This window comes from Falco biarmicus, chromosome 7, assembly GCF_023638135.1.
Source record: "Falco biarmicus isolate bFalBia1 chromosome 7, bFalBia1.pri, whole genome shotgun sequence".
Taxonomy (NCBI): Eukaryota; Metazoa; Chordata; class Aves; order Falconiformes; family Falconidae; genus Falco; species Falco biarmicus.
In genome coordinates, this window is record NC_079294.1 from 62,740,339 (window position 1) to 62,884,517 (window position 144,179).

Genomic DNA, 144,179 nt, shown 5'->3' on the forward strand with positions numbered 1-144,179 from the left:
AGTTTTACAGTGGAAAAAAAAAAAAAGAAAATAAATTTAACAGTCTTTGTTAAAAAAATGTAGGTTTTTTAAGTCTTTTAAAAAAATGGAGAAATTTAAACTACAGAAAAAAAAAAAGGAATTTGGAGTCAGTAGCTGAAAATGGACTTTCTGTTTGTCACTGAAATTCAGCATAAGGTCGAGGGAAGGTTTGCATGAATATGGTGCATTATTTTCCTCACAGTTTTCACTGGTGTGGAGAAGACGAGGAAGGAGAGGAAGAAAGGGAACTTTCCCACTTGGATGCAACAAGATCTGCTCTCCCAGGGCCCCGGCAATGGTCTGTTTGTTAATCCCCTTGTGAAAAGCCACATTGAAAGTGCTTTGAAATCCTCCTATGGGACACGGCAAACTCTACAGCCAAACAACAGACCCCCAGGGGCTCATTTCTTTAGCTGAAACAACACTCTAAATCTCTGTTACTTCAGCTTTATGAAAACATTATTATTTACTAGTACGTAATATTATTGATTTGGACATGAAGGGATATATAAACTAATGCAGGCAGGCAGGACTGACATGTGGTTGGCAGCTCAGTTTAAGTTTACAGTAAGCACTTCTGAATTCAGGCTAATTAACAGTGACACCAGCGAGCATCTGCACCCTGTGGAGGGTTTGGCAGAGATAAGCTTAAAGCCTTACCTCTCAGCAGAAGTGTTCAAGGAGGTGTCTGCGCTTGCTGGTGGGACATCAGGCCTGAAGAAAAATAATTAAAGGAAATCAGTGGGAACGGACCTGTAAATTCAAACACATACCAAATACTGCAGCTTTTAGCTAGAAAAGCTTCACAGCTAGACCACGGAGTCTGACTGCATGGAAAGATGAAACGTTATAAGAATTATTTGAATATATGGTACTGTATTGCGTACAAGGGCCGGAAAGGTGGAGGAATCTCCAGCCTGGGAGGCATCTGGAGCTCAGCTGGCCAAGTCCCTCAGCAACCTGGTCTAGCTGGGCTTGTGTTAAGCAGAGTGTTGCACCCGATGACTGCCTGTGGTCTGTTTCAGCCTAAATTATTGTGTGACTCGGGGATTATATTATTTTTATGTGCTTATTCAAATATAGGGCAAATATTGAACAGAACAAATACTTTTAAAAAAATTGTTAAAGCTTCAGTCCTCTGAATTGCTTGTTAACATGGGTGTAGTAGCATTTTAGGAGGCAGCGCCCTCCAGTCTGCTAATAATTCTATAATCCCTTTTTATCTTGGTCTTTTTGATGCTTCTTAAATTACACAGCCCGTCAATGACTAGCAGGTTGTCTTCATCAGGTGCTAATACAGCTATTAGCATGCAGAAGCTGGGACTCCAAGGGCAGTATTCGGGGTGATTATTCGGAGGGACTCTTAGGAAAGAAAGAGTGTCCAATTATTTGGTTGCAGCATGTGAGAGTATATTTTGTAATGAGGTCTTAAACCTTTGTAAGATTTCTTCCTTGGTTGTGAAGCAGAAATTGAAGCACATTTGAGAAGACCCTGGCCTGAAGGGAGAGAGAGGGTTATGGGCGTGATGTTCTCAGTAGGAAGGGGAATACCTTGTCAAGGGTAGTGCTTTTCTCCTTAGCAGAGGGATGTCACAGCAGACAATATTTTTTTTTCTCCTGGTCACATACTCAGATTGATGCAAACACCATTTGGCTCAGCACTGGGTATGGATTTTGCATAAAGCCCCATCCTTGGACTGATAGAGCACAGGAACAGAAATAAAGTAAGCTTGGGGGCAACATGGGAGGAAGGAGACAGAAAAGGGGAAAGGGAAGAATACTTCAAATTACTTGGGTTTGAAATCTCATCTAAGCCCAGCTGCTCATCTAAACCCACTGCTATGGCTGCTGGAGATGAGCTGGCCTATGCTCCTCAGCACTGTAATGCTGCACCACCATCCATTTTTTTTGTCTGTATTTTTAAATGGCAAGTATTTTGGCACACGTGTGGTGACAATTCTGTGTGCAGGTTCTCTCTTCAGTCAGTTCTCTGAGCAGAACCATCAATAGAAACTGTGCGGGCAAGATCCTGAGTTATTTAGTGCATATAGGGTTTCAGCCTATCTCTCTGGAAGAACATGGGCTAGCCTTGGGTGGGAGATGCTATATGGAAGCGAGTAACTGAGGGATAGTGGGGAGGAAGATCGGTTTGTTTGATTTTGGACCATTGCCTTTGACACCGTTCATAAATTGTTAAAATAGTTACATTGGATTTGGACATTGACATTTTTTGTAGGTGCATTTTTATGTAAATCAGAAACAGAAATGGGGGCTGAGCGCACTGGGGGGGGCACGCTTGGGCGGTTTGTGAAGCCTTCACCACTAGAGGACTCTGCAGCAATAGTGAATTGCCTCTTCCCCCTCCAACACTTTTTTTTTTCTGTTTTTCTTTTTTTTTTTTTTTTTTTTTTTTAATATATGCACCCTCTGGTAATCCTTTCTCGGAGAACAAGAAAGCCTGCTCCAGAAGCCCCAGGTGCTGAGCCTTGGCACTGTTGGAAATGTGTCTTTACAGGCCAGATTTTGAAACAAGTTCTCAGACAAGGCTGGACTGGAAGTCATTGAGCTTGCCCTGTTTAACATGGAGAATAAACGACTCCACTTTCAAGAAGACAACTCACATGCTATCCTGCTGGGAAGGAGGATGCCGAATGAGGACCTCCTGGGATCACCTTTTTGTTTCCTGCACTTGCTCCTGCCAACAAGAGGGAATTTGGGCTCACGGAGGGGGACAGCCCAGGGATATTGCCTTCAAACCCTAGGAGTGAGTAGGAAGCCCTGACGCAGTACTGGGGCTGATTCACAGCAAGGCAGCCTGTCCTCCCTCTCCTGCTGACGCGATGCTGTCAGGACCACTGCCCAGCTGGAGCCGCTCGCTGCTTCCCCCGGAGCCCCTTGGCTCCCGTCGGTCCCCCCCAGCCAAGGAGGGCAGCCAAGGGGCCCCCTGCGCGCCCCGGCGACGCTTCCTCTCCTCCTTTCTCAGAGTCAAGGGATGGCAGAAAACTGGCCATTCACAGATAAATGAGGTTCTGGGGAATGCTTTTTGATATTTTTTTTTCTCCCCTTTTCTGTTCCCTCTGGAACTGCTCGGAAGGAAGTCTGGGTCTAAAACACAGACATTAAAACTCCGGGCAGCCAGCCAAAGTCTGCGTCTGCTCTCAGACCATGAACACTGGGAAGCTTCACACGGGGTCAGCAGCAGCCCTGCTTGGAGTCCCATGTGCTGATACGTGTGGATAAGCTGGGACCAGCTCTCCAGCTGTCCTTGGAAAGCTGAGACCTCATGATGTTTGCCATTTGCCATGTCCTTGAGCTTCAGTGCTCACAAGTCAGCTGAATCCAAGGCTCGTGCTGGCAGGCTGGCCTCATTTAGCACAACCTCATGGTGTGAGGACATCTCTCCTTCAGCTGAGCTGCTAGGTCTTCCAATCCTATGAGCACATGGTCAATGAACAGCAGGAGCACGGCAGCTCTGACACGTTGGATGTGTCAGCCTTCACCACAGGAAGGTAATGCTAGAGAACGGTTGCTCGGACAGCCTCTGAAGGGAATGGGGCAACCCATCCACCCACCTGCACTGCATAGGAAAGGCTGACTGTTGCAGCTCACTGCCACTCTGCTAAGACGGGTTGGTTCATGCCATCTCCAGAGGAGAGCAGCACCTCTGCACATGGCCCTCCCTGATTTCTCTGACCTTGGACACCTGCGATGGGTACCTTTCTGCAAAAACTGCTCCCAGTGCCTGCCCCCACCACACACCATGGAGGTACAGTGCATGGGAGAAGGGCAGCTCCAGGACAGCATGCACAAGGGTACAGCCATACTTCCACCATTAGAGAAGTCTCTTCCAAATTACAGCAGTATTAAATTTGCTGTCAGTGAGCTACCAGCAAACCTCCAGGGTTCCTCTCAAAGAGGCGTGATGGAGGTTGTGATGTTTAATGGGATACAGAGCATACTCACAGCCCATGGGAGGCTGTTCAGAGCCAGCCAGCCAAGCCAGGGGGGTCAAAACTGTGGTGGCTGTGAAGCACAGCAGTCCCTGGAATAAGGGCGATCAGTGCTTACTGCTTCAGCATCTGCAGCAAAGTCATTTGTCAAGAGGACCACTTTTTAATTCTGGTTGCATTGAGGTTTGTGCCAGACCAGGATTTGACATCCCTCTGAAGCAGAACGGTGCTGAAGGCAGAAATGGTTTAGGATCCTGTTACATTCCTCTCCACCACTCTTTGGAGTTGCTGAAAGCTGCCTCAGTGCCAAGAAAACCCTTTCTTTTTCTGCGGCTCTAAGTCACTTGTTCCAATATGCCTTTGATCTCTCGTGATTTTCTGGCAGTGTTTGGAGAGCATTGTTTGAAATCGATAAGGATCCCTGTTTATGAACATCTTTTAGGTGTAAAAGGCCTGGGTGTCGATTTAGCGATGTGGCATGTTTCCAGGTCTGTTGGAAGTTGGGTGTGCAACCAGCAAAAGGAGGTGGTGGTGGGGTCAGGTCCCATTAGCAGTGCCCATGAGGTGCACGTTGTCCCAGGCATCTGAAGTGGCATGGTAAGCCCAGGTACACAGAGCAGCCTCAGGCACTACACCAGGGCGTGCTGCCATGGCCCAAGCTGGGGGAGAAAAAGGGCATTAAAACAAGATCGAGGCTTGAATGCAAAGTCTCAGCTCAAGGGGGATCTCTGCAGTGCCAGCAAATTCGGCAGCTGGGACCAGCCTTTTGGTGAAACGCCTGGTAGTTTTGTTTTGCAGACAGCTTTGCTGGCTCCAAAGAGGTGCCAGTTTGGAACCCCAAGCAGAAGACACTGATAGAAGGACACACAGAGCCTTGCCTGCCTGCCTGCACCTCTGGGGGAAGCTGGTAGGGCTGAGGAAGGGAAGGAGGAACAACGTCCCGTGCTCTGCTTTAGACCATGCACAGGCGTTGTGTGCCATGGGGCTCATCTTGTACTTGAACACCTGCTTGGGATGAACTGGGGACCATTTGCCACCATCATCTCCTTTTCTTCCTTTGTAGAGTTATCCTAGGCAAGGTGCGTGTTACTTATCTGGCTGACTATTTTCCCCAGTTGCAGTACTTGCTATAAAGATCTCAGCTGCCCTTTCATCTTGCAACACCTCAGAGAGTCAGAGAGCAGCCAGGATAGGATCTGATTCCAGTGTTATGCTAGAATTATTTGCTTTGAAACAGAATATTAAAATCACTGATCACTTGCAAATGAAAAAAGTCTTTGCCAATTACATTTTGATTTTGAGTGGCTCAGATGGATTTCAGCAGAAGGAAAATCTCTGGGTTACTCTATCACACTATGCGCTTAATTTGGACTTGGTCTAGTGAGGATTTTTGGTGACTTTGTATCTACTTCCTTGTGTTTTTCAGGATCTCGTACACATGGCCATTGTCCTGGGGATGGGGTACATTCCTTCTGAATGCCTAATTAAGCTCCGATTAGCATTTCTTCTAGGAGCAGATGCAGCTTTTCCAGCCCAGCAAACAATGCCATCTGTTGTTCCCTTGTTGTAAGTTCCATGTGAAAGCCTGCCCTGCTTCTATATTTAATTGAGAAGTTTCCTGCTGCCAAAAAAGTAAGGTCGTTTAAATTTGGCATCAGGAGGAAAGGGCCGAGAGGAAGGGAGATTGGATTTTTATTGTTACTGCAGGGAATGCTAAATTCGTTCGGACTGACTGGCAGCACTGCAGCCTGCTCTCCTGGGCAGGACAAGCCAAAGGGTGAAAACTTCAATCAAGACTCCCGCTGCCACCTTGCATCCTCTCCTTGAGGTCAGGGATGCCTCTACCGGCAGTCTTCAGTAGCATTTTCCTACCTTTGCCACCACCACTTCCCTGAATAGCTGAATTAGAGGTGATAGCATGGTCCTCAGACACTGGCACTCACAGCATTGTGCCCTTCTCTGGAGACTTTTGGCATTCACAACAGAGGAAAGTATTCGCAAGCAACCTTGCTTATGCTCCTAGCCCTTGGGAACTGCTGAATTTGCATGACCTTGACCAACCTGCTGTGACTGCCAACAAAGGAGCCAATTGGAGTAGTGATTTTTGGGCATCTGTCAACTATCCTCTGGCTTGAGACCCACTAAACTAATTTCACACAGACCACTTAGCGGCCATTAGTTGGTTGTGGCATGACCTGTGGTGGACTGCAACCACTGGCCTAGAAGGGAATTTATTATTTAACCCCTTGAGCAGCTGGGTTTGGCAAGATGGGAATGCTCAGTGAAAAACAGAAAAAGATGCAAAGAAGTTAAAGTGGTTTCATTGGCCAGATTTTATCCCTCCTGTGACTTCTGTGGATGTCACCTACTTAGTCAACTGCTTCAGGAGCTAGATCTATGATACAAATGGATAAAAACAGCTAGTGAATTCTGGCTAGGGTAAATCTTTTGACTCTCCACCTTTGAGAAAGCGAGGATTTAATGGGAACCAGGCAACAAGGGCTGATTTCTATAAGAAGTCAAATCAAATGTTTAACTTTGCAGATGTTTAAACGTTTCATCCAGAATGAAAGTTACGTTAAACAAATACAGACAAAGAATAAACATTATTTATGTAAAACTTTGGGGATTTTTTTCCAAATTTTGAAATAGTTAACCCCTATTCCCTTTGATGGGTCATGATGAAGGAGAGGATCTCGGTGAGCAGTTTTCCAACTCATTTTCAGAATGTCAACAAGTTGCAGAATCCTGTCCCATCCCCCCCCAGCAGGCTAATACACATTATGTACATCAAATCAAAGGCCAATGCAGGGCATGATTTGTTTAATAATGCAAGACAATTTCCCCTATACCCTGACGTCATAATCACAGCACTAGTCCCTTCAGTACCCTCGGGGATGCTTGAGACCAGTATCGTAGGTAAGGAGATGGTGTTAACATTCATCATACGTTAAGCTTCTTTTCCCTACCCACGCCAAGTTCTTAAATCCTCTTTAAAGAAAGGTTTAAAAACAGTTTAAATGTCTGGTGGGGTTTTTTTTTTTCTTTGCTGTTGAGTATTTCCTTTGTGCTCTCCCTGCGTTCTCTCATGTCTGGCTCTGCTTCTCCTTCATGGTGAGGAGCTCCTTGTCAGTCTGTGTGTCTGGCGTGCCTGTCACTGCTGTATCTGGCCTCCTGCTGCTCCCTCAGAACAAAAGCTAGTATCCTAATCCCGTCTCCTTGAGCATCTTAACACCAGATGTGTGCACTACGACAGCACAGGATGTTTCCTGCACTGTTTGCTGTGACTGCCCTCTGTTTAACTTTGCCAGAGACAGAGGGAGAGAGTTACACAGCTAGAAAGCTGGTGGGTGGGAGATTAGCATTAGACATCGTGTCTTAGAAGCACCTTTTGAGGTAGTTTTGCAGAGAGCTCCTCTGAGCTTTGGAGGTCCCCGTGACAGGCAGCTGCCAGAAATTCTCCCTGCCGCGCTGCAGAAGACAGGCTGGGTTCGTAAGCACAGCTTGCAGGGACAAGATTTTGCTGTTGTAGCAGCACCCTGAGAGTGCCTCAGAATTAAGAAACGTGACCTTACTTTGCTCCACAGCTCCTTCATACTCTGGAGCAGCTGGGTAGAACTCAGGCGGCAAAAGGGAAAATCAATTTTGTCTTTCATGTTGTTGTTGTTGTTGAGCAGATGCGTTCGGGATGCCACCACACCCGCCTCTTGCACAAATCCCTGTTGTCTTCCTGAACAGCTCATTAAAGTCATTAACAGGCCCCGGGACAATTTTCAGCCTCTTCAAGAGCAGCTGTGCTGGTAGCTGGGAAGACAGCAGCCTTCTTAAGGGTTAAACTGCAAGGACTGGAACAAGGCAGATCCAAAAACCCAGGAATTTGATACAGTTCAACAGCTTCAGTGTACTTCGTTATTTACCATGCACAGCCTCTGCCAGCTGTAGCTGAGCCGCTGTTTCAACCTGGGAAGCGAAGGGACTGTATTTTGTACTTACTGGGATTTTTGCTTTGTTATGTCCCCACACCAGCCACCTTCCACCTCCCACGTCCAAACTGTCGGTGCACACTTCACAGGAGCCATCGCTGCCGAGCAAAACCAAGCAGCGGCGGTTACTCCAGTGGGAAACTTAAAGAGATTTCCTGGGCTATAGGTGGGAAGGAGGAGGCCTTAAATAGCCCATCCTTGGGCGTGCAGAAGGTTTAGTACACTTTGGACCTGGGTATCTCCATCCAGCTGTTAACGTGGGGAGACAGACAACGGAACTGTTGGTTTTTCACTTGAACCCCATTACTTGTGACCGAGTATAGGGTGTAGGGCCGGTCTCCCACCCGATCCCAAGCTCCCTGCAAATCCTTGCAGGTGTGGGGACCCTGCGGGACTCTGTCGACCTTCACGTCCTCCACGTGCTGAAGTTTTGCTGAGATGAAGCCAGAGATTTCAGGAATCAGCCTGAATCCGAGCAGCGCTTGGCTGGCTCGGGCCGTCCTGCTGCAGGCTGGGGCTGAGGGTGGGTGGGTGACAGCAGGGACAACACACCGCGCTCCTGCTGGACGTGGGGGGCTCAGAGCACCGAGTCCTGCCCCGGGAGCACCGCGAGCAGTTGAGCTCTGACCGGTGCAAGGGCCAGGGTCGGAGGGGAAGGGTTTCTGCCGCGGGGATGCCACGGGTGGCCTCACAAAGGCAGTCCCAGCGGTTACGCAGCGGGGTGCCAGCGCAGAGCACCCCGCAAACCCGCCGGGAAATCCCCAGCCCGCCGGCGTGGGGGCTGCGACACCCCGGGGGAGCTGCTCCACAGGGCCGACACAACGGAAGGCGGGCTTTAGGACCTGGGGAGTTCCGGGCCACCCTCGTCCCGCCCCCAAGCCGCCTTCCTGTCCTGCTATTGGCCGCCACTCTCCGCCTGCGCCCGCCCCCTCCCATGCGCCGCTCCGCAGGGGGCCGAGCCGGCGGGGCGCGTCACGTTCTGGGCGCGCCCTGAGTGGCCGCGGCCGCGGCCGGCCCCGCCCCCGGAGCCCCACGCGAGGCAGGATCCCGCCGCCGGTTACATTGTGCCCAGGCGGAGCGCGGGGCCGGGCCGCCGCCGCGCATCGCCCCACGCGTGGGCCGGGACCGCCCCGCACCGCCCCGCGGCCGCCCGCCGCCTCCCTCCGCCTCCCTCCGCCCTGCGCGGCCGGGGCTTCGGCTCCCGGCGCTGTCGGCGCGCAGCGAGCGGGTGAGTGACTCTCCCGGGCTGGGGCGGGGGGGAAGGCGCCGTTCCCGAGCCGGCTCCGGCCCCGCTTGGCCAGGCCGGGTTGGCCTCTGCGGGGCTTGGGGGCCAGGGGAGGGCAGGGGGCTGCCGGCCGGCGGCGGGGCACCCCGGCAGGAGGCACCCGCATGCCCGGGCTCCAAGCGGCGGGCTCAGCTGGTATGCAAGGCTGGCAGCGAGCTGGGCAGGGAGGTGGGGGCTTTGCTCTTCTAAAGCAAAAAAAAAAAAAAAAAAAAAAAATTGATCTGCTAAATACTCCTCTTGGAGAATATGGAAATGAAGCGGTTGCCTTTCCCTTTTCGTTTTCCCTTCTCCATCTGTCCCTCGCAAGCCCGCCCCAGCCGGCACAGTGACACCAGCGCCCGGAGCCGGGCCGGCAGGGGTGGGCAGGGGTGGGTGGATGGCTGAGCTGAGCTGGCAGGGATGAAAAAATAGTTCTGCACCCCTGCTGTCCTTACAGGCCCCTCCACGTTTAACAAAGTTAAAAGCCCATTCGGTAGGCTTGGGGTTTTTCTTAATTTATTTCGTCCATCCACTTGCAGCTGTAGTTGGGCTGGGGGGCTTGGGCCAGCCAAATCTCTGCTTGCAAAATCTCCCGTCCTCAGCCTTCCCTCAGCAGACACCTGAATGGTCCGTGCGTTTCGTACGGCGAGCCCTGGCTTCATAACCGGTTTCTATTCTCTTTTCTGGCGACCTCTGCCTGTCTTCTCTTGCGACCCGCTGCAGTCGCTCCTTGGTCAGGGTGCCATGGGCCACCACTGTTGTAGTCTCTATCCGAGCGTACCTGTTGCTCTCCAGGACAGACCCAGAGCTGCTGGAAGAACAAGCAGCTCTATAACCTTTATACTTTGACAACTTCCCTTGTCTTCGCCCTCCTTCCTGTGTCTTGTGACACTTGTTTTTATTGAACTTACCTAAGGAGCAACCCGAGATGTGTGTAACACACCCTGTGGGGTTCTGGTGGCGGCCAGCTGCTCCTGGTAGCTCAGCTGTGTTATCCATTGCTGCTCTGGGTCCTCTGAGTAGGTGTAAAACAGGCCTGATCTCCCCAGCTTTCTTTTCTCTGTCCATCTCTCAAGGGGTCTGACTCCTTGGTGAGAGGGGACCCTTTCTGGGGCCTCTCTGATTTCCTTGTTCTGTTTGCTGCTTAAGATCAAATCTTATCTGAAAACACATTTTGCCTCTTTTGTGTCTTTTAACCCTAACCATCTGCTCTGGTTTATCTCTGTGATAAGGCCATACTGAGTAAAATACATGGGGAGGAGGCATAGGTGGAAGTTTGCTCTGCAGCGGGAAGGTGTGAGGTGGGCGCAAGAGTGAAAATTATGAATGAGAGTGAAACAAACAGTGAAATCGGCTGCAGAAACAAATCAGTTGCACCTGGGGGCACAGGAGACCGTAAGCAGCTTCAGGACTGAGGTACTTAAATTTCCTATCCCTTTTTTGTTCATTTTCTCAAGTATTTGAGATTATATTGTTATCTGAAGTCCTGCGTGGCGTGCCCCACGGTAGCCTCCCGTGCTGTGTTGGGGGCAGGTTCAGGTAGCTCAGGCAGTGGGGACGGTGCCTCAGGTGTGCTTTTGGGGAGCAGGTCAGGCCAGTTGAAAATCCTTCGACTGAAGGAGCTAGGCAAATGAAATTCATGAAGGCAGACAGCCTGGGAACAGATGACAAGATGCTGCATGACACATACTCCAGACGTGTTAAAATGAGCATGTGTCTGATACATCACATGCTCCCTCCAGTGCTGGAGTGAGTGCTGGACACGGTGGGAGCACGGAGTATGTGCACATCCATGTGTCCATACGTACGTGTGAATTATGATAGCATTTTTGTCCCTGCAGTGGTAACCTGCCGCTCCCCAAAGCCTGCGGGAGTCCAGATCCTGCTCAGCAGCCAGAGGAGGTTTTAGGCAACGTATAGGAGGTAGGTGAGTGAAACAGGAAGGGCAGGATGCGGCCATCTGTGGAGGTGGAAGAAGACGGGCAGCGTGTTGCGAGATGAGGAGGGAAGTGGCAGCATTACAAAAGAGAGGGTGTTGAGCAGTGCCTTGGCCTTGGGCATGAGTAGGTGGAGCAGGACGGGCAGAGCTGGCCCGGGGTGTCCGCGGTGTCGGCTGACGCTCGGGGATTGTGGAAGGGGCAGGTTTGAAGAAGCAGTGTCAGCACTCGAGCTGAGGAGTAGATTTCCTCCCCTCTTTTATAGACTGTAATTGAATTGCAGAGGACGTCGCTGGCATTGCTTAAAACAGTGGCTGCAAGAATGCTGGCCAGGAAGCATTTAGCTGTAACAAACTGCCCCAAGCCCCCTGGCCTGACGTTTAACCACCCTCGCATCGGTCTGTCTTTTCTTATCAACTTTATATCCCCACAGAGACTATTAGTATCACTCCAGCCAGTACAGGCTGCTCTGTCTTCCCCGCATCTCTCAAGCCTGGGAACGCTGCATGTCCCACAACCACCGTCTGCTTGCTGACCATTAGACTTTGCAAAGACTTCCAGTTTTCTATGACAGCCTGTCAGATTGTGGCAAGGCAAATTTATTACTGTAGCACACTGGCAATCACTCTGGTTTGTTTTGCAATGTGTCCACAGATGCCCAGGATAGCCTCGGCTGCAGCAGCGCTCCCATGCTGGTCCAGAACTTGCAGGCTGAGCGTGTGGTTTGATGCTGTTAGTACTGAAATGAAAAAAGCAGAGATGGGTGTCACATTTGTTCTTTCTGTCCGGAGCCAGAGGGCAATGAGCAGTGCTCTGTCTTGCAGCCCCAGACCCTTCAATACCTGTCAGTGCTTTGCAGTCTAGTTGGGAATGGCTGTCTTCCATGCCCAGCCACGTGCGGGGCTAATCCGTTTAGGAGGCATGAGGGCCCCCCACCTCCAAGGCTCTGAAGGCTGGCCAGAATTGCAAACGAGCCCCTGCAGATCGAACCTGGCAGTTGCACCGAGATCTTCTGCCTGGTAGGGGCATGGGGAAGACGAAGCAAAACCCCAGGCACAAAACTGAAATCCTGCCGTGACAGCAGGCAGACAGACCCGTTTGGTACCAGCGTCTGTTGCAGGGCTTCTGGTTAGCCTGACCGTTGGAGCCACCAGCTCTGGCAGCCTCAGCGCAGGGAGCCGGGCACAGCCCACAGAGAGTGGGAGGATCTGAATGTGCTTTCTGGAGTCAGCAGCTTGCGGTGGTTATTCTGGCATTAATTTGATGTATACCACATCTCATCTTCTAAACTCTCCCTGGGAAGTGGCATGTGGTTCCGCTCCTCTATATTTGAAGTACCAAAGGCCTTTTGCCTTCGCAGCACGTTAGCAAGTTGGCTTGCTTGAAAAGGACTTTATCCTGCCCAGATGGGGCTGGGGTCGATACTGGGATGAAGTAGATTGTTTCCATTCTGGAGCCTTTTTGAGCATAATTTGGGCGACCGGACTGCATGCTTCCTCTGCAGCCCCCCATTCATTTTGCAAAGCGACTGTGATTGATCTGGCAGAATGGGATTTATTCAGTAGTGGAGCCAGAGGGCTGGGGGGGAGGAGAAAACCCCACAGCAGCCTCTGAAACGAATCATGGGCTCTGAAAAGATCCACTGGGGTTAAGGCGTAGCAATGAAAAGCTATTGTCTGGAGCCTGGACTGTGGCTAAAAGCATTATTTATCCCCATTTGGATGGTGGTTGTAGGAGGGTGTGGTATTCCCAGGAACTGCAAAGCCAGTGTGCTTAGTGGTGAATGTGAACTTTATTTGATTGCCTCACAGGTAGCTCAAGAAGCTTTATGGAAGATCTCAGTTGCTAAGTAGCAAGTCCAACATCTGATTTGCAAATAAAACTGCATGTATTGCATGCAAAGCGGATTTCCTACGGGTATTTTTATTTTGGTTGGAACATGGTCGCCTTTGGCTCAGATTAGTTCATGTCTTACAGATTTGAGGCACTACTGCCCCTTTTACCAGTGCTTTTGCAAGATAGAACAAGAACCTCACTAATTGGTACAGCTTGGCAATACTGCTTTTGTTCTCTGTAGTAAGTGGCATTCAGTAGATTCTTGTGGTGGCTTCGGGCTCAGAGTGGAGCACGGGTTTAAAGGGAGGAATGGTGGGTACTGGTGAGAATGGGGTACGAAGCAGTGATGGACAGACCAAGTTTCTGAGTGCAGCTTTGCTTTACTGAGCATGTTGATGTTCAGATATGTGCCCGGACCTTCTCTAGACAATGATCTCCTGGAGCCTACAGAATTGGGCTTGGAAAACCTCCCAGTTTCTGTCTGAGCAAACAGAAGGAGCCTTTCACATGGTCTCTCTGTTTTCTGTCTAGGATATACAGGCTAGGCTAGAAAGTGAGAATCGAGAAGAAATGATAACGATGCCTTCCATTCTCAAAGGCTGGGGCAGGATCAGAAATTCTGTGCTGGGGGGATGGAGTCAGTGGTCTTTCCTTTGCTTGCCTGTGTGAAAATGTGATGAAACAAGAGTTTGTCAGGAAGGCCAAATCCAGCTCTGCAACAGAGATACCCTCTGATTCACTGCAGTTGCGTTGCTGGAATTCCAGCATGCAAAATCACAGTTGCATCTTTGCTGCGTTAGTCATCCTGAAGAAAACAAGAACAGATTTGGCTGACATGGGAAAACCACTGAATTCACCGGAATTGCTGGCAATGACCTGATTTGTTAGGGAGCAAAGTCTGCATCCAGGCACGCAGGAGCATGGACAGAGCAGGCAGCGTGCCTGGGAGATGGTGTGGGGAAGGTCCTTTGCTGCCCACCTGGCAGCAGCCCAGGCTCCACGCTCGGCAAGTGCAGTGCTGCACCAAATGCCAGGTGCTATTTTAATTCCTTTCATCTCAAGCACTCTTTACAGAAGGGCATTATTAGTGTCGAGCATTTCAAGCAGTTCCAAGTTGTGTACCTGATAGTCCGCTGTGTTATGCAAGGACACGAACATCATCTGAAAAAAATGTGTTCCTTCCCATTTCTTGCTTTTCCGTCTCCCTCCCCCGTCATCTTTTCCTGTTTTCTGTTGGTTTTTTTCTGCTTTTGAAGCTCGAGCAGTGTCTGTGAGCACGTGAATGCCTGCATGTAATAGATCCCCCTTCTTCAATCTTTTGACGGTCTCCAATGCCGGAAAATTGCATCTGAAGTGCAGCTGTATCTGGGTTCTGTGTTTGACCAGTGTGTTGCCACACTGCTTTTTCTCCTCTAAGTGGCTTTGCAAGGAGTTCACCTTCGTGAAGGCAACGCAATAGGTGACTTTAGATTTCTAGTTTGCTACTCTGTACAGTAAAAAGGGGGAAATCTGTTCTATACCAGTAACTTTGCCCTGGGATGATGCTGCTGGCCTAAGCACCAGGTGGTGGAGTCCGTGAAAGGCGTTGGAAAGGTACAGACATTTGGGATGAGGAGCAGTCATGCTACTAATGGGTAGAGAATTTATCCTGCCGCTTCTAGGGGGAAGGTGAACTTTGGCTGAATTCAAGACAGCATTTCACCCCAGAGGGTTGGTATTGTGAAATTAGAGAGAAAATAAAAACGAACCTTTACGCCTGCCTCCCTGCAAAAGCAGCCATCGCTGGCTGCTCGAGGTGGGTCTGCTCTGGTTTGGAAGGAGCCAGCTATAGGTTGTAGTGCAGTCCATACATGGAGGGCCTGTATGGCTGACTGCTTGGCAATGCATCTCTGCCGTGGCGCGAGCAGCTTCTTCCAGGTCTTCTGAGCTAAGCCTGTGGAGAACCTTACTGCTTATTTATTTACTTATTTACAGCTTTACATAGTTCATGGTTGAGTGGGGCAAAACGGAACGTGTCGTGCTCGCTGCTTCTCTGGAAGTCTGATGGGCGAACAGAAAGTGCCAGCTCTGGTTCATGGGATTTGGGCTCTTTGTCGGTGTTTAAGCGTTCTCCCAAGACCGTGAAGGTTGGCTATAAATCCTGTAGTTTTGCCCTCTAAGCAGAAGTGATTCTTGATCCCCTGAAGTCCCACTGGGGAACGTCGTATTTGCTGTCGGATACTGTCCTCTTGAAAAGCAGCGGCGTTGCAGCTGGCAACTCCCTGCAGATAGCAAATGCGACTGGAGATGTGTGGACAGCCCGCTGGTTTAAGGTGGAGGGGGGAACCCCTCGCCTAGCTAAATATAGGCCATGTATCAATCGTCCTTCCGAGCCCTCCTCTCGTTTGTAGCTCTTGTGACTGGGGACCAGGGCCTGATACAGCTTCCAAGTAGCTGATTTCTAAGTGCCGCTTGGATTTTTCAAGAGGTGATGGAGTGTTTCTCCTACGTGACCTGTACCAGCAGGGCTCCAGCATGGTGACACACCGGCCTGGCAGGGACAGTGTTTTGCTGGGGCATGGTTTGTAGGGGGCAAGAGGCGCTCGGGCGGGAGCACTGGGGCTGTTGTTCGGGTGCGGAGTTCGGCCAGCCCTGTGGTCTTGTTTTTTTCCCCTTGTTCTGTTTGCCAGCTTTGTCCTGTCCAGAGAGACCGCTGGGCTGTTTTGGTCATGAGCTGAGATTCAAGGGGTCTTTTCTCCCTGAGCCAACTCCTACCCTCCTTCGGGGTTGCTGTCTGCCCTGCGTGGGTGAGGGGAAGGATTTCCAAAGCGCCCTTATCGTGCTCTGCTGGAAAAAAAACCTGCCTTTCCTATACCTGCTGTACAACGGCTGCAGACAGCCAGGGGAATACCGGAGCCAGCACACGGCGTTGGGTATCTGTCAAAAAGCTGGTGCCCCTCTGCCCTCATCCATATGGAAGAAGGGTTATCGTCTGCCTCATGCAGTAAGATCCTTCTAAAAGGCTATGCAGTAGACATTTATTTTTTCAATAACTGCCTTTCGAAGGAAAAAAATAAATTCAGCATGGAGAAATCCAAGATCCAGTTTGTTCAGGTCATGCCTTCTGCTGTTCACGTTGACACGTCTGTTCTGGTGATAACTTTCTGCATGATAGAGGATGTCGCTGGGAGCTCCGATAACCCCCTGAGTTCTCGTAGAGCAGGTGGGAGCTTGGCAGGGGCCACTGACAGCTTTCTTTGTGCAAAATATTCCTCACTCTGAGCAGTTCTGTTTTTTCTCTTTAGCTCAGTAGCTGGGTAAGGCAAACGAGGGATGTGGTGGGGGCCAAATTCTGCTCTGCATGCATCTGCTTCAGAGAAGTTCCTATAAAAGCACATGTCACGGGTCCAGCCTGTTCATCGCTGCAGTTAAATATTGCTTAAATTGGAGCACACATGTGCACATCATGAAAAATGTAGAAGGTCCTTTGAGTTACAGGCTTCTGAGGTTTATAAGGCTGTTACTTTTTGGAAGAAACCCATCAGATGAAATAGCTGCTGCCTGCAGTTTCTGTTTATCTGATATGGGTGGGATGGTGCCAAGTTCTCTGGTAGACTGAGAGATGCAGCGGGGCGTGTTTGTGAGGGGAAGAATTAATACCTGCCACTTCTCTGCTTGTGCCCACCTATAGCAGGCATGCAAGAAGCCCTCAAAACAAGGTGTTTGGAAGTTGCTGAAAACCGCAGGCGAAACTTGCTGGTGAGATGGCCGACACGGGAGTTCAGAGGCTGCTTTAGTTTCGGTTTAATAGTCTGTCTAGCCCTGCTGATCTGTGACCGGTGACATTAGTGTCATAACCTGGCCCCAGGAGGAGCCAAGTAAAGGGGCTGTGGCTGTGGCCCATTTAGCGCTCAGGCTTGCAGCTGTACCGGGGGATCAGTTGGTGCCTGTAGTGGGACAAGGCGATATGAAGAGCAGTGCTACTGGGGACTGGACTGGAACCTGCCCATTTATTCCCTGGATGCTGTTCAATACCCGTTGGATAGAAATATTATTGGGTTACCCAGTGCCCTGGGCAAGATGTTTGATGTTAGAAGCCTGAGGTTTTTTTATATATATGTATGTGTGTGTACATATATGTGTCTGTATATATATACAAAGTGGCTCTGCTGCAGCTTTTATATAGATATTTTTAATTTCTAAATGACCTGCTCCTTCCACGCTGAGCAGTGGCTTCGCTAATCTTAGTGTCAGAAAAAATGATGCTGCCTTCCTGCAATCTTTTTGTTTGTTTCGATAGCTGTCCTATATAAATTGCCTTAACACTTTGTGCATAAGCAGATCAAAGGTTAACACTGGACAGCTGACCGGATCTGCAGGCAAAGAAAGCAATAGCAATGGCAGGTGGTTTCTGAGGTTGTAGGAACAGGAACCTAAATCAATAGCTTTTAGCAGACTCATAAATGTTTCATTTGTATTCCTTGCTTCTGCGTTACAGAGCTTTGACACAGAAATCCATATCACCTCTTAAATTAGTCTTGTCCCTGCACTGGATGCAGATGTTAGAAACCATTTCCCTCAGATGCACTTCAAAGTGCTGCTCCGTAATGGCGTTTTCCTTCCTGTTTTGGAGCCTGGATTCTGCGCAGCCTCATCACAAGGGGAATGAGCTCGGCGGCCTCAGCCGCGGGCTGCAGGGATTTTGGCGATGAGCATGCACATATCCAACCCGAATATCCGTGTCAGTGCTCCTGCCTGGTTCAGAGACCAAGCAGAAGTTGTGGCTGCTCGGGCAAGCTATCGTTTCTGCACAGAGAGGCCTTTTCCTCGGACTGTGACACAGCCCTGAGGAGGGAGTGAGGCCTCAGGAAGACCAACCTCAATAATTCACGGCAGCGGGTGCAGAAGGAGGGATGTGCCCACAACTATTTGTCGGATTTGGACTCTTGGAGGTGCTGGAGAAGCAGGGGGTAGGAAATGCACGGGCAGAGCGTGAGTCAGGCAGCTTATCTGGCCATCCACCTCCGCTTGAGGTCATCCACCCGTGGAGCGTGGGAGGCTTGTGCGGCTCCAGGTCTCGGCCAGGTCAAGGCTGTGACCTGCCAGCAGTCTGGGAGCACCGTGTCCGTTCTTGGCATTCCGTGGCTTCCCCCCGGGACCCTGAGTGCAGCCAGCTCCGGCTGGCCGGGGGGACAGGGCTGATCTGTAGACCTTGTGCTTGCAGGGGAGAAAAGACCCTTGGGAAACCTCGGGCTGCAAAATGCAAGTTAAAAAACCAACTGAAAAACAACAACAAGAAGAACCCAACTAAAAACCCTTCCCCAGCTAGATCTGTGCGGCTAATTACTGATTTCTAAACAGTTAGGTGGGTGGAGGGGCATGCCGTGGAATTTTAGCCCCGGTGTTTGCAGCCTGCAAAGCAAAAGTGCAGTGTTTTGGGGAAGGCAGGGTAGAAAAGGGATAGAAAAATAGTGTGGGGTGAGAGAGGAGATGTAGCAGAGCTGGACACAGTTTCTCAAGCAACCCCTTTTTCCTGGGAATTAGGCCCACTTTCCCCAGGCTGTAGCTGTTCCCGGTGGCTGCCCTGTGTTGGCAGGGAAGCTGAGCTGAAGGTGGCAGCCCCTGATGCTCCTGGGCATCCCAACAGGGTCCTGCCTGCCCTGAGAGATGAAACGCTCCTGGGACAATTCAGACACCACCCACCACCCCAAGTTCTGACATGCCCCATTTTTAGCCCATTTAGTGAGCTGGCCACCTGCAAACTCTACTTTTAGCCAGGAAGAGTCTCTTTTACTGAGAAACACATCTAGTGTCGTGCCTGTGATGGCTTTGCTGTGTCTGCTGTCACGGGGGCCTGGAGCAGAGGCACAGCAGGCTGACCCTGTTTTTTGGTGGGTTTTTTGTTTTTTTTTTTCTTTTGGACTGATTTTTCAAACCTTAAGACAGTTGTGCTACTAAGTTCAGTACTGACTTTCTGCTGTAAGAGGACTGTGTCTGCTTTAGTTAAATGGGGAACAAAATAGAGCTGGCTAAAATATTTTGGAGTAAATTACTTGGATTTTATCATCTAAGTAGTATTAATTTGATTGGTCCAAAGGGTTTTTTCTTCTACGGGCAAGGTTAGGTATCAGGTAGCACTTAAATGAAATAGTAGCTAATAAAAGCCTTGTGTTTGCTTCTGCCCGTCTGTTAAAAAGCATGATTTAGCTGTCTCTGTTGTCTTATTCTCTGATGTCAATCTGTCCTGCGAAATGTTTGAGTCACATGAAGTGTCTGGTGAGTTTTACCAACAAAAACTACAATGAAAGGGTTTGGTAAAATTTGTTCAAAACTTTTGGCTTGTGCGTGTAGCTAAATATTCTATAAATAAAACCTGTAGCGATTGCCTTTCCTAAACCTGCAGTAATCTTCATTAAAATCAGAAGCCAAACTTGACTTCTGCTGAGCCAAGAGCAGACCGATGCCCTTTCTCCTGGATAGAGTGCTCTCTTAATGCTGTTTTCTAAGGAAAAGCAACTCTTCTGCGGTTTGCCAATACCCTCCAGGGGCTGTTGAGACAATTTACCATCAAGTTTGGGTTTTGATTGCTTCACTTTGTTGCTCTGTTGCTGAAACCAAAGTGCAGAATTTCCCCCTTCACCCGGCTCTGCCTTCCCACCCTGCTCAGCCTCAGCTAAATTTTTGGAGGGTGTGGGGGTGCAGGAGGCACGGGCTCTGCAAGCCAGGGTGCAGGAGCACCCGCAGAGCAGGAGGGTCAGCTGGTGCTCCATGTCTGAGGTCCATTGACAGTCTACCAGTGTTGCATAGCAAATGCATATATTCTCCGTGCCTTACGTCAGTAATGACAAGAGAATAACGTTTCTTCTCTTTGTTTCTTTGCAGGCAGGAGCTCTGTCATCATGTCAGTCAGCGTCCACGAGAACCGTAAATCCCGGACTAGCACCGGCTCCATGAACATCTTGCTTTTTCACAAAGCTTCCCACCCGGACTGCGTCTTGTCCCATCTGAACACCCTGCGGAAGCACTGCATGTTCACCGATGTCACCCTTTGGGCAGGAAACAGGTCGTTCCCGTGTCATCGGGCAGTGCTGGCTGCCTCCAGCAGATACTTCGAAGCCATGTTTAGCAATGGCCTCCGGGAGAGCCTGGATGATGAGGTGAACTTCCATGACAGCCTCCACCCAGAGGTGCTGGAGCTACTGCTGGACTTTGCTTATTCCTCTCGGATCATCATCAATGAGGAGAATGCCGAGTCCCTCCTGGAGGCTGGAGACATGCTGCAGTTCCACGATGTCCGAGACGCGGCGGCCGAGTTCCTGGAGAAGAACCTCTACCCTTCCAACTGCCTGGGCATGATGCTGCTCTCGGATGCCCATCAGTGCCGGCGGCTCTATGAACTCTCCTGGAGGATGTGCCTGGTCAACTTTGAGACTGTTCACAAGAGTGAGGACTTCAACAACCTTTCCAAGGACACTCTGCTGGACCTCATTTCCAGCGATGAGCTGGAAATCGAGGATGAAGAAAAGGTCTTTAAGGCTGTCATCCAGTGGGTGAAATACGATCTGGATGAGCGGAAAGCTTATCTCCCAGAACTTCTGAGGAATGTTCGTCTGGCCTTGCTTCCTTCTGAATGCCTCAGGGAGGCCTTGGCTTGTGAGGACTTGATCATGGTGGACGAAAGGAACAAGCTTGTCTTGGATGAAGCTATTCAGTGCAAGAAGAAGATCCTCCAGAATGATGGGGTGGTCACCAGTCCCTGTGCCAGGCCTCGCAAAGCTGGGCACACCTTGCTGATCCTGGGAGGACAGACCTTCATGTGTGATAAGATCTACCAAGTGGATCACAAAGCCAAGGAGATTATCCCCAAAGCAGACCTGCCGAGTCCCCGGAAGGAGTTTAGTGCCTGTGCCATCGGCTGCAAAGTGTATATCACTGGAGGCAGGGGCTCAGAGAACGGGGTCTCGAAAGACGTGTGGGTGTACGACACCGTTCATGAGGAATGGTCAAAAGCAGCCCCGATGTTAATAGCGCGGTTTGGGCATGGCTCGGCTGAACTGGAAAACTGCCTGTACGTGGTTGGCGGGCACACTGCAGTAGCTGGAATCTTTCCTGCATCTCCTTCGGTTTCCTTGAAGCAAGTAGAGAAGTACGATCCCCTGTCCAACAAATGGACGATGGTGGCTCCTTTGAGAGACGGAGTGAGCAACGCTGCGGTGGTGAGCGCCAGGCTCAAGCTGTTTGTCTTTGGTGGGACCAGCATTCACCGAGACTTGGCGTCCAAAGTCCAGTGCTATGATCCAGCTGAGAATCGGTGGATGATCAAAGCTGAGTGCCCACAGCCCTGGCGCTACACGGCAGCTGCTGTCCTGGGCAGCCAGATTTTCATCATGGGAGGAGACACCGAGTTCACGGCAGCATCCGCCTACCGCTTTGACTGCGAAACAGACCAGTGGACGCGCATCGGGGACATGACAGCCAAGCGCATGTCATGCCACGCTTTGGCCTCGGGGAATAAACTCTACGTGGTGGGAGGTTACTTTGGCACTCAGAGATGCAAAACGCTGGACTGCTACGACCCTACATCAGACACGTGGAACTGTATCACAACGGTGCCTTACTCGCTCATCCCCACAGCTTTTGTCAGCACTTGGAAGCACTTGCCATCATGATGAGGGTCAGGGCGCGGGGGCTTGTATCCAGGAGGTCAATAAGGTAAGGGTCTTCTCCTCTTAAATTGAAACTTGCTGTCTTGCCTCAATTGCATCTGCAACATGCCATGCCAAAGCCACGGGTTCCAGGTTGCTCACGTTTTACGAGAAGGGTACGTTTAAAGGCGGGATGCGGCGCCAGAAAAGAATAATCGCCTCTGTTGTAAGTCGCGCTAGCTCCGGGTTTCTCTTGTTTCCAGATGATCCTCCCGGTATCTTAAGAGGTGGATGGTTGCAAGCAGGCCACAGCTCCTCTCCCTGTGCTCCAAGCTAGCTGGATGTGCCAGCGTCATCCTTCTGTGGGTGGGTAGGGGAGGGCAGATGTGTCCATGCCTGCTCTCACCGCTGTCACCGTGGAATGCATCCTCTCCCCATGCGGTTGAGGGGTTAAGTTTTCCAAAAGCGCTTGCATGCAGGTCCTGGGAGATACGAAGGTAACAAGTGCTTTGGAAAAAGTCTCAGTAGTTCGATATCTTTGTTGTGTATCTGGGTGATTTATTTGAAGCTGAAGCATATGTAGGCAAGTGACCCTTGGGATGCTGGCAAACGCTGGATCTCTTTTTATGCGCTGTATTTATATTTCAGTGGGTAGCAGAGGCAAAAGCTTAGAAGCCATGATGTATTTGATGGTCCTGGTGTTTATTTAACATCCAAACTGTTGCTTGTTAAATCAGAACTTCTGAGACTTCTGTGTGAGACCTGAGTGGGAGGGAAGGGGTTTTGTAACCAGAAGAAGAATGTGTTTATCGGTGTTTGGGGGTGTGTGAGAGTAAGAAAGTCGGTGGGAACTGACGATGTCCTGTCTCATTCTGGTGCTCCGGTTCTTGCTTGCTCGGAGAAGGTGCTGTTGCAAAGCCACAGGGTCGGGGCTATTGATTCCTCCTCTCTCCTCCCCAGCGGGGGATGTCTGGTTGCCGTTTGGGTTAGCAGTTTCACTCCACAGAGCTTTGTGCGTCTTCACCAGTCTGTGCTGCGATGCAGCTGGCCGGAAAGGCCAAAAGCTCTTCTCACCTTGCATTGTGAAAGCAGGTACTGACATGGGCAACGCTTGGATAGCATCATCTTCCCAGGAAGCCTGTAACACCTCTGCTAGCTCAGTCTGCAGGTTTCACAGTGCCAGCAACACACACAACCCTGCTTTGGTGGCTGGGGAGTGCATCCCAGCTGGCTGAAGGACCTGGGAAACTCTCGCGTATGGGGGCGGGATTGACAAGCTTTGCTTACGGTTTTATTTGGAAAGTGGGCACTGTGGGGAGGGAAATTCTTCCATAGGCTCATCAAAATCCACTTCACTTGACAGGGGGAGGAAGGAATGCTGCCCAAACCCTCTAACACCCTCTCGCTTCCCTGCTTCCCACTCGGTGTGGTTGGTGCGCCTGGGAATCGCCCAGCGGGTGAAATTACTGGCATCTCCCAGTGAGCATCTCTTTTGATGCCAACTGGGAACCAAGGAGGAGCTCCTGGCACCTCTGCCAGGCGTTTGCCCAACATGACCACCTGCTTTTCTCAGGGGGAAAAGAAGCACCCATTATTTTTTGATTAATGGCCTTTGATTTGTGTTAACACCTGGTTTTAACATGGGTTGGACCACAGTGAGGGCAGGGCAAGAGTGGAAGGGGTTAAAATGGGATCTCTGAGAGCTTTCCCAGCACTGGAAGATAACGGCCTTTCCAAATTCTCCTCCTCAGGCGTTGCCTAGCATCTGTCGAAGTGGCTCAGTAATCTAATTAACTGCCACTCCGCTATTAAATGTTGCAGCAAGGAGTGTGAGGACTCCATCATTTTCAGCTCCGGTCAATGGGGCCTCCCATTAAGAGCTATCCTAGAGCTGAAAATTAATTTTCTCTGGTGGCAGATGCATCTGAATATTAAAGCTCCACACCAGCCGTACTGCTGGGGATAGGAATAGGGAACGTTTTCAGGTGCAAGTTGGTTCTTTAGCCACTGAATAAAAAGCAGTCTCCAAAGTCACAGAGATGTTATTTTCCTCTCCTACCTTTTTTCCTCCGTACTGTATGTGCGTTGCTCCGATCTAATAAACAGCTGTGTGGGGGTTGTGAAGGTGGTTTTTGTCCCCCTGTAATCTGGAGGCTGGCATAAACACAAAAACCCTAGGAACTGTAATATGCCAACCTGCAAATGAAACTGGTGAAAAGTCACTGCGTGATTTTGGCTTCGCTTCCACTCTTTGGTTGGAAGTAGGATTTAAAATATGCATGAGTTCTTGCCATACAGAATGTCTCTTCATGTTTTTTTTCTTGAGATTTTTTTTTTTTTTTAACTTAAGTTATTGTTACGGCCCTAACCACTGTGACAGCTGCTTAAATAAAGCACCAAGATGGGTGGGTGAAGGCCACACCTGAATGTCTGTGATGTGCTGCATTGTCCATGCTGCACCAGCCGTGTCCCACGTGCTTGCCTTGGTTGTCCTGGCTGCCTCTGTGCCAAAACTGGGCCCAGGAACTGGGGTAACTGGCTATAGGGTCCTGCAACTACGCTGTCGATCGTCTGGCTGAGGGGTCTTCTTGGCTTGTAGCTCCCACCATGTAAGGTCTCTGCTGCAACACCTATTTTAGTCTCTGTGGGACTTCTTCAAGTAGGGGCTCCCAGAAGACGGGTTGGCCAGCCTGTGCCCAGGTGCTGGTGTGCTTTGGGAGTGCGAATCCTATAGGAACTACCCTCAGCTGGAAAAGGCTCAGGAGGAACCATCCCAGGTGCCCTCAGAGCAGAGCAAGCTGGGCTGGTGGGGAAGGGCCTGGGCACTCGCACAGTAGGAAGTGGTGCTTCGTACTCGTGAAAAAAAAGGCAACCTCCTCACCTACAGGCTGGTGAGGCTGCATTCTTACTGGCCCTGAAACCCAAGTAATACGTCCTTGAAAAATGTTGATCATGGAACACCAAGCAGGCTTTTCATTTCAAGCATAAAACCGATCGGCTGGAAATGTCTCCTCGAGGGCATGGCCTTCACCCTTCCCAGCTGGAGCCGGGGCACCTTTCGGCAGAGGTCCCAGCACCCCTGCCAAGGATGCCGTGTGACATTAATTTAGTGCTTATTACCTGCAGTTAATTCCAGGGATCAAGCGTGATTAGCAATATGAAGCATGAAAGCCCAGTCTCCTCCCTCCTGTCGAGGAGTTGAATTGATACAAAGGGGAAATAAAATACTGAGCACTCTGCTAATGAAGGTTCTCGTGTTTATAAACACAAGCAAAGCCTGGCCAGGAGCCCAGGGGATGATGCTGGGTGGTCTCTTGCAGTCCTGGGCAGTGACAGCGGATGGGGATGACTCTACATCTCCTAGGAGGTGACTTTAGGCCGTACCAGGAACAGGTTCTCCAAGCTGCCTGTTTCCAAATTAAAAGTGGCTTCTCCAAACTATCCATCCTGTGTGACGCTTTCATTTTGGTGGGGCAGAGCCACAGATGGGCTCGGGCCAGAGAGAGGAGCCTTCAGCTGGGGGTTGAGACGGTCACTGCGGGTGAGGGAGCTGTAGATTGTATGGTCCAGCCTGGGAAAATGAAACGGGGAGGGGGGTCCCTGCGTCCCTCTGTGCTGCCTCCTGAGCCTCAGGTGCTCCCCTGTGGTGGAGATGTCAGAGCTCCCATCTCACACCGAATGGGGATGAGCCAAACCCCTCAGCAGCCAGAGCTGGGGGTTCCCCTCCCGGTGCCTTTCAGCTCCTGCAGGATCCTCCTTGTGGCCTGGGTTGGAGGGAGCGGAGGCTGGTGGCCGGGCACGGCTCAGGCACTCACTCCGGGGGCTCACTTCAATGCTCAGAGCCCATTTTGTGGCTCCCACTGGAGCCCTTTGGTGGGTTTGGCTCCTGCAAGGGCTGTGGGGTGGCTCCAACAGCTGGTGCCTGCTGTTGGGTGGGTGCTGGGCGGCCAAGCTGCAGGTTTCCGAGGCTGCTCTCGCACCTAAAAGCTGAACTTTGGCTCCAAAGCTTTGGCAAGGATTTAGGCAGCATGCCGGGATCGGAACTGTCTTTTGCTACCGTGGTCTCACTAAATGTTGGATCTGTTCAGTGACTTTTCCTGACTCCTTAATTACAGATTAGACAACGAGCCTTTTGCAAAGACAGTTTTACTGCTGCCTGGTTTGGCTTCCCTTCCACGTGGAGCAGCGCTTGGCCAGCCCTTACCTTGCAAGAAGCTGCAGGGTTTTGTTGCTGTGCATCACTCCTGACTCTGACCACGGAGCCCCTCTTGCAGCCAGACATCTTCCCATGCAGAAGCCCCGCGTGCCTGCGAACGGCAGCCTACAAATAACCCGGCATAATCTCCCGGCTCCTAAATGCTGTAGCTCACCTGCGTGCTGCTGGGTTGGTTGCTTGCAACCTGTTAGAAGCTCGCTTGTGTTGCCAGAACAAAGTCACAGCTGGTTTCTCTTGGTGGCTCCTAGGGAAATCCATTTGCATGCGTGTAACAGCGAGGCTGGATAAACAGGGACTGCAGTTTTTTTGCTGTTGCTGCTCTTTCCAAGCGGCTGGTTGTCTCTGAAGCCAGTTTATCAGGCAGCGTTGGAAGGGAGTGGCTGGCCTGGGGAGGAAAGTCAATGAAAATCAGGCTTTTCCTAACCCTGGGCAGATGGAAACATGTGCAGTCTGAGCTTGGCCTCAGACTGGATTAATCAACCCCTTGGAAACGTCAGTCATATGGGTGGTTTTGGAGGAACCTGCGGAAAAAGAGAAAAAGGGTCTTTTTGTTTTGTCTGTTCCAGTTCTTGGGCCCTCCTCCCTGCCCTAGGAAAAAAAAAAAAAAAAAAAAAAAGAAAAGAAAAGCAAACCACCTAAAACTTCATTTCGCTCAACTTTTCATTCCCTTGTCTCATGTCCATGGAAGTTTCTGGGCCAGCTCTGCCTGGCTCCCCAGTGCTCTGAGCCCTCCCCAGCTGAACGCCCGCTCTCTCCCCTCTCCTGCAAAAGCAAAGCACACCCCAAACCCCAAGTAAACCAGCTGCTTTCCACCTCCACCCTTCTCTGGGATTCGGGGTGGGGGGTCACCTCGATAGCTGCTAACGTGCCATCCCTTTTCTGGTGGTCCCCTGCGTGGGCTGAGCCGAGCATCATGCTTGCTAATGAGATTTCTCTTTCCCTCCCCAGATGCCAGAGTCACATCCATGTCCCCTGTCTCACTGCTGGAGCCGACACAGTGACCGAATTCCCTCCCGTCCTCGCGCCCAGGACTCCGAGGAGCCTTTCACATCCCTTCCTGGCACCAGGAGTCGGAGGCACGGCCAGCCCCGCTGCCGGCATCATGCCAGGGGGCACCAGGGCCACCCAGCCCTGCCGCTGGGCACCACGTGGAGATGGCGAGGAGCCGGGAGCGCTGGCTGCCGGGCTGGGCGCAGGGGCACGGGGACGGCTCGTGGGCACCGGTGGCCTCACGGGACTGGGGGGATGGAGGCTCCATCCCTCGGCAAGCACAGCATGGGGGGGGCCGTTAGGTGCTTTTTGTTACTCGTTTGAGGGGGTTCAGAGATAGTAATATTTTTTTTTAGACACAGCGAACTTACCATTGGCAGTGCCTGCTGTTTGGGTGATTGGGAAGTTTTGTTTAAAGGCAAAATGGGTTGAGAGCACCTGGCTCTCCCCATCCTCTGGCCGCTCTGCGGAGGCTGTTGAAACATTAAAGTGTGGGAGCTTGGGGCAGCTGCCAGCAGCGCTGGGTACTGCAGCAAAACAGGGCAGGTGCCTTTTGTTTTGTACTTCGGGCCTTTCTATTACCCTTTTTTTTTTTTCTTCCCCCTTTCCTCACTACAGCCGGTTGCGATTTGGTCGGAGGCTGGGCAGCTCCCCGCACGCAGCTGCTGGGAAGAGCGCGACGGCTCTGTTAGCGTGCCAAGGCACCGGCACTGCTGCCGAGATAGTCACCAGATAAACCCCGCTGCGTGCTTCGAGCCGCTCTTCTGAGCCGCCCGCAGCCACTGAGCAGCGCGTGGGTGAGGGCGTAATTAGTAAACGAGCAGAGGTGCAGCAGGGCAAAGCTCGCGCCTTGGAAGTGGGCATCTTGCCTCGAGCGGGGCCTCGGAGGGAAAGCCGGCGGGCTAGGGGAGCCCCTCAGGGCTGGCAGCGCGGGCTGGGGAGGGACCCCCACCCTGGGGAGGGACCCCCTGCCCCTTCCCGCTGCACCGCACGCCCTGGCCTCGCCTTGGAGAGATGTGAGCGTTGCTGACGGCAGGGTGCCTGCCCGCCCCGGCTGAGCCACGCACGCCGGCTGCCAACTGCGTTTGGGTTTATCCACGCAAGAGCTGTCAGCCCGAGTCACTCCTCATTCATGCTGTGGAGGGAGGCACGTGGCTTTTGGCTGTTGATACAGGGGTCCGGCTCCTGACCAGCCTCTTCCAGGGCTGGCGACTGCTCAAGACTGGTCCTGCACTGCCCCAGCATCCCGCTTTCCTCCACAGCAGATCTGGTCCTGCAGATGCTCTGGGCTTGCCTTTCACCCCTGGATTAGGTTAAGCTGTAGCCTGGCCAGCTGCATGATGCAATGTGATGAAAAGCCTTGACACGGCTTCAAACAACAAAGGTCTTTTTGGAGCAGCAAGTGCCCATTGCTGCCGGGAAGAACACGCTTTGTGCCCAGCCAGTCCACGATGCTCTGAATGACGTTTATTTACATCTTCTAGTCTTTTTTTTTTTTTTTTTTTTTTTCTTTTTTCTTTCCTTCAGCTGCTTGTGAACTTTAATAAAAATGATGATCTGGGAAACCGTTTGTGTGTTTTTCACAGGAGTCTTCATTCTTCAGCAAGTTGGATTTAGGTCTAATAACAGGGCCGAGGAATAATAACAGGGTTGGCACTCGGCGGGGCGGTTCACAAACAACCTGCTAAGCAACCAGCCCAGCTGTAATTATTATTGCTTCAGCGCTTGGGAAACTGAGGCACATTGTCAAGTGCCTCGTCCAAGGGTAGTGGTAGATCTGGGAATCAAGTCCGGGGCTTCTTGTGTCCCGAGGACATCATGTGTCTCCTCCTCCATGGCTGTTCTCGCTCAGCTTGACTGTGCCATGATTTTAGCATTGCAGACTTGCAAGTTCTCCTAACACCTGCCAAATAGGTTGAGGGGGCCCAACCTAGACACAGCCGTACTCCTGCAGGGAAAGCCAGTAATTTCTAAGGAAAATGAGAAGAATTTATACTTCTGTTTTTCTGATTTGCCTTCACTTGGCTGCTGCAGCTCCCAAGAAAGGGGCCCATTGACAGGCGAGATGGGCTTTCCAGCTGGGGCTCCTGTTCACGCTTCTCCTCTGTGTGCATCTCTCCCCATCCTGGAGGAGTAGGGGACTGATCCAGCCCTGCTCTGGGAAGGTTCTGGGTTCTCCCCTGCTACGAGACCAGCAGCTCCAGCTTTGCTCGGGACTGGGAACATGAGCGCATCAGAGCAGCAAAACACGACCTTGCACGTTCACGTTTGCTTCCCCTTACTAGCAGGGCCTGTTGGGCTTGGGAAGCAAAACCACCTGTGGGTATCACGCACCGTCTCAAGGGGATTTGGAGCCTGAATTTCTGAGCTGTTAAGGAGACTGGGAACATGTCTCCTGGCCCGTGGGAGCTGGGTGGGCAGCAGCATTAGCTGATGTGAGTTGGGCAGATACGAGTGTAAAGCTCCATAGAAAAAAGCTTATTAAAGAGCCCTTTGGGAAACCAATTCAGGCTAGAAATTACTGTTTGATGAGCAGGAGAGGGAAAAAGGGAGTGTGTGAATGAAATCCCTTTCAGTTTTGTTGATTCAGGTTTTATATGGGACTCTGGGACTTTAAATACCAGCTCAGGAGGCTTTGCGACTGGCTAGCTTTGATATGAGCCATGCAAAGACCTGCTCTTTTGTATTTATTCTGGAGCTTGCCTGAAAGACAATTCAAAAGCAATCAGCAGCTGCTGTGACAGCAGCAACCTGTTGCTATGGAATTAAATGCATTGCAAAATACAAAGGTTTCTTGGTTAGCAGCAACAAAGTAAAAGGGGAGTAGGAGATGGAAACGGATGTAACAGGCAGAATAAAGCTACAGCCCAAGCGGGGCTGGGTTTTACCGGGAGGTACAGGGGAAGCAATGTAAACGTGATTTGTTTTGCTTTTTTGCCAACTCAGCAGGTCACGCTCGGCTTTGTCTGGGAGCGAGCACTTGGGAAAGAGTCTTGTCTGGTGGCACTACAGGGGCTGTGTGTTCCCAGGCTCCCGGGAAACATGCCCACATGCTATAGCCAGCCCTCGCTGCGGGCTGTCGGAGATCGGACATCTTCCCCATGTGGTGCCCAGGAGCCTGGCACGGAGACCCCCAGAGGTGCAGGCTCTCGCAAGGATCCGGCCCTTGCTCAGACCCAGGCATGGCAGCAAACTGCTGCCGGCAGCCCCGGGCCACCGAAGGGGCGCTTGTCCCACACCTACCTCCGCCTTGTTTTGCAGGGACCCGGTGACACCAGAGAGCTTGGCCAGGACACGGCTCGTTTCAGGCTCGGTCGCGGGCTCTCTCCGCTTTGGTTCTCCAGCTCTGTAACAGCTTCTCGCCCTCTGAAAAGCATCTGGGAGGAGAGGGCAGGGAGATGGGATCGGGCAAGCAGCTAGTGGGACTGCACCTCTCCCAGACTCAGGTCTCGGGACCTCCATCCCCAGGGATCGACCATGCTGAACCTCCTCAGATGCAAAAGGCTGATACTCCTATGACTCATTTAAATTAAATTTATAGTGCCTTATTGGTTTTTAGATACACATTTTCCCAGCCTGACCCCAGCTGCCCTTGAAATAGTACTATTGTGCAGTGAAGCCCTACAGGGAATTAGCATCTGAGCTTACTCTCTCTTTGTCACCAGAGTCAATTAAAAGCAGAGTCGCTGGTGATTTAATACCTCCAGCGTCTAAGGAAGCCCCACATCCATCCAGAGGCTGGCTCTGGCGTTTTAGACACATAATTGGAGTGGAGGAGTGTTTTTTCCAGTCAACCAACACGCTTTCAAATTCATCCGTGTCTACACAGAGCACTGAAGCCTCGTGTCCTTGGCTTGTCGTCTTCTGCACATTAATTAATGCCCTGGCATTGCACATTCTCCTTGTGATATGTCTCATGTCACATTGTTTTCCTATTCCCCACGCACCTTCTCCCTTGGGATAAACGCAACACGTTTTAGTCTCTGCAGAGGGTCCAGGCTCACAACCTGCCCCCTCAGGAAACGCTGCTCACAAATGAAGTTAAGAAACCACTGCCCCCAGCTCCCCACCACCAACTGGAAATTTTAACTGGGCCCAATCCCTCTCCCCCCAGTGCAGAGCCGGAGCTCAGTACCCTCCAGGTACGGGCAGCACTGCTTGTGTCCCCAGGATGGGAGCCTGCAGCAGGGGCTCCTGGTGGGGGTGAACAGCAGAGGCTGAGATCATTTATTCTTCCTTCCTTACAATCTCCCTTTTCTTTCCGTCTCACCACCTCCTTATTTAACATCATTGGCTGTTGTGCAAAGCCATCAACCCTGTTTGCAGCAGCGTGACCTACTTTACCGGGTCGTTCTGACTTCCTCAGTGAAATCCCAAGCTCAGGGCCCACCCAGGCCATTCAGCGTTTCTCAGCTGAATAGCAAATCCAATTAGGTGGAAGAAAGCCTGGCTTTCACGCTGTCAGCGCCTGGACATCTCACTTCCCGCTCCCCAGCACACGCTGCACCACTGATGGCCGCGTCTCAGAGACACAGCGGACAAGGACCCCTCTGTGCAGCCCCCCTCCATGTGAAGATGGGGGAAGAGCCCAAGAAGACTCACCCTGGCTATCTGACGTGTCCTTTCATTCCTTCTGACAGCCCCCGGGGACCACGGAGCTCGGGAATCAAATAATGTGTGTTTTTTTCAGTTCTGGCTCTCTTGGGAAGCCCTCCCCTCCCAGCTGAGGCTGGAGGAACGGTCCAGGGCCATGCCAGGACGGCACAACTTGTGCTTCTTGAAAGGCTGCTGGCAATCTCAGCCAGGACATGATTTACTGACCGATAGAAAGTCCCGTCTCTCAGTCCCGGCATCACACCTAACCCCAGCCCTGCAGCTCCATCCAGAGAAAACATTGAAATTCTGCCCTTTGCTGCTCCCCTCACTCGCTTTGTCCCCCCCCAGCAGGGTTCCTTGTCCCTACAGCCACCAGCAGGCAGCCAGTCCCCAGGACGCTGGCTTTGCTCCGTCCTGGGGGAGAGCCGTGTATTAAAAGGGATGAGTAGAAACAAAAGAAGGAGAAAAAAAACCTCAAAGTCCGCCAGGAAACGCTCTTTTGTTTTCTAACTGCCCAGCTGGGTAGGAGGGACGGACGCCCCCTGCCCTGATGCGAGCCCAGCAGTGCCGGGTGCCCGGCCGCTCGGCTCCCCAGCAGGTGCAGGGAGGTGGGTAACCCCCTGCTCCATTCCTGGGTCACCGTCTGGAGGAATTACACACGCACACCCCAACAGGAGCTGCTTCCCTCCCACAGCCGCTCCTCTGCGCCCAGCCAAGCACCCGCCGCCCCCCGGCCCCCTCCCCTGCCCACGCTGCCGCCCTGCTGGGCTCACGGCTGCTCCGGGCCTTCCCACAGGGCTCTGCTAATGACTCACTGCTCCTGCTTGGCTCTAATTAGGCTCCTGTCTATTTAGGCTCACTGGAAAGATGCAGCCAGTGAGAAGCAGCTCTTTGGTGGAAGGATAGGGGAAAGAAAGAGCGTCTGGAGACGCCAAGCGCCGGAGGGAAAGACGCCAGGCTGCGGCGAGAGGTCAGGGGGTATCGGGAGTTGCCAGCTAACCTACATCTGTGCAAGGGATGGACCGTAAAGAAAGGAGAGAGCAAAGGGGCCTGAACGAACCCTGCCAGGGACTCTCCTGGGGCTCAGCCCTGCCCCTCTGGGGAAATAAACCTTGGCTCCATCCTACTGGCAACGCCTGGCTGAGGTGCTGGGATGTCATCCACCCAAAAGCGAAGGTTGCTGTTTATAGCCCTGTCGGGAAAAAAAAAAAAAATATTGACACGCAAAGGAGCCCCAGGATACAGGGAGAGCGGGACAGGGCTGTGCAGGCAGCGGGAGCTCGTCCTGAACCTGAGCATCCTCCCCTGAGCCACGATGGAACAGAGGGCAGGAGAGAGGCTCTGGAGGAAAGCCTCATTCAAGGGGTATCTCAAGAGGTGTGAAAAATAGCTTTTGGGAGGACACGAGGGACACGAGACATGGGGTCTGCTCATCCCTGCGAAGGCTAGGGGTGCTCGCGTGTACAGGCTCTCGTATCAGTTGCTAGTATCAAACATTATTTCCCCCTCAATCCAAACATATTCCCACCCCAAACAAATCAACACGTTTGCAGTGTTTAAATCCCTCTAATGAACAAAATCCAGGTGCCTGCAACAGCAAAGGTAAGTCATTCCTTTACCATTCACCTTGTATCTGATCACAGGGCATCTCACTCACTGAACTAATTAGGGTTTTGCCTTCCCTTCTTAATAAAACCCGCATGAATGAGCAGCCTGTCTGCAAGCCCCAGCCCAGCTCGCACCTGTGTCCTCCCAGACCTCCAATTTCTCACCCTGCAGCCAGCGGTGGGACCGAACCCAGCACGGGCAGGAAAGGGGAAACGCAGATAACACAACTGTTAAAGGTGTCACTAAACCGTTATTTCCAGAGAGCCTCTCCATGCTCCTTTTGGTGTCTCGTCCAAGTGTAAAGATCCTTTAGAACCCCTTTTAGGTAAAGGTGCCAGTGAAAATCCTACCACATCCAGATGACCCACCACACAGCCCTGCAGAGATTTTTGCTGGAACCTTAGCAGCTAAGGAAAAGCTGGGGTTGGGTAAGAAACTTGGGATGCTCAGAAAAACATCGCTGCTACTCAGGGACCGTCTAAAATAATTGACCCATGTGGTCTGGGGAGAACATTCATTTCAACATCTTACCTGTGCCGTGACAGCTCAGAGCACGGACTGCAGATGAAGTTGTGGAAAGCTGGTGTAGGTGGCCTGGAGCCGTGGGGTTGTTTCCTCTTCTGGCAAAGGCAATTTGCATTGCATGCCAGGCCCCGCTCTGGCCTACGGAAACGGGGGTGCTTCGGTTGGTGCTGTGTGGGACCAGAGAAGCACATGCTGCCTGCTTTGCTCTGCACCTTTCCCTGCCAGGAGTTTGATTCCACAAGAATCCGATTTTCTACACGTGATTTGTCATCAGTAAACGTGCTCTTCCTCCTCCCGTGGCCAACGCCGGTGATACCGTAGCAGCCTGGTGAACCAGGGCTGCCAGCAGTAGCAGCTCACAGCGCCAGCAGCAGCCGTTGTTCCACCGCAGCAATGCAAAGGCTTGGGGTAACCCAGGCAGTGCTTTTGTTCGGCATCCAGCTTGCAGAGCCAAGAGGGGCCACAGAAAAACGTGCTCTTTAAACACCACACACAGGAGCCGACGGTTCGGCAAAAGCTTTTATTTGCTTGGGTAAATAGGCGAGCTGGGACGAATGGGAGTGCAAACAAAATGAGGACTACTGACCAGCCGTGGAGATAAAGGCGCTCTTTCATCTCCTGTCTCACACACCCAGGGAGCTGCCCATCTCGGAGCGAGTGCTGCGTGACAGGGCATAGGCTTGGGCTCACTGACATGCTTCAGGGTTTTAGAACAGCACATGCAGCGCAGATGTGAGGAGAGGGGAAAATACGTGCGTGCGCTGCACTGCAGGCGAACAGCGCGCAGGAGGGCAGGTTGGCATTTCCTAGCGCCTGTTAAACAACCCAACGCTGCCAAGCAGTGCTCACGGCGACGACCTGGAGGCTTTGATCAATGCAACTGATTCTCCTCAGGCATCCTCTCTCCTTCTGTATCTCACCTCTAAAGACAAGTGAGATAATACATGTAAAATGAAGCAATGCCTCTGCCTCAAAATCAATACGCAGAGGATGAAGGGGGCAGGTCTCGCTGCTCTTTCCACCTGGGGAGAAGACGCTTCAGTCCTGCGCAGCACCCGCGGCACAAGGGCAGCTGTGATTGCTTTTATAGGTAAAAGAAAAAATGGTGGAGAAACTCCAGCCATCGTGGTCTTCTGTGCTGGCTCCTCATCGTGCTGTGGAGCAAACTCTGCTTTGGCTCTGTACTTTTGGCACCCTCTTCTGCCTGGACTGATGCCTGCAGGCACTGAGAACACCACGTACCTTCATCTCCCCGGGGGAGAGGAACCACCTGGACGCTGGCTACAGCTCTTCTGCTGGGCCTCCTCTTGCAGGGGATGTGGAAATATGTAAAGCACACTGCACTGTGGGTGCAGACATCCCTCCTCTCTTCATCCCTGTCCCTGTGATGGGACGTGGCATCTCTAGTTCTCTCAGCCAAATGAGATAAGTCCCCCGTGTCCAGGATGTGCTGAAGACGCAGAGCTATTTTAGCAGGTTGCAGAAACTCTACGCTGCAAGACAGCACACGCAGCCACCAGACTGCCATTTATCTCAGCTTACGGAGCTGAAGTGGCTGAGATAGCAGCTGTGACACTTCCTCTTCTTGTACTATGATGAAAAGCCCTGTGTGTGGCGGGGAAGAACAACCCAAGGAGCTGAATATCGTTATGGCCATATGCCCTTCAGCAAAATGCAAATCTTCTAAAAGAAGGAAAACAAGTTAAAGGGTCCAATGGGTACAGACTGGAATCTGGATGATAAAAGCAATGCAAACATTTGATTACAGGTTAGGGCTACATCGATGCAAAAGGGTCAACAGCAGAAATACCAAAGGTGTGGAAATAAATTGTACAGAAAACTCAGACTTAAAATCAGATTTATTTAGAGGAAAAATGACTTTACAAGAGGTTGATGCTGATAACTAAAAAGGAAGATAAATAAAAGCTTGTTACAAAACCTAATGGCTTCTGGCAAGTCACAGAAAAACTGAAGAATTTTACAGTCAATAACCTGCTCACTTTTTACATAATTACAAATTAACATACAGCAATTAGGTTTTACCCTCTTTTTTTAAAAATTATTTTTTTCAACTTTTTTTTTAAACTTTTAACGGGTTCAACATGAAAATGCAAAGCATTTTTTTTTTTTTTCAAGAAACAAACCAAAAGCAGAGGTATATCAGGTTATTATAATACACCTCCTCAATGCTCTGGGAATTACTCAAGTGCATTCTGTATTAGTACAAAATAAACACCAAGCTAAAGTTTAACCATAGGCGAACTGAACTGGACATAGATTTTTATTTTTTTTTCTTTTTGAGTCAGTGTTTAATATCAATAAAGAAAATAGTAAAATATTTCAGAGCATGGAAAGGATGGATACCTATAGACAGCTTAAATACATACGAAGCTTACAGCTGTATGCAAAGCAGTGAATGTTATCCTGTTCCCCCCTCCCCCCAAGCAATGGAAGCTGAATATATTTGGGCAAAGCATCAGTGTCAGTGAAATGCGTGTGGAAAGAAAGGGTCCTGAAAATGCAGGTGGGAAAGGAGCTAGCATTGTGCTTCCCATCACTGAAGAGCATGAGGTGCATGAGATTAAGCCAGTTCAGCTCACCTATCTTTAAAACTTAGCTGCATCACCGGATCAAGAATCATCGACTGCTGCCCCTTCTGACAAACGAAGCAAGAGTTATGAGCAGCAGGGGAGACTTTTTTATTTAAAAGAGTGCCTTAAATTATGTAAATTCCCAAACCTGGCCAGCAGGCAGAAAAATTTCCAGAGTTCTGGTTAACAAGGAATGTTTTGTGGGATTTTAGCAGATATTCTTTTGTGCCCCCCACCCAGTCCTCCCTTGCCCCATGCCACAGATACCCTAGACTCCTTGGGATTTGGCACCTGATGAACCTCTTCTGACTCGGCGGCATTCGGAAGGACTGGATCTGGGTGTTTCAGCAACAGCTTTGTGATACCCTAGTGCCTCAAGGAAGGTGCAAAGATGATTGGACTCTACAGATGCTCTTGCCTTTGAAAGGCAGTACAAACCCACACAAGCTAATGGCATTACTGTGCTTCTCAGCAGCGGTCAAACTTCAAGAGCAAAGAGAAAAGTCCACCCTCAGCGGTGGTGAGAGCTCCTGCCCCAGGGATGGCATCTAGAAGGTCTCCCAATGGCCTGGACCGTATATAACTTAGTGCACGGGAAGGGCCTCACTTCACTCATTCGGCTGCATCCTCCCACACCTCCTTCGCTCTGGGTTTCTCCAAGGAAAAGGAGATAGTGGGCAAACCGCTGGCAGGACTGCTTCCCAACTGGCAGCAGTACCTGCTGTGAGGTGTGAGGAAGGTGATGGTGATGCCAGCATGGGCTCTCCCAGGGGATATACCTGAGCCATCATAAGCCAGTTCTCTGGTCCTGCCACTCACCCCGTCTGCAGTGGGACTGTAGTCAGATTCACACCCACTTTGGTCTAAAAATAATACAAAAAGCTTGGCCCTTCCTCTCCTCCCAGGGTAAAGCCAAACCCAACCAGCAATGTCTACTCACAGCTCAGATTTTGCTGGGGATGCAGAGAGGGGAGCAATGGCAAAGCTGATTGTCTCCACATAAGCAAAATAATAAGGGACAAGACCAGTTCCATTTAAAGTGCTTTATGGCATCGAATTGACATCAAGTTACATGTTGAGATGATCACTTCATTTAAAAGAAGCTAAGGCCAACCTCACATGACTCCATCAAGTCTCACACCGTTTGCTACAGCTACTCTCTGTCACCAGGGTATTCTGGCACCCCCAGCTAACACTGACCACTGCTGTACTTCATCTGAGCCCACGCTCCCACTTCCCTGGTTGTTGAAGCCCCTTCTGTTGGGCAGTGATAAAAGACCAGGCAAAGAAAAGTGCAAGGAAAGAAAGTCTGATTTTTCCCCTCTATGAAACACTAGCACAGGAAGGCTCCAAGAGCCCTAGCAGGGTCCTCTTCTCCCTCCAACAATACGGGCTTTGCACAGACATTTCGTAGTATGCCCTGTGTCCCAGGAACCCTACGCCAAACAGGGTGGTTTGGGTGCTCCAAACGGGATCAAGTGGCTGGCTATGGGAACCAGCTACAGCATCAGGCTGGGCTGAAGAAATAACATGCTTTCAACAACTGCAGGATGGATGCCAGGCATGGAACTGGAGCAAACACAATTTCAAGGCCAGGAAGAGAAAAGGCTTTGGTGATGCAAAGCTGGGACCATACGCTAGCAGACAACCTTAGGCAACCTGCAGGGATCAGAGTGGGAATCTGGCTCTGGGAACCTATGCCAAGTCTTTCCAAAGAAAACCTGAGAGGAGAAAAATAAAAGGCTGAAGACATAAAAACAAGCCCTTGCCTTCCTAAAGGTGAAACAAGGAGGAAGCAGTGTGGGAGGAAAGGCTTCATTCCAAAAAAGTGAATCATACAGTAACATACAACCTCCAGGGACAAAGGTCTGTCCACCAGAAATTAAAACACAAGCAGCTTTGATACACAGTATCCCTGGTCAGTATGTTTCTGACTCACACCCATGGTTTCTGTGACAAGGAACCATGAGGACATTAGGAGATCACTTAGCATGTACTATTTTCACTTAGGGCACTGAACACTCTTTTTTTTTTTTGATTTGCACAGATCAGAAGAGATGGTCAAGCCAGGCAGAGACTCAGCCCTGCTGCCCTGGGTCATGACTTTTGATACCCTTCTCAGAGCCATGGGACATTCCTGTGTCATGAATTCAAGATGCGCTGGGACTGGGGAAAACACAGCAGGATAAAAAGAAAAGCTCATACTGGCACAGGCTATTACAGACTGAGGGGAACTTTCAGAAGTACCGGGGATCTCATCTCTGTTTACACAACAGTACATGAGCCATGCACTGCTTTGGTTTCCAAAAAATTCAGCTTGGCACATTCATTTTTGCAGATGTGTAAGTAGCAGAGCAGAAGGTATTTTCTGAAGCTGGTGGGTTTGTCATGAAAAAGGTAACACCACCACACCAGCACATGCCTCCTTCAGCTCCCTTCAGGTTCAGGAGAAGAGCTGCCTGTATCTCCCTAGAGAAGCGACTGAACCCTCACATCACTGCAAGATGCTCCATGCTTTGCTTTTTCTTTTGCCTCCAAGAGGTACGACAAAACCTAAACAAAATATTTAAACAAAGAAACTAACTGATAGGAGTCGTCTTGTCTGAAGTCACTGCTTCTTTCTCCAGAATTTTTTTTGGCCCAAAGATGTTCTGCCTTAAAGAAAGCTCTCAGCTGAAATTGTGTAACTCTGGCCATGGCATGGGCTGCAAAGCAGCACTGCCCAAACCCTGGTTTTGCAGGAACCAGGGAGATAACATTTGGTTTACCAATTTCTTGATAAGAAAACAAAAAAACCAAAAAAAAGGGGGGGGGGGGGGGATGATAAAAAAACCAAACCACCTCTCAAACCCCTAAACAAAAGCAAAACTAAAAAGAAATAAAAAAATAAAACCAAGTAAACTTCTTTTAAAAAAGAACTCTTTCAAATAAACAGAAAGATAAATATTTTTGCAAGCCCTGCTTGCAATTAAGAACAAGCACCAAATAATATTTAAAAAAATCAAAATAAAAATAAATCTCAAACCTTTTTCCTTTCTTCCTTTTTTTTTTTTTTTTTTTCCTTTTCCCGAGTCTTAAACATTTAGAGAGCTTCAAAAGCAAGCAGGCGGTTTAGGATTCCTGCACTGACCAAGACAGACCAGTCTACGCATCCACCTCACCATCAATGCTGCTGATACTCATCAGCACTGAACTCTGAAAACTGCTGCAGGTTACTAGCTTGTGAGAAGCCAGAGAGCAAATTGAAACCAAACAATAGTGCAAGAAGAGAAATATATATATATATATATATTTTTTTTTTAAAGAAAAACTGGTAGGAAAGGAAATGCACTTGACAGCTTCAAACTCTGAGCAAACCCTTGAGCTATTTCGAAGCTGATAGCATCTCGTAACCATTTACAAATCCACTCGGGTAATTCCCCTGAGAGGGTCTGGAAGAACAATAATTTTGGAAAAAAGTTTGGCTCGCTGCATTTCTCTTCCCCCATTGAACACATCCCTGTATTTAACAGCTGCACAAACACCTGGCAGTCAGCACAGGGAGAGCCACCCTCAGACATTCCCCTTCTGCTGACGGTGACACGGGATGCATGGACACTTTCACCCTAGAGCCCATGGTGCTGGAAATGGACCTGCCACGCTGGACCTTTGGACCTGTCCCACAGTGGTTTTGTCCATGAGAATATATCTTCTCCCCAGAAATTGTTAATAAGCGCACGGTATTTTACAGGCATAGGGACTAGGGGCCACCTCTTTGGAGTTCACTCTGCTCACAGCACTCAGTCCCCTGACCTGTGATGCCTCACTGAAGTGCTCTGAAATTGCTGTTGTCTCATTTTACCTTATAAATGAGCAAGGGAAGCGGACGAAACCCAGAGAAAAAGAAGCCCAACAGTAACACAAAACGCAGGGGAAGAAAAATAGAAACAACAGAACAAAGGTCCCTAAAAGCAGATTTTCAGCCATCTCTCCAGTAACTCATCAGGCTTGTAATGAAGGGATGTCAAATGCAACTGGAGAACTATATTCTGGCAAAAAACCCCAAACAAACCAAAAAAACAAACCAAAACCAAACCACTTTACTAAGGGGATGGGCAGGAGTGAGCTGGAGCTCAAAAGAGACTGGGTAAAAAAAGTTGCTTGAGAGTTGCTCCCACTTCAACACTGTCTGTTCTGGCTTCCTGGGACTGCCTTACAAGCTACCATATTTCTCTTTTCTGCATTGTTTAAAATATACTTAAAGACATTCTGCTTGTTTCTGGAAACAGTCTGACAGTTAAATCCTCTGTCCCATGGAAATCTTTCAGAATTACTTTAGATTTTGGTTTTTTCCTCTGAACTTTTGTTTTGAATGCTATTACTGCTTCCTGGTGTAAGGTACCTTTCCGAAACCAGTCTATATACCATGAGCACAAAAGGGGTGTGCAAGTCAATGGCATTACAATCGGAGCAGTAAGGGCAAGATATTTAATATCTACGTGCTCCCTGAAAGTCATCAGGTATCATCTATCCCCATGGGCCGAGCTAAGCTTGGCTGTACAGACTGTAAGCATATCCCAGTGGATACATAGATACATATATGTATATATACAGTATATCTATATATGCCAGTGTGTTCGCACCATTTGTAGAGTCCTAATCTTTTGCTAAATGCTTGGTTTTGGTTATGTTCCCCAGAAAAGGGGAATTTGAAGGCACAGACCCCTTAAGGCTATGTTCTCTCATCCTTTAGCAGTAAGAAGAGACAGAAAACATCTATCCCAATCCATTTAACCCAAGGTTTGCACAGAGCGGTGGTACTATTTGCCGTGCCGTCAAGCCTCCGTGGTGAGATTTCAGCAAAACCACAGGAGAGAGGCCTTTTCCCACCACTTAACAGACTTCATAACATGTTTTACTTAAAACCTCCAGATGCTTGTCAGATGCAGGCACCAGCAGCGTGCTGTAGAGCAGGCAGGGAGATGTCCACTGTACCAATGCCGAGAGTGACTGATGGAACTGTCCGTGCTCAGCAGAAGATCTCCTCGCCCTCTGGAGGTGCTTCTGACGAGTGAGAATCTGCAGCACAAAAACCAGGTGGGAATCATTATGGGAATACAGAAATACACCAGGCAGAGTGGGACCCCACGTGCATGGAAACCCCACTGTCTGCCAAATGCACGGGGTGCTTTAAAAGATGTGCAGTTCCCTTAAGAGCTACCATGAAATTACATCTTGTAATTGGTGAGCTTTCCTGTGCCCAAACTGGAAAACATCAGTGACTTCATATGGATGAAGCCGGTCATCTGACGGCGTGAGATCAAATTTCATGTGGGTCAGAGGTTTGAGGTGCAGAATTGAGTCCTAAGGGGATGCAAAACTACCAGAGAAAAAAAAATGCGTGCTTTTTTTCAGATCAAGAGACAAGATAGACTGGCTTGAGGGGAAGGGAGAGGCCACCAGAAGGGCTGCGGGTATCGCTTCCAAACTACAACAGAGTTAAAGCAGACAGCACTGCCACAGGGGCTGCAACAGCCAGGAGCATCCCAGCCGCAGCTCCAGAAAGCACATACACTGAAGCAGGACATTTTCTATCTCAAAGCAGAGCAAGCTGAAAAATAAATGGAGAATCCAGCCCATGGAGGCTGCTCAGGATAGGAGAGGGAAGGGAAGAAGCAGGGAGCAGAGTGGGTCCCTCTGACAACCCCAGGGGCTGTAGAACAGGCAGAAAACCCCAAAGAAGATCACTCCAAGCTGGGAACTCCACTCATCCACCTGATCTTCTCCATCCCTGTGTTACCATCCACATTCAAGGCTAGATTTTATGGCTTCCACAGGTTCACTGGCTGGAGGGAAAAGCCAGCTCACCAACGCGAAAACACACCTATGACGTTCCCCGACACTCACCAGATTGTTGGGAGCGATGTCCCCTGCCCTTTTTCTTCTTTTCCTTCTTCTCCTTTGGTTTGGCTAAACTGAAGAGGCGGGTAGGCATCTGGGAATGTTCCTCAGCTGCCTTGTTAGTCTGGTTTGTTGTGCTAAGCAAATGGAAAGTGCTTTTCTCTTTGTGTGTCCTTGAAAGACTGTTCCTTTTGGGGGAGACAGACAGTTCTGCATCAAAGTGCCCTTGTTTAGGAAGGGAAGGGCTCTTTTGCTTGGACGAGTCATCGATGCTGCACTGGGAAGGGACTCTTGCGAGTTTCTCGTGTAGATTTGAAACCTATAAAGGAAAAGAGAAGTGTTTCATTGGGGCATGAAAAAGGCTAGCAGAGAACCTGGATAGGAAAGGTGTGTCCCAGACCACTCAGAGGTTATTCTTGTCATCTATCCAGACCATTCACCAGCTAAAAAAGTGGTGCTCATCCAGGCAAAGCAATGAGAGAAGCCCTTTTTGTTTAAGATGAAAAAACAAGGCATATAAAGAGTAATGCTCCGGTATCTTTTGCTCCTACATGTACTATGCTATGTATCAACAAGCCAAGGGCAAATATTCTCTAAGATCTCAATACCAAGACTCACCCTGCATCATTCGTGCACACAGATGGTGGCAGAAGGCCAAGGAGAAGTGTGCCTCTCTGGGAGGGAAAGCCAGCACACAGCACTGGAGCGGCATGTGTCAAAGGAAGCCTTCCCAAGCAAAAGATGAAAGCAAAAAAAAATTTCCTGATTTTTTTTTTCCCCTAACGGCTGTCTCAGGATGTAATTGAGCCTGCACATTCAAAGGCAAGATCAAAACAACAGCTCAACAAAGCCTCACCGAACCCTCTATTAATAGCTCTGAAATGTCAGTAAGATACCTGCCTTGAAAAGGTGCTTCCTTCTAATCCCCCAGGCCTCGCAGTTATTTTACCTCTCAGCCTCTTTTATAGCATCCATGCCCCTTGCGTGTCGACATGTGCTCGACGCTGGAACAGCTTTACTGTGCGCTCAGAAAACTTCTGGCCTGATCAGGAGCTGGGGTTGGAGGGAGCAAGCCCTCCTCTGATGATTTGCTTTCCAGAGCACACTGCTGAGCTCTGCAATTAGCCCATTCAGGCACCCAAAATAATTTCCATTCTGCAATCCAACATTTATAAACTAATTTTGCTACAGCTCTAAGCAAATTACATTCAGAATTAGTGAATTACAAACAAGCAAATGATCAACAACAGGCTTAAGGATCAAATTCAGCCCATGTTTTGCCAATGGATGCTTGTTCTCCTCAGCCAGACTGATGCAGTTGTAAAAAAATAAACCCCAGCTTGCTGAAAAATGCCCAGAGCAGAATCAGCATGTGGGCTTTTCTTTCTGGTTGTGGGCAGCCAGACACCAGAAGCCTCATGCAGCAGAGCCAGGGACCTTTGCTGACTGAGCCATGGCCAGGCTGCAGGTGCCCAGTCACTTTAGGACAATGCACATCTCTCTGCTGGACATCAAGAACGCTTCTGGAGATGGATGTAAGCGTACAAACAGCCTTCCTCTGCAGTGTGGCTGGAGGGTGCAGGTAACTCACAACGCTCGGGCGGTTTCTGAGAAGGACATCTCATCTGCCTGACTGCTGCCCAGAATTCAGCCTCCATGAGGTGAAGGCCAGTGTCAAAGGCAGTATCAACCTCCTGGGATTGTCTAGGGCATCCCTCTGCGAGCCAGCCACTTCTGCTCTGCTGTCCACCAACACACGGCACAGAAAAGCGGGCAGAGCTCAGACTGTTGTTACCACCTGCTGCTCAGGACCACCTGCCAGGCATCCTGAATAACCATGTTACATCAACACCGGCAATGCCTCAGGAGCTGTGGAGGTGCAGGAAACACAGCTCTGAATGTCACATGTAAGCAAAGAGCCAGTTTTAAATGCCAGGCCCTGCACATCTGGGGCTGGGCTGGCATCAGTCTATCACTGCTGGCATGCAGCTGGCCCAGGAGCCAGCCGGGACCTCCCTGCAGCGCACAGCTTTCTCAGCAGCCTGGCCATTGGCATCATTTACCTGGTTGCGGTCAGACTCCTGCCGCATTTGAGCAAATCGCTCCACATCTTGCTTGAACTGCACCTTCTCCCTCTCCAGCTGCTTCTGCGCTGTGCGAAGCCTCTCCAGGTCAAGCTGGTAGGAGGCCTTCTTCACCTGCAGCTCTTCTCGCTCCCGCTCCAGATCCTGCCACCCTCTCTGGACCTGCTCCTCTCGCTGGGCCAGGTGGGCCTCCTGCTCTGCCAGCTCCTTTTCCCGGACTTCCCACTCCTTCTCTCTCCTCCGTTTCTCCTCCTGGTGCTGTATCTGCTGCTTCTTCAGGTTGGCCAGCTCCTGGCGCTGCTTCTCCAGGTTGCGCTGCTTCTCCTGCTCCAGCAGTGAGGTTGGCCGGAAGAAGCTTCGGGTCAGAGCCCTCTCACTCAAAGCCAGCTTCTGGTCCTCGATGTAAGTGTCCTGCTGCAGCACAACACCCTAGGAGAGAGGGGGACAAATCACTGCAGCACCCTCTCCACAGAGAGAGGCTCCATACCTGAAAACCTCAGGGTGCTGTATTGAACCCCTTCTCCCATGAAATTCGCAACTCGGCACTGCTGCCTCACAGCCGAGCTACCAGAGGATGCTGGCAGAGCATCTCCTGCAGCAGCTCCTCAAATTCAGGCAAGCACTGGTTCACTTAGGCACCAGCTCATTCCTAGAACCTGCCGGCACACTGCCTGCAAGCCAGCAGCAGGTTATTGAGCCATGCACAGATGTGACAGGCGAAGGGGAAGGGGAGATGGGGGGCTGTTACTGGCTGGCAGGATGCGCGGTTTGGGCAAGCAGCATGCAAAAGCGGGATGAACGGCCAAGCCTACCTGCAAAGCACTGAGCAGCTTATGGAGGCTGGTAATGGTTTGGAGGACCTGCTGCGAGAAAACAAAAGCGTTGCTATTAGATCTCACTGGGTGCCAGGGTATGCATAAAGCACCCTCCTTTTCCACTGTGATCCACTGGTGGGTCTGACAAACTGTACCACCATCCTTCTACACTTTCCTGTTTCTCACTCTTCACTTGCCATGACTGTGTCACCCCCCCAGTACACAAATATATCCTTTGGACATCTCTCAGAGGTGCCTGGCATCATCTTCCTCACTTTCCTAGCTGTCAGTGTGGCAGGGGAGGAACCATCTGCAGAAACACCAAATGGCACAGACCTCATGGGAACTCCCAGGTTGTCTCTGCAAACCATTTCCCACAGCATCAGCTTGCTCAAGAACAAGTAGAGTAATTGGGATGAAACCCCACAGTTCACTTAAAAATTGCAGGGAAAAAACTTCAAGGGTGAAAAAAGAAGAAATCTTAAAATTAATGTGGGCTATTTGTAGTCTCTCACCCTCTCAATGACCCACACAAGTCTCACTGTCATTAGACAGAAAAGCTGCCATACAGCAGGCACACAACTACAGCAGGCGGGTTCGTGGAGGCTCCCTGAAAATACAGGTAGCTGCGAACACATCATGCATCAATACATAACAAACTACTCTGGAGCACTGCAATATCCCTAAATATATTTTTAGCCTAGCTAAAAATTTCTCTGAATGTCTCATATCCTACAATTACTTTTAAGAAGAAAAACTACCACAGTATCCGCAATAGAAGTATTAAGAGAACTGCTTCTCATTCTGCCATTAATGCTAATTGGGAGTTATGAATGTGTATCAAAGGGAGAATAGAAATCCAATTGCCCCAATTCACTGCACCTGCAACATAAAATTAAACTCCCTCTGTCTGCAGATGTACAATAAATACAGCCCTGCGCATCCTAGTGGTAATTAACCCTTGCTGCCTATAATCAGCAGATATCATCCTGCTGGCAAGCAGATGACAATCAGTGAATTCCCTGTCTGAACATCCAAGGTTAAACAAATAAATGACACAGTGGGTTTAGCTTAATGTATTTAAAAGCCTACATGCGCTTCAGCAAATGAAATGTATTTTCTTCTGCATTATCACCTATTGAGACAAATTCACTTGCCACTTAAATGAAGGAAACAGCTGAGCAATGGAATCAATTCTTACCTCGTTATTCCTTTTCAACATGAACATCAGATTAGCATTTCCACCCTATCAAAAGATCACAGATTTAATATGAGGACAATGAGAAATCACAGCAAATGTGTTCTGAAGCTGAACTAACGACAGACCCATTAAACTCCCTCCTCTCTGTCTTCCATTCTGGGAGAACTCATGCATGTTTTTTAGGCAAGTTAAAATCATATAAAATAAAATGTTAATTAGGTATCATTTTGCAGTTATATGATGGATCGATCCACAGCAAGAATAGCTGCAAGGTTATAGTTGACCTTATAATTTTAATAACGATGCATAATTAAACACATGCTTTAGCTGATCTGCAGACAGATGGCAGATAACCTGTGTCACAAAGGAATACAACTGATCTGCACTGGTTTTCAAGTCAGGATTTTAGCTACAGCGAAGTGTTCTTGGCTGCATACTTCCAATTTTATGTTATTTTTAACTTATTAGGATACATCTTATTGTCAAGAACTTCAGGCATTTTTCAGGACTAGAATTATCACTCTCTTGAAATATGAACTCCGTGGCACCAGGCAGATAAAGCAAGTGATACCTTCTTTAAAATGCTGTCTGACTCTGTTCTCCGAAGGTCCTGAGCATCCTCGCCTTCATCTTTTGCTCCACCTAAAGGAAGAAGCCAGCATTGACACCGGTTATTCAACATTTTAAGCCAGAGATGAACTTGCTAATGTCTGAGAAATTTAATACAGGAAACTCAGATGTTTCACAAAAAGGGACACGGAGCTCTTGACACTAAATGCATTTGCTCCCTGTGTATAGGGCACCACCAGAAAAAAGCAGATGTGAATTCAGATTAGGATTGACTTTGGTTTCAGACAACATGCTGATAAATTTGGCACATTCCTACTAATTGGTGCTCTGTCTAGCCCCAGCACTGCTGTCTACCAAAGAATACTTGCTGAGAAGACATGAGGCAGAGTAAGAGCAGATGGAGAACAGTAACAGTATCATATCAGGGTATATTATTGCAGGTATAATTTCAATGCCTCTTGTGCAAGTGCAATGTACAGGTGGGTCAGGTGCTGCTGCACAATACCCTGTGTAATTTTATGCTAGCAATTTATCCTTAACCTTAGTTATCAGAAACCTGGGTCTTCAAAAGGACATGGAACTTATCTTTCTAACTTCCCTCCTGGATGGCTCGTAACAGTGCTCCTGAGCAGGACTGAGCCGACCTGTGGGGCCAGGAGGGCTGCAGCCATCCACCCGTGCTGCCCTTTTGATTGTGGGTGGCAAAGGAGTTTCAGAGCTCTTTGGTCCTCTAGCTTTTGCCAAGACTATTGCACTCCCCCTGCCAGCTGAGACGCAGCCATGGGGAAAACCCACACCTGCAGTGGTAACCTCCCTGCTGCCACCCTTTTAATGATAAACAACTGTACATACACCTGTATCTGCAGCAATGTGAAGGACACTGTACCTAGTGCAAAGGCCCTCTCCTCCCACCACCCCTCAGGCAGGCTTTGCTGTTAAAGGCTGACCCTCAAGTCCTCCTAACAGACCTTCTCTCCTGTGCCATGTCCTGGGACATTCCACCTCTTTGCAGGAGGAAACACCTCCCTTCTGCTTTGCTGGAGGAGAAAACGAAGGGGAGCCAGGTTATAAGCCTTGCTGAAGGTTGCACAGGTTGTGAACAGAAGAACTGGAGATGAAAGCCAGGTTTCATGCTTCCTGGCCTCCAGCTCAACAAACAGGCCCTGCATTCGTTTCCCAAATTCTCCCAAGACCCTACAACTATTGAATTACAATCTAATTCAGAAAAGGACACTTCTACAGAAAACCTAGAGCTGGGCAATGAACAGCCTGAGGTTGTCCCATTCATCACTGCAACAGAGAGAGGCACAACCCTAAACAAGCCCCTCCAGTGTGAATCTATTTGTCATTATGATGACAAGTCTGTGGAGGGCTTTGCAGCTTTCCAATAGAGCTGGGAAAACCTCTACATACTTCTCATGTCTGACTGTCTGAAGCTAACACTGCTCCTTTAATGCAGAAGGTCAGACAAGGTCCAACGATCCCAATGCTGAGACAGACACTAACGCAGCAAAACTGGCTGTGTTGAGAGTATGAGTGAGACCACAAAGAATGGAATTTGAGGACAGGGAAGTTTCTGATGACTGGGGCAAAGAAAGAGTGCATTGGGAAGCAGCCAAGTATGCAGCTGAAATAAATATTCACACATTTCTTTGAGACAGACTTAACTGCAGGACTAACACATGCAGTTGTATGTGGAACACATGCATAAAGTGCAAAGACAGGGGAGAAGGTGCTTGATTCAGTAGTATCCTCATCCATTCACAAATGCAACAGCACAGGCTCCTGCTGGAAGATAACTGAAGAATGAAGATCTGAGCTGCAGATATTACAATAATAACATAAAGAAAATAATCTATTAAGAAGCCAAATGCTTTCATATGGCACATTAAGTAAAGAAGTAAAGATGATTTAGAGAGAGCACAGAGACAGGAGTGAGGAGCTGAGAAGTTTAATCCTCACGTAGCCATAGGTTTTCAGCTACCATCATTCCACCTGTACACAGGCTTTTTTTCTAATCTGTTATTTAATCTACCAACTATTACTGGGAAACCCCAATCATCAGTTGCTGGAGTCCTTCTGAAGCAAGAGGATACAGTGACATCTATTATTAACAAATGCTATGCACACGTGTAACTACTCACCCTTGGAAGCGTTCATCTGATGACTGTCAAATCCTCCAAAAGTTTCTGCCCTTCTAGGGAGAGAGATAGGGCCAACTCCTCCTTCTTGTTCCATGGCAGTGCTACTGACCTGCTGTCCAAGGGCAGTGCCCAGGCTCCTGTTCACTAGGTCTTGCAGTAGTTCAACTGATAAAAAGCAATGGTATCACTGTTAAAGACCACCTCAGGCATCTGAACTATTTTCATCCCTGCCTGAGCTCTGGTCAGAAATTCACCTTCTTTGCTGTACTAAGAAACCACATTTCTATGACAATGATATGAACAGTATGCATTCTCCCTGCAAAAACAGTCCGGCTGACCACTAACTCCAATTCCTGGAGCTCTGCACAGGCTTACACCTCCCTCTCTTCCTCCAGGCAATGCTGGTGTGCTCTGACAACAGTATTTAACAATTTTTAGCCTCTCCAAAAATCACACCGGAAAGTTGCCTGAGTTTCCATCCATCCTTGCCTTTGCCAACAGACTTGCTTGTCCCCTGCAGGCACCAGAAGTGCCTGCCAGAATCCGAGCCCCACTCTCACACCTTGCTGAAGCACAGCAAAAGCTTGGATGGTCCAAATTTCAGCCAAGGATAAATCCTGTGCTGCTCCTGGCCCCAGCACAGACTCAATACATGGTTGCTCTCTGTGCTGACTTCTTTTCTGTGCTTTCAGCTGCCATCAATATCTGCTTCCTTTCCTGATCCTCATTACCTGTCCCTGAGATAATACCATGAGTAGCAATATCTCCTTATCTGTGCTGTTATTCTGACAGATGGAAGACAGCCCCTGCGCAAAACTGGTGCTTGAGGACTGACGGCTTCACTGAAGGTGGGTCTATTGGTCAGTGTAATGAACATGTCGCCCTGACCTGCTCACCTTCATTTATTGCAGTTTTCATAATGGCCTCTCCTTTTGGTGCCTCTTCTGTGTTGGCTCTGAAGAGTAGCCTGGAGCCTGGCATGTCCTCCTGCACAGAACTGTCTGCCATGTCCCGGAAGATCTTAGCCTTCTCCTCCAGCAAGAGGAGGATCTGCTTATCCTTCTGCTGAAGTTGTTCTGTAGGGGTGAACAGAAAACAGAGATGAAGACAGAAAATAAAAGCTTCAGCAAGGAAACCAAGTGATTCCTGAGACAGCGGCCCCATCTAGTGGAACCTGATAATACAACCAGGCCCTGCGCAACCCTGCACAGCAACACCCAGCAGGCTCAGTAAAAAAATCAGGCAAGCAAGGTGAGGTGCAGACATGGACTGCAATTATTTGCTGGATGCAGGATTATCGCTCCTTTTAAAAAAGTCATAGTTCAACCACAAAACCTACACAATTCCTGTAATTTTTTCAAAAATTGCTCCCCAGCTCCGTCCCAGGCAGGACTTTACCTTTCAGTCCTCTCACTTTCGCATCCGACACTTTCTTTTCAAACTCAGACTCACAAGGAACTCCTTCATCTTCATCTTTATCCCTGGACAGTGACATGTTTCAATTACTACCAGAACATGAGCATGTGGATCACCTGCCTCGCAAGAACAGCTTGGTAGCTTACATGGTGTTCATTGTGTCTTGAATGATCTGTATCCAGCCGTTACGCTCTTCTTTGGAGCTGGCGTGGACTTCCACCATTTCAGGATCTTTGACACCCATACTGATCAGGAACAAACCCTTCTCTTCATGAGCCACTTCTCGTACAATCAACTTCTTCAAAGAGATCACAGTGGATTTCTGGTCCTTCAGATGGAACAAAATGAATCGTGAGAGTGAACGGTACTAGTTCCCAGATGCAAACTGGCATTGAAAAGGTCCCAATAACCATACCACTACCTCTTTCAGGTTGTAAACATTTTATGAACCTATTAGCTAATTAAAACAATAAATCATTTTAACAGGGTCAAAGAACAGGGAAGGGCTTGCTTTCCTCCACCAGTTCTGTAGGAAAAGCAATTTCATCTTTTTCCATTTCAACAAAGAATTTATTTAAAATTGACTTTGTGGTTTTTGCAAACTATACCATGTTTTGCTTTAACTCCAGAAGACCTTTGGTCTCATCTCCTCCTGCCCACACTCTTTCTGTCACATTAATATCACAGCTCCTTAAACTTAGTGCAGTTTGCTAGCGCCTGCTTCACACACATTATCTTCACAATCTCTCCCTAGGATACAGCAACATCTTGTTTTCAAATCCCACAAAACCCCTGCTGTTTGCAGAAGCTCACAGCTGACTCCTATGATGGCGAAGACTTGTGTGTAAGATGACATTCATTGTGTGCTATGGTCTTTGTGTAATCGGCCTGCTCAGTTAAAACATCCCTTTGCTGTTGTGTCATCTGCATATGAGTCAGCTCCTTTGTGCATTTTACAGGATGCTACAACTGGGGTGATTTGGTAGCGGCTCACTCACAGGACTTCTCTGCAAATCAGCTCCCCCTGCGCAGGGCACTGAGTCTGTGCAGATCATTGATGGCACTGAAATAACAAATTATCAGCTTTCAAAATGTCCAGAGAGTGGAAAGGTCACAAGGTTTAGCCAGTCTAGACCATGCCTGCAAGGTACAGCCTCAACAGCCTCAATTAGGTATGAGGTTTTCTTTAGCAGGTCGGTGTGCCTAGCGCCCTTTTATGAGGCCTGCCTTCAAAATCTAGTGGTTTTGGTCTTGTGCATTACAAATATATCTCTCTGACATTTATTTTCAAGCTGTTCTGTTGAATTTACTGCAGTGGCATTTCACCTCCTCAGTCTCCCATAGTAGCTCACAATGTATTGGGACATTTCCTTCTGCTAAGATTCATTTTTACAACGTTTGCATTATCCCATTGCCCCCTCCCACCACAATCACTGCTTTGAATTGCACAAACTGAAAAGGAGTTAAGTGTATCAAGTGACAGGCAGGCTTTCAAGGCCAATTATCAGCGGTGCCAAGGCACTGCTGAAAAGGGAGGTGGGGCATGAAGACTTGTTTTCCCATTAAAAAGAATGGGGTCTGCTCCGAAATTAAAATGTTGTAAGCAAGAAAATTAAGTTGTTTAGCAGGCAATGCCTGGCTTCGCTGCACAACGCACAGCAAGGGTGTCTCACACAGAAACGGAAGGAGAAGGAAAGGTTGGAGCCTTACCAGTGAGGCAAAGACATACTTCTGGTCCTTCTCCTGAAGGAATACAAGCATGTCGGAGAGGAGAACAGCCTGGACTTCTGCAAAAGAAAAAGCATATCAGTGCAGTATAACCACACAACTCACCCCAAAAAAGTTTTCTTTTAATTAAACCAGTGTTGGGGAGCAGTAGGGCTGTTTCGGCAAATCCTGGAAGCAAGGTCAACCTCCCAGTTAGCAGGAGGAGCAAGCGCAGCTCCTGCAAATGCTGGGTCAGGTTAGCTCTGAATCAACTTTGTGTTAAGCAGAACACAACAGCACCTGGGAAACCTGCAGGATTTGCTCTCATCTGTTGGAGAAAGGGTGCTCCTCTTCAGCCACACACTTTCAAACAGTTAGGACACGGACATAACAGTGAAAGCTAGAGATGCTTACTGGATAGAAGCATTGTTTTCTCAAATAGTCAGTTATTTTAGCCCTCAAACAAAGTATCTGCACAGGAAGTTCTGGGTTTTATGGTTCTCTTGATGAGTGGTTTGCGGAGTGGAAATTAGCCTGCAATAGCAATGTTTGTCAGCTGCAAGTTTTTCTCCCAGGAAATACTGACTTCAGGAGCCGCCATCACCAATTCTGCTCACATACAAACACAACTCTTGCTGACTCCAAGGGGAGCCAACAGAGCCTTGTGAGGTGCAGGACCTGGCTTTCTTTCATGGGAGAAGGAAGCACAATATCAAGCCAACAGAGGATTTTACATCAGAATACAGCCTTTTCCCAGAGCACATGTACAGCCTTCCAAGTCTCCTAATGACATATCATAAAGTTGCACAGCAACTACCAAGTATAATGCCCCACCCAGAGCCCTCAGCACAAAGAGTTTTTGTGTAATGTACTTGGGAAACCTTGTGACAGAGGAAGCTAACCAAAAAGTTAAATCATCCCATGGGTAATTCCTTCCATTCTGGTTTGGGAAGACAGGATCCATTCCAGATAAAAAAACCACCAAACTTTAATCAAAGCTGTAAAATGAGCTCTGGGAGCTTTGCAAAAGTCGGCACTTGAATCCATTCTTCCTCTAACATCTATGCAGTTTGCAAGGGAGGAAATGCTAAAACCCTCTAAGAAAAGTCCTTCCTATACTTCTCTGTGCTCCATTTCAAATCCTGCAAAACAGCCTGAATGTATGAACTAGCGACTGTCTCTCTGGGCTCTCCAGCTTGTTTGCAGGACCTGCTTTCACTGGGAGCTTGCTCTACAGACAGAGGTATATTTTATGTATTTCTGTGACTTAGAAATGCAAATGCAGCCTGTACTTATCACAAGATTTCACAACAGCAGCATAACTTGCTTCATCCACCATCTAAAGTCAGTAGCAATCTTGGGTGCCTAGAAACAGTCTGTAAACTTCCTGTTTCCCAAACGTCAAAATAAATCAAACCTGATAGGGAATTTCATGTTATCACTGTTGCCCTGCACAGCACGGCACCAGGCTCCCAGTCCCCATTCATGCCCAAGTGCCATAGTTTAATCAGCTAATGCTGGAGTGAGAGAAGGAAAGCCCAGCCTTCCTGCCAAGCCTGAGACGCAGTCCTGTCTGCTCTTACTGCCACTGTGGTCCCAGCTGAAGGCCTCCTTGAGAGACTTAGTGTTTAGTTCAGTAGAGAACTTCAGTGCTCAGCAGAACACAGCACCTTAGAACAGCTATTTCTACCTGATAACAAAAAAAAAGCAATTCAAGAAAATGTTTACTTAAAACGTGGCAGCTGCAGGGACACCAGAGCCTCTCCCGAACAGTTTGCATCAGCAGCCCAGGAGGTACAAGTGCAACAAACGCCTCTCTGGAGTCCCAGGGAAACCAGGATGGTTACACTGAGCAGCCCTACTGCAGACCTTGGAGCAAAGGAACAGCAGTGCTGCTGGTGGGCAGAGCCACTGGGAAGCTGAGGCTGGATTTCGGATGCAGTGAACACGCTTTCTGGAACTGCTGCACATGTGCATCATGGCATGGAGGACTGACTCACGGCTCTGGGCAACTGCAGCCCCACTGTGTTCTCCTGGTCCAAAGGATCCTCCCCCGCCCAGGAACCCTGCTCCTTGGATGACGCACCAAGGTGTCACTGCAACCCAAGCCTTCAGCAGGCATGCAGTCACCAGGAGGAAAAGCCGCTGTCAGTCCAGGAACAACACAAAAATCAGAAATGCTGCGATGGATAGTAAGTGTACAGCATGGCAAAAGCTGCTGTCAAAATTTCTCAAAGCAGAGGAATAAATAAAGGTCGGAGACACCTTTCTGAGGGCTAATCCTACAGCCAAAGAGGGTAAGCAGTATTCCCCCGCCAAGCAGAAGGCAGGATAGTCTTACCTTTTAACCGGCCAGCTGCATTTTTTAGTGAAACGGGCCCATCTCGGATGAGCTTCCGATGCCTCAAGTCCTCTCTTGCAAACATCTGGCCACTCTTCATTCTCATGATGGACTTGCTATCCGTCCGGTTGTAAATCTCACCAAGACGCATTTTCTTTTCATAATTGCTGACTTTGCTGTTGACTGCAGCAATCACATCTTTAACGAGGTTTAATGACTGAGTCAAGTCTTCATGTTCCACTTCATTTTCTTTGAACAGAAAGAGAAACACCTTGATTTCACTTCATCCTTGTGGACTCTTAACTCCTGATTTTACTTCCTTCCTTCCTCTTCTTCCTTCCAAATTCCTGCATTTTAACTTTTAATACTTTCACAAGACAGGCTGCATGTTTCCCCCTTCAGGAGAGTTTCGCAAAACCTATCACATATATGGTTGAGACTGGGGACTATTCCAATATACTTTGTATATGAGAAAGTATAGATGAAATGCACAAATTAACCAGATATTTTATCCATTACCCCAAAAAAGCCAAGCCGGGAGACTTTGGAGTCTAAGCACATTGCTACATAATTCACTACAGACAGGCTTATAACAACTAAATCAAGGCACCCAAATAATTAATCCTAAATGGAGATATGAAACTGAGTTATCTCGTTACAGTGGTATGAGACAATGACGACTGGATTAGTTGGTCTATTCTAAGAAATTCTACTTCAGCTGAAAAGAATCCAAGAACTTTACACAATATAAGAGGAACAAATATATGCTTCAAATAGAGGAACCGGTCCCTACCTTTGGTGTACTGCAGTATCCTTTGTAAAAGGACGGGGTACTTTGTGATTCGCTGTGTTACCAACAAGATACATTCAGAAATCCCAAGACGCCTCACCAGGGAGCTGCTCATTTTTTTCTAAGGAACAAAGATGAAAATTTCAGTCCTGTAGCAAAATGGTCACCAGAGTGCAGAAAGGCCATACTTTTCCCATCTGTTAGGTCTCTTCTACCAGGCCCTACCTTGACAAATGCCTGAAACCGCTTGTCCTTTGAGTACAGATCTTTGAAGTTATTTACTGCCTCGTTGTGATGCCCGCAGAATTTGCCGTACGTTTTCTTCATTCGCTCGGCACTCTCACCAGAGAACTGCAAGACATGAGACACAGGTCCAATCTGCACTGAGCTCCTGGTGTGATATCCCAGCTGCCTGCCAGTCTCTCAAAAAACCTCAATGAAACCAGATTAGTCCAAAGCATCCTAAACCAAGCCAGCAGACCTCTAGAAAGTAAACAGCTGAGTTTGGGACTTCACTGAGCTCACACCTACCACAAAATTTCGGATACTATTCACAGGGCTTAAAAGCCAACAACAAAAAAGACAGACAAAAAGAAGGGAGAAAGTGCAGATAAAGAAAAGTAAAATGGCCCACCCAAAGTTAAATAGCAAATCAGTAACTCAGCCAAGAAACACATTGGGCATACTTTGCTGTGGGTTACCGCCTATCCTCCAGGCTATGGTCATACCATGCAGTGTTTGTCAGGGAATGCTTCTCTTTCCCACAAAATAAACTAATTTTTATCATTACACATTCCTCTGAAAGAGCAAAAAAAGCTTCAAAAAGCAGAGGTGGAGATTTTTACATGTGTGAAGAGTAAAGGTGTCATCAGCTGTGATTATCTGACAGGTATAAACAGGAGGGAAGGAAGAACACCTTGTTCCCAGCTGCGCTCAGAAGTGCAAGCGTTTTCCAGCACTTACTTGATTCACTAGGATGTCACCTATCCTCTTGATAACAAAGTTCTTTTCACTTTTGTCTGCCAATGACTCCTTCTTCCTTTCCAGAATCCGCTGGAAGAAGTGACTATGGATGTGCAGCAAGTTTTCCAGGCAGGGAAATATCTTGTCCACAACTTGCTGATCATATTGCAGTTCCTTTAACATCCCTGCGCTGTATACATCATTCATGATCTTCAAGGTGCGGACATGATGCATTTCCGTCTGCATTAGCTCTGTAGAGGGTGAGGACAAGATCAAAACCAAAGTCACTGTAGAGTGCACGGGTATACAGTACAAGGAAAAAGCTGCCATTGGAAAGCTCGTGCATAACTAGGCTTCTCTAAGTGGCTTCAGAAAACTTAATGTCAGATATTGAAACATCAGTCAATAGTTTCACATGTGGGAGAAACAGCGAGGCAGAGAAATCCCACAATAAAGAGCTTTGAACATTGTTTCTGAGGTCTAAAACTTCAACACTGTTATCTGCTCCTTCCTAACACCTCACTGCCAGCCTCAACAGTGTGCTTTTGCCTTACAGGACAGCTCTTGCGTCTGGCAGAAGACTTCCTAGCTAGCTGCTCTGCTGTAACAGAGTTTAAATGTCATCAGCAGACAAATGAGGAGAGGCAATTTCCGGGTATTTTTGACGCCTTCCGGATGTGAAACGCAGAAAGCAAGCTTTCAGAGAGTACATTAAGTTTCTAAGAACTTCAAGAAGGAAACTTTGGCTTCTGAGGAAACCAAGTCAATGTTCCTTTTCACTGACCTAAAGCTTCCCAAAGCCATGCATGTGAGTATATCAAGAAGCTAGCTACAATGAGTGAAAAATTAAGATGCAGGTATCTCACCATAAATGACATCTTGTCGTTTGACAACATCTTTGTTTTGCTGCTGTAGGAACTTGCTGTCCACGACTTGGCTCCAGGACTCTGCCTCCAGCTGCTTGGAATCTAATTCCAGGTCTCCCATCAGCTGTCCTTCGTTCATGTCAGCACCTTCACAAAGCAATGTAAGTGCCATTAAGATGCGGGTACCTTGCCTCATTTGAGATTCCCGTCTCCTCATTCAGGTTTTTAGGCTTTCTCTGTCATACTGCAGACATCACACACATTCTCCTTTACTGACACAAAAACGATCATACGGAATTATACTACATAAGGACCAGGTTATGAAAAGCACTTTCAAAGGTTATTTGCTAGTTGAACAAAACTAGTTCACCATTTTCACACAGACCAAATTCTAGCTCAGATAAAAGACAATGGATTCTTTATCTGCAAAGCAACAACATCACAGATAAACTAAAATCCACAATATTCAGCTTGTCTTCCTTCATTTACATCACGGAATCAAGGGAAATTAGACCTATGTGAAGCCTGTGTTTTCAAGCTTAAAAAGCCAGAACCAATGCAAGTAGAAGTGAACAGTACATACGTTACGTACACATACATATATATCTTTACAAAAGATCATACATTTGTGCAGGAACTGGGAAATTTTCTCTGTCACCATGAGCATGCCCTTGTTTAGTCCTTAATAAATTAAGACCAATCTGCTCTTTTCACATAAATACTGGCTAAGACATATAAACACTGATAAGATCCTAAAAATGCACCATATATAAAGGTATAGATAAACTTAAGAAATTAATTTAACTGACTTTACTTTCAAACCCACAAATCTAAACAATACATTTCTTCTTTCCTCACTCTGGGAAAAACAAAAAATGTGAGACATCAGCATGAAAATGTGGCAGAGTGCAAAATCTGTAGCTGTACAAATGGGCCAAAGATGCAGTACAGATGAGGAAATGTTTTTCCCTGAGCTATATTCTAAGCAGCTCAGCCGTAAATGAAACCTTTTAAATGTTTTCCCACAATTCAACAAGCTAAAGAAATTACTGTGTGGGGCTTTGCTTTAATTTGTCACACTAATATTCTAAGATTGAAGTAAATGAACTTTAATTGTCCATTAGAAAGGAAAACAGTTCCTGAAATGCCAAAATTGATTTTTTATTTTTGGAAAGCAGCACTGAGACCTTCCTTTTGCTATAAATGCCATGGGGATCTCTTACCTTCGTCATCCAGTGACTCCATGGATTCATTCACCCGGCTGATTTTATGTAAGGAGTCTGTTGACTGCGACAGGAATTTCCAAGTGTGTATTAAGCTGTCATCGTTCCCAACTCTGCAGGAAAACAGAACACAGAATATCTTTTATGACATATGTACTTTCAAATACACAGAAGAAAGGCATTTTACATCTGAATTGAAAATCAAAGCAGCTGTTGTACGTTATGCACAGAAATGTACTTTTATTAATTGTTTTCCACCAACTACATAATGGGGCTCAACAAGCTGTGAGATCTACAGTTCTGAGTGACAGTGCTTCTTCTGTAAAGAATCACACCTGAGGTTTTATGGTTTGGATAACTCCTTTTCATTACTTTCCATTTTACAGTCACTTCCCATCCACATTGTCATTGGTGCAAGCAGTGCAAAAACGCAACACAAAAGGCTATCGAAGGGTCTTTATCTCTAGCTGTGTGAGAGATCAGAAAAACGGACTGAAATAAATTTTGCCATGAATAGCCAGGACGTACAAACTGTTCAGAACACGTGCCAGTCCATGCCATTGCCCTGTGTGTACTACTGCTCAATATGTAAGTAGTGTAGGAACCATAAATCAGATTTTCTTCTACGATTTTTTGTAATTATCTACAATGCAGTCCTAAACCACCATGAAGACTGCAGCTCTGTGCCTTCACCCTATCGTTATGGACACAAAAGTTAGTCCTATACCTGACCTGTGAACGTGTCCTTGCACAGTACCCAGCCCAAGGCAAGGGAATTTCCTCCTGGAGCCCAGAGCATCTCTGTGAAGTGGCCTTGGATATAATCAGGCCAACTCAGATGCCTCTGAATTCATGCCATGACTCAACTAACCCAGACAATCTGATTGCGCAGAAGACAACTGATGGTACCTTATATAATATAGGTATTTCTGGTTAACATAAATCACAGTATACACATTTATTTTTAATGCGATCTGAATTTTGCTCTGCTTGCAGTGTCAGGTAATACACACATAACATGTGCAGGGAGAAACCTTACCCTGCAATGTTCTGTATTGAGACACTTTTCGAAAGTGCTGTAGTCTGTTGCGATCTCCTGTTATTGAATATTGAGGTTACGGTGTTTTCATCAGGAGCAAGTATTGCAGACCGAGGGCGCTCCTTCGGTTGTGAGCCTGGAAGAGAAGTGTCAGAGAAAAGTCAGCTCAGGGAACTGCACTGCTAACTGTGACGATAATGACTTAAAGAAACCATGTTCTAATTTTTTTTTCCTTTTCTTTCTAGAGTTGTCACCAGGAGATCTCAGCTGTTAGAAACAGCCATACAAAGGAAAGAAAACTGACTCCTGTGCAGAACTGACTGCATTGCATGATGCTTAAAAAATCTAGGTAGTATCTGCAAGTCCAGAAATACATACTTGGGAAACTAAATTTAATTTTATCTGATAAATAATCACATGTAGCAATCTTATGTTGCTTTGTAATTTTCCTGGGCCTATAATTATATACAACTTCCTGCTTCTGGTCAAGCTTTTAAGATAGGTTTCTCTATCTGTATGTACCACTAAATCCTTATCTCACTATACTATCACATACCTTAAACTAATCCTTTTATAGTAATTCCAGATTTTCCCTTCTTCAGATGCATTTCTGCTTTCTGGAGTGATACTTTTCAATTTCATGATAAATACCACAATGTGTACATCTCTATCAGTGTGGTTCCATTTAGTGATCTCCAAGCTATCTGTAAATAAGCTTATCAACTCATGGCACTACAAAACCCATGTGGGCTGTTTCACTCCTAGTCTTTGCCCTTGGTCACACTGGGTAGCTCCTCAGTGCGGTATATATCTTAGCACAGCCAGGAAAAGTTGTACCTCAATGTTTAAGACTATTTAATAAAAAAAAAAACAACAAAACAAACAAACCCCCGAGTTATCCTCTCCACTTGTAATCTTAACAATTTCTGTTAATGCAATACTCATAGTCGGACTCTTTCCAGTGTCAGACATCCATGGACACAGGCTGTGTCTTCCAGATTTTGTGGTCTTAATCAGTGGTAGGTTTTCAGCAATCTACAGCAGTCAAGTAGTTATTCTAAATCTGAGATGACTACATTTGATTAAAGCTACATGGACACTGCAGAAGCGAATGAACTCTGTGCAAATTCAGTACAACTTCTGAAATCCCAAACATTGCTGGTCATGCACAGAAGATGTTCTCATGCCTGCTTTGATAAATGCCTGTCTTTTGTAAGATCTAATATTAGTTGTCAGAACAGTTAAGAACAGCAGATACAGATCATCACGCAAGCAGAGGGAAATGAAGCTTTCTTACTTTTGTTTCTCATAGTTACTGTGGGTAATGAAGAGGTATCATGTGCTTGCAGCATCCCTCTCTGTGGCTGAAAGAAAAATGAAATTCATTGTAATTTCTTCCTCCATTCTCCCATCAGGCTGCACCACATAACAAAAATTAAAAAGCTAAGTTTTTTTCTGAATCAACTCAGTACAGATCAGTTCTTGGCTGTATATGGCTTTATATATATATATATATATTTATATATATTTATATATGCACGCAAACACACATGCACCCCCTGCCCCCCATTGCCATCAATGAAACAAAATAACAGATGGAGATATGTGCAGCAAATAGGAAAATGAGAAGGGAAAGCGCTGAAAATACTGAAGAGAACTGAAAATCACAATTGTATAAACATTAGCTTGGAGAACCATACTGCAAAAGAGGTACCTTACATTTGGGGCAAGCAAGAATTCTGTGTGTTCCTCATATAAACAACACACATATTTAATAGCTTTTGTTATGCATTATATACACAACGCTGTATTACAGGATGCAGCATCTGAGAATTAAGAGTTATGGCCTTTGAGGTTGCTGGACACCTCTAAATTTTGCCAGTGTTTTTTTTTTATTTTAATTGAAATACAGGACAGACCATCTGACCATAAGGTCCCTGTGTACCGCAGGGAACGACACAGGAATTTGCTGCCAACTTAACACCCTGAGGTGCTGACCTGGAGCATTCACACAGTCCCAGGAACAACCACTGTATTAATATGTGGTTCTGAAGAATTCAGGAAGAGCCCAGAGAAATTATTCACTACAGCACAAAGGCTGAAGCTCTTTCCAACAATTTTTGGGATGCATGGCAGAAGATGCTACATATCTGCATGCTGAATTGTTTATAAACTTTTTTGTTTATTCAGTAGAGTAGATGAAATCTCTTACCTTCATTTTGACCTTTGCACAAGAAGAAAAACTCTCCTTGCAGCCTTTGTGAACAATTGCATTGCAGTCTGTCAAAAGTAAAAAACCCAAAACAACCAATTAAACAAAAACCCAAAGAAAACAGGTCAGTTTTTGCCGTTTGTAATCTGAACTGTTACGTTGCCCAACTGAGAATTACAACTTTCAGGCATCATTGTGGATTACGAGAGTAGCTACAGATACTGCGAAATGGGTTACTCTCCCAGATAATTAGCCCTTTGTTTGTCAACAAGATTTCCTCATGGAATTTAATAGGAAATTCTGTTTAAAAATCAACGTAAGGTTGAGTTGCCAGGGTCCTAATGGGCCATAAATTAGAAACCACCACCTCCCCCAAAAAAAAACCCAAACAACAAACCCAAAGAAAAAAAGATGGAGTTATTCCTCTGAAAGAAAAGTAAGGTGGAAAGCAGAAACAGGAGACGGAAACAGAAACCATTTGTAGGGCTAATATTTTCTCTAAAAACACAAATACTGTTCTTACCAAGACAAGGATTATGGGATCCAAAAGACAGGAAAAGGACAGGAAAATTCATTTACATAAACTCAGATATATTATAGCCAAGATCTACACTAGAGGAATCAAGTGCTACTGTACCAACAGGATTATCAGAAAAAGTAACAGGAGCACCTGCCAGGTGATGGTGCCTGTGAGGCTGGGACTTCCTGATGAAAACTTGACTGAAGCCACTGTTTGGTCTGAAACTACAGTATTTACCAAAGCAAAGAGCATCACGCTTTAACACAAACCTTTGCTGCACCTATGCCAGAGCAAAAGCTCCGTATCATTTTTGGAATACCCTGAGTCTGCCCATGATCCCTGCCAGCAGCTTTCTAGGAATCAAAAGATGATTAAAACTGGGGTTCTTTTCATAATAATTGATAATTGGGTTTGGAGCATTAACTCTTCTGACAGATGAAAGATCACAACTGAAATGCTCTCAGATGAGACCTGGTAGCTTAGAGAAAACCTGTTATTTCCACTCATTCATGAAGACACATATTAACACAGATCATGAATTACATTTTAAGTGTATGTCACACTGTAAGCATACAGTTCTGAATTATTTCATGAAGAGATATGAAAGGAAAAAAATCCATGCCCAGAATGACAAAATATGCTCACATTCCTAAAATTCCTTACATTTAGGCTTACTTAATAAAAGCCAGTAATTCTTCTAATATTTTAAGAGGGGTAAGGGAAGGCCAAAGGGCGTTGCTATTGTGTCGATGTCCCACAATTTCCTGTGCAAGACAGACAAGAAAGAGACCTGTGCGTTCTTGCAAAAACCCACAAGCAGTACCATTTTTCAGAATAAACAAGGGAGAGGGACAGAACCTGCTTCTGGTGCATGAAAAGACACAGTGGACAAACTGAGAACTGTTAAATTCACTCTCAAGTCTGGAAAGCCTGAAGGCAGCTCTTCAGTATGTACCTTTTAGCAGAAAAGCATTTTGATTTTTTAATAAAAAAATCTGGTTGCAGGGACTTTATTCCTCCAGTTCAACTCTTCAGCAGGCAGGAAGTTCCTCCAACTCCTCTGTATCACTAGTATTAACAATTAAAAACCCCAAAAGCTTTTCTTCTGCATCACTGATCATAAAAAAATAAAAAAGATCAGGCAGAGAGCTATTAAAAATTGGGATTTTTTAACTTGCCCATTTGTTTTAGAGCATGCTAAATCTTTCAGCATTGACTAGCTGTTTCAGGAAGCTGGGGGCGTCATTGAAAAGTTGAGACTGATTTAAGATGATCCAGTGCTTTAGACGACATTAAAAAAAAATCATCTATAGGCGAGACAGAGTAGTGATGATAGCAGTAAAGCACTGCCACTTCCACAGGAAAAAAGCAGTCTACAACAGCACACGAACAACAGAGCCTCTGCTGCTGGTTATCGGTCATTTCCAAGGCATTTGATAGCTGATTTTAAGATGCAATGGGAAAAAGAACACTCTTAGATGTGAGTTTACAACCTAAGCCCTGATAAAATTTTCCTCGTGATCATTTTCTGGCCGATGCAGGAAACGTACAATAATTGTCTATTGTACCTTGAAAAATAAGGGAAGAACATCTATGCTAAAACATATGTCATTGTTGGATTATTTTAACTCATTAGGATATAGAGAGTTAAATTGGGATATACTTGGTTTTCTAAGTTGCTTCAGAAGCTGTTAAGAAAATCGAGTGGGGAAAGGGAGAGGATGCATTTGAGAGCCTATAATTCTTGATGTTTTCCATTTCCCATCAGGCAGACACAGAGCGTGTCTCATGCAAACACATTTGCTGAACTCTTCCAGGAAACTGCCATTTGGGATTCAGCTAGCTGCTCCTTCCCCTCTCACCGGAGGGGGTTTTATACACTGCTCATCTACCAGAAGGAACCGAGACAGAGCCTCCTGCTCCAGCCTGGGAGCAATTCCCGTACATGCTTTGACTCATCTCTAGGCTAGCGGAGTAAAACACATTACTAATAGTGAGTAACAGAGAGCCTTGAGCTGCAGTGGGAAAACGACATTTTTGTCTACATATTCTGTAGCTTTTGGTCACTGTATAAACTAGCTACCATTCTGGTCTCGACCGCACAAATGCCGCTGACCTTATCAAGCTACAGGCATGAGAAACCGTTGGAAAAGAAAAGAGAACAAAATCACCAATCTCGCAGAAACCCTCTGCTGTGGTTCCTGCACTGCCCTGCCTGCAGTTGTACTGCATCTACTTCACAAGCACACAGGCAGCTGCCATGTGACCTGTGATGCAGTTTCATGTATAAAGGGAGAAGAGAGTTAGTATTTCCTTTTTGTATCATGCTGTTCTCACTGAGGCCTCACCGAAGCAGTGTTTCAGAGAACTAAAGCAATACACTACAGGTGGGTGGGACATTTTTTTCCCCATTGGAAATAAAAGCCATGATCGAAGCCAGCTTTCCCTGTCCTCCATCCATCTTGAACAAAGCACCTCAACCCCAAGCCGTAACATACAGCTGAAATAATCAAAGTCTTCCAGCTGACTGATACATCCCAACAAGCAGGGGCAGAAAAACCCGTGGGATGCTGTGACATCCATGCATGGGCTAGGAAGGAGATTGCAGGACACCTCCTTGAAGCCACAACTCATTTCAGTCCAGCTTCCATAAAGCAATGTGCAGCTCATGAATCACTATCTCCCAAGTCTCCCTCCCACCCCACATCCTTAAGCAAGAGGAAAATAAAGCTGAAGGTTCACATTTCCCACGCCAGATTTAATGAAAACCAAAAGGAAGGGGGGTGGGGACCCTCCAACTTACTTGCACAGTAGTACGAATCCTTATTGAAAGGTTTCATACAGTGGTAACAGGTTGCTTGGGCTACAACAGAGGTTGCAGTGAAGAGATGTCCGTTTAACAGCTTCTTATCTTTTTCCTTCTCCTTGGATTCTTTGTCCTTCTCTTTAGTCTTCTCTTTATCTTTCTCTTTTTCCTGCTGAGAGAAAATGAACAAATGCCTTGTTACTTTGCAGAGGTCTGTTCTCTAGTTACAAATTCTTCAGCGTTTGCTTTTGGCACTATGACGATATCGATCGGCACACACCTTAACAATAGTCATGTGTCTCCACAGCTCTTAAAAAAATCAGCTTACAGCCCCCACAGATGTGGATTAACATACTATTGACTTGCAGAGCCTTCTGCATGGGTATCTCACCAGTGGAGATTAAATTGAGTCTGTTCTGAAGGCACCTATTTTCTTCCACTTTTGTTTTATATTTGCTTGGTTTAAGACTTACCTCTTTTCTTCTTTTGGGCTCTCATCAATCTCTTCAGCACATTCAATGAATTGTGTTAAATACAAACACCATGTGTAATCTGTATTGAACTTTCACCACAGTTAATTTTTAAGGCCAACCTGTAAGACTTGTGCTTTGCAACTGCGTTTTTAATGGAGAACACAAGCTTTTCCTTGCTGCCTGTACAGCATCCCTGTCAAAGTATTTCTACCTCCATTTCCATTCCAAATTGCAACTTTTTCAACAGTAACCCCAAGTAACTATGTGAAGTTTTTTGGGGAAATGAATCTTTCACAAATTCTTGAAATATGGCAGCACAGAAAGGCTGAGGAACAACAGCAACACCATAAAAGATTATCTTGTCTTGCAGAAGCCACGGCTCAACCTCAGGGCTACTCAACTTTGGAAAGATGATAAGCACAACCAGCTTCTCCAACTTTTAGCAGAGTTTTTGCTTTCCTTTCTATTGCTACTTGAGATGGAAAATGCTAAATACTGAAAATTTGTAACATTTTCCCCTGCAACCTTTTGTGGATTGGTAATTTTCCCAAACAATTTTTAAAGGAAACTCCATCAAAAAACTCCAAATTTGAATTGTAGTGACTTTTTGTCCTTCTATGTACCACCCTACAAAATGTTTACTGTACAACTTAGCTCCAGATCTGCATTTGAACTGTTACTGCAGATGTCATGGCATCTGAAAGAGAGGCTTCTGTAAGCTTATCACTGCATTTTTTTTATTTATACACCACATGCCCTTTGCTAAATAATATCACAGCCTAAATATCAGACAGCTGCAGAGCAGCCCATGTGAGCAAGCACCATGAAGCAGTTAAAGGAGGTACTGAGCTCTACAGTCACTGCCAGTGAAACTTTTGAGCCTTTGATGACACACTCAAATAATTAGCAACTCAGCCTAATGTCTCCCCTCTACCAATACACTCCAGGCAAAATGCCAGTGTTGGAGTCTCTCCCTGCAAAGCCTCATAAACAGAAAGTCTATTTACTGGCCCCAAATGCTATTTTGTTCTGCAAATAAGCAAAACCAGGAGCATTCCTGTATGGAATAATCCTGTGTGAAGCAGAAAACCTGCCAGGAAGAGTCTGCTTTGCAGCACATCTCAACCTCTTTTGAGCCATCAGCTCGGATCACTGCCCCAGGTAAACCTCCACAGCCCTATTCTCTACCTGCTCACCTGCCCACCTTTAACCACATCCATCCTGGAAGCATTCAAGAACTAGAATGCTACAGTTTAGTCCTTGGCTGATGGTACCAAGTTTACACCTGGAGTTTTGCTCTATTGCCAGGATTTGTGAAGCTCAGGACAAAAGATCACCCTACGCTCAAGGCAGATCTTGCAACTCTCATGCTTAAAATGCGGAAAGGACAGTCAGCATCCTATCTATACTTTAAATGCACCTGATGTTTATGGCAAAGCCCAGTAATTCCAGAGTCTGGAATAATACCCTGTCTTCATAAAAATCACTGTAAAAACCATTTTAATTAAAGCTGAACGTCCCCAGGAAAAACAGGAAACGGGTGCACCACTTTCAAGGAGGAAATGGCAAACTTCATACACGGGATGCCAGCCATACCACGGAAACACAAGGTCACAAAATGAGATTTTATTTATTCTTTTTTTTTTTTCTCCTGTGACAATTACTGGAACTTTTTTTTTTTTAAAAGACTGTATAAACAAAACCATTTTCCTGCACTATCGCAGCTGCTAGCATGACTTGAAGCACAGCTTCACGGCTGAACCAGTGCCAGTGTGCACTAACAGACACAACAGGTACCGCAACTCGGTTGTACGGCCCAAAATAACAGACCATGCGCTGCAGCAGCAGATCCCGCTCCAAAATAACCACAAAGCTCTTACCTCCCAATGCTTAAGTCCTACTAGCTTCACTGTTATTTGTGGTACTTCAGCAAACTTATTCCATTTTATCGACATCCTTCCCCTGGAGGCAGGAGAGTTGCTCCCCACCAGCATTAGCCCATCGCAACGACCAAGAGCTGCCAGCACAGTCGGCTGGGGGGAAGGCAGTCAGAGAGGAGTTGAGCAAAACGGGGAGGGTGGGACGATTACAGCTAACTTCCTTGAAGATGATTTTAGCTACTTTGCTACTGCTTTCATCTTGATCTACCCTAGCTTCTACTGCTAAAAAAACCCAAATACTGAAAAAAAAAAATACAGGCAGGAAAGGATGGGATTAGTATTTTAGAATTGGAGTCAATAGAAGACCACCCATTTAAAAGGCATAGAGTGATAAATCAAACCCTCTGTGATGTTTGGGATACAGAAAAAGTGAATTTTAACATACCTCAGTGTTGCTATGTAGTACTTCAGTAAACAAAGCGCTGCAGATTTCCCCTTTCACGTGTTTGCACTCCTGCTTTACAGGTCAGTCACAAATATTCCCTGTCTCCTAGTCCTTTCAAACACTTACCACTCTTACTATATACACTGAAATGCTGTTGGTGGTATAGCACTGCCTAATAACTGCACAAGTCAAGGAAAAAGAGAAATGACTCATGCTAATGTTTTTGTCGTCATTTCCTAGAAACTCTCTACCAAAATTAAGAAAATGAGTACATTTTTTTTCCTACTTGACAGAGATATAGCATGTTTTAGACTTCACAAACGTGAATCTGTGCACACTGCTCACTTCAAGAGATTTGCTGACTAATCTCCAAATAACACAAAGTACATGCCAGACATGGGTAAATTCACACAAACGTCCATCAGCGTCCCCTCCAGTTAGTACTCCAAACACTCCTTTAGTTATGTAAAAAACCCCTAAAAATGGTTGCTCCATTTTCAAGAAGAGCCGATGCTGTTACAGGGCTCAGATGGACTTTATTTTATGGTTCATCTTAGAAAGCTGTGCATTTCTGAAGGTTTGGAGAAAAGTAAAACCTAGCTGGGAAGAAGTTGAAGCCTCTCTGTACCTCTTGACAACCCAGACAGCAGCAGAAACCCACTCTTCCTGTCCAACTTCCCCTTTCAAGGTTTGTTGTTTTTTTCTTTTTAACTCTTACAGGTTTTCATAGATCATAATGCTTCTGAGAAATCATTTAGGTCAAATTTAAACGTACTTTTTTTCTTTTTTTAAACATTGCACTTTGCAGTAGGGAACAGCATTGTCTTAAAGCGGCTCAGCAGCAGCTCTGAGCCACTGGTACTTGCAGCTTGCATCTTCAAAGGCAGACACATAAAGACGAGCTATGCGTTACGATGACTGATCTCACTGAAGAGGGTACCTCATTGCAACGGTGATGCAATCTTCCAAAAACATATATCAAAACGTGCGTAGGACCACGAGAGCCCACAAACCCAGCTATGTTAGAGGAACGTGCAGGCTGAAACATCAAATGCTTGTGTTGGGAAAGGCTAAACCCAAGTCTGTGCAGTGAAATGTGACCCCCCCAGCTGTGTATGCTTCAGCCCAGCCTCGTTCTGCGGTAGGCACAATGCTCGTTATGCCACGTTTTGTTTCCCGTGTGCTATTCAGACTCATCAGAACATGTCATTATGTGTCTCAGGAGCCTTTCAATGGTATTTACCAACATATTAGCTACACATCACCTAACTATATAATACACATTGCCCACTGTGAGGTAAGGCACTCTTAGCTTCTATCAGACATGAGAAAATGAAATGAGATTCAAGTAAAAAATCCAACCGAGCCAAAAAAACCCCAAACATACATTAATCTTCAGGGACAAGCCAAGTCAACAACAGCCCGTTTGTATTAAGTAGTTAGCATTAATGTAATTATTTCTTTAACCAATGCTGTTCCCAGGAAATTCAGCTGCACTGAGCAGCGCTTAACCTTCAGCAAATTAAATTCCCGGGTTTCAAGGATGGAAAAAAGGCAAAAATATAAGTATTAGCTGTCACCAACGGTCACGGTTTGAGCGATTTGTCCAGCAGTGCATGTGAACCTTGTGGCAAAGGTAAAAATAAAAGGGAAACACAATGCAGTCTTTGGCAGCCAGTCTCTTCTTACAGCTCCCATCCTCATTTTATTGAACACTTCTCAAGTTCTGTAAAAATTAGACCCATTAATCACTGCAAAGCTATAACACATGCTGGAGCACAATCTACTCTCTATAATAAACGAAGCTTCATTCTGTGGAGAAAGAGAGGCAAAAACATTGCACAGGAAAACTCATCTCAGATACATTTCAATTTTGGGGCGCTAAGACTTCCCATGTAGCTATTCCCTATTACCCCATAGACAATCCTCCCCTCGCAAAAGGAAAACAGGAAGAAAAAAGAAAAGTCAGGCAAAGATATAAATAGCACCCTATGGAAACACACTGAAACACAGAATTCATCTCTGCTACTATGGGTATTTCATGGCTGTATAAATCACAAGAAGCACTTACTTTGCTTTTCTTGCTGCTGGACATTTTATTCCTGAGGTAGCTGAAAGTGCGACTGACTTTTGTTACGCCTTTACCAGTAGGGACACTGCTGCTCTCTTCAGATATGCTGAAATCGAAAAAGAAAGAGGTTGTTTTTATTTCTTTCCCTCCCAGAGCATCTATTAAAGGAATAGAATCTTTTTTAAAGGACAAATGCATTTATTATCCAATTGTGTCATGGGTTGCTTTATGGCATTATACTGGAAAAGGCAAAGTGAAGACAAAATGCCAATGCAGTAGTTTGTCGTATATTTCAAGGAATCCTTTTACCTGTTTTGAAGCAATGTCTATTCTCTAACCATGCCAGAGCACCCTCTGCTGCTCCCGTGGCCAAATAACCACTAACCAGCTCAGCACCTGCCCATTTACATGGCAAATATTTCAGATACATGGTCAGTCTTGTCATTTAATCATTTCAGACAGAAAGGGATAGACATGCACACATCTGTTACAGAGAAATCTCCTTTCAGAGAAAGACATTTAATGAACTCTGTAAAGACAGTGTCTTTAACAGAAACCACACTGTCTGCAAAGCCTCTCCTGAGAAATGAGAATATCGATGCTAAGTAATAAATAGCAATGGTTATTTGTATAAAGTTTTGCATTTCTGGGATGCCAGCTATTTTGTGCCAGTCTTTACATGCACAAGCCTATGAATTCTTCAGCTTTTATGGAAGAATAAGAAATTACAGAGAAAACTTACTGCATTAAAGAAAAAGGTCATGGTCTGTCAATAGGAAGTATAACGCAAACCAAAAGCAGAACAACAGAAAGACAAATGAAACCAAGGAGGAGAAAACAGCAGCCAGCAGAGGTGGAGAGCCTCCAGCCATGAAACAAAGCCAAAGCTAATCGGAGTGACACAGAGACCAGACACCCAGCTCCTTCAGTGCCTCAAAAGCCCTTCCTCCAGGAAAGTGCTTTTAAAGCCAGCACCCACCAGAAAGATTATCTCCTCTGCAGCTTGCAGGGATGAAAAGCAACATACAAAACCACAATCATTTTGGCTTTTGTTACAGAAATGTAAGACAAAATTAACCGAAGGGAGCAACAACTACTTTTAGTGTGAAATATAACACCGGGTAAACTGATAATTGTTCAATAACAGATAATCTGATGTGTTACTAGCTATGAATAAACACAAAGCCTTGTTAGAGAGAAGACCTAGAACAGACTTTCATATTCTATGATCTAAAATATTCTTTAGCCTGATCTGCACAAGTCTGACAACTTGTGATTTCAGCTGAAGCGCAATGGTGCCAGCAAGGCTTTTGGATGCCCAAAACAGAGCCCACTGCAGGAGTCTCACCAGAAGAGAATACTGTACCTCTGAACGGAGGAACCCGGGGGGCTGCTGAACGTCTGCGTACCTGGAAAAGATTGGAGGGGTGAGGAGGTAACATGTTAGACTGCAATCTTAGCCCACTGATTTTCAAAAACACAGTTTGCATATTTGGATGGTTCAAGAGGAAGGGGAAATATTTTCCGAAGTGAATGTTTAAAAAAGACTTTATGTGCTCACGATAAAGCCTCTTCCCTGTATCTGTAGGTGCTCTCAAATTAGATATGGAGGTGAAAGCCTACTTAGTATTTTTATTGTTCTTCAGTTATTAAGTAAAGGATGTGCATCTCTTAAATTTGCCGGTAAATCAGGGTATCTGAATCAACTGCCAATTCAATGACAATAGGTATAAATGAGAATTATTCTGCCACAATGCCTTTATTTATGCACCACTAGAAAGAATCTATTGTACAACACATCCGGGTTTCATGTATAAAACTTTTCTGCTTGATAAAATTATAGTTCATTTTCCCATCAAAATCCTGAAGCACTTCATAAAGGGTAAGGGAAACAAGGGAAGCCTTATTTCATTTTCCATGAAACATTACCAGCCTAGGGCTTAGTCACAAAACACTGTGCTTGAGGAAAGTCTGACTTTTAACACGACGCTGAAGCCCTGCCAATGACACAAATTCTCTTTATAGCACAAGAAACCTGCTTGCACAATGCATTTGGAGCAGATTAGGTAGCTGACACCATTTACCAGAACCATCGAAGAATACTGAAAAATCAGGATGAAATGATCCAGAGGAGAGAGGGCTCTCTCCAGGGTAACTGAGCTTGTCAAGACTCCAAAAAATCCTCACTACAAGCAGAGTCTGCAGTCCTATCTGAAGTTCAAGAAGCAGCACAACTGATCTTATTAGGCTTCTGCATATACATTTTAAGAAAAACAGTACTTTGGCTTCAATACCTTAACATATTAAAGCTAAGGGTGAATGCAAAAAAGCCACTTTACGTCAGAGGTGAAGATGGTCCTCTATCCAAAAGCAGTAAGTGCATTACGAAAAACTGTGCATACAATATTATACCTTATGATTCTAAATTACACATTTTCTGAATGTTGGTTCAAGTATCAACACAGCTTGAGACAGAAGAATCACTTCTACATATCAAGAAACCAAAATACAGGCATACCCCACAACCTAATCCCTGCTTGGAGATCTCTGTTAATATCTCACTTGCAAAATCTTTTATCTAATTTATGATCTATGCCAAATACATCACACATAAGAATAATGAAACATATATCAAATGAAATCTACTATTCAGTTTCAGGACTGTCCTCGGTTTTCACATAATATCCACTACCTAAGTGCCTAGTAAGATCACACAAGTAATTTACAGACTCCCAAATCCCTGGTTAATGTTCCAGTGACTCTGGTTCATGTTTCAGCTCGTTTGCTTTTAACATGGGTTAAGCTTCCTTAGTCTTTCCTTTTTTTAATAGATTCATCAGTCTGACTCGATTCTAAGTATTTCACAAACTTTTTTGTTTCTTTGCAGTTAAGGTAAAAAATATGAACAAACACTGCATCAAGAGCTGGAATAATTTGATATTTGTGACTTTTTCAGTAGCTCGAGAAAGTGCATTGCATGGGAACTTCAGTTATGTACTATTTATCTTTTACTGCAATAGTGTTTTATCTTAAAAATGGGGGATTCTTGACACTGGCAGGCAAAATGGATCCAGACAAAAATCAAGGTTAAAGTATGTTTATGATTTCATATTTTAGGTTACAATATCACATCATATAATCAACACTCTGCTATAAGCTATAAAGCCCATGAAGATAAACACAGAAAAGCACACATTTTCTCACCTTCAGGGTCTTTTTTCTGAGGTAGAAGAGGGGAAGGAAGGTTTATTTCCATAATTGTTGTGTTTCCTATCATGACCAGGTTCAAAACTGAAATGTTAAAACTGACTTGACAACCCACAAAAAAAAGTTAGTTTTGTTCAAAGGCCAGGACTGCTATCTGTGTCCAAAGAATATGGGTTAGCAGCCAAATTTTGGTGTACTTATCTGAACACCTAAAGCTTTAAAAAGCATCACTCACCAAAATTATTTCATATGGTAGCTGGACTTGAAATAATTCATCAAGGTCTGTTATGCAGAAAGCAGTGACTGGACTAGGATGTTGCAAACAAAAGAAACTAGCTTGCAACTGCTTAATGCTGGCAGTAATTAAAAATTTGTGGGTCAAGAAAACCGAAGGCCTCATAATAATTTTCTAAATTGTGCAGACTGGCTTGTCCAGCCACATGAAATCCACGTCTTAAATATATCATGATATCAAGCAAACTGCAAATAGTTCTCTATACGCTAGAGAAAAACAGGCATGGAGAGGCTGAGGAGGAATAAATGAAATGCGAACACAATCTCAATGCTAACACATCCATCCTCTCATGAGAAATGAACCCTGAAGACGTGAAAAAATAAACAAACTGTTCTGGGATTACTACATGAAAAATGCCCACTGCCAAAGCAGTCTTATGAATAGCTGTGGTTAAACCAACCTTTATATAAAGTCACCACAGTACCCTCAAATATGAGGGAATAACACACAGGTAAAGAAAGCAACATTTTTGTTTGAGACAGTATCTGACATTATTTTAAATGCTCATTGTCAACAACAGCACTATTGAGGGAGAGAAGATAAGTACTGGCTAATAGAAATACCCACCACCAAAACTGCTATACCCTAACCTGACTACTAGAAATTACTTAACTGGTTAGATGCTTAAAACAAACAAAAATAAGTCAAAACTCCACTGTGTGCCCCCTCCCCCCCCCCCCCCCCCCCAAAAAAAAATCAAAACCCCAAATCCACCAACAGTTTAGCTAAGCGTACTTTTTACCGTGTGAGTGTGACATCAACGCACAGCTGTGTTTGCAGTTCACTTTGTGAGGACCATGAATTATGAGTTTTGTTAAAGGCAGAAGAGAAGGACAGAGCAAAGGGGAAGGAGGAAGGAGCTTAAATATGGAAGTGGGTAGGACCGCACCTGGGAAGAGCACAGGACTTTCCTGTAGGAAGGGACAAACCCACAGTGAAGACTGGGAATGGAAAGGAAGAGAATTTAGATACCTACAACATGGATGGTGTGGAGATTATTTGAAATTCAGGAAGCAGCCACAATGTGCTGAATTGAAAAGCAATTTCCCCCATCCCAGTACAGACATGAGGGATGTGGGCTAGTTTCCTTGCAAACCTTTGATTTGAACCAACTAAAGCAGCTGCTATGAATTTTCTCTTTAGATAAAGAATTACATGTTCTGGTTTATTTCAACAGACTAATAAAACATGCTTAAGAAATAGGAAACATTTTCAATTATCTTTGATAAACCTATTTAAAAAAACAAGAGGAGTCTAAATTAATTCAATCTTCTGCCTTAGTTGGGTTTCTTTTAGCAATGGAGTTCATAGGAGGAATAAAAAGCTACCATATAACACTTGCCTATTCCCCAACAAAACTGTTCTGATTATAGTATCAGGACCTAGATATGAACACCTTAATGATTCTAGGTGTTTGGCTGCAATGCATGCTTTTTGCTCAGTAGGGGAACTGTGAAGTTGCAACCAAGATTTTCAGAATATCAGGGATTCTCTCCTCTTCTCCTGCTTCCACCGAGGAATGTACTCGCTCTCACCTATGATGGATAAGAATCTACCCCTTCTGTTAACTCCATGTACTGCAACAATCTCCAGACAAGTATTTTGGTTTTAATGAAAAGCTAACAACTATATTGCTGGTCAGTGGCATATGATGGTATTTGCCACATGGATACAGACCAAAACTAACCTGATGAAATACGATGGTGCTGATGTACAAGACTCTTTGGATTACAATCCTTTCATTCCTCTAATAGTTAGCATTCACGACTAAGTTAATGCTGTTAGACATCATGCAACGGAAAGGTTAGTTCAGTGTTTGCAAGGTAAAACTTCAACGTCTGAAGGAGAAAACCAGATTTCCCTTTGATTCCACCCATAATGGCTGCAACGCACAGAAAACGATTACTTACTATCCAACTTCTCCTCATCATCACTGGAAGAAGAGCCAATAGAAAAGAGAGTTTTAGACTTAGGAATGAGTGGAGAGATGCTGAAGGAGAAGGAGATTCGTCTCGATGGTCGAGTCCGGCCCTGGGCTGAGAAGTGGGTTAACAGCAGACATTAGAGCATGCTTGAAAATGCATTTAATAATAAAAAGGAGAGGAAAGCAGCCAAAGCAAACTAAAACCAAAGCAAAGGAAACGTCTGCAAAGCAGCTGGCTTCAGAAAAGGCATAAGAAACAAAGAATTGAGAACGTGCAGAGGATGAAGGTTTCAGAGGATGCAGGTCTCACTGCATGCATGACTTGAGGTTTAAAGTTTTCCTTATTTTTGCTGGCATCTTGTATAGGACCTCTTAATGAAGATGTACACGTGAACACTTATTTTCCCAAACAGAATACCAACAAAATAGTGGATCTCTGGACAAAGGGCATCTGCTTCACTGAAATAACTGCCAGGGAATCAAACTAGAAGTGAAGATACTTGTTTAAAGGTGTTTTTTTGCGGTTAAAACCAAAATATTTATATTAACAAAGCTGCTGGATATTAGCAAGGATACTTCATCTGAAGCATTGACTTCATCTGTCTGGGGAGGTTCTTGCCACTTCTATCTCCAAAAAATCCCAAACATTTTGATAATGTTATGCCCGTCAAAGTTTCCAGCTTTAAAAAGGAGAAACTACATTTCCTTTCCTTTCTTCCAAAATAGAACAGAAAAAACAAGCATCTTTTCTGCCTTCTTCTAAAAATCACAGCCCATGTTTTAAAGAAACTGCCTTAAACACGAGAAGTCCCTCTGCACCCTCTTCTGTTCTTGTCTGGAAGATGTCTACCAAACAGTGCCAAACTCAGCAATCAGTCTGTGACATCAAATCTCCCATAATTTATTTTTAACAGCAGCTCCTGCAGAGCAGCAACTTTGCAACAATTCTCTCTAAGTACAATCTTCTCTCAAAAGAGATGTAGAGGCCATCTAGCCACTCTTAACTGAAATTGCTACACAGCTTTTTATGGAGATGCCCAAGGGCTGTATTTCCCAAACCTTGTTGTACAAGCACAGGTGGAAATCTCTGAGCTGACCAACATCAATTTGCTGGATACCCACTGCTCACACAGTACATCAGTGTGTCCTCGGGAAAGATGACAGACAGTGGGGAAACTGCCCCTGGGATAGGTCTGACCTGAGGGTCCTACACTAAGCATCTACATTAAACACCTTCAGTGTATATGTTCAGGAACTTTTAAATCATTCCATGGCACGGATAAATCAATTTGCTTGCACAACAAGGAAAAGAGGCTAAAGACTATATCAGTATTAAAATTCCAAGTGAAAGAAGCAGGAATTACTACACACTTTGAATAAAACATGTCCTTACAGCTACAAAGAGAATTTTTTCTGTTGCTGGTATCATACCCCAAAACTGAATTCAGCATATAAAAATACTATCCGAGGAATACCCAATGCAATGCAAACTCCCCTGAAATTTTCCTTCAGCCATTAGTCATAAATGCCAATCGCCTAGAGGCTATTTGACTAAAATTATGTGTATACTTTTCCAATGTAAGCTGAACAACCCTAGAGGGATCCAATGAAAGGCATTTAAATTGAAGAAATATTAGCAAGATTCATGCATTAATTTTGTTTAGACTGCCTTTCAAAGGAGTTGTTCTAGTGTCTCAGACCTGAAGAACATGACTAGGCAACACTGCTTTCTTTCTTCTGTAGTCTACTGTCTATTTAGACTAAAAGTCAAGATGAACAATAATACTTTACTGTAAATAGAACCACCTCCTCCAGCGCAGTTGAATTCAACTTCCATTTCAGTGGTTTTATTTATAGCAGTTCCTGGCTTTTAAACAATGCTCCACACTGGAAATTTGCTATTCCAAAGCCGAAAGCAGTCTTCCGAGCACTCCAGCCAACAGCTCTTGTGACCTCCCTCTATAAAATGCTGCAGGATTAACACAGTTGTGAATGGCCACAGCAGCTCTTGGAACATCTGAGACATCAGATGGAGTGCGGGCTAGAAACTCAGTCTTGGAAATTGCTCCTGCCTCAGTAAGTATGACAATAAACAGGAAAAATAAGAGAAAACCTCCATATGTTTATTCATGTGGATTTGTTTTTTGAAGCTGTGCAGAACACGTTGCTTTCTTCCCATTGAGAAACACTTGCAGGGATCAGAGATTTTTTTTTTTTTAAACACCTACCACAAAATTATGCAAGTGGAATGAACAGTTAGAAGTTTTCCCAGAATTCACCTCCATGAAATCAAGAGTTTATTCCTGCATAACCCTGAAGCATTCTGCTGCAATAACATGGATGTCATCCTAGGTGATACAAGGGAATTTGTACACCAAATCTCCTTGTAAAAGGCACTAAACTACCTCACGTGTACTTATGGTTGCAACTCAAGTAACACTACTCCTCTTCCAAAGTGACTGAGGAAGAATGAAGCAATTTACTGAAGTTTCCAAAGTCAGCAAAGTGTCAGAGTTGGGAGAAGAATCTGTGAGCTAAATTTTCAAGGTGAGTAATCTTTTTGGATGCTCACATCAACCACCTCAAATGCATCGATTTTCAGAAACCACCCTCCTATAAAAATGAAGCCTTTCTGAGGTGTCACAAATTAACGACTGAGAAAAGAAAGCTCACAGAAGCATTAGTGATTTTTAATTTCAGTGTCCAAAACTCACAGACATTTGCCTCAAAGCAGAAGACTAACCCTGCTATTTCTTCCACGGCCCCTCTGGAAAGCTTACTCCATCTTCTCTTCTCCGTCTCTCTCAATGAGACCATTGTGGCTAGGCCAGCTCTAGAAGAAGATGGGATAACCAAACCTGTCTGCCACCAAGCTCAGGCCTCAGCGGCATTTTTAATGGGGGTTGTAAGACAGGGAAGAGCGGAAAGGCGGCGAGCTGCCCAGTTCCAAGATGGCGGCACAAAGCCTCCGCTGCTGCCGCCCCCCTCTGTGGGCCTGAAGGAAAACCCCAAGGGAGAGGGAGGCGAGCCTCAGCTGGCCAGGCTCTCTCCACCACCAACAGTGCGTTTTCGGGGAGCTAGCTGAGTTATTTCTGGTGTTTGGTTAGCAACTGGACACAATGCCAATAAATCAGTCACTTAAAAAAAAAAAAGAAAAAAAGAAGTAAGAAGAGAAGGCCTTCAGGCCAAGGAGGAAAGAGGGTGAGCCATTGCGGGGAGCAGGAGCCAGCATTCTCACAGGGCAGATCTGCCCGTGTTTTGGTTACTGTTGCTGAGGGACACATCCGTCGGGCCACATGCTTATTAATCACGGAAGAACGACGGTGAAGAATTTAAAAACGTCTCTTACAAAGCATAATCTGTGAGCTTCCTCTAGCAAGCCTCCTAAATGAATAAACCACCTTTCTTAAAAGCACCTTTCCCTCGTTCAGCATTGCAAGGAAGAATCATGTTAATAAAGAGGAAAAGATCAGAGACCATCACTGAGTGACAAGACATGATCTAAAACATCAATACTGTTTCTGGCTGGTAATTAATAAAACGAAAACATATGTAACATGGCCCTTCCTAAGCACATCCAGCTGTAGCCTTCTGAATGATTTTTTCAGCTGAAAGAATCAATGCAGTGAAGTCGCAAAATTAAGTGCTTGTTATCGCTTCAATTAAGCTAAACTGAAAAATTTCACCTAATCATGTTTTATTATTTTCTTCAGGAATGAGATTCAATAAATTATATCCAACTGCTCCAAAACATTTCACTCAAATAGCAACAAACTCTGCCAAGGAGACCAAGACGTGCGTTCTCAAGTTTCCATATATCAAATTTCAAAAAATAAGATCTCAAGTGGAATTTACCAGACATCAAAGGAAGAAATCCTGACAGGATGCAAAATTCAAACTTGTTAAAAAAATAATTAACTCAATAACTCAATAGTTTTTGTACCAGCACTCTAATTGAGAACAACAACAACAACAACAAAAAAAACAAAGAAAAAACCCAAACAGATGGGAAGAAAAACCACGGATCTAAACTGAATGAGTTATGCCTTTCCCCCCACAATTCCATGCAGCAGTGAAACATAAATTTCACATAATATAGGAAAGCAAGAGCAGGTACTGTCAAATTCTGCCTTGGGAACATATTAAGATATACTTAGTACAGTTGGTAGAATGGGTAAGGGAAAATGTGTTACTCACTGTCCAGCACTGGTTTACTAATTGACATTAGCGACACAGATTTGGTCAGTGAAGATGAAACAGTGGAAGAACAGAAATTAAATCCTTGCGGCTGTGATGTTTGATGCATCTGCAGAACAGAAAAAAACCCACACTAAGCAAATATATCAAGAACAACAGCACCATCCTAACTTCAGATCACAGTTCAGTGTTCACGTTCACTGAAATTCTCACTTTCAAACAGGGGAAAATGTAAATGATCCCAGTAAAAGCTAGCAGGTAAGAAATGCAAGGACCACTCACAAAAACTGTGATCAGTGCCACACAGGTGAAATGTAACATTTTGTTTTGCCTTGTAAGCGCATGACAACTAATTGTGTAACAGAGACACTGGCTGCTTAATCTTCTTGCAAGATACTACAAGATGGATGTTACCAACTGTCTGATGGCCACTGACATTACTGCTGGGATTCCAACTCCTCAGCAAAACTAGATTGTGGTTCAACATGGTCAAAAAGCTGATGCTTAGCAGTGTGTTCCCCAAAAATGCTATTCCTTAAAGCAAGAGAAACGTGAGAGTCTTGACATAATAGCTCCACAGGCCAGATCTTGTAAGACCCGTTTACTGCCTTGATGTATGGCAGTGACTCTACGAGGTAAACAGACTGGCTGTCTAACGATTCTGGCATGAACCCAGAAAATACTATGGCTAAAAGTTCCAACTCAGAAATCCAGGGGTTTTAGAGTATTTAGAAGTAGAATTGCTTCTTTAATAAAAATAAGCAAAGACTCTTATAGTGTTGTGGCCAATCTGTCCTAAATAGCTATCGTGGAATTCTGTTCCAGAGAGATCACTCTAAATTTTCTTAATATGCAATTAACATTTTTCTTAACTGTTGCTTATGATAATGAGCCTTTTTATTCTGGTTACAGCTATGAAAAAAAAAATATTATTGTCCTCCTACGATACGAAAATAAACCTGAAACTTTTTGCAGATAAATTACCATTTGGTACTTGTGTGTATTTCTTGACTGCAAAAAGCAGCACAAGCATTAATTGTGGAAGCCTTATAAAACCTGCAATTGATACTAACACTATATCCATGCTAAAAAGTTAACAACTTTTCCATGATTACTCATGCAATCAGTGGAAGAAAACTGGGAAGTTTCTTGTTCTCATTTTAAGGCTTCACCCATCAACCATGTTGCCCCAAGAACCAAGTAGCAAATTTAACACAGTGGAAACTCCTACATGTTAAAGGTGGAAGATTTTAATAATATTAAATATATAGGGTGGAAGCCTTCACAGTGAGACTGTCACTTGGCAAAATGACTTCCAAAACACTGATGTAGCATTTTCTAGACATCTAACAATAGTTGGACAGCTTTACCTGGTGATTGTAGTCTCTGATTTCTCTTTGCTCGAGTTCTTCAGTGAGCAAGACCAGGGACCCACACTGATTGCTGGCAAGCGGACTCTGTCCGAGATCTTTGGAGCTCAGAGAAGAAGCCTCCAAGTTTGTAGAGGGCTTCTTGTTCTCACCAGAGTCTCCAGCAAGGCCTTCTAGGCTGTAACTGAAGAGAAACCACGGAGGTTATTAGATGCTAACACTCAGAGACCAGTGTCTTTCAGCACATAGCACCTTCAAGTGTAAAAACATAAGGCAACCTCTAACGGAACTGTGCAGGGAAATGCTGATGTTATGTGTCAGCATGTAACTTCTCAATGACCAAGTGCAGATAGCAGTGGAGGGGGTTCTATTTCCTTCAGAACAAATAGCAGCATCTTGGTGCCTTTAACGGGACACAGTAGTTGCCTGAATGCCCATTCCAGCTCCTGGTCAATAGTCTTTCCTGGTTATTTCCTCCTCCCTCCCCTTCTTGTGTGGTGCACAGGAGCATCTAGAAACACTCCTTTTAAAGATTTTGATATTCTCACATATTTTCTCTTCGCTAGCTTTTGGTTAGGCTCTCCCTTGGAATAAAGCCACCCAAATTAAACTACCTTGTATAGCACTGTGCTGCCTGTCTTGGACCGACAGCACTCCCAGCAGCCACAAACTCAGCTCTAGGCTGCCTGTAACATTGACCTCTGCAGACACATCCTCTGAATCTCTTTAGCACTTGCCACTGCACAAAGCTTTGGCACTGATAATGCCCTTCTTTCTGCCAAAGCTGGTTTCTTTTCTTCCTTTTATCTCTGGTTTTTTAGTTTTTTAAGTTTCAACAGATGTTGTCTCCATCAGCCAATCAATCTTAATTTACTATTTGCTGAGGAAACTAGGTCTTGTCCAATGGAGCCAGTCACTCAAAGCTAAATAAAATACCAAACTTTTGCTTTTTTTTGGTAGCAATAAAAGGTCTGGCCAAGCTCTGCAGAGACAGCTGCTGATAGACAAGCGTTCTCTACAGAAAAGACAATATTACACTCTCTTTTCACCTACACAAAACATTCCCTCTTTCATATGTGACTATTTCCATTTTATATATCTTGGCCCTAATATTCTGCTTCTGATCCTCATGCCCAAACATCAATAAACCCACTGCAATGCCAGCTTGGGTTAATGTGCAAGTTTTACAGATTCACCTCTCAGCACTGTAGCACAACTCCGTGGCTAATGTTTGATTTGATGCTCACAAAGCCCTGTTAGTTTGAGGTGAGGCCCACTCTGGATATATATTGCAACCTGAGGCGATCGTGATATCTAAAGTGGTAAACAAGCTGACACATAAATAAACGAAAGGGAAAACACTATAGACTGTACGGATTATTTAAACAACTGAAGGAGCTTTAAATTCAGGTAGACTTGCATAGTAGAGATTAATGTTCTGCATTCCTTTAGAAGCATTAAGTAGCTGATAAATATGCCTCTTCAAAGCAAAAATTGGAATAAACCTTCAACAAGAAGATTTAGTAAATTTTTTAAGACTTTTTTATGGCAATTAATGATAAAGACGACTGGCTGAGGCATTTACAATTTAATCTGCTTTAAGAAGATTTTGACTCAACAATGTATATCAATAGTGGGCATTATAAAGTTTATTCAAAAACCTCTGCAGAGAGAAATCAGTCCCGTTTCTACCAATTATTTTGGTCAGAAAAGCATTTTTTCTCTTGCATCCCAGGGTGGTAACAATGATGTTACATAGCACAGAAAAAAAAAAATCATGTCATTTGTTGTGACACAAATAGCTCAAAGCTGCAATTATTAGCCCATAAACTAGTTATCAGTGGCTGATACTGGTCTGTAATTTGTTGGTCAGGGTATACAGACCAAACGTAATTAAATCTGTAACAGGAAGGAGAGATTAACTTCTTTCTCAATATCTAGTCTTCAGAAAAAGAGCTTAATAGCAAGAACCAGCAAGAACATCAGCGGAAACCTACAGAGCTATAAAAGCTGGGAGACTGGCTTCCAGGCACTATCAGGTAAAAATCTGGCCTGCAAGCATCAGTCTCAGCTTTGGGACTTTCTACTGAAGGTGTAAGCTTTAAGCACCTGGGAAATTTTAATCTGTGGCTGTAAGAATGGTTTTTCACAGAAAGCTATACATGATTATTCTCTTTGAAGAAAAAACTAGATTTTTCAATTTACAAGGAGCAAGTCTGTATGAACTTAAACCCTTTATGAGATCCACCCAGAACAAAGCGGCGCTGAATCACATGAACTCGTTTTGATTCTTTGGCTGTCACAATTATCGTTATGATCACTGTTGCAGAAAAACCACACCTTAAAATCATCACGGAATAGAGCAGCAAAAAACCACCAGTGCAGCTTTAATGCTCAAGGTCAATGAAAAGCAGCCACCACCTTCACCTGCACCCCAGTTCAGAAGGACCCATTCCCAAGAGTTGCTGAATTGCTGAAAAAGCAGTTGAAGCAAACAAAACATCTGCACGCTTCAGCCAGAGCAGTAACGGAAAAGGCGGTGCACGAAAAGCTGACGACAGGGTGTTTGCAGTGCTCCTTTGCTGCTGCTGCTGCACATTTATTTATACCATACCTTCTACAAGTAAAGTCAGGACCCATGGCAATGAACTGTACGCCAGAGGGACACCAGCTCAAACTAGGAACATCAAAAGAGGCAAAGAAAGGAAAAGGGCTGTAATTATTGGATTGTTACAGAACAAGGGAAACATTAAAAGACTCACTCTTGCATATCTTAAAAAACCATCCCAACAAACTCAGAAATAATGCAGTAGCTACTGGGTATTTCTGGCTGTCAGAACACACCAGAGTGCCCCAAGTGACCAAGGTTACCACCAACCAGGCAGCAGGACAGCCCATGCTTCCCACAAACTGATCCCATCAGCCAGTATACAATATAGTGAAGAAACTGCTCCTTGTGGACAGGGAAGTTTTTTGGGAAAACAAGACTGAAACACACCAAAGCCGATTTTGCATAAGTAATCACACACAGCCGTTTTGTTAGTAATGAGTAGCTTTTCCTGGTATCTCTCATCCCCAAATCAGGAAAAGAATCCCTTATAGATATTTAATTAAGTCCCCTCCATACAATTATTAATAACCTCAGGCTACATTTGGGAAAAATAAGGAGAGTGCTACATTCTTAAATGCGGCACCGCAAATCTGTGAAAAAGGCTAAAAAGAAAAAAATGGGCTCATTTTACTATCAACTTGGGATTAAATCAAGACTCCTTTAAATAGTACTTTGACTAGAAAACCTTCCAGCTCTCATACCCCAAAGAGTCCCAAGCTGCATCATGAAAGACATAAGAAATTCAAATACAGAATGCAAATATTTTGGTTGATATTTTAAATACTGCTTTTACTCTGTCAGCTCACAGCCCAAGTGCAGGTCTTGCAGACAGAGAGAAATCAATCTTCTTGTCAGCTATGATACATAAAGGATCCCTAAATCCTGGCAAAGCTGCCCAGGATACATACGTCTGAAGGGAATTTTGCATCGGTACAGATCTGCCAGAGCAGCACTGCACAAGTCCTGGTCCCAGACCCTGGCCTGCGATCCCCACGCAGAGAGGACGTGGCCAGAGCACGCTTTGCTCCAGGCCAGGAGCCTATGGAAAGGACGAAGCAAGTCTAAGCATCGCTGGGCCAGGATCTGTGAGTGCCAGAAGCCTCAGGGGGCACAGAGGAAGGTTGAAAGCCACTGACTGCATCATCTCTTGCCAAGTCCTCGTACAGTTTCCACACAGTACAACACTGGAAACATTCAGGAAGGGTTTGATGGTTGGTGTTCTACGGTGGAGTTCGGGTAATTGCTGCCTGTTTTATTAAGGGTGCTAACTGGGTGAGGATACACCTGGAGTACCTGTACTTTGCACCCCAAAGCTCCAAGTGTGCTACAGCAATAGCTCTCAGCACACCACCGTAAGTGTTCTTCCTGAAGACACACCTTCCCATAACATGCTATTATTTCCAAGAACTTCATTATTCCCATCATCCAACTAAACTATGGTGGCAGACGTAAGTATTAGTGAGGGAGGGGGGGGCTAAATACTTTCTTGTTATCCTAAGAACCAAGCCCTGGCTACAGTAAACCCACCTCATTCATACATGCAAGTCTGCACTCTCAGGCTTGGGTTCAGCCTCCCAGCAGGTCAGTAAAACCAGCCCAGTGGAAACTAGATGGAAACTGAGAAAGTTTCCTAAGGAAGGTATCACACGTGCTTCCCCTTTCCTTGCTTCCCCCAGCCATATGCTGGCCACCCCAAGACTACTGGGCTTGGTAAACTCTCGGAGCTTATGCTGACTTGTTCGCAGAAGTCCATAATCCTTGTGTGGTCGCTTTTCAATTGAAGGAGAGAGGATTGCAAGGAGAGAAATGATGCAACATTTACACTAGATAGTGCACTTCAAAAGATGCCTCTATTCCTGACCATTGCCATGTTACAGTTACAAACCCAAACGCTAAAACTGCAGGGAAGGGAAGCAGAAGAGTAGAGGGAGGGAAGGAGAGAACCCATATGTGTATGTAAAGAGGAAGCCTGGAAGTGGTGGAAGATCTCTTCAGAAAAGGAAAAAGGCCTTTTGGCAAGGGCTGTGGAAAGCAGTCTTACAGAATTACAGTCCTGCTGGGCAGCCACCCACAATCTGTTGGCAACACCATAAAACCCGAACAAGATCAATGCAGAGCATGCAAAACCCATTTACAGAAGATGACTTGTGGAGGGGGGGTGAACTATTATATACATCAGCCTTGTGGGAAAGCATAAACTGTTGGAATTAGTTTCAGGCTGTTGCTCTGCAACTGGGATTAGAGAGGATGGTACCAAAATTGTTGGGAGACCAGAAAAAATAATAGAGACTAATAACTAAGCTTATGAAAGAATTACCGCACATTTGAGATATGACTAGGTATTTTAGGTTGCGTATTTGAGACATTTTCTTATTCTATGGGTAAGCTCAGCGTTTCAGTGTATTATGACTCTAAATACTAACACAGCTCCTCCGGAGGAGCCTTGACAGAGAACTGGTAAAAAGAGGTTCATTTGTATGAACTGAGAAAAAGAGTACTGCAATTCTTCCTCCAGAGCACAGAGTGATGTAAATAAAGTGGCTCTGTACAAGTAGAAAACCACATTCTGTCCTGTGCCTTTTTTTTTTTTTCTCAGAGCCCTCACCTGAACTGTACAGCACTACTCATAAGGCATCATTTATGCTGATGCACGGTAAGGCACAGTGGGGTTTTTTGGATAATAACACTATGGTAACATTTTTTCCATATGTGGAAATACAGTAGTTTGTTTACACACACATATAACCCCATCCATTTCAAGAGGAGCAAAATACTAAGTTAAGGGGCCACAGGAGGAGAGGTGGCAGGCCATGGGAGATGAGAAGAGCTTAATCCACTGGAAGGGGAGAGGTTAAACTTGCCATTTTTTAGCCTAAAACTGTGTAAGTGTGGAGGGTCCACACGTCTGCAGTGTCAAAAATTAAGTGTCCTATTTTATGTGTTAATAGACAACACAAAGGTTACGTGAGTGAAAATGCATATCTGTATGTCAGATGAGGAACTGAAAGTTTGCTATACAGATGAAAAACACACATGGAAGTAAAGAAAATAAATATACCCTATTTTCTATTTTTTAGGAAGATGGTTTATAAAAAAAACCAGCAAAAGAGCAAAATTAAAGCCATTTCATTCAACCAGCTGCAGATCTGCAGAGTATACTCCAACCCTGAGATCGTGTCTGATGCATCCCCTCCCCAGGTGCCCCTCCTGCAAGCCTTGGCAGGAGTCTCTGAGGTGCCTTAAATTCAAATTACACACAAGCTTGCAGGTAAACTATTATTTTAACACAACTCCAAATCTTATGCAAGGCAAAGGCCAACAAAACAATATCTGAGATTTCTCTAAGTTATTATCATATCATCCTGGAGAAAATGGCTCAAGCATGTGCTCTGTGGGTCAGAAAAACTACCCTGGGTCAGACCGGAGAGGGAAAGCAGCCAAGCGGGATGCACAGCTCTAACGCCAATGCTTTGAGAGATACTACAGTTTTACTAACATGACAGTATGGAGTTAGTAGACATTCAAATGCAAAACAGTTAGTCAGGTTAGTTGGCTTTGTACCTTCTCCTATGAATGGGAGGCTTCTTTATACCATCCCCCAGAACTCGCATTGAACTGAAAATGAATCATGGAGAGTGGTCAGCAACTTGAATGGAAAAAAATGAACAAATGGCAGCTGAAGGAATAATATCCCCAACACACAAACAACAGAGGGAATGGACGTAGAGGGAAAGCGCACCATTAAATACGAAATGAAGCAATGTGTCTTTCTTCTCCTCTGCTCTCGTTTACAAATAAATCTGCTTTTTGGTTGGTGTTTTAGGGTTGGGGTTTTTTTCTACCTAAAGAGGGTTTCACAGGTATTGACCATGTTGCAACGTAGCTGATGCCAAAGCCAGATCAGTTTGAAGTTTAGATAAGGACAAGCTATTTGACACAAGCTGTTAGCAACCATGATTAACACCAGCTCCAGATTTGCAGTGCTTAATCCATCAAGCATTTCTTTCCTTGGAACTAAATGTTAAAAACACTGCATCATTGTTGAAAGACAGGCATTTTAAATCCGCTATGAATGTCAGGAATTAAGTGAAGGATGAACATCCTTTTGTGGCAGCCTTATTAGTTTTCTTTGTATTTTCAATAGCAAAATGTAGACATGAGGATTATCCATGAAATGCATTTGAGGAAAAAGGGGAAGCGGAGGGGAACTGAGCATGTTTTCACATTTTGTTTAAGATGATTACATTTTTTCTTATCTTTTCTGTGAAAACTCCTTTATGCTTATCCCTCTTGGAAACAGAAAACATGTAACACTGGAAAAGACCAGGTCCTACAAAAGACTGATTTTTTTTTTTCCCCATAGGCTCTTTGGGTCCTGTATCAGCAGCTCTATTTAAGCTTGATTTGGCTACTTCTGCCAAAAGGGGAAAGACTATTTTTGGCGTGGAGGGCTGGAGCAGACGGCAAGTCTTTGCTGGGCCAGGAGACACCTCTTCTAGCTCGGCTGACTATGCAGCCTGCCACTCCATTTCTTCCCGGCTGCACAGCCCTGTTCTAAGCCTTGGGTTGGGTTTGGTGGCAATTACACTTTATTTGGTTTGTTTTCTGCTTATTTCGTGAGTGCAACCTGCTCACCTATGGAGCAAAGGAGTGCCATGGGTGCCCAGAGGAAGAGAGGGAGCACGGACAAGGGGTAACAGGTGGTGGGAGCGGCACAGGTCCTGCTTGTCAGCAGGACAAACCTTAGCTAAGGCTTGTGCTCCACGGTACTTCATTTCAAAGGTTTGCAAAAGTCAAGTTACTAGGGCTTTTCCCCTTTAAGTGGAAAATTATCTACTGCATGTGAAATAAATGAATAAGCAAACACCCTGAATTTATCTGAAAGTCGCTTGTTTGGGCTCCATTTCCTCAGTATTTGTTGCTGTTCACTAAGCAACCAGAATCCCAACATCACTAACATCACAACAGCCAAGTATGAAAAGAACAAAGAAAAAAAAAAAAAACACGCCCAAAACCCCCAAAACCCAAATAATCCAAATTCCTTTGTAACAGAAACATAAAGACAAACAGGAACCAAATCAGCACCAGAGACCTATCCAGCTTTTCTTTTTTAATTAACCTATGTGACAGCTATCCTTATGTAGCAGCAGCTGTATCTAAGAACATATGAGAATAATTACTCTTCCTTTAACTCAAATTTTCTTACATTGACAATGAATGTATTTTCCCATATCAGAAACAGCCTCCAAAGCCTGATGCAGGAGAATTTAACCCCATCTGTTAAGTGTTAGCAGTAATTGCCAGCTATGCAGTTTATTACCCTCAGAAACCCATACATAACAGGTCCTACACTTAAAAATAAATCTTTTCAAAAGAGTTTATGAGCTTATGGACTCATTCTGTCATAAACCTGCATGCGTACCTCATGCTGACTCTTTTGTAGCTTTAAAAAGATATGTATAACTTAATTTATATAAGTATTACCTGGGGACCAGGAATGAAGCCAAAAAAAGGTGGCAGTGGTAAACAGCAACAGCAACAAAAAAAATTAAAATCTTTCACCCTATGTTACTTAGAGGGTCCTGAATGTTTTTCAGCATTGGCTTTAAAATCTGAAGGGTCTATCATGTTCCTTTGGTGACACCCAATGGGTCCTAATGTGTAAAGGATGCACACATTTCTAATGGAAGGATGCTGTCTCTCACTGGATTATCCAAATGGTTCAGTAACAATTTAAAAGGACTTGTGAGCAGCCAGTTTTAATTTAATGGCATCACCAAATGCAATGGCTCCATTTATCTTAAAAGCAAACCTGTGGCCATGAAGATGGCAGCAGGCAGCCTGGACAGCAGCACTGTGCTGCATCCCTAGGCTTGAAGCCTCTGTGAGCTGCAGGTCTATGCCGGAGGGACAGGAAGATACAGCACCCTGATCCTGCTAAAATAACTTGCCATTCCTGCTCTGAAAGCATTGAAGTGCATTAAAAACACTGGCCAAACCTCCACTGACTTCAGAAAACGCAGGGTTTGACTCCAAGCATCTGGCAGCCCAGATGCTGAACAATGCAGAGCGCGGCCGGGGACCTTACACCAATTACTTTACTGGTGTGTGCCTTCCTTTGCTTCATCTTTTCCCCCATTGAGATGGGGGGCTGAGCACCTTTTCTTCCCACAGTCACTTGACACCAGCATCTACACACTCATGTGACTATTACACCTCTCCCTCTTCTATCTTCTAAAAGAAAAAAAATGGGAAAACTTCCCTTTTGAGTATTCCTGGGTATCACCAGGGACACCAGTGATGCATTAGATGGGACTTACTGTCCATGAGAGACTGAGGTGAAACCAATTCTGTGAAACAGGGACTACCTATCTCACCACTGAGAAGCCTCCACACTTTTTTTAAAATCCTGGTGCCCTGTGCTCCCTCTGAATACATACAGAGCAATAATGGTCATGTTTATTTTGTGGTCAATGAGATTTAACGCTCCAATAATTTCTTTAACAAAGCCCTTTGTACACAAAGGGATGGTGACAGTTCAAATGGAAGACCTGTCCCAAGGTAATTCCATTTGCTCTGGAAAGCTCAAATGTACTGTAGGCATTAAGTACTTCAATCCAGAAAGTTAATTTAAAAAGAAACAAACAAACATACATTAGGAGATTGTCTTCACCACTTTCAGTAAAAAAGAAATAATCAGAAGTGATATCCTCAGTTTTCTGTTTTATCATGCCGAGTCTAAAGCATAGATAAATATGCATGCATGGGTGCAAAGTAAATCAAAACAGCTCTTCACTCACCTCCTCTGATTTATTTCTGCTTCGTTGGTGGCATTCTTCCCTGGCCCCCAACTGTGTCGACGGAAAGGTGACAGTGGCCGCATGGAGTTTCGTAAGACAGAGGAATGGGTGGGCACATCTGTGATACTGTCCAGCTCCTCTTCCTTCTCTCCTCCCTCTGTGGCCACCATGTTGGTGCAGCTACCGTCCAGGCTGTGCCTGTCCTTGGGCTGGATGAAGTTCACCGCCGGTGGGAACGGAAGGGATGTGTCGCTGCCCAGGGATGAGTTCCTCTCCAGGGACATGGTGTCATCAGCAGAGGAACTGGAGCTGGTGACATCACACGCAGACTGCTCCTCTTCAGGTTGCTGTGGATAAGAAAAATTAAAAATATATTCAAGTAGAATCATAGACTGATTTGGTTTGGAATGGACCTTTAAATATCTAGTCCACCCCTGCTGCCACTGGCAGGGACATCATTTAACTAGATCAGGTTGCTCAAAGCCCAATCTATCCTGACCTTGAACACTTCCAATGATGTGAATACATGTAACATTTTAAATAAATGTGAATATTTTATATTTCACATGAGCTGAGGGATTTCCTAGCTGATAGTGCAAGGCAAATTAACCATCACAGAAGCAAGACTTTTTGCTCTGGTTTCAAAAGCGGTTGAAATGTTCTGCAGAACAATCTCTTCCACTCCACAAGTCCCTGGCTGCCATAACCCTGGGCTCCCAGCTTGGGTCCTCTGCCTGCCTTCCTCTCACCAGTTCCACATTTCACCCTGCACAGCAAATCCTGCTCCTCTCACCACTTCTGGCTAAACTTGTTTTCGGTCAAGGTGCCATAAAACCACCAAAGGTTTACACAGAGCAGATAATGTGGAACTGGGTCATCATGACTCCTGATGACAAACTCTGGCCTGTCCTGTAGGACCTGGGATGGGTTTGCAGCTCTCAGCCATGAGAGCTCAAGAGCATCACACTGTTCCACTGCATCATGCAGCACAAAAGGGACAATTATTCAGTACTAGAAAACAGACCCGGGGCAGAGGGGGGGGGAGGAGAAGCTTAAATCCCTGTCCCCCACTACTTTCCATTAAGCAGAAAGTTAATGTCAGAGTTTACAGCATTTTTCAAATCCAACTGTAATTGAAAAATATTGTTCCACAGGATCAGCTGCCCTGTATTACAGGTATCAAGTCATACTGCAATTTTTTGGTTTAGTTTGCTCCAAAAGCAGTTAAATAGAAGCCAAACTGGTTCTCTTTGGCCAAAGGCCACGTGCTGACCATACAGCCTGAAAAGAGCCTGTGCATATTCTGTGTTCCTCGTGGCTAGCATAAAAAACACAAGCATCTCTGTGACATCACCTTCAGTCTGAAATGGTGTTTGCCTCAAGGGACTGACGTGGGAAGTTTCAATTTATTCTCCTGCAGAGCCCTGTGCTGTATCATTTAAAATAATAACAGGCAGAATGATCTGTCAGACCATATATAATAGACTATTCAGCAAAGCCACAGCGGTTAATTGTCTCCAAATAGCAGGCTTGGTGGGTCTCAGCAGAAGCTGAGCACTCAAGGAGCTTCAGGCTGTCAGTTCTCATTTGGCATAAGACAACAGGCTACAAAATGCCATTCTCAGAAGGGAGAGATGGGCATCAAAACCCACGCAGGGTGGGATGAAGGGGAGCGGTGCTGCCCCACGGCAGTCCTCACCTCGGACCGTGCCACCCGGACTCCACTCAGAGCCAGCAGTGTTAAATGCTCCGACACTTTTGCTCTTCTGTGCTTTTTTGATGGGCACACATTATAAGCTAAAAGCTTTTTGTTAAACTCAATAAAAATAAACTAAGATGTTAAAAAAGTATTCTAATCAAATATTTCACTATTTAGAGGGAAGCCCTGTTTCAAGTTTGGCTGTTTTTTATGTTTATTTTGGTTAAACAGGAACACAATAATGTTCCCAAGGTGGTTTAAATAAATGCTGTTACACTATTTCCCCTCTCCCATCCATCAACGAAAAAAAAGAGAAAAAAATTTCAACATCCACAGCACACCACCGAAGTAAAATATACCTTTTAAACACAAAATATTGAAAACACACTAAAAATACATCCCTCCAAAAGCATTCACTTCATGGTAAAGGAATGTCAAATATTAATGGTGAATTTCTGTGAATACTTAAATGGTAAACTTATACTGTAATTTAAAGTACTGGATTTGACTGATATTTAAATAGGAAATGTAGGTTAAAAGGAGAGAGAACTGAAATGTATGCCCTGTGAAGTTTTTGACGATGTTTGACGTTATTCAAGATAAACTGATATTTGTGTGAGTCATGATGAGAGCTTACTGAATTGCTTAAATCCAGACAAATTAAGTAGTCATTATGTGGATAATACTTCTTCAGTAGAGGAAACAGTCTGCTTTGCTTTTCTGAGACACAGGAAAATACTGCTAGACTTTAGGGCTGCACAGCAGGAGGAGAGATGACTACCCGCCAGCTGTACCGTGGAAGGATGGGACAGTTTGGAAACATTAAATTTGGAAGTGAATCTAGCAACAATAGTGCAGAACAGCAAATTATATAGGAAGGAATTAGAGTAAAAAAGAGGAATTCATATTTCTGAGATGAGAATACTGCTCCAGTTTAAAATGCAGAATGAAAACTGCTTCCCTAGCAGGGAAGATTTAGGGTTTCTATCATAAAGTGCAGTTCAAAGAGATATTTGAAAAACGTGAAATATATTTTGTCCGTTTTAACTTTTACCTTGAGCATCTGACTGACTACAGAACACAATAAACAACTCCCTTGATCTTGTAGCCCATGCTTACTTCTCTAAATATATACTGTCTTCATTTAGATGATTTACTTATTTTTCAGACAAAGAAAAATAGTTAATATGAAAGACAAGGACTCTGTCTGCAAAATGCCAAGCGTGGCCGACATATCTAAGACACATCTGTGTTATAGCCACCTCTGCAAAAAATTAGCTATCTGGCCAAGTGCCAGTAAATATACATTGGTCTTTAATCCTATTTGAGTAAGAAAATACCCTGCTTGCAGAACAGAAATGGTTCTCTAATGCTCTTTTCCTACAGTAAAAATGAAACATTAAAGAAATATTAATTTTCCTCAAGTTAGGTTTGCTGCATTGCACCTCAATGAATTCAATCGTTAACTGTAACCATAACACTCATGGCTGAAGAAAGCTTTTACAGACATGTGCTAATGGGCATTTTCTTTGCTCTCAAAAAAGCACTTGGTGAGAAGCTAGTAAGAAAAAATGAGATAAGGCATAAAAGGTGAGTTTTCTGAGAATAAAATGTATGTACTTCTTTATGAATAAGGATAAGAGAAATCACCAGGATGGTGTGGATATAAGACAAATTCTTCAACTAAATCCCTCCGTCTGTAGGTGGTCTTGATAAATGGAATTAAAATGTTCTTTCAATCATTTTTGGGGTGACAACATGCAAAATGCTGAGACACAAAGTTACGTGGTCCCATGATCTTCCATGTGACAAAAACATTCAAGGTGTTACAGTATTTAAAAAAAAAAAAAAAAAAAGACGACAAAGTAAAAACTTACACTCTGGCACCCTGACGTTTACCATTCCATTAAAGGAGTCAACATCTTTGGTTGGCTTGATATACAATCTAACAGTGTCATTTTTTACCTGGATTTGCCTGTGGCTCCTGTTTGCCTAAAATTAACTTCAATAGTGACCTCCTACTAATTATTTGTAATAACTTTTATGATTTGGAGTGGAGGAGTCTTCCCCTGGTGAAAGACTCTCCCTTCAAACTTCCACTCCTTTGGCTTTGAATTTTTTTGCATGGTTGTTGGGGTTTTTTTGTGGTTTTGGTTTCTTTTTAAGAGAAACAATAATTATAAAAAACCAAATGCAAAGTATTTACATATTTGTGTCTTTCCTTGAGCAAACCAAAACAAAGGCAGAACTTAAAATTCAAGGGGTTGAGCTGCAACCCCTTCCTTTGGCAATGATCTGTGGGTTCCTGACTTCCCAAGGGCCTTTTCGTCTGAATCATTTCACAAGAGGCACATTAAAAAACTTCCCAGTAATGCTGAATTTCAGTGGCAGGTTAAAAGTTAAGATGAGCAAAGTGTATGGGCTACACCCCAGGATGTTGCCAGATGATTGTGAGAAATGACCTTATGCAGCATTAATCATTCCAGCAGGAGGGCGTTGCAAAGCCTGCCCAGATGGCTGGGTGAGACAGAGGAGGAAAAGCAGGGTGACGCGGACATGGGAATGAAGTGCTGATGCAAAAAAATAAAACATTTTGCTGAAGCCTTAGGCCTCACATTGGAAACGATTTCTGGATTTCAGCGACAGCCTCTGAAGTCTGAAAAAACAAGTCAGGTTTTAGGGCTAAAGCTCTCTGAACCCAGCAGTTCACGTTACACAGCTCAGCACATGTCCTTCAGAGAAAAAAGAAAACCAAGACAAGCACAGGAGACGGCAAGGAAGACGGTAAGGAGAGCATGCACTGAAACACCAGGGACAGTTTAAAGTACCTGCAGATTTTGTGACCCCACAGACCCCAAATCTTCACAGTCCTGGGACAGAACCAGGGCTTAAAATCTGTAAATTTCAAGTGATGTCTATAAAAGCAGCCCAAAGACCCTGGACAGACAATGACTTGTTCTTGCAAAATTTCTTTTAATATATTGATCAGTGAACAGAGGAGGAGTGATTTAAACAATAAGGAACAACTCTAACAGACAAAAATTCAACTCTTGCTCCATACAAAGGGGAAACAGGAACAGGACTAGTAATAACGATAACCATCATGACAGTATTTGAGATTCTCCTTTTGTTCATGAACAGGCTCTCTCTCTTCCCAGTTTGATATGGAAATTGTACTATTTAATAGGCTTATAACTAACCAACTACAACAAGGACATGCCTCTTACAATATTTCTCAGAAGAAAGATTATATCCAGCACTTATTTGAGTGGTTACTGGAAATATTTGTAACTTGCCTTTCTACCAACTGGGCTCAGCAGTCTAAAACCAAAAAAGACTGAATTAAGGAATGAGCTCACAACACTAAATTAGAGTCTCTAGTCCTTCTAGAAATAACTACAGAAAAGGTACTCAGAAAGATTCTGAGAAAGGAGACAAGTAACTGAGTTAGTCAGCAAAACAGAGACAAAAAAAGTGACTGAGGTTGAGATTAGCTCTGAATAACTTCCTAAATTCAGTTCAGGAACCTTTTCAACCTATCTGTAGACAAAGTCTGCAGTCCACTGTGTAATGAGAACAATGCAAAGGCTGCCAAATTAAGAAATTCCCTCTCTACAAAGAAAATAATCTCCTCCATCTGCCCACTCTCCATGGCAATTGAAGATCTGCTTCCGCCACCACCACCTCTTTTTCCCTGCAACATCCCTACTACATTGCAATATGTGTTCTTTTTAAGTTTCGATTCTTCCTTCTATTTGGAGGAAGAAACTTTCCACATAAGAAAGGGAAAAAGCTAAAATCCTGTACAATATAAAATTTACTGTCTTCCCACAGCACTCTTCTCCCACACATCCCCATACAAGCATTAAATCAGGATCAAATGGCAGTCAGCTGTCATAGTTTGTGCCACTCGAGAAAACTGAAGCCAGTCTTCTGTTCTGCCAAACAGCCTTATATTCTCACAACTCAGGGTCTCGCATCACTTCGAGAGCAAAATGGGAAAGGGTGAGGCTGGTGAGCTCTGTGCCCTACCACGTGCATTAAGGATGACTTTACTGTTCATTTATAGCAAATGAGATCACTTAGCCTGGGCTGTGGTGTTTCCCGTCCTGCTGGAAAATATTCACCATCATCCGATTTGATTTAAGCAACGAGAATTTTGTTTTATTAAATATATTTATCTGAAAGACAGTGTGAAACCTGCTCTGAAAGTCTGGTGTTTTAGAGGAGGAATCATGCCTGCTCAGAAAGGTAAGCTGGGGCTGAACTTAAGCATGTGATTTCACGGAGCTGAGACCAACATGATGGCTGATCTAAAGAAGGTTCACAGCCCCTTTGATTCTGCATCACTGTCTTCTTTCTGGGTCCTTTTTCATCAACTACTTATGGCAAGAAGATGATAAATTACCAGCAAGATGGTTCTTGAAAAGCAAAACCTAATCACCCTCTAAATAAATTCAGGCTCCTCTGATGCAGATAGCAAAAGACCGATGCTAAAGGGAGGCATCCTCTGTTTAGGAGGCTGACCCCGTGCCTCAGGTCTCACCCACTCCTCTTTTCCCTCCTCAGCTGTGAGCTACACAAAGGACACAGGGATGACTAAGGTTAGCAATGACTTCTGTTGTTGATTTTAAGCAAACCTGAAAAGGTTTTCATTCTGCTTGCATGCAAAAAGGCATTAAAGCTATGTCACCTAGGCAACAAAACTATTCATTGGAATTGGCCTTAAGTATTTAGAGTGAGTGTTTCCTTCCTTTTCAGGGAGTTACACTGAATTTACAGAAAAACATTGGTTCCCCTGAGAATTACAGTATATAATTCTGAAGGTGTCAGCACAGAGGTCATCGTTTGCTGGAGAAAAGCTCTTTGTTACATGAGTTTTCATATCATCTGTGCAATCCCTAATGGCCTTGCAAAAATATCTACCTTTTCAACTGTTCCTCTAGTGCCTGATTTACTTTTGGATAGTCAAAATTACTTTAATCTTTTTAACTCCACTGTTTTTAACTCCAGGGCTCCATGGTTTTTGGAATTCTGCTGCAAGTAAATATATCCCTTATGTTGCCGCATCCAAAGAGGGGACCGGATCCTTCCCATCTATTCCGTTTCAGGATAATAGCTTCCAGGTTTCTAACTCACCAGTGAAACCAAAATGATCTGAGTTTGCAGTACAGGTTTATTGAATCAAGCCTCAGAGCTTTTTTTAACCATATCCCAACCAGACTTTCCTACCTTTCCAAAGACAAGGTCTTCCATCCCATCACCAGGCAAGGGGAAGAGGTCAGACTCACTCCCGGATTCTCTCTTAAGAACACCCTGTGATGAAGCACAGACGCTACTCAGCCCATCCTCCAAGAAGTTCTCACATTCTATGGGAGCAAAGCAGAAAGAGTTACGAGCTGATGCTTTCTGTAGCATCTGAAGATCCAACTCACACACTCTCAGTAAATTCAAGGATTTAAAAACAACAGTAAATGCAGCTTTATAAGTTGTGTTCACCTCCCAAAACCGCTCCTGCAAATTTTCAAATAATTTATTCAAGAGTTCAAAATTCCTTTTTAATGCATCTTCGAAGTACATGGTGCAAGAAAATTCTGCATTAAACAGCCATATATGCTTGTAGCTTGAAGTGCTGATAAATATGCAATATATCAGGGACCTCACACTGAGCATAACAGGATGTTTCCCATCGATTGCAACAACTACAGAATTATATTCATAGTCAATAAATGCAGAAATATAACTTGACGATATCGGCTTTCTATCTCAACCAAAGAATCAATTCCCTCTAAATGCCAAGGTGCTTTTAATGCATATTGGGACAATTATTTCATTCCTTCTTCTATACCTCTCATTAAAAAAGTGTTAGTACAAACAACTTCCATGACAAACTTCACTTTTTTGCAATTAAAAAAAAAAAAGTGTTTTTTTAAATTCTCAGCTTTCATAACTCTTGATGTTGAAATATAAGCATATTGCATCTTTTTTCTAAAATGCTTTCAGCTGTTTGTATTGGGGTGATCAGCAGCACAGAAATAGACCACAGCCACTGAGAAAGCTTTTCCTTTCCAAAAACCTTAACAGACATGTATTTGCATAAAATAATGCCTGTATATCATTTCATTTGCTCAGCCTTCAGGCAAAAATATTAACGACAGTTTTGGCAATAACTGAACATTCTTTTCTCCCAGCTCAAAATATTTTCTAATTGTTAGTGCTTTTAAACCAAAAAAGGTGTTATTTTGCAACCTGCTCTAACTAAACATATCAAAAACATGCTTAGTTCCCTGGAGAGGAGCCAGGGAAATAAAATATTGGTTCATTCTGAAATTACACCTGACTAACTCCATCCTTGGTGACATCAAGCTTACACATCGATGCAATGACAACCGGTTTGGGTAGCTTGAAGCCATGTTTTTCTCTTTCCCATCCTTAATCTGTGCCTGACAGCAGCTATCAAACACCATAGCTGCAGCCCAGCTGATGAGAGCACTCCACTGTCAGAGAAAATACTGATAATTTATTGATGGCAGCGGGGCTGCCCCCGTTTAGGGCAGAGGGGAGCGCCAAAGCCAGTCAGAAACCCCATTACCCCACAGAGGATTTTCCACACCACGGAGAATTGGAAAAGCACTTATTGAAGGCAGCGCAGTGGCTCCCCGGTCCTGTTCCCCTTTCGGTAAACCTGGAAAATCTGAACTGCTTTTCCATCACCGAAGGGGAGAAGGGAGGGGGAAGAGAAGAAGAGAGGGGAAAAATAAGAAGGGAAAATCAAAGAAGAGATGGAGAGGCTGTAAGGGAGCAGGCCAGGGTGCCGGCCGTCCAGCTGGCAGCCAGCAGAGCAAGTCCACAGCCCAGACTGAAAAACAAAGGGGCTCAAGCCACGTTCCAGTGGAAAATCAGTGGGGACGGTCCAGATGTGCCAAGGGACAGATACCTCGCCCTGATAATAAATCACAAGAGGCAGCGAAGCCTCCTCTGCAGGAGCCTCTGAGGGGCAGGGGAGCTGAAGTGGTGAGGAAGGACAATGAGGAGCCGAGTGATGGGGACCCACACACAGCTCAGCTCATCTACACTGAGAAACTGATTCCCAAACTCTCTCTTCCCTCCGCTCTCCTTTATTTTCCGTTGTTTTGGGGGGTGTCTTCCCACCCCCCCCTTTTCTCAGTTAGCTCATCAGATTTGTTTTCTTTGCTTTAAATTCACAGGCATTGCACAGGCTGAGCTCCATCTCCCACAGCCATGACCTGGCAAGCCCCAGCGACAGCACTGCCATGACACGGGGACCGTGAGCCCCATCACACGTACACCCCTGCTCGCTGCGCATGCTGGGCTACAGCGCAACTGTGCTTATCAGCAGCTCTGTGTGGAGGTGCACGTGAATACACAACGATGATGGTAACACACTACTGCACATAACAGAGAGACAAAAGATATTACACAGTAAAAAGCCCTAGGAAGAAGAAAGTTTCCATGCAACTCTCTTACGTACATTTTCCAAACCCTCGTGCTCTCCACGACAGGGCTGAGCCCTCCAATTCCATGCCGAAAACTACAGATCTGCTACACTCCTCCAGGCATTTCACATTTCAAAAGCATTGACAGAAAATGAGAAGCTACAATTTCTGGAGTTACTTTCTAAGATGTGAGTACTCTGTCCTTACAAGCCATTTCAGCTGGTGAAAAAGGTCTAATTCCCTATCAAGTTGTTTATTTTTAAGTTAACCATATCACAACAGCTAGTGGTTTTATTGCTGTTAGGTGTGGCCAGATTTTTCTTGCCCTCTCTACACTGCACAGCATCACAGTGCAGCTGGAGGGATGCGTGTGCAGTAACAACATTATTTCCAGAAAGGCGAGAACCTGCAGAGCCCGAGATCTTCCTGCTGCTTCAGTCCTACCAGAGAGAACTGAACTTGAAAACCTGCTTCTTTGTCCTTGTGTTACAGTCACATAATACTACAATTATTAATATTTATTTGTATATATGGATACCTGCTAACATACTATTATATTTCTATGGTATGATATTGTATTAAAATAATTCATAATTATCTAAATAATACTGATCTGTATGAACACACAGTTATAGATTTGGCAAGCCAAAGGATCACACATCACACTGCAGTCAGAGTGCAATTACCTCTTGCCTGAAGCATAAAAATACCATACCAAAAGGCAAAGGATTTGGGGACATAATTAGGAAAGAAGCAGCATGGTGAACCCACAGGTTTTCCTGTAAAACACCCCTGAAAGAGCTAATCACAGCTCATCACTACTCTAAACAGATGACTATTATTTTTAAATAAAAAAGTGCTTACTTGATTTGTTGGGAGCTAGAACTTCTACTTAGAATAAACCCCTCGTGTCAGTCACCCACATTATCCCTTCTTAGCTTACACTCTAAAAAGGCTGCGTTTGAATTTCACATTCAATTAGAGTGATTTTCTTTTTTTCCAGTTTTTCAGATAAATTGAAGGAGATCCAGGTGAGACCCCTGCTTGTAATGACAGCAAAGCAAGAAGCATCCTCTCTATGAACAGTCCAAGCAAAGTCACATTCAGGGCCCTCATAAATTATTGTACTTGTTTTGAACATGTATAATTCAATGAAAGGAAATGTTTTTTTCCTTATCTTGGACACCAATCCCTCTTTGAAACTTGCTCAGACAAGATTTTCTGTCCCAGTGAAAGAGCCAACAAGAGCCAGCCAGCACGCAGGGCTGGGAGCTCGGCATGGCTGGTGGGCAGGGTGTGGGAACGATGGCTCTGAACAGCCTTCCTGCTTCCCGAAGCCTGGAAATCATGGCAACTTTCAGAGGGAAATAAATAAAAAAAAACCCAACACGCCCCCCCCCCCCCCCCCCCAAAAAAAAAAAAACCAAAACAACCCAACACTCATTTGGATCTAAATATGGATTCAGGAGTTTAAATTTGTAATTTTTCTTTTGTTGTATTATCCTTTCAGCTAGAAACCATGTCTGTATGCCCCATCACACTTTTCAAGTTTATTTAAAAAAAATAAATGAAAAAACTGGAATACTGAAGTACTTTAAATGCATAATTAATTAAGAAGGTGACACACCACATGGCTCACTGCAAGTCAAGCGCCACAACCATGTGCTAACAATGACTCATGGAAGATTCATTACACATTTTCTTTAGTTTATGTACTTTGCCCGTTGAGTCAAGGATGTCAAAAATAAGAAGGAAAAGAAGGAAAGAAAAGAGGAGAACTGCAGGGCTGCTCATTCAGAGCTGCCACTGACATGCTGCTCACCTGAGGACTCCCGCGTCCGCTTGCGCTCCAGCAGGGAAGAATTGGGACATGGCTCCAGTGAACACCAGCTTTCACGGTTTATCTGAAAACCAGAACAGAGCAAATCAAAGAAAGGCCACTCACGCTAACATCCCCGTGAGCCTCTTCTGCAATGTCACACTGCATCGACCTGCAGATATATAGTTATGGCTTAATTTTGTCCCAATAATAGAAATGTCAAAAGTAACTTACAACTTTTTTTTTTTTTTTTTAGCATCACTAAACAAACCATTAAAATATGCCAAAAAACTACTTCTCCATGGAAAGTATGACTTCAAGGTGGCTTCTGCTCAAGGCAGGAGTTCAGAGGCAGAATGAGCCAGCGTTTAAGCTACTAGTTGAGGACTGAAGAAACCTGGCTTCAATTCTCACTTCCATTTGTAGTGGGACTAGAGGCAAGATACTCCTCTGCTTTATGCCTCGGTTCACTATCTACAGAATAGCAATTCCTTACCACCCATCTCGCTGTACAGATAACTACCTTAAAAGTAGCAAGGCACTCTGATAATGCGGAAATAAGGGCTAGGGAAGTGCCCAGGTCACGGTGAGTACCAGAAGCACTCTGTGGGTGCATTAACTGAGATGTTGATGTTAGAAACCTCCACTTTAACACTGAGACACATCACATGGTTTATTTCAACACAGTCCTTATCACCTCACCGTGTCCCTCGCCCTTTCTGTGACTTTCAGTCTTTCAGTGAGGATGACTGATCTGTTAGCCTTCTCCTCCGTCTGCCTGTGCTTTACTCTTCCTCAGTTGGGTTGTGCTGTCCAACATTCTGATTCTGAAGTCTGCTGGACTATCGACAACCTTTGGCTCATCCAACGTACATTCCCCATCGCTTTTGTCTACAGCTGGTAGACTCCAGAAGCCCCTTTGCTCTCTCTGTTTCAGCAGCTCTGCCATTTCTCTTAGCTGGATGCCTTTATTTGTCAAATGCAAGCAAATCTCACCTGCACAATCCCATGCCCCACATCAGGAAATTCAGAGGTTGCTTCCCCTCCTGACCTGCATCAACACACAGGATCTTGCATGTTATGTTGTAGCTACAAAAAAGCTACTGAAAGTGATGACTTTGTCTGATCTTACATGCCAGCTGTTTTTCCTACCCTCTCTGTTTTTTCTTTTCCCTACTGAAATAATTTCCTTTCCCCTCCCTTTGTCAAATAGAGAATTTTTACTATTTACTTCTTGCCCCTGACCTGTCTTTAATTCTCCTCCATGCTCCTGCTCCATTTTTGCAGTCTCTTGCCGGATTCTCATCCCCTTGATGCTCTCCTTTCTCCCATGTTGTAAAATGCACTGCTTTTTTATTTTTATTCTTTTTTTAATAATGAAAACCCAAGACTCTCCTACCCTTGACCTGACTTGCTGCTTTGACTAATGACCCACATCTTTCTTCCCTTTCCTGCTGAGATCATGGAACTTGTTATTTGCAGTTGTTGGCTGGTGCTCCTCACCCGTCTGGCTGCATCCCCCTGCCCTTCACTGGAGGGGCTCCTGCCAGCACCTCCGCTCCCCCCCTGCTCGCCACACCGCAGAGTCAACACTCTGCTCCCCCAGACCTGTCAGCTACTTTCTACAGCACATTTTTCTTCCTTCAGTTTTGTCCTCCTCCATACTTCTGTGATGACAAAGCGGGGTTGGAAGGGCCTTTGACAGGTCAGCTAGTCCCTTTCTGCTGCTCCAAGTCAGGCTCAATTATAATCTGAGAGGTCTTAATCCAACGTGCCCCTAAAATCCTCCAGCAGCGAGGGTGTTGTGACCTTCCCCAGTCAGCAGCCCTTGCTGGGGGAGATGGGGAAGGAGCAGAGAAGATCTGAGAGGGGAAAAATGCGCAGGAGTCTCCCAGAAGAGGTGAAGGAGACCTCATGCTCTACCAGAGTCAGGTGTCAAGGTGACCCAGATGTCCCTCCTCACCTCCGTGCAATTTTACAGGCTATTTTTTTAGATACGATGTACACTTCCTATCAGTTGCTCGCTGCCTCTGCTCATACAGGTGCATTACACACACATTCATCTAAGATGCCGTAAGACCCCTATACACACATACATAAGAGATCCCATCCTTCCCTGTACCTCTACTCAGCACACGTACACACACACTGGCATGCCCATCTTCCTCCTTTAACATATACTATATATATATATATATTAAATGAGAGGTGGAGGGGGAAAGAGAGGCAGTCTGAGGAAGGCTTTTGCAAACAAATACAACAATTACCTTTTTGTTTGTTTGTTTTGTTTTCCAAAGTGACACAAGGGATTTTGAATTTTAACTCTTGCATGAACAGTGGGTCGCTTCGGATTCTTCCAATGGAAGAAAGATAACCCTGTTCTCAGCGAGGCTGAGGGGTATCTAACCTTAGCGATTACACCTCGCTGCATAATTGATACATAGTTCATTAGCCTTAAAAGAGCTGTAAAGTCAATAAATATCACGATGACTGTAAAATCAATAAATGTCATGCTAATACTTTTTTCTCTTCAGACAAAGCAGAATCTACTTTGCAGCACGCTGTCTTACATTTTCTTAAAGGCAAATCTAGAGGTTGAGCCTGAACACACACAGGAGGGCAAATGCAAATGTGCTGAAGTCCACACGAATGAAGGAATGATCCATTTCAGATATAAAATCGAATTCTGCCTCCTTCTGACTGACTTGCACCTAAGTCCTACTTCATCATATTGAGCCTGATCCTCCTTAGTCTTCAGCCAATGTATCTCCATCAAATTTAAGGGAACTACTCCCGATTTATACTGATATCCACTACTGGAAACCAGTAATTAAACATGCTGTTCAATAATTAGCAGTAAGAAAGCAAAATATGAAGAAGAGCAAGCCTATCAGTTGATTGGTAATAGAATAAACTGTATTAGGCTGAATTAACATTATATTTTTTCCTTTAATAGAACCAATTGAGTCATTCACTGAAAATGCATTATAGACATTGGCATTTGTTCAAAAGAGATTTGAGTATTTTTCCCATTACCCAGCCAGCTCTCTCCTCAGCCCTGCAACTTTGCCAAGTATTGAAGATGTCTTTTTTTTTTTTCTATTAAAAGAAGTAATGAGAGAGTAACACTGAGGTTTAAGGTGCTGTTTCAGATATACCTCATTATGTACAAAATAAAATATTAGGGACTAAGTATTTACCTCAGTAGCCCTAATTCAGGAATAATAATCACAATCATCATCAAAATACAAACAAAGGAAACCACTACTATATACAAGTATTCCCTCTGCCAAAACGAGCCCAGACAGGATTTGAGGGAGGTTTACTGCATGCTCTCAGGAAACTGGGTGGTCCACAGATACTCAAAACACAGACCCTACTATCCACAGCCCAGGACTGAGTACTGAAATCCCTCCTCAACAACTGCATTTTGCTCGTATTTGTTCAGGACTAGTGACTGCAGGTACGGACAGTAAGGGCTGTAGAGAAAATACCATTGTAAAAGCACCTGAACACATCAGTGGTTGGGGAATGCATCAGTATCAAGGAATTTGAAATGAGGTTGTCTTGGGATTTTGCGGACATGTGTGCATTAAATGTAACAAAACTATTCCTCCCTTCTTCCCTTAGTCTCTGTTTTGCTAAGAGAAGCCAAACAACAGGACTGCAGGCTGCTGGCCACAGAAGATGATAAAACCCCCATGCACTTTCTGCCTTGCCCACACTGCTTATAGCCCATCGATCCTGGGCATCCCAGGTCTTTGGGGTGGGAGCAGAGGATGCAGTGGTGTTCAGATGGCAGATGGGAATATGAAACAGCCTCTGGGAACACAGTTTCAATATGCAGTTTTTGAAAAAGTGCCAGGAGGGAACCAGCTATTTTTCCATGCAGAAGCCTGAATGTGTTTATCTGCAGCTCAGACACAGAATGAATCATGGAAGCACATCCCCAGGCACCAAAACCTGAATCCCTAAGGATTTTCTGTTTGCCTCGGAAACGCTAGAGGACTAAATGTCCAAAGAGGGCTTGAGGACACCAGCTGGAGCTGCAAGCAGCAGACAGTTTGATTGTTCTTTCTGGGCACACATGCATATATTCCTTGACTCTCAGAGTCATCTTCCTGCAGACACCGACTTTGAAACCTGATGTGACTTAATGCAGAAGCCTCTCTGCATAAGAAAAGGGCAGTGCTGGACAACCTGCAAGACCAAGCCTGGGATGTCCTCCATCATGCAGGAATGATGAGTGACCCCAGCCTCCGTTCCCAGGCTCCTCCTTCCTCTCCCCCTGCATGAGAGTCTTGGCTGAGGAGTTATCTAGCCCCCTCCAGGGCTCGTGGTCCTATGCTGTGCCTGCCCATGAAAAGCAGAATCAGGACCTCCTTCCCAGAAGACATCTCAAAAATGTCTGCTTCTGGCAGAGCAGCACAGCGGAGGGCTGGCTAGAAACACTCACCTCCAGGGCCAGTCAATACCTGCACCTCTCCTACCTTTCCACCGTGGAAAAGTCCCTTTTCCCTCTGTTTTTATTTTAACTCTTCTTGCCCTCCATTTTACAATAAAGAAAACATGCTGACGTCTCAGGAAGTCTTCCACTATTCTAAAAGTTTGCACTTGTCAGCCTCACTGGTAGCGATATAAATCAACATCTCTAGAGCAGAATGAACCACATTATTTTAACTTCCATTTCCCAGCAAAACTCTAGAGATTCATCTTTCCTCCTTATTGTTTTAGCTTTGTCCTAAATTTACAAGTTTCAATTTCTCTCTTCTCTGCGCCCCCTGCCCCTCCAACTTCCAGAGTAAGTTCCACCTTGCAGCTAAAACCATATACCATTGCACATAGGAAAATATTCAGTACAGTAATTCCAGCTTGCTTGGTGTATCATTAAGTACTTGCACACCGTACTGAGCAATAACTGAAACCTTTCCTAACTAGGAAAGATTTGAAATACCCATTGAAGAACAAAAATAGCAGAAAACAAGCAATACTTTACGTTCATTTATAACTGATCTGTTTAATGCTCAGGAATGAAAATGATTTTTTTTAAAAAAAATCAGTGCAAATCTTCATTATCTTTTGGAACTACCTGTTCATGAAAATTTCCTGTAGGATAGTTTTTATTGAAGAAATTTGTACTCATAACTGGAATTCAATGTTTATTCTGAGCAACTTCTACCTTTACAATTCCATTTATGATGGAATTATGCTGTCACCTCTAATTCCTGAATTAGAAACTGAAGCTACAGTTGATTCATCCCCTTCACATAAACCACCTTTCAAGATCCTCCAAACCTCTTTCAAAAGGAGCATGAGGGATGGGGCGCCTGGGGAAGGAATTTCCGCTGTCGTCCTTCAACAGCTGTTGATGCAAAACCCCTCCATATACATAAAACTCACATTAAGAACAATCACTGCTTTGGCAATTGTCTTGCCAGATGATATTAAGAGCAGACATATCAATTTGCTTGCAAATTCCAGATTTTTTTTTTTTAATTTAAATTTTTCGTAATCTCCCCGTGTATTTTTTTAGCTTTAGGGGAAGGTTTTACCATGCAGCTGAGGAACAAAAAGACCGTCCTCCAATGTATGCGGAAAAGAGACAACACTTGCATTTCTGCAATGATTTCTATAGAGATTTATCTTCTAGCACCGTGAATATCCTACATTGAGCCTTCTGCCTTTATGAATTGGCAACACCATATCAGGACAACTTTTTTTTCAAGGAGGTCCAAAAGTGACCTTGCTCACAGCAACAAGTGAGCAGTGCTATAGAGCACTACACTAAAGGATTACACCGTAAGAGGCTCCTACAGCCACAGGGCATTTTACATGACTGAATAAATTAGCACTTTGTGGTTGAAGAGCAATGCTGAATTCCTAGAGTGCACTTTTCCCCTGACAACATCCCAACTGGGGAAAGGAACATGTGCCCCAAGAACATTTTCCAGCAATTGACACTGGGATGTCCTCCACCAGCAGAATTAAGAGTCCTGGTAACAACAAACTTTTAAGCTTTGAAAATAACAGCAATGGCTTTGCATAAAAAACATTTCAACTGAAATGGGAGCAAAATTCCCACAAATATGTATGGGCCTAAGGTGAAAACACATTAAGTTTTAAGTTATCCTTCCAGTTCTAATTCTACATGAGACAGAAACAGGAAAACTCAAAAGCTCTCCACATGATTATAAATGCACTCTTCTCCTGCTGCCCCTTCTATAACCAAACCAGCGTGGACAGATGCAGGATTAAAGTTCGGAGTCATTTTAGGGCACAAAGTTTGATGACACACTGCACACCCATCATCTGAGGACATCATCTCCCTCAGAAGAAGAACCCCAAAGTAGGAATGAACATGCTTACGTATCAAATAACCAAAAACACATAAAAGAAAAAAAAGCTTTGTAAGTATGCTAACATACAATGGAAGAAACCTTAGTTTCAGTTAATTTGGGGACCTTCTCCACATACTACTTTTAGCTTAGGATGCTGCATATTGCACTTTGCCTTCAGTGGGCAGGGTTCATTCCAGAGGATCTTCTTCAGCCCTGGGGTAGATCTACCAGAGCAGTCCTCTTCCAGGGAGCAGAATAACTAATTTATAACCTGCTCCTTTAATTTCAAAATGCCTTAATTATTTTTATAACATTGAATAATATTCTGATCTTTAACTGGAAGCTGAATGGGATCTGTTCTTCTAAGAGGAGCTAAATCAAACCTTGTTTCCCCAGTTATGAAAAAATTTACACCTTCTGCCTATACTTAACAGTTTGAACATCCATGTACAAAGGTGGAATGTAGATATAGGCAATGAGCAATTATGAAACATTTCCAGTCTGCCATTCTCAAAGTGAGCCCATTTCTTATTTTCTAAATCTGCAAAGCACAGCCTGTTCATCCAGACCTGGACGCTTGTCTGACTTCACGTGTATTTGCAAGGTGCCAGCCAGTGTGGTTTCCATATTCTGTCCCTAGATAGTTATATTTGTGGTAGCAGGCGCAACATAAAATGACGTGGGGCTGCCAACTCACACAAGGGCACACTGAGACTTCCCATCTTGGGTCTTTGAATAACAGCACAGACTACTTCACCCTGCACGTAGTTGCTCAGAGCTCAGTGAATTGGTCAGACGAGATACTGCACATGCCTCAGATCTTCTCCCTCATCTGCTACAATACAATCCCCGCAGGAAAGATGATGGCAATTTTTTCTGCCATTTCTGCATCATCCAGGCTTCCCTGTACAGTGTCAAACCACTATGCTCGTAACCAAGTTCATGAAGTTTGCATCGCTACTGCAGCAAAAAGAGCTGCAGCAAAGATGAAGTCCTACCTCCAACACAGAGGCTAGAATGCTGATTTACCATTGCCTCTTGCTTTTTTGTATATGGGGAACAGGAAGAAACAATGTTAAAGCTAAAAATAGTTGTGTGCATCAGCCCCCAAAATTGCTGAGGTTGTTTTTGGTTTTGTTTTTGGTTTTGTTTTTGTTGGCTTTTTTTTTTTTTTTTTTTTTTGGTAACTTCACAAGCCACTGTTTCAGGCACAACTTAAAAATGGAAAATTTGAGCCCCAACACACTGACCCTTCAGAAGACACATGCGTTGCAAAATACTTGCTAGGAACCACAATTCTTCTGTGATTATCCAAGAATGGTTGCAATCAATGCAAACATAATCCCATCTATAAACATTTAGTAACCGAAATGACACAAGATCTTCTTTGTTCACAACTTGTTCCAGTTGTAGTTCTCCACCAGCTGTTTTTTTTTTTTTATATGCCATGATTACTGAATTCCCCATCTTAAAAAGAAGCAAAGAACATATTCATCTACCACTGAAAGAAAAGACAGCTTGTTCCAGTCAATCTGTAGGCCAAACTGACAGCTCCTTGGTGCTTTGCAGATCTCTTGTTAGAATTTCATTCAGATCAAAGACTTAATGGATCCTATTATGTGGGTTTGCTTTTGTTGTAAGGATATTTACTTGCTTTTCAATACTTGACACTTAAGAAACTCTGTCCTCTTAACTCACGAAAAATATGGCTACCTAAGTAAGGTACAGTTTTATTTAAGTATTTTAATTTAAAACAAACACAACAAAAAAAACCCAACCCCCCAGCTCCCTCATTTAGGGTCTGATCCAATTGCCATTAACGTCAAGAGATGATCTGCCACTGACGCACTCTAGGGCTGGCTTGGATCCCTACATCATCAAATTCAATTTCATGTACCGATTAGGTTCTAGAAACCAGCTAAAACATAAAGAATTATTTAAAAATCGAGCTAAACTTGATTGTAACTATAGCTGTCACTAGCACCCTCCTATTTTAACCATCTGCAGCTTGTACAGTCTATGTTCGGAGCAGCAATGCGTGCACACACGCAGACATATATGAACACTGAGTCATTTGCAGGAACAGACAGTATAACCCACAGTTTTGAAACTCAATTAGGAAAATACTAGTGGGAACTAACAAGAGCCACATTTTGTTAAAACATCTAAGCTTTGTTGAACAAAAACTAATTCAGGGAACTGACGACATCAGAAATACTGAAGTCAGATAATTATAGAGAATTACATTTCAACCCAAGCATTCAGATACTCTTTATAAAGAAAAAGATTGTTTTTTTTGTATCAGCAATGAAAGTTGTCAGGCTCTTTTCCCAAGAATTATTAAGCAGTCATTTCACACAAGTAGTGTGTGCAATGGATGTCTATATATTTTAATGACTCGTAGGGTGTCTAGAGATTGTATACCATGGATTCAATCCTCAACCAGCATCCTTAACATGACAGTTCATAAATACTCAACAAAACTGAGTTAGTAGAGAAAACAAGTTATGGCTATTTGTGTCACCAAAACCCAAAGGATACAGTGAATTAAAGGAAAATACTGTTAATCCTAAACAAAGCAAACTAACAAGTGCAGATAAAGTAGAACAAGAATAATGTGAAAATATTTTTTTTATATATTCTCGACCCAACTCAGAAACAAGGGCATGAAGCAAAAACCATAAAAAAGGAAGCCATATGATCACACAGAAACCTGCTGCCTCAGCTAAGAAAAGAAAAGAGAGAAAAAGTGAGAAGGAAAGAGAATGCTCTTCCAGGAGTTCAGATCTCTAAGCTGGGCTGTGTTTTGCAGTCCCTCTGGCTGCTTTTCTATTTCCATCCACTTTGCCAGGAAACTGCTGAAGCTCCAAAAAGCTGTTACGGAGACAGGACATTCCCAGACTGCCATTGTGCCATTTGGTGGAGCACTTGCTAATTTTAGATTAGAGGAGGAACACACTGGGACAATTAGCCCACAGCCACTTCTGACTCTTGCTCCAACCCATCTGCAGACAAAACTCACACCCAAACAATAAGACTGACAGCAACACCCTTCGAACACAAATAAAAAACAGAGGCAGAGGAGGACCCACCATGCCTTTTTTGGCAGAATACATCTTTCAGAGGACCCGTGCATTTCAATCCCAAAAGCGACCACTGGAAATAAAACCCCTTTGCCCAACAGCACCTGACACAGAAAATCCACCTGCAAGCAATTTTGAAACCTTCTTCCAAAACAGGAGGGGACCATTTAATGTCAGAGGACAGGGAAGATGGCCAGAGAGAGCTCTCCGAGTATCTGATTGCATGCCACATGAGATTATCTGGTTGCAGAGAAATGGCATGAAATGGTTTGATAGCACTCAAAGCCATCTCCTTGCTTAACGGTGAGAGCTCTTCCACCTGTTCCCCCTCTCTGCACCATCCAGCTGTCGACACAGGCACAGCAGGGAACAGATCAACCCGCTGGAGACTGGGAAAGGAAGCCATACATAAGTGTACACAAACATCATACCTTTAACAACACAACATCTACAGTCCTGTCCACCTTGGAAATGTCGCACAGGCTGTATCGCCTCTTGTGGCGTTCGTACATTTTTTCCAAAAAGCTGGGAGCGGAGGAGCAGAGCCCACCATGAACCCGGGGCTGACCACGGCCAGGCGTGCTCCAGACCTCTCACAGTGTCTCAGCACTGGAGTCCCGGTGGCTCCACACACCAGCCTGTTCGAGCCTCCCAACAGGAAAAAGAAAATCCCAGAGCTGCGACCAGCTGATAAAGTCTTCTCGGAACAGATTTGCTTATACAGGCAATGCAGGAACTTATAGCAAACAAAAGATATTTGAAGAGAGCTTTATACATATAGGATTATTTTTTTTGCAACTGCTAAGAACGGTATCAGCCTTCCTGTTATAGTAACAATCATAAAATAAAATGTTTTCCAGACAACTTTGATATCCAAAAAGCACCAGAATGAAAATCTTGCCCAAGAAGAGAACAAAAGCCAGATGTGTGCAGCAGGAACCCTGACGATCCGAGAGGGAAGGCAGAAGGTAGGCTCAGCCACGACGGGTCTAATTCAGGAAGAAACAAAAAGGAAAAAAAAAAGCGCCGATCACCGTATCCAATGTAAATACTGTCACCAGCGTGATTTTTTCTTTCACAGCCCCCTGCACTGAAAGGAACAATAAAAAAAGGTACTTTCCTCCTTTCCAGTCAGTTCACTGTTCACCAGACAGGAGGGCTTGGTTTTGCATTAAGTTCAAATTTCTAATGACAGCACAGGGCAAAAGGAAAGAAAATAATGAAATAAAGCCACTCCCTCCTGATTTGGGCTGGGACGTCACTACTTGCCTTTTTAGTCATGGACCAGTGTTCTCCCAGCTTTCAAAATTTCTTTGCAGTTGTGGGAGCATGATTCATCTCTTCAGAGACAGGGGGGGAAAAAAAAAAAAAAAAAAAAAAAAAAAAAAAGAGGAGGGAGGGGAGGAAGAAAAAGCAGGAGCTTTTCTTCGCCAGCCTCTTCCACCTTCGGCTGCAGGCACTTGGTGTGTTTGCTCGGTCCAGAAAGAGACTGAGCAGCAAAGGGATGTCTGTTCAGAGAGGTAAAAGGACTCTTGCCTCTCCCCCAGGCCAGGTGAATGAAAGACGATTTCACGCTTAATGCTTCCCCAAAACAGGAATGGAAACTTAAGATTTAAACAGTGCGCACACACATATACAAGAAGAAAAAAAAAAAAAAAAAGAATAAGAAAAAAAAAGGAAATCAGCCATGCTTTATTTTTTTTTGTTCCCAACACCAGCAAAAGATTTCCCCAACTTGCTGTCCAGAAAGTTTTCTCTCTTTTATTCTAGTTGAAGGACAGAGCTCTATTTAAAAAAAAAAAAAAAAAAAAGAAAAGAAAAACCAAACCACACAAAAAACAAACAAACAAAAAAAACCCCAAAACACAAAACCCCTAAAGTTTTTTCGTCTTTCTAATGCTGGGCCAGTCAGAGTGTCTCTCCCCTCTCAATAGCTCATTCACATCAGCTGGGCCCTGCATGCACACTGCCACATGGTTTCCTGTTTTCAAACTGCCCCCTTGCAGCCCCCTCCGCTTTCCACCCCACCCTGACCTCTCGAGGGATGAAATCTTTCCATACTTCCCTGGCTTTAGACATTCTCTCATTCACCGATTCAAAAGGGAATGGGGGCGGTTAAAAAAAAAAAAAAAAGAAAAAAAGACAGAGAAGAAAAGGGAAAGGGGAGGGGGGGGAGTATGTGGTTGGGAGTTTGCAGAGAGCAGAACTTGCTGCTTTTCTGCAGAGAAGCTGGAAATGCAGGAATCGTTAATCCTGTGTTGCAAGAAGGAAACACAGACATCGGAAACTGTGCTTATCAGCCCAACGCTTAATTGCAGATCTCCAAAAAGCCATCCTCTGCGGTACGGGGTGAACTGGCCCATCTCCTGCTGCGGGGATTCGCTCCTCTCATGGAGCTTAGTTAAGGGTTTGTAGGTCTTTTCATCCAGCCCAGTAGGGTGGGCCCTGGTCCCCTGGTTGTATGAGGCGCTCTGTAACAACCAGCTCAGGCTCTGGCAATGGTGACTCAAACCCTGCAGCCTGCCGATACGGATTAAAAGTGAATTTTTGGCATTTGAATACAAGAAGAGTCTTCCAAGGGAGGTCTAAACCCATCCGCTGCAAGTGGGCACTCCAACTCTTCTCATTCCAGTGCTACTCAGTCTTCTGGCCATCCAAAAACATTGCACCAGCTGCCTCCCCATGAGTAACACAGGAACTGACTCCCCTCTGTGCCTGTTTGGTAAAATGCTGAAGAACAGTTTATAGAAACACAAAGTACTATTTTAGGCTCTCCTGGACATGACACCCCCAAGCCGTACAGTCAGATTACGCAAAAGCATAATTACTCTCTAGATTTAGCAGACTCAGTAAGCAAGCCGAGAAGGGTATTTTTTCCTAAGACTACAGCGTGGCTTGGTGGCATGGTGGCCAGCCGTGACTCGAAGGTCCACCCTTGGGCATCACATCGTGAATATGTCCTCATGCGCTGGAGCAGCCTGGGACTCGCAGCGGATGAGCTCCTCCCGGTAAGTGACACAGGTACGCTCTTACCTAGTCAATGCGAGGTATCTGCCCCCACTTTCATTAGGCTCCATCTCTCCCTGGCAACCCAAAAGCTTCATCTCCACCACACCACCAGCTGAACCGAGGAGGATCTCCTCTACCAGGCTCTCTTACAGTTACAATTCCCAGCTCGAGATCTCAGCCAATGACTCTTCTCCTTAACAACGAGCAGAGCTTCTGCTTTCAGTATTGGGACACACACAAAATGTGGTAGTGCTTTGGGGACTTTCTGGAGCCACCAGTTTTCTCCGCAAGTAATGAATCCCAGCGATCATGTGCCCGTCGAGATGAGGAATCAGAAATGGCTGTGACAGCATTCCAGCCCTTCAAACACTACCATAAAAGGCAGGGATTTCCTCAAATCTAAATTTACAAGACAGGAACCTATAAACAAAGTGTGTGAATTTAGTTCAGGTAAAGGAATTTCCAGCAGTTGCTGTGCCTTAATGATGTTTTAATGTTTCATTATGGGACACGCGCATTTTTTTTTAACTGATACAGCAGTTAATTTTGTTTTCAAATCAATTTAATTACGACTGCCGGTATGTATGTAAGGCCTAGATTTATCCAAATGACAGTTGCACAGCTCTGTCCAGGCACTCCTTAAAGCATTTTACCTTTGAACCACAGAGCTCCTCTGCCAACCAGAATGAGATGTTCAGCCACAGGGTGCAAGCAATGCCCACTTTGCAGAGGAGACTGTTAGGTGAGCATCATTACTAACTGCGACAGCACATCTTCCACAGAGATGCAAGATCAGTCTGACTTGTAGCTGCATCAATACCAAGCTTTTGTGGCTCATTATTTCACCTTTCCTACAGGTAAGGAGAAATGAGAAACATCTGTAGCCAAGGGAGGTGGAAGACACACTGGGAGATATTCCAGGAAGTTAAAAAGAGGCCGTTTTCTCAGCTGTGCACAAGCATCTTGGTATGGCCAAAAGCCACAAGGAACCCAACATGTGCCCTCATGGGGCAGGAGGGAACAGAAAATTCAGGTGGGAAATGCAGGCAGGTGGCAAGAGCTGGCCAGGGAAGCTGCCAGGCCAGCAGCAGGAAGGGTGACTCTGGGTACAGGATCCATCCCAGGACTCAGTACACGTCCATTGCCCTACCTGTGAGTCAAGATGAGGACCCGCCTTCCCCCATAATTATTTGTTTTCATCTATGAAAGGTTGCCAGATGATCTCTTTGGACTCCTCTAAAACTTCAGCCACAGAAGGAAATAATCAACACAAACAAACTAACAAAAAATACCAAAAATACATCCATCCCCCCCCCCCCCCCCCCTTTTTCTTTTCAAATTTAAGCTTCTAAATCCCTAATTTGTTCCAAGAGTTTTTCTGTGGTTATGTTCCTGACTCACAGCCAAGATCAGGAGGCCAGTGATGACTACAGACACCCAAAGTCCATCCCATCTTCATTTCCAGACTTTGCTGTCGAAGGGGGGGGGAGAAACTTAATATAAACAAATAGAAGATAATGTGCCAGACATGCTTCCCCTTGGGAGACCATCACTCTCTTCCCACATTAGGTGGGGCTTTTGCTGCATTGTTTCAGGCTAGAAATCTTGCCTTGCACACAGCTTATATACACACAGGCATGCCGAGCAGATGCAGAAGACAGACTCAGCCCGGATGAAGCAGAACAAAGGTTTCCAGTCTCCTTTGTCCATCTATTTAAGGCAGTCTCTTGAATGCCGTACGCATGTTTACACAGTATATAATATTTATGCCCAGAAATAACAATGCACCAGGCAATCAGAGGATAAAGATTAAATAAAAAAAAAGAAACTACTCCAATAAGTAAATAATTCTCTTTTTTTTCTCAGAGAGTTGCTCAAAATGGAGCAGAGACGCAAACAGCAGTCCAGGCCACCGGCTGCTGATGCGACAGTTCTGGGCTCCTTATTGAAAACATCTGGAAGTGCTGAGCCACTTTGTGCAGACAGGAGTTTGAAACTATCCAATCGTTTCATATCCAAACCAAAGTCCAGCTCTGTGGATTTCAAGTGAGGGAAAGAGGGGGAGAAAAAAAAAAAAAAAAAAAGGCACTCGATCGCACCATATGATCTGTAACTCATCCAGATAAAACTCCTCCTCCTCTACCCGCTAACAGACCTCTTAATGACAAGGAAATCATGGTTATTCTGAAACAGACTGCACTGTTGTTATCTGTTTCAAATTACTTTTGCCATATCGTTATGAAACACTGAAAATGATGCAATCTGCAGAAATACTCAGGCGTATGAACTTTTTTAACTGCGGCTCTGATAGGAACTAATGGAGCAGTAGATGAAAGGAAAAAATTCTCCCTGTTTTAAGCAAGTCAAAACCCACTTTTGGGCACTAAACACAAGAGATAATAAATTCATCAGGCAGTAAGAGAGAAGAATTACAATTTCAATTGCTCTTTTCTTAAAAGAAATCAGCTTTTTGGAAAGGGTTTTTAAAATTTTATGTTTCTGGCATTTGCAAAGATAGACAAAACAAACCCCTTTTTTTTCTAAAACTAAATAAGGCAAAGGAAAGCTGCATTCTAATACTGCAAAGCCTGTAAGAGGAGCGCATCCAATCTGGAAGGGAGCACACATCCATCGTGTCTGCCGGGAGGCAGGTCAGCACCCCTGTGAGAGAAGGCAGAGATGAATGCTCATATGTGGATTTTGAAGAAGGCCAGCCAGTTGCTGAGCACTAGCGAGCACTCACGCCACAGACCTTGGTAAAAAGCCCTAGATGTTAGATAACGCATTTCTCATTTTTGCAGGAGCACTGAAAGGAGCTTTGTGACCAACCTGTTCCCACCCTGCCTGTCCGCCTGCATCCCCACTGTGGCACTTTGGACCAGGGCCACATCCCTCCAGCCACGGCATGACCTGCTAGCACCCCACCAAGCAGTGGTTTCTGTGGGGTGGCCCCAAAAGGCTGGTCACGATTGTGGATTCCCCTTCAAGGTAGGGCATGAAAAGAGGAGTCATGGAGAGGGACATGGACAGCCCGCCATGATCAGATGTCACAGAAATCTCATCCATAGTGAGCGCCACACTGCTGTAAGGGAGAAGGTCAGCGATCCAGGCAACAAACCTTCACAGTTCTGGTCCTAAAACACCTCAATATTCACCAGCTTGACTTAATCCTTGGTACCAACACAAGTTCTCCAGCCCAGGTAGCCCTGACTCTCCCCAAACCTCCCTATTTAAATCAATCAGATCTTTATGCAAAGGTGAGACATTTCCTTGCAGAGCTATATCATGGCTTTGGGGCAACATGACTGAGCTGAATTTTACATCAAAAAACCTCACTGTACAGCTGCAGCCCGAGTTTGAGCTCAAAGACATAATCGTCTAACGGACAGCTGAAGAACCATGAAGGAGGAATGGGAAAGGCCTGGAAAGCTGTCAGACATACAGATACGTGGAGCATGTGTTTTGAGAAAACACAAAACCACCTTGAGAGACCTTCAACCATTTCCTGACCTTCCCTTTTCTAATATTTCTCAGAGACTCAGTGTACATTTCTCAGGAATTTCTATTGTCCAAATAACCTTCAGAAAAATGCTGAAGCTTTGGTCTGCCACGGAGCATGCCTGAACATCCTCCCAGAGGAAGTCAACTGCCCATCTTACTGCTCCCAAATGGCTACAGGAGAAACACCTCCCACACAAGAGATTAGCAGCCCCTCAGCTGACTTTACATCGGTTTGCAACAACTAGTTCTGCATTTACCAAAAATAACCGCAAATCGAGATGTCTGGCTGGCTGAAGTACTGTGGGATCTTGGATCATGCCACAGATATTTATTTAGTGTGTTATGGGAGCTGAGAGAAATACTTCTTGCTGTCAAACACGGGACATGTTGTTTTGCCCTGTGAATTCCAGTATCCTGAAAATGGGGAGGGGAAAACATGAGCGGATAAAGTGGGACAGACTGTCAAGGAGTACCTGAGCTACAAACTGCAGAAGCAAATCAGTCTCCCAGAACCAACTTGTGCTTCAGGTCCCCTGCGTCCTCTGGGACACCAGCTGCTCCCACGCTCAGACACTTCCCACCGGGGCACAGGGTCTAATGATCTACAGATTGCGTAAAACACAAAAATAATGGGGTCTTTTATAAAGAATAACACAATTGTCAACCAAGAGATCTGGATGGGAGATATTGCTTTGGTTTCACAGCTGGCTCAGCCCAGCCTGAAGCTGCTGCTGAAGTTCACAAATGCAAAACTCAAAGGAATTTTTCATTATTGTTCCATGCATAATGAAAAAGCATATTCTGGCATCACTGGGATAGATATAGGATATAAGAAGGTATTGATCTATGCAAATAAAAATATATGTTCCATTATCCCATAATGACAAATTCCTGAAAGTGTAAAGCCTTAAAGTTCAAGGTATGAGGTTAAAAATTAGGATGAGTTTTTGTGCAGGAAAACAGACCACCTCACATTTGCAGAGTACAGAAAACATGATATTGTATTCCAAAATAACAGCATGATACCCATTGCTGTAGGCATAGCACAGGAGCAGACAGACATCACTTGAGCCACCCCCCGGATGCTTTGCCATAACATGAGATCAGTGCCATGATATGTTTGGTGGATGCTTCTGTCTAAAGAACTTACGTATTTAGCTAAAAACAGAGACAGGACAGCAGATTACATAGATGAATTGGTGGATAAAGCCCAATAAATATGACGTATGGTATCAGTGAGTAAAATTAATAGACAATATAAAAATGACACATCTTGAATGGAGGAAATTATTCAACTTTTACCATTCTTTTATGCCTCCAGTTTAAGGCATTGTAATGTAACTGAAAAACAGAGAAGGGTCATTCAAATGAATAAATCATGCCAGAAAATGATTCAGCTTCCCTCTTTTTTTTTTCTTTTCTCTCCCCCCACCCCCCCCCACCCCACCTCCCTGTCTTTCTTCCTTTCCTTTCCCCTTTTAATTGAAGTCCTTAGGACTGAGCCCCTGGGAAGCCCACGCAACTCAGTATATTGTCCTGCCTGGCTGGGCACCCTGTCAAAAGGGAAAAGTTATCTCTTCTTTCATCTTGTAACTTGAAAATCTGGGAGGGGAAGTGGTGGGAAAGCAAAGCACCGTACAAAGGCGCCCATCATATTTCCAGGTCAATTTTTTCCTTGGCTGCTAATGAAGGCAGGGGATTGAAGACACTGTGGTATTTGTTTTGCCCTTCCAGTTTTTCGGTTTGCTTTGTTGGGGAGGACAATCTCAGACCCAATTGGTAACTGAGATGCTCTGAGAGCCCCACTCTCCCCAGCAATAACAGACACTCCAGCTCACCCTCCTACCTATACTCACATCCAACCAGTATTTTCATGCCCTCTCTACATGCATTTGGAAACTTGAAATAAAATCCAACGCAAACTTTGCGAGGAGGCATTTGGATTCCAGCTCCTGCCTGGGAGGTCTGCTTTAGGACCACATGAGTATTCATTTGCTCACTGTTTTATCCATTTCCCTGGTAGTCCTTTGTAAGAATATTAAACAAACATGTCTTTACAGCTCAAAATCCCAGGAAAGAATGCTGATCCTGTGGAAGAAACCTGTTTTTACCAATTTTTACCCCACTTTTATCCCTCTGGTATAAAGACATATATGCAAGGGTAAGGATTCATTGAGCCCACAAAGCCATCATTAAGGACTGCTATACCAATACATGCTAAATATGTTCCCTTTCGCCCATTTTCAGAAAGTATTCTTAAAGGAATTTCAGGACATAAAACATATGTATAATTAACAGCCAGATACATGGAAGCATAGTCATTAGTGAGGAATTTTCTCAGCTGTTGACACTGCTCCAGGAAAATAATAAAATATTTATTTCTAAGGTTATAAACTAACATATGCTGCACCTCCTCTACCAGCTTCTCAAAGACCCCTTTACAGTAACATTTGTTGCTGCAAGGATAATTCCTAACTGGAAAACTGGATCCAAAGCCTGCTCCTGTTCCTTTCCACTCAGGTAAAGGTAGGGAATGTCCCTGCAAACACTGGGAATATCAGGCCAATAGAGGTGTTTCAGGAAAACTTTCATTTCTGGGTTTTTGTGCTCCCCTCTCTCATTCCCCACTTGCCACAGCTGCTGCACTTCAATATATTTAAAAGCTTTAACCAATAGATAAATAAACAAATTCAAGCCAATGGATAATGACAAATGGGGCCAAAAACGTCAAAACCCCCAGCGTTTATTGTATTTGGGAACCCTGCAATTTCCCTGGGTTATCCTTCTGATTCGAACTATCCCAAGAGCTGCAAAGGTCACCACACTGCAGATAAGGAAAACTGAGCATCTAAAATTTCTCGCCAGTGACTACAAGGAAAGGGTTGGTTTTGTTTTCTTAGGAAGAAAGGGGGAAATAATCTGACGCTCACTCTCAAGGCTAAAATCCCAAATATTTACAAGATTCAGAAGCAAGAAAGCTTGCAGATAATCAGCAGAACTGATGCCAGTTCAATCAAAACCAACCAGTAATAGCAACTGGGAGGAGTACCGATTATGTAGCATCATTCCATACTGAAAAAAATACCCTTTTTTGTTACGCAATGGTTAAATAATTTAACTATCCCAAGTCAGAATTGCTGACTGCTCAGCTAGTCATTTTGGCTATTATGTAGCATTAATCTCTGCTGTTTCTGAAGTTAGTCTTTCGGAGAAAAAAAGGCAACTTCAAAACATGCAAAAATTAATGAAACCCATATGTGGGATACTGTCATTATTCCATGTTTATAAGAGGATCAGGTTTTGTTAAATGGGCTTATTTAATGCAGAAGCATAAGAAAAAATACCCAGCAAAAGATCTGAAAGCTATTGGAAGAAAAATATTGTTTTTGTTAACCCAAGCAGCCAGTAACAAGCTAAAAGACAGAATTTAAACTAAAAGCCACTATATATTCTGGTGCAACTTTGTTTACAGCTTCACTGACAGCCTATAAAGTTCTCCTAAGCAGAGAAACCTGTCTTAGATACATTCTACCCTTTTGACCCTTTTCACCCCCATACTGTATTTAAGCTGGGACAACTTAAAAATCAATGGCTTATCGAAACATCTGTTGGTACAGGCACCCGATCTAGACTTTTTTCAACAGCTGTTGTTATTTTATGCTTTGTTTGGCTAGGTCAATCAGTAGGACTAGAAGAAAATATTAGTTGGGTTCCTTTCCTGACTTTGGTCTCTCTTTAGTGGCCACAGTCAGCACCCTGTTCCCTCCCCTGTCCCGGGAGTTCGGAGAAAAAGAAGTCAGAGTGTGCCCCAAGTCTGGTCCTGCTCAGCAGCCTCAGGCAAGAAATAAAGGAAATACAGCTCCCAAACAGGCATCTACATTACCTCGCTTACTCACCTAAATACTGACCCAACACATCCCCTGCTGCAGCTTTCTGCCCTGCACAAGGGAGCTAAAACCCTCGCCCAGAGCACGCTCCACTACCCGTCGTCTTGGCACCCCTTTCCCCTTCCAACAGCACTCCACAATAAACCCCAGGTTTGTCTTGCCTCCCTCTCCTGCTATTTCATTGCTGGGATCCAGACATCTGCCAATATCCCCCGTAAAAGATAACACACAATATATTTTAAAAGCCAACCTGCCAAAAGTTATTTGATGCTCCAGAGAGCACTACTTAGCAGATAGGGAACGTGCATTGCTCACATAAAGACATGCATAAAAACAGAATGTAATTTTCTTGGGAGACTAATACTTACCTTAAAAAAGTAAATATAAATTCAACCAAAATATCCTATTTTTCAACATTTAATTCAGCTGTTGCTTGAAACAGTATGTTTCCATATAAATTCTGTTTCTTGAAAGAGAAGAAAACTTATCGAGCTTTTAAAGTGCTCTAAAAATAATTTTTTCAATGACATTCCAACTGTCGAGAGCCAGAGAAAGCTAATACTCAAAGCACTGATTTATTTTTTTTTTAGTTCCCCTTGCTCTTTTTAACTGATATGACTTGTTTGATCTTAACTTCAAAATTTCTGATTTTCCTGCCATGTACTCCTAGGGTCACCATCAGTATTGACTGAATTGTGCCAAGCCTTGCCCAAAAGGACAGTTGCAAGAAAAGCCAGTTTGAACAGAAACCACTTATCTAAAGGAGGGAAAGCCCCAGGTTCACAAGCAGAGGATGTATTTCAGCATTAAAGAATTCTAGGAGCTACTCCAAGATGCAAATTTTTGTTGTCTCGTGCGCTGTAAGGATTTTAAGCCCAGAAAGAAGTTATTTATTTAGTCTATATATTTAGATTTATAAGGCAGGCAGAGGATCCATCTACACTTTTCTGGGTGCCTTTTGCAGCTTACAACACATGAAGTAAACCTCAGCTTCCTCAAAGAATACATGTAATAGACAAGCCTTGACAAGCAAAATCAAATGCTGTCCCCCAAATGTCCGGTTATGAACAAAAAGCCTTCAGAGGTTTCTCTCCATGTCTCCTCAAAACACAATTAAAACCAGAATTTGCAAAATTCCTTAAAACCCATTTCAGCCCATGCAGCAGGAGCAAAGGACTCTTTCTCCCCCTCCCTTTTTTAACGCCGTGAGACCCCAATCTCTACAGTCAATGCCTCACTTCAGGCACCTGGCAGGTGGGAATATTTGAAAAGCAACCCTCCTTCTCCTTTAGAAGGCTCAAAAAGGTACGTTACCGCTCTTTTTTTACTCCTTATGTGCAGGGATTTGAAGCTAAGACTTGTCCACCTCCTTGTGGGCAAGTGGGCGAACACGCATTTTCTTACCTTGTGACGGTCAGTGAGCTAAAATAAAAATATTACTTGGAACAAAGCACCAAGAAACACTTCTTAAATCTCTGCAGAGTTTAACAGCCCACCCCTGTCCATGTCTTAAGTAAGAATCAATGTGTTCTGCAGTGTGCTGTGTTGGCAGGGCACAAGAGATTTCTACATTCCCAAGCACAAGATCTCAGATTGAAACTAACGTTTCAGAGAACTTCACCTCCAGCCTTTGAAAATGTGTATTTTGGAAATAATACCTCTCCCAACCACTTTTAGGCATTTAATGCATCCAGCTGTGTTAAGAAATCAAGCAAAAGTTCAGTGTCAAGCAAGTCAGGATTATGATCTCCTTGTGATTTATGGAGGTAAGTACAGTCTCAGACAGAAGAAAAACAAGTCACTTGATGCTAAGCAGACTCAGTACCAGGGCTCAGACTAATGAGTTAGCGAGGGCGAGGCTTCACGTTCCTGCCTCTTATCTCACCAGCTGGAAGGACAACACATAATAAGAGAGAACACAGCCAGTTCGTAAAAGAGAGGCAGATCCAGCGCCACGGTACTTGCAGAGACCGTATCAGTGGCTGCAGTAGAGAGGATGCAAATGCTTCAGGACAGGGAGGCAGGCGGTATGTGATAAAGGCGCTGTACTTCCCACAGGTAAGAATAAGCCCCCAAATAACTAAGTGCATAAATAAGGTGAAACTACTATTATCGTGGCGGTACTGGTATCAGGGTATATACATCAAGGCAGTCTTTATGGAGAAGCAGTATCTAACAAGGCTGAGAAAATCCTAAGTCAAGCATTAGTCCTTCTGAAGATCTGAAAGGAGAGTAGCTTAACTCAGGTTAAACACAGGCTAGCAACCATTCCTCTGATTTGGACTACATAAACAGAAGAAAAAGCAAATGAAATAACCCAGAAATATTGGCTCTATCTTTTGGATTAGTCTCTTGGGCACAGCTGCCGCCTTCATTTTCAATGAGTACATCGCTGGCGCTAAGATGATAAACACAATAAGCAAAAAGGCAGGCAGCAGCTATGTTCACCACTGCTTAAAAGAAAACCAGAAAGTTAGCTACGTCAAATACGCGCTTATTTAGGTATGAACTTAATGCAGAAGTGAAGCAGAAAGAAAAGGTGGAAGGAGAAGAACCTTTTTAGCTGTGAGAGACCAAGTGCAAAAGGAAGCCTGGTTTAGAATTTGCTCCCATCTGCTAATTCCTATACAGCTGATCAAGTAGATTTTATTAAATCATTGCAAAACACTGTCACATTCTTGTTACAGCCTCCATGGTGGGGTTATTCCAAAGCAGAAGTCCAAAACACAGACCACAGGAGTAAAACCAACAAACTGGCAACGGAAGGAGGTAAGCGGCAGTGAGAAAAAACTCTCTTATCCCTTAACACCTACCTGCTCTGGGGTCCCATAAAAAAAGTCACTACTGTCCATGCTTTTTACAGGATCTGCATTTGGAGACATCACTACTTCTTTGGTGTGACTATGACCAATACAAGCCTTCTACCAAAATTCAGAAGTTTTCTTTCCCTGAAAGTTCTGATGAATTTGCTACCGCAACAGTAAGGACAGCTATGGCTGACCATGGCCAAACACAACACCAGTGCACTGCTGGTGCATTAAAAACTCTGGAGTTTTTAATTCTGACTGGCAGCTGCCTCTGCTCAGCCAAACGCCCTCCCTTCCATACCAGTCAAGTACTTTTATTTTAGATATCATATGCTTGGATATCAAATCACTCAGTCCTTCTGCAGAGACAATATATTTTAATCATCCACTGCAACACTAACCATCTATTCCTGTTTCACAGTCCCAAGCTTATGGACCTCTCCATCACCACCAAACTGCCCCATACTACCACTCCGCACAGTGCAGACCAGACAGCAGGAAAGATGTCCCTGACAAAGCCAGAGAGCAGTCAGTCTTCTCAGTGTGAGCAAGGGTGCTGCATGGGGAAGGCAAACATTCAGTAATCATCCAGGCTTTTACCTCATCTAGTGTTTTAACACCAGTTTGATCCCAGAAACATTCTGTAACACAGTTGAGTTACTTTGTGCCACACCAGGATGCATACATGACACTGAGCAGTAACAGCAGAGACGCTGGAGGAAAAAAATCCACTTTTGCATGAAAATAAGGGAAGACAGACAGCCTAAAAACATTGGTAGGGCAGGGGGTAAAGGCTGAGAATGGTAGCAGAAGGGGAATCTGTGCAACTGCTCCAAGCCTAAATGCATTCTAATTCCATGCTTCCACAGAAGGAGTTTTAACAGTACTGGGTAAAACACCAAATATATTTTCATAACAATTCACACTGCAAGAATGGAAACATTTATGTATTCTTTCTAAACTGCATTCTAGCTCTACACACAACTCTCTCTCTTTAGTCCTTTACACTGTTCTTCTTACTAACACCATTCTTTTCATCCTTTGCTGCAAGTTTCAGTCAGAAATAACATGCCTGGATACTGCTAGATGCTGCTGCTGGAAAGTAACAGGCAAGAGTCCTGCTCATCTCTCAGACAGTTGTCCCTGTCTGTGGGCTCTCAGATTGCACTGCTGGGTTTCACCTTGTAATGGAGATCTTTAAGCCAGGAGGTATCACACAAACATCAAGTCCATACAGACCTCCATTACAGCACAGGACAGGCAATGCAACCCTGCACCAGTTCTAGCACTGGTTTGGCAGTTTATTTAGAGCTGCAGCATATCATTCATAGGACATCCAGTCCCAACAGAAACACTGGAAGCAATGGAGAGCTCACACCTTCCTCCAGTAACTCACGCAAAGAATTAACTATTTTCACCCTTCAAAGTTTTTACTGTCCTTCCCACAGTCTCAGCTTGTTTAACTTCACCTTCTAAATGCCGCGTCTCATTTACGGCTCTTCCATCAAAGTGGGAAGAACGCCGCTCCTCATACATACGGTTACAGTCCAAAGCTCCCCAAAAGCGAGACGCTGCTTGGAACCCAGAACAACAGCTTTGCCCAGGTGCCATCTCCCTTTCGAACCTGGCCCATTCACAGCACTACCTCCCGAACACTTGTGCTGACACAGCACAGGAGGAACCATGGTGCCCACCAGCGGCTGTCGCTGCTGAAGCCATGATTCAGAGGTACCCAGGGACCTTCTCCCTCCACGTGTCACTTCTCGCTGTGGTTCACCTTTCAGGCGACTTTCTGGATTTGGCACAAATTGTCCCAAAAAGCTTTCCCACATCCTGAAAAAACTATACTTAAAAAAACCCAAAACCTGCCACGTAGGACAGCAGTTAGTGTAGGATGGCAAGAGAACTGAAGCACTAGTCCATGACTTCTCACAAAACACCAGAACAAACATATGGTAATATAATTAAAAACCTACTTCTCATATTAATGAGGTTTGCCTCTAAGGCTATGTAACTACCAATGAACTGCAAAATCTTAAGTCTACAGGGAAACATAAATGCTGGCTTCTCTACATTCATTGTAGGGTGACAACCTGCGCTTCCAAAATATCGGAATGGAGCTAGAAAGGTTCCTTCAGAAGGATAAAAACCCAGTGATGTGACACAGCAAAGTACCCATTTGTCATAATAACGCAGTCTCCATTGAAAAGTCCACATTTGGTCTCCCATGTCAACATCTTAATTTCCTCTATATTTAGACCAGGAATTCAGTGTGCAGTAACCATGTCTACCATACAACAGTTACACCACAAAACTTTAAGAGATTTCAAACACAAATAACGGAATCCATATGATACAGAAGACTGAACCATTCAAAACCAGCACAGTATTTCCCTTCTCAAGGTACAATATTCAGTGCCAGCATTCCTTTGCTACAGTAACAGTCTTATACATGCATTATTTTATGGATCCATACTTTCAGGATTGCATTAAAAAAAAAAATGAACGTATCTAACCACTGGAAGAGAACTCCAAAACCAGGATTTTCTGTACTAGAAATGCTTTAGCTCTGTGTTTTACGAACTTGTGAAATCATGGAATCCTGATCCTAAAAAGGGCCTCAGAAAGCTACTTTAATACACTGATGTTAAATAACTTGTATGACTGAATCCCCTTGTCTGAAGCAAGCATTGCAGAAGATTTGTAATTATCAGTTATCTTTCATCTGCATCCATCTCAAGACCACGGCAGGAATACATACACAGATCTGCCTTCAAGGCAACAACATTTGCAGATGGTAATTAAAATTGCAGGTAACTTTTGATGCTTTTATCAATTAGTGTGAAGAAGCTGAGGGATAAACTTCCTTTGCAGTTGATACTGGGAGGATGGCAGAGCCAGATGTTTTACTAGAGGAAATTATGAAGTAATGAAAAAAAACAGACTATCTGGGCTACACACAGCAATATTTGCCTCTACTCTAAAAAACAGTGTAGTGGCTGAAGGGGAAGGCATTGGGGAGGAAAAGTAACTCACCATCTCTAGAGATCAGCGATGGCTAGCACAAGCCCTGGGACCACAGCAAGCTGTGGGGGTGGCGTGGGCACCTTCATCTGGCCCATCCTGCCGCAGGCTTGTGCTGAGCCAAACTTGAGAGCAGCATCTTTGCACCAAGTCTGGGATTTGGCTTGGTGTCTACGTTCCTGCTTCGCTCGCTAACATCCATGAATCCTGTGACTGATCTTGGAAACTACTATCTCAAGCTGAGGATTAGCAGCATTCAGGATAAAAAGGCATCAGAACTGCAGCACCCAGAGAAGTTAAGCATAGGACCAAAAAAACCTGCTGCAATAGTGGTATAAATGCCTTCCTGCTATAGATTTCAAAGCACAAGTAATAGTAAAGGCCAAACAAGAATTACAGCCTGTTTTGATTTTCTTTTTCTCCCCCCCACTTTCACTAACTCCCTGCAGCATGTACCGTGGACTCAGTGGCTTATGCAGCAATGCACAGAATAAACAGCAAAGCCCAGGGCAATATATTCGGCACAGTGATGAATTCACTCAGGGGTTGACCGTCTGACACAACCTCCTCCTAGTTCTCTTGAGCCTCTGCTTCGAGCATCCGGGGCAGACACAGGATGCTGTTGGGTGTGAGAAAGGGCCTCACTGATGACTAGCCCAGAGTCTTGACCCGATGGGTACGTGTGTGTCACCCTTTAGCACTAATGCCAGGCTTAGGGCGTTTGGCTAAGTTTTTCCATGTTTACTGTAGTTACAGGACAGCATTTATGAAGAAAGAGTTACACAAGTGATTTTAAAGAGGCAGGGTGAGGATGCAGCCTATTGTTAAGGCTGCAATTTCCATCGCTCCAATTCATTTCTAGCACTTCAGCCACTCGCTCTGAAATTGCCCACGCTGTTGGGAAGCTTCCCACATTGTTCTGCAGGCCCTTTGGAAAACAGGGATTTGCAATCCCCATTCCATAGTACATACATATGTACACACAGGCAGATGGCGAACATGAACTTCAGTGAGCACCGACAACCTGAATTTTAGCAGGTCCTCGGGGTGAGCAGTTTATTAAAGAAGTTCTTTCCTATGAAAAGGAATTGGAGCCTGGAGAACTACAATGACTCCCCTTGCCTTGGGTCACCAACAAGGTTCAGCAGTTTTAAGCTGTGAAGCGTCTCTCTACTACTTGACCAACGACCAGCATGGGCACCAGGCTGTCCTCCTAAGGACCAGCCACTAGAGTGGGGTGACACTGTACATCTGGGCCATTATTTTCTCCATTTATCTACTGGAATTATCTACTCTTCCTACAGGAAAGGGAAACACAGAAGACTACAGATGGGAGCAAGAAAAAGATCTCTGGATCTTTCACACCTACTGTCCATTCCAACACCCTTCTCAATGCTGTGTGGGTCTCTCCTCTCTCCCACAAGCCCTCTTCCACCCAGCCCACCCCCTCTTCCCACCTCCATCTCCTGCAGTTCTGCCATCCCTGCCCCCTCCCTCCCTTCTTTGTACACCCTGCCAGACTCCAGCCAAACAGCTCCCTCCTCTTCTCACTGTTCAGCAAAGCACAAACCTGGAGGCCTACAAACCTAAAGCAATGGGCAACAACAGACCTAGGGCTCTGTCCTGACAGAGCATCATCTATCTTATCTGTAACAACTCCCAGGGAAGGAGGTTTCCTAGCCTCCCTAGGTGGTCTTGCGACAGTTTCATGATGGTTACAGGATGTTTTCTCAACATCTAGCCTAAATCACCCTGGCAAATTAGCAAATCAGTAAATTAAACTGCCATGGAAATCTAGGACTTTAATAACCACTATTACATGTTGGCAGACTGCTAGATTGCACAACAGTTTTCTTTTTGTTGCACTGAAAAATAAAATTACTTCTTTCGACCTCTTCTCACGTTTCTTAATCTCTTCTTGTTGTTTCCTTCTGGACACTTTCCAGTATGCCTGTGTCCTCCTCAAAGCAGGGCACCCAAACCCAGATTCAATGACACTGATGATGCCTCCACAGGTCCATGCACAAGTAAGTTACCTTATGGAGGACACTCCTTCAGTATAACTCAAAACAAGATGTGTCTCTTTTGCAATACCCTCTTGCTGATGATTCACTTGTGGTCCACTAAAATTCCTCAGTCTTTTTCTACCCATCCCTCTCCAGCTTAAACTTGACTTAGGAAATGCGCATTTGGATTTCTTTTTTGCAAATGAAGCACTCTATGGCTGCTTTTATCTCTTATCTGGATGCACTCTCCAATTTCTCAAGGTCACTCCGAACCCTGACCCTGCTCTCCCAAGTGTCTGCAACCCCTTCCAACTTGATGTCATGCAAGAGTGTTATAAACATACTTCCATCTTCCAAATCATGACTGAAAATATTGCAAGTTTTCCCCCAGAAAGTGCCCTTGCTGACATATCACACATTACTGCATTACTTGGATCACTGTAGAGAAGAAAGTGCAAATCTTTTTCAAGCTTCATTCTCTGTGAAGATATTTAGACATGCCACATTGAGCTGGCAGGCTGCAACTTCTGAAAATACAGACTTTAATTAAAAACTAAATCATCTGGTAAAGGTAGGATGCATTAAATTCAATAGGAACTAACTAATTAAATTAATAAATACGAGAAGGCTATTTCCCAGTGAACTCTGTTTCTGGGGTCAGCCAGCTACAATTTGTCAGTCACAGGCTTAGATAATCAAAGCCGTCCGATGAACCCAGCAGTGTGACCTTATTCATCCTGCCACATGAAGACAAAGATTCAGCAAATAATGAATCATAACTGATTTCTGGAACCAGCACAAGAAGAGAAGTATATCAGGGTACAGTTAATTTCAAACTGTCGCTTTACTTCCATAAGCTGGAGCCACCAGATGCCATTTCTAAATTATTTTAATATCACAGTATGCTGAAGCCAAACCAGATTTCTCATCGGAGTTAAGAATCTAAAGTTATTCAAGTTTAAAAATGCTAAGGTCTGATTCTAATAGATCACATCAAGTTATTGCCCCAACTCTACTCAAGATCCACAAACAAAACAGGAAGATAAGAACCAGAGGAGTCTCTGGCAAGATGAGCACCCACTGTCCAACATGAAAGAAGCTTGGGAAATTCTGGTTACAGAATTTCTATAGCTGAACAAATACAACCTCGGAGAAAACATTCTAGAGATTTAAGAAACAGGCACTTAAAAAAAAAAAATTAATTGGAAAAAAACATTTTTCCATTATTTTCTTTACAGTGCTTATAACTCTACAAACCGTTATTTTCCTAAACAGTTTTCAGCTGCAGCTTTTTCATGACATGTGCAAGAGCCTCTCTCAGGCAAAGCTTTCTGAAATGACCACAGGAGAAAGCATGTGCAACCTTACACATGTAATACTGGCATCACTAATCCAGCTCATTTCCAGCCTTCAGAAACCAGCTCACAAGAAGGATATCCCCCCTTCTCTTTCCAGTGTGCTGAAGCTTACTGTCACTCAGCCTGATTGCACTATACAAGGAGTAGCACTTTTTAGACTCCAACACATATTTGTTTTAATAGTCTGTGCGCATACAGAGCGTCCTGCATTGCCATTGCATATTTATAGACAGCATTGTGCGAAATTCTAACCCATAAAACAGGAGTTAGTGTGGTTCCCAAGGTCCAAAGTTGCTGACAGCAGCAGTGAGACTGCTAAATAGCTGCAGCTCCTGACCAGGTGCAAGCAACAATATTTCTATTTGCAAGAAGTTAAGAAAACCACTTTTACCAACCACAGAATGACTCTGTAATGAGAAGGCAATGAGCACCTGAAAGACTTCTGGCTACAAAAAAAGTCAGCACTAAATAAAGCAGAGAAAGGACGTGGCAGAAGATGCACACTTTGTGATGGCTTTTACCGGCCAGCTCCCTACCCAACCTACATGTGTGAATTAAGCTCTATTTTTAAGTCTTCTACTGATTTTTTTTTTACATGACCTCAACATAGTGCAGTTGTTATTTTGTTTCTGTTGAACTTAGCAACAGGAAACCCTGTCAGTCCTGCAGCAAACTTTCCATTCCCCTGGCACTCCCATTCCTGCACCAGAAAAGCCGCATTTCTAAAGAGGTGTTTGACAGGGTGGGATGGTGAGGAAGAAGAGAAGAAAGCACACACACAAAAAATCAGAATGCCTGTAAAACATGCAAAATGGAAGCCACATTGAACATGTTTCTTTTCTTTTTTCCCCTCTTTTAAATGAAAAGGCAGTGCTCTCATTTGCATTTTCTAAAGATATCTTACTTTTCTACAGATACCTTAGTCATGAAAATTACCTTTAATAAAGGGTTGGTTAATAAAAAAAAAATAATAAAAATCATCAGCATCTTTACACTCATACACTCATGCATTCCAGTAACAAAAGAATTACTTATCAGACAGCACAAATTTTAGCTTGGAAGGTTATTTGCTCTAGTCCCTGGCTAGCTCACTGAGCAAACAGCTACAGAAATTAAGTCCTAACTTGTTAAAAACATAATAAACCTGATTTTATTACAAGCTTTGGCAAGACTGTTCACTGCCTAAAGAGCTTTACTGTGGGATGAGCAAAGTTTTTTAGTGCTCCACCCTGCAATGTTAACTCATCCCTGCAATATTTTCTCTTTTAACAGCTTCATAATGGTACGTTAACACACAAACACAGCTGCTCAATGGCAACGTGCACCAGCACAGGCTGTGCGCGATTCAACATTTACAAAACACTTTCTTTTTCAGGAACAAGAAACTATATATAAAATATAGGAGCAAATGCAAATCCAGCTAGGAAAGGTAAGACCAAAAAAACCCCAGCTCTTGATAAAGCAGAATATGTATTAGGGGTGCTTTAAACCAAAACCACTTTCCTGTCAAGCCCAGTACTCGCAGGTTGTTTTGGTGTTTGGGTTTTTTTATAAATCAGAGACAGTCCTTAAACATGCAAAGCACAAGTCATAGAAAATAATACCAACTGGCTTCTGATCCCTGGCATGACCTTTTTACATTGTTTCACCAACATGAGGAAGATGGGGTTTCCCTGTATGCCTTCCCATTATTAAATTTTCTCCCAGCAAAGGCACAAACACTCCCAGCCAGTGGTGCCCTTAGACCTTGGAGCCTGTGCACACACCGACGCTGACCACAGCTACAGTCCCCTCTGCCAAGAGCTCCCTGGAAGGACAAAGCATGAGAGGGGACAGAGAGACTCGCCAGGGCCACACAGGTGGCAGCTGCGTGCAGGGACCTTGGAGACGCTGCTGGCCCACACGCAACATCACAGCTCCAAGCGCATTACAGGGCATGGCTTTTGTCAAATTATACACAAATATTGACACAACCCTGTCTCAAGAGGAACCTCTTGGGTTAATCATTACATCACCAACTTAAGACACCATAAACGTGGCTTAATCCAGTGGTTGAAAAACACAAGGTCTAAAAAAGCCCACAGTGTTTTTAAAAGGCTAAAGCAACGTCATGGTGATGGACACCGTTCAGCTTTGCAAGGGCTACAGAAAGGAAACCAGCAGGTTATGCGGCTGGCCGGAGGAGCGGTGGCTTTTCTTTAAAAAGCACAGAAAAAGACAAGGTGACATTGTGTAAGTGGCACTCACCGCTTCCTCATGGGCTGTGCTCTCATTATGATCTTTCAAAAAATCCACTTCATCTTCAGTTTTCATTTCCAGCTTCCCTGTGAAAACAGACGGTTTGTACAGACAATTTAAAAAACAAACTTTTTTCAGTGCTGCTGCTATTTTTCTGTTTATTCAAACCAGTCTACAAGAAAAAAAAAAAAAAAAAGAAACGAAACAAAAAGACAATCCAACCCCAAAAACCCCTTCAACAAGTCCATTTTAACTTCCAACATCTGGTTTCATTCCTGACTTTGCTGCTTGTTTGTTATGAGTTCTAACAACTATCATGTCTGGGACTGAAAGGAACTATGAAACAGCAGCAAGAACAGGGTAAAACTCCTGAAAAGCTCTAGGAGAGGCTGAGTAAATGTGCATGTATTTGCCCATGTATTTTCTTGGTTCCTGTTGTTCTAATTAAAGAACCAAAATTTTTGCTGTTTTAATTCTTACCATAACCTGGAGATAATGCAAGAAACCAGCCCTGCCTTCTCTCAACAGGTATTTTAAGTGTTGAAAAAAAATAACCACAAGCTTCAAAAATTTAGCCCACCTGCACTGCCTTAAGGATGATGATTAGGTCCATGGATTAGGAAGGCAAACCCTTTTCTGCTGGAGTTTACAAAGTCCCAGCTGATTTTCCCCTTCCTCATGCTCCCATGACAGTGTCACCACCGCAGTGGTACAAACATCATGTCCCAGCTGCTTTCACTGCCCAGCAAAGCTTTCATTAGTCACCATTCCCCTGGGGTTCCCTTCTGTGCACCTTTTCCCAGTAAGCAAATGTCTTAATACTCTCTCAACCCTAAGCTAATGACTCTCATGACACACGGGAGACTTTTAGAAGAGTGATCTGACCAAAGCCGTGCAGACGAAGAGTGGCTGTGTTAGGGCTAAACCCCCCTCTAATCCTGCTCCCTCTCTCATTTCTCTAAAAACAAACACTTGATGGATGGCAATGCCTTCTTAAGGGCGACATATGTTTGCAGTGAGTTTACCAGTTCAGGGATTTTGCAAGAGGTGCCTCCCATCTTCATGGGGAAATTGCTCTAGCAACTCTCACCAATGGGTTTTCCATTGGCATTAAAGTCTACCTTTGATTTTGGGACTGTATGGTTTTGCAATGTTCTGTTGATAAACTAATACAACATCATTAAGACAAATTGGCATGATTTTGCCCCAGTTAGGTGAGTTTGTGGGCAAATTCTCAAAGGTAATGCTACAAATTTCTGCGAATCCCATTTGTTGACAAAGCAGAGAACATGGTTGTAATGAGATCTGCTTGGGGTTGTGCCAACGCCACAATGGTTGAGATTTTGGTCCAAAGACAGAACATGCAAAGAAGACACCTGCGGTGCACTGAGGACAGGAGAAGCAAGCAGTGTAGTGATTCTCCACGCTGGGTAAGAACAAAGGCTTATACCCTCAGGATGAAATTCAAGGGGACAACTTTTTGCACTCTGCCACTTCTTCCTAAACTTCTCTTAAGAAAAGTATCTCAAATGAAATGCTATCACAGAGGTCTCTGGGGCATAGAGTGCCTCACTGCACGTGTGGTATCGTCAATGACATTTGTTATTGGCTCATCCTGCTACTCTAACAGGGGAAGGAAATTGTAGTATGTGCTCTTCCATGGGGAAAATGCCATTGATGAGAATGAGGCAAAGACTGGTAAAATTCAAGATAAGGTGATATTCTTCTACCTGGCAATGAATGTTTCCTTTAAATGCTGAGATTTGCAAGAGATAATGCTAAGGATATTTCCCCCAGAAGAGTAAGGGAGCTGTGATTACAGTATTTGTTAATTTAAGATGCCAAACCCCAACCATACAACCTAACTTTACCAGGATTGTTCTCTGCCAAGAAGCTGCATCTACTTGGAGTTGTTTTGTCAGCATAAACACATGCCGTTTCTTCTCTTCTCACCTAGTCTGGCTACTGTGGTATGATTTCACATCCTAACTGCCTGCTTTTTTAATGAGTAGCATCTATCTGCCTGACTGGCATATAATGTGCTTGCAGAACCTGATACTCAGCTGTAATGCAGTTCTGAGTCTGAAGCTAACAGCATGAGGAGCTGCCTTATGAAAGTAGGATCTTCTAGCTTCATCGCCTTCCTTCAGGCAATGGATAAGGCAATTAGCCCTTTGAAGTCTCTGTTTTGGGGGTAGGCTAAAACTAAGCGGAGGCAATGAGATAAACAGATAAATATTTGGGAGCAATTTCACAATATAAATGAAAAAATTAAAGAGCTCAATGATTTGGAGTAATGGCAACAGCAATTACCAGCTGGTTACATCTCTGATAAATTAGCATAACAATAAACCCTCTGACCACACGCGTTTCTGAGAAACAGCCTTGTGACCTATACTTCCTTTGGGAAGGCTTTATCGTAATCTATTGAAAAAAGATCTGATTCATTCTGACCACTGACGACTCCTGCATGGCTACAAAATACTCTGCACAAACCCAGGCTGGAGGGAGAACTCCCAAGCACTGACACAGCAAAGGAGAATTAATGCAAAAAGTTGAAGGCTGCCACTGAACCAGTACACAAAATGCACTACCCAAAGCTTAGACATTGGCATGAAGAACGTACAGAGCGATAATAATAAACAATATATCTGTTTTCTTGAATTACTGCCATACCAGACTTCTAGATGCTGCTTTATAGGAGATTAATCTCGAAAATACTTCAAATAGCGAGCTTGGATTTGTAGCAATCACTTGTCTCCACTTAAAGCTAGTATTTTATTTGGGCTTCCCTAATATTTTGCCTCTGAGCAATCCTAAAGTTCTTTAAGAGAAGAGAAGATATTCCAGCTGAAATTTTGCTTTGTGCAGCAGCAAATAAACAGTTCTTCCTATGGAGAGGTCAGACTGTTGTATTCCAAGATCTTTTGGCTCTAAATCCTTATGCATTTTAAATCAGTAACAGGATCACCTTCTTTCTTCACCTCCACCCTTTCCATACCCTAACACAGAATGATGCCTTAATATTACTTTCCTACTTCAGACACTATTTTATTGGACTGTTTAGTCCCTTCTCCTTTTAAAACCTCGCCTAGACAACGTCATGCCCCCAAGAACCCAATCAGAGATAAAGACCTGGACTATATGGACGAAGCTGGCAGAGCGGGAGGCTCCCCCAAAAAAGGAGCCCTGCCAGGTATTGACTTACAGCCACTCCCGTCCTATTGAATGTCAATCTGCCACAGCACTAAAATAGGCTCTTTCTGAAAGCAGCTTTCTAATCCACTTTTAAATCTTTCTAGTTACTTACTAATGATCTCCTGACTAATGTTTACTCATTATCTCCTGACACATAAACCTTCTAAACACCCTGAACTCCACAAATAAAGGATTTGTTAGACCCACCACTGACTCCCCCCTTCAAATCAATCCTTTCCCCTGCCCGCAGTTATTCTGCAACCGCATATCAGAACAAATCCTCTGCCATCACCCCATTCTGCATTTGGACTGAAGAAACAGCTCCCAGCATTAAAGCAGTGAAATAGCTTTATAGCTCTAAAGCGTCATGATTTATATTGTGACAGTTGTTGGGTTTTTTAATTGGTTTGTTTGTTTGTTTGTTACTGGGAAAGCAAGAGGCACCATATCATTTTTTTCATAGCAAAGAAAAAAATGGCAACTGAAAAAGTTCAGCTGCTTCCATTTAACAGCTGCCTGAACAGGTGGAATATAAAGATCAGATTAGCTCCATGCTTCAGTAGCAAATTCACCTATGATTTAATTCCAGGCTGAAGCAACAAATCCTTTTCTGTTTCATTCAGTTTATCCCTTTATTTCCCTTTCTGCAGTTACCTGGTGACGTTTTCTATTAAGTCCTGTCGCATGGGCACCAGATGTCTACGCCGTCCCCCAAGTCCCACTGTTCTCCCCCATCACCGCTCATCTGCCGGGAATGCCGGTCCCACTTCCCAGCCGATGGCAGCAAGCAAAACTCATCGTCTGAGTTCCAGTACTTCTTAAATGCACTGGAAAACACCACTGGCTGCTCTGCCGGACAAAAAAGTTTTACAGCCCGGAAAAGGCGGTGGGGGTAGGGCTTGCTAGCTTTTCTAAAATGACCTAATACCGCCAATTAGGAAGTAGCTTTGCACAGTTCAGAAGGACACTGGCAGCTGTTTCGAGTAGACAAGCAAAGAAAATGCAAGAGAGCTCTGACTCCACGTTAGCAAAAATAAAGGGGAGAAGCAAAGAAATAGCACTAAGTAAATAAAGGCTCATGCTCACATAAAAGCATTTAACTTGAAGATACAGTAATCCAGAGAGCTCCCTCCCATTCATTCCTTCCCCAGGGAGAATTCACGTGCTAGAAATTCTTCTGCACAAATTCATAGGAGACAATGTCCTGTCCTTACCTCCAGTGCCAGCCAATCAACTCGCATTTGAATTGAAAGTTTTAATATGTAACTTCAGATCTCTTCTTTCTCAGACGAAGCCCTCCCACCCCAAAACCCACCCTTCCTCTGCAAAGCAGGTCTCCTGCTCTTATTCCTCTTCCTTTGCTAATGAGATGCTAGAGGTACTCCTACAAAGAAAAAACGAAAAAGTAGGAAACCAACTGATTTTTCCTACCTGTAACAGGCTCAGCTTGTTGCACTGCTGGACTCACATTCTTCTTTGTTGAGGAATTTAAATCCATTTCTCCATTAAGGCTGGCTCCCACATCCAATGCAGCCTGGGGCTCAAGCCCCACTTTTTCTGAGGCTGGTAATTCAGGGGAACAAGGTGTCTCTCCTGCAAAAACCACCGCATCAAAACTTTTTACCATTTTAGGAACTTTATCCGGAGAGGAGCCATCATCTGCTGAAACCAAACTCTTTACTCCCCCATTTTCCAGTGACTCAACAGCATGTAAACGGCACGAACACGGCAAGAAGGGCGATTCGGGTACAGCTCGGCTTCGCTTTCCATCGGGCTCAGCCAAGACCTCCCCCTGAGATGTTCTTGCAGCAGGACCAGCACTGCTCTCACCAGCCAGACAAACGGTGTCGGTGCTGGAGTCGCTGTCACACGTGGGCTCTTCTGCAATGGGCTGAAGTGCTGCCCGGGGAAGCACACTTTCCGTATCCTCCTGCTCTTCTGGATACACTGCAATGGGGGTTATTGTCACTGGCATTAACACTTCCTTACCCTCACTGACATCACTTAGGGCTCCCATTTCTGAGGCACCCTTTAAATCAGAGGTGCTGCTGCATGGGGAGATTCGCTGTAGGGTTTGACTGGGATCGTGTTCTTGATTCAGCCCCACACCCGGACAAGCGCAGCTCTCTGTACCCGGTGACTCTCCTGCTGATGCAGGTCTGTGCATGGCGCCTTCTTCTGCACCCACTGCCCCAGTCTTGCACACTTCCTCAGCACGAACCGTCCCTTTCAGCCCTGCATCCACACCACTGCCATCTGCCACAGGGCCCTCCTGACTGCAGACAGAGGGTTTCACAACAGCAGCAAGAAGTTCCTCTGAAAAAACCTGCTCCACGCCACTCGCACAAACCTCCCGCTCAGGCTCAGCTTTGCCTCCTTCAGCCTGCTGGGAGAGGCTCTGCCCTGGAGAGCCCTCATCCCCCACATGGTCCCCAGACCAGCTGGCTCTGGCAGCTACCCTGCCATGCTCCCCGCCGCGCTGCCAGGCGAGCTCTGCCGAGCCTGCTGCCGCCGCCACCACTTCCTGGTTTTGTTTAGATACTTCATTATGAATTACAGAGGGTGTGCCTATTAAATTATCCTCTGCACAGTCTGCGCCCTTGGCACATGGAGCTAATCCAGCGTCATTACCTTGCAGGGCTGCCTGCTGCCCGGGAGGTGCCACTGCAGCATCTCCCTCCTGACTCACAGCCTGTTCCTCTCCTCTAGGTAGGGGAGCGAGTGATTTCACCTCACTGCTCAACCCCTCCTGCTCCAAAGCACTTTCCGCTGCTATCTCTGCTTCAGTTTGTGCAGGCTCTTTTTCTGCCAGGCATGTGCTCACATCTTCTGAAAGGAGCAATGCAGGCTCATGCTTGCTCTCCTGAGCAGTGTCCGGTTTGAAGCTGTCACCCATTTCATCTGTAACGACAGTCTGATCAGCAGAAGGGTGACAGCTAGCAACTTCCTGACCTCCATCTGCCGAATCTGCGCTTCCTCCATCTCCGCTGCTGCTGGTATCAGTTCCTACTGGCTCCTCTTTGTGGGCTTCGCTGCCCTCCATTGCTTCAGCCGTGTGTTCAGTGATCTTGCTGCTCTCCTGGCAACACGTGGGTTCTGCATTGCTTTGATTAGATCCACTAACATCATCGTTTTCAGGTTTAGCATCAGGGCCATCAGTTCCCACACTGTCTTCCAGTGAAGGCAGGCTGTATTTCTCACTTGTGCAACCTGCTTCCACTTGCCCTTCTCGCTCCCCACTCTTACCTCTGCCATGGATTTCTAGACCAGGACCCGGTTTTGTTGTACATGCAGGAACCGTCACCCCACTGACTGCTGGCAACACTGCCCCGGCGCTCACAGTGACATCCTGCCTTGCTGTGACATGGGCATCGCCTTGGCTTTCCAAGAATCCATTGTTTACCCGATCAGTGCATGAGTCCGCTCCAGTCTCCTTGTTATTGCCAGTCTTGCAAAGGTCAACAGAGACATCACCAGTGCCACCATCTGCATTTGTACTGTTACATGCCGGTATCACTCCCACATTTGCATCCTCCCCATCTGCATGCTCAGTGCCATTAAAACCACCAAGTAAGGGCTGAGCAGCACTGGCTGACTCTTCCTTAGCTGGTGATTGCTCTTCTAGGTTTGCAGCCCTCCTTTCACCGACCTCAGCCATCCCATTCTCTACCTGCTGCTGGCCCGCAGCCCTCTCAGCCGCCCCTGTACAGTTCCTGCATTCAGTTTGGCCCATAGCCACATCCACGCCCTTCAAGGAAGCTGGGGCTTCGCCGGCAGTTTCAACCTCAGTAATAGCACTGTCAGCTGCACACTCCTCAGCAGCTTGTGCTTCCTGATGGGGACTATCTTCAGTGCACAAGCCAGCTTGATCCAGAACAACTCCAGCAGATGTCATTCCAGCTTCCTCATTTGTATTTCCACAGGATGGAAGATTTACGGCACCGTTTACACTTGTACACAGGCTCACTGTGCAGTCCTTCTCATCTGATACAGTCCCAGAGCCTTCAGCAGAGGTTGGCCCCTCCTCTTCCTTTTTACTCAACATCACTGTATTTTTACTTTCACAGAAGCACTCTGGGCTCTTTGCATCCCCCAGGCTCAGCAAGTCATTTGGTACATCGTTAAAAGCTCCCAAACTCCTGCTGTTGCATTTCTCCTCCTGGTGGTTTTGGTCTGAGAGCTGCCCAATGTCCAGTTGAACAAGATCAGATGGATTTTTCTGCCTTCCTTCTCTTGCCATTTCCTCTAGGCTCTGAGAGGTAGTGGTTGGGTGACCATCTGGCTCTGCTCCTTTAGCACAGCTGACTCCAGAATCTCCCAGTACAGGCTCTGTGTTCTGCCTAGCACTCTATAACAAGACAAAAAAAAAAAAAAATTACTTTGCTCTGTCAGATATTTACACTGCCTCCACCATGTACAAGATCTCTATCTCCATAACCCATGTGACTCCTGCTCACTCTGTATCTCTACCAAGTGTTGCCTGGGACGGAGTAACAAACATACCACAGTGGGTGTTTTACATGTTGGTTTTGTTACACAGTAATACAGAAATTATTAGAATGACATAAACTGTGGTTGAGAAGAGTATCTGGAGGTCACCTAGTCCAGCCTCCTGCATGAAGTTGGACCGTCACCAACACAGCATCAAGTCAACCAGGACGTTATCTTGCCAAGTCACTGAAACCTCCAATGAAGGTGTACCCACCACCTTGCTGGGCAGCCTGTTGCCATGCCACACCACCCTCCCATGAAGAAGTTTTTCCTAATGGCCAGCCTGAACACCCCAAAGTTGAAATTTGTCCCTCTACCCTCCTTGTTACACCATCTGTCACCACTAAGAACTATAATCTTTGTAATTGCTCTTCAAACAGCTGTAGTCATATTTCTTGAGTGCACTTAAATTCAAGATCAGTAAACAGCAGAATTTAGTCTACCAAATAATGCAAATATATACCAAGCCTGGTCCCAAAGGGCTTGAATAAATGCTGCTCAAGAGCAACTTTAGATCCCTGCCCGATGGCACTCTCCACTTTTCATCAGCATTGCTCAATTTTCCCTATATTGACAAAACTGCTACTTCAGACGTGGGAACTGGCTGACCATGTCCAAACACCACCGCTTGTCTCCTACTCCTAGGACTGAACTAAACATCTAATCTATTCCTGAGAATTGCATATGTAACTAAATATCTGAAATTTATTTCCCAAATGGAAATAAAAATTTGAAAATTATGACATGCTATTAAAATTAATACATGAATATGTCACTACTGTTCCACAATAATACAATTCTTGTCTAATCTGCATTTTCCTTCCAGAGCATCTGCTTTGTCTAGGATCCCCCAAGCTTTTATAGTTTAATACACTCAAACCTTTACTTAAAAAGAACTGTCTGCTTCAATGCCACCTTTTTTTATTCCCTTCTCTGTAGCATATCAATGTTCACATCTTAGAAAAAGTAACTTGTTAAATTAACAAGCAACCTCAATCCTACTAATGTACACCCTACAGAGCTCCCTTGATTTGCCTGGGCATTTGCACTGTAAACTTTTGGAGGTCACACTGGCTTCTCACCAAGTGCCTGTGACTCCACAAATGCAAAACTCTAATGAACTATTTCAAATTGGGGTTTTTTGCATTTATTTGTAAACATACTCCAAAACATATACATGCACACTAGAAGCCTGACTTGAACAGGTCCCTGCAGATTCTGTTTAAGCCTCTAGCTCTCAGAGAAATAGAATTTCATACCAAAAATGTTAGCTTAAACACCCCCTTTTCCCTCTGAATATTAAAACACCCAATATGATGATGTATCAAAGGGAATTTCTGGGTATGGCATATACAAATAGTGTTTAAAATCATCACTGCTACATTGAGAATCTCACATTTACTCATCTTCCCACACACTGAAGTGTGCAAACGATGAGCACTGCCACTGAATCACACACAAGTAAAGGTACTTCTGGTGTTTGCCATGAATCTCCTGTTTGAAATAGTCCTGCTAGCCAGCTCCCACACATGTTGTCACCTATGTAAGAGCTCCCCGTTTTTGAAGCATCCCCAGACAAGTTACAATTGGAGGCAGGCAGCATGGCACCTCCATGCATCACATAGCACCGGGTATGAGACACATGGCTTTGCGTGCAGTGGTACATGCAGGCGGCAGCTATTTTTTGCAAGAGCAAACAAACAGGATCAAACAGTGTTCCAGCCACCTGGTGGCTATAACCCCACAGCAGAGCAGAGAGTCCACACTGCTGCTCCCAGACAGGATGGACAGACACAGACAGCAGCCACACTTGCTTGGGAACAAGCGAGCTTTTTCAAAAGGAGTGGCTGAGGCAGCCCCAGCATCTTCGCGGTGAAGTCACTCTGCTGATACCCTGAAAAACAGAGCCGTCTCCAAAAGGAAGCCAACTGGCTTTTAACTGACCCGAAATGAACCTAAATGAAATAATTACAGGGCTGCTTTCCAAACTCAAATCAGATTAGATGCAAAGTGGAATAGTGCTGGAAAGAAAAAGTTGTTTTTTCTGATTTCATTGTTAGGCAAAATGTACCCATCTGGCAGTTGCATGAGCAAAAAAGCAGCAAACTGGATATGCTGGCCATACTTTGGTGTCTTTTGACAGAAAAGGGAAGTGATTTTCATAGTTAGCTTGGGTTTGCCACTCATGCCACCAGTTCCTGCTGAGTTCAGGAGTAATTAACATCTCAGACACCCAGGGAAGGGTGAAAATGGCTCACAGTGGCCCATACCTCTGAATGTCCCCCCTGCTGTCTGCAGTCAATAACTCTGCCCTTTCTTAAAGGAACAAAAATATCCTGTTATTTAGATCATAAACCTCTGTAATGGGGAATATATGATCTGATAAAGGAACACCCACAAGTGATACCAGCTGTGCAAGATGCATGGGTGTTTCTAAGAAGTGGAATGAAAGTGTCCTGCTGTTTCACCTTCCAATCCCAGCTGAGACCCTGTATCATTGATTCTAAGGCAGGGAGAGGAGGCCCTTCCAAAGCCCCATGGCTCCTGCAGTCTGACTGCTGTAGGGTCTGAGAGGAATGCAGTGAGGGAACCCACTATGGGGACACAGCCCGTGCAGCCAGGGCAGGCTTGTCCTCCAAGTCCTACGCCAACGTGCTAAGGAAGCAGCTGTTTTCTCCATCACCTGCCCCCAGAGACTTTTCCCTTAGTCTCCTCTTCGACCCTGAACTTCCCATCTGAACAGACGCACCCACCGTGCTCATCCCCTGCAAACCCAACCTCACTCAGAGCCTGCCTCACGCTGCCCGATGGCTGCCAGGCAGACCGGAGGGACAGCACACCTCCAGAGAGGTTTCATTGCCCATCCAAGTGGGTCCCAACCTAATGGAGAGAGCAGCAGCTGGGAGCAGAGAGAGCTCATGAGGCCAAGCAGAGCCTGAGTTACATAGCTCTGAGCCTGCTCCTCTTCCAAGAGAGAAAAGTTGCTGCCTAATACAGCTTGATCAGATCTCCCCATGCTCAAAAGAGAAAAAAATAGGCAGGTGATCACCTGGATGTTTGATAATGGCATCCAGAGAAAACATCTAGGTAAATACGCCCCCGAAGGCACGGAAGCCCTCTCCTTCATCACATCAGCATTTTCCTTACCATGTGCTGGTGGCTCTGTATGTGCCGCTGAAGGTGCCGTATGTCACTCTCCCAGCTGGCCGCTACCCCTTCCCTGGCTTCGGCCGTCAGCATGTAAACATCGAGCCCACGGTGATGCTTCACACTGTAGTCCCCCGAGTGCACAGTGTGAGACAAGGTGCCCCAAGAGTCCGGTTCCCTGGCTTCCTCTCTGCAATAGAACAAGCACGGGTTAACCTGCAGGCGAGGAAGGATGCTGCACTGCAGGACATGCACGCTGTTCTTCACTCTGGACAGTCATCTAATCAACGGACCGAGCAAAACAGAGCACCGGCTCCAAGGCCAGACAGACAAATACACACGCACACTTCTCAGTCTTGAAAATTAATGTGACTTTGAGTTAATGCCAGCCACAAGCTTTATTTTCACAAGGTCCTTCTCAGGCAGAGACACCTGTTTGTTTTGTTTTTGTTTTTTTTTTTCCCCCCAGACTAAGAGAGACTAGCAGCAAAGGGCACCACAATGCTTTTTAAAACAAATTCATTGCAGGTGAAGATCACCAAAGCAGCTGTAGCAGAACAGACAACTGAAAGACAGAACTGCAGAGGGACAGGTTAGAAGGTACAAGGATTATCATGGTACAGACAACACAATTTCCACACCGAAACCAGCACACTGCTTCACAAACATCCAACAGCCATCATATCATAGCGATTTTTTTACTCCTGTAAGGAATTTTAGCTTGATCTGTGAAACTGCTTCTGTGCGAGATGTTCTCAATATTGTGAGACAGCTGTCCTTCTGCAGCACTATCACAGATTTTCCTTTTACCAATCAAAAGGAAAGAAAGGAAAAAAAGATGTTGTAGATCAGAATGAAAAAATAACTCGTCAGTTACATGCATTCAATAGAAATTTTTATTCAGTCATCTCTTTTTGAATGTCAAACCCTGATTTTGCACAAACCTGTGACTCAAAGCAGTAATTCTTCAGGTCTCACTGAGCTGCACAGTGGCTATACTGCACCTTTTATGGGGATGAGGAAACATTTCTCTTGAGGTCTTCACCTAAAGCTTCAGGTTTATAGATTATATTCTGAATCATAACAGATTCAGGAAACCCAAAATCTGTTTTAATCTTCCCAGGAC

General features: G+C 44.8%; 2 protein-coding genes across 5 annotated transcripts; one reads left to right on the forward strand and one right to left on the reverse strand.

Moving 5' to 3' along the window:
* Window positions 1–9,007: 9,007 nt before the first annotated feature.
* On the forward strand, window positions 9,008–28,386 carry KLHL25 (kelch like family member 25). 4 transcript variants are annotated; one of them, XM_056347005.1, is made up of 3 exons: window positions 9,008–9,186; window positions 19,857–21,682; window positions 26,780–28,386. In XM_056347005.1, the coding sequence occupies exon 2, from the start codon at window positions 19,870–19,872 to the stop codon at window positions 21,637–21,639; it is 1,770 nt and encodes a 589-aa protein (XP_056202980.1). In that variant the 5' UTR covers window positions 9,008–9,186; window positions 19,857–19,869; the 3' UTR covers window positions 21,640–21,682; window positions 26,780–28,386. The 4 variants fall into 4 exon arrangements, with proteins under 4 accessions (XP_056202980.1, XP_056202982.1, XP_056202984.1 ...); XM_056347007.1 differs by having other exon boundaries at window positions 9,008–9,182; window positions 19,853–21,682; XM_056347009.1 differs by lacking the exon at window positions 9,008–9,186 and adding an exon at window positions 14,183–14,450 and having other exon boundaries at window positions 19,853–21,682.
* Window positions 28,387–35,391: 7,005 nt separating this feature from the next.
* Window positions 35,392–111,545, reverse strand: AKAP13 (A-kinase anchoring protein 13). Its single transcript, XM_056347386.1, has 30 exons — window positions 110,819–111,545; window positions 100,970–101,051; window positions 96,923–97,059; window positions 89,992–90,338; window positions 80,581–80,764; window positions 79,211–79,319; window positions 75,000–75,134; window positions 70,954–70,996; window positions 69,588–69,693; window positions 64,716–64,887; window positions 61,393–61,460; window positions 60,478–60,544; window positions 59,181–59,316; window positions 58,142–58,254; window positions 56,919–57,065; window positions 56,053–56,303; window positions 55,315–55,440; window positions 55,093–55,210; window positions 54,300–54,548; window positions 51,962–52,038; window positions 50,398–50,579; window positions 50,234–50,316; window positions 49,732–49,911; window positions 48,836–49,000; window positions 46,693–46,763; window positions 46,122–46,166; window positions 44,918–44,968; window positions 44,085–44,534; window positions 42,028–42,340; window positions 35,392–41,199 (listed from the first exon to the last, which is right to left on the reverse strand). The coding sequence occupies exons 1-30, from the start codon at window positions 110,897–110,899 to the stop codon at window positions 41,150–41,152; spliced, it is 4,338 nt and encodes a 1,445-aa protein (XP_056203361.1). The 5' UTR covers window positions 110,900–111,545; the 3' UTR covers window positions 35,392–41,149.
* Window positions 111,546–144,179: the final 32,634 nt, after the last annotated feature.

Excerpts from the sequence above, each read along its gene's own strand:
- KLHL25 (XM_056347005.1), top strand. The coding sequence starts at position 19,870 with ATGTCAGTCAGCGTCCACGAGAACCGTAAATCCCGGACTAGCACCGGC.
- AKAP13 (XM_056347386.1), bottom strand. The coding sequence starts at position 110,899 with ATGTACGAACGCCACAAGAGGCGATACAGCCTGTGCGACATTTCCAAG. Across the intron at positions 54,549-55,092 it reads GATACTGCAGTACACCAAAG|AAAATGAAGTGGAACATGAA; the intron begins GTAGGGACCGGT and ends TTCTGTTCAAAG. Across the intron at positions 44,969-46,121 it reads TGTTGAAAAGGAATAACGAG|CAGGTCCTCCAAACCATTAC; the intron begins GTAAGAATTGAT and ends GTTTTCTCGCAG.